Source organism: Rhea pennata, chromosome 1 (assembly GCF_028389875.1).
Source record: "Rhea pennata isolate bPtePen1 chromosome 1, bPtePen1.pri, whole genome shotgun sequence".
Lineage (NCBI taxonomy): Eukaryota > Metazoa > Chordata > Aves > Rheiformes > Rheidae > Rhea > Rhea pennata.
Genome location: NC_084663.1, coordinates 121,589,692 through 121,707,775, shown reverse-complemented (window position 1 = coordinate 121,707,775; position 118,084 = coordinate 121,589,692). Strand labels below are relative to the sequence as shown.

The window sequence follows — 118,084 nt, the reverse complement described above, 5'->3', positions numbered from 1 at the left end:
GGATGAGAAAAGAACTTTGTCCTAGAGATAGAGGTAGAGGTGTTATGAGCCTATTGGACTGGAAGTAATGGATTTAATCTCAGTTTTGAAAAAAGTAAGCCTCATCAGTTATCCTGTGTAGCTGGTGCTTGAAAAAAAGAACCCGAACATACTAGTCAGTGCAAAAGGAATAAAAGATTTGTTTATGTTAAGCTACCTATAGCTACTTATTTTTTATGTAATTTTTATGTATTTTCATGCAAAGGGCATGTGCCAACCTTGATTTTGTAAAACGCCTAAATGAAGCTCTACAAATGCCTGTAATGCTACACATCAAGACTGTGAGCACCATTATTAGACTGTTCAAAATCTCTCCATTGGTCTAAATAATTAAATAAAATGCAAGCATAGGAAATTTTTTGCATCTTTGCAAGCTTTTAAATATACTTGCCGTCGGACAAAACTGAGCGACCTGTCATAACCTTCTCTGTCCTGGCGGTACTTATCACCAAGCACAGATCTAAATTGCAATGAAATCTGAAAAAGGTATTATGGATCTGGCAGCAGCTTGTGCTTTCTGCACAGGTGTAAATGGCTACATAAAGCACAGGTCAATGAAAAAGTCAGCATAAAGAGTGAAGAAATGACATGACTGAGAGGATGAAATGGAGCAGTAGAAAAAAAAGAACAGATTCATCAGATGGATCCTCAGTCCATGGCAATGCTACAAAGCAAGTTCTCCCTGCTCAAAGCAGTTTGCCTTCCACATGGAAACAAAACCCGTCAGAGGTCTCTGGCGTGGCACAGCCTGCCTCCATCCATTTGGGACAGCTCAGCCTCGGCTCGCCTTCCTTAAAATAAGCAGCGTATCTCCTTCGCACTCAGGGGAGCTGGGACTAGTCACTGCATCTGGACGTCTGTCCCTGGCAGCATGCACAGCAGCCAGCATGGCTAGGAGGATCAAAGTCTTGGAGGGGAGGGAAAAAAAAAGCAGCCTGGAAGAAATAAAATTGTCATTTATGACATGCACATCACCCTGGTGAACTTCCCCAAGTACACAGTGTTTTGGACTTGTTGTCCTATAACCTTTAGGCACGCAGTTCCTCAGCTCTTCCCAAAGATGAGCGAAGGTCTCCCCACAGCTGAACACGAGCTGGTGCGTAAGGGCGATGGCCCAGCAGAAAGCACCGCGCGAGTCCCGGTGCTCGGCGCGCGAGCCGGGGGCCCTGGGAGCAGCCGAGCGGGGCTACGTCGGAGGCAGGGGTGGGACGTGAAGCTCCTCGCTCCCCGCTTTAGGCTGGTTTGGGCACCCCAGCTGCGGTCCCAGGTTATTCCCGACGGTCCGGGCTGCACCAGCCTCCGCTCGGACATAAAACGTTCAGCCACCGCAGCTTCTCCGGCCTGTTTGGTGCTGCACGCCGTTTACACGCGTTAACTCAGGCGGCGGCGTGACGGTGAACCTTACCCGCTCGCGCAGAGCAGGGCGGCGGAGGAAGTTTTGGGTTTGCCGGGGACGGCACGGGCAGGTCCCTGTCCGCCGCCGGGGCCGGCTGCAGATGGTTAATCGAGGTTACTTCCCGGCAGCAGTGAACCGAGACCCTGGGCGCTCCGGGATGCCCTGCTAAAGCAGGACTCGGCTCCTGCAGAGCCCGGGTGCCGGCGGCCGCCCTCGCCTCACTCCCCTGCTGCTCCGGCCGGGTGTAACCCATCAGTTTGCTGAAAACATGCTCTGCGTCAGCGCCTGCAGTCGGCCGCGAACGCAACGCGAACGGGGATGTTGGTTTAAAGCAAGAACAGGAAGCTTAAAAGATAACCTCGCCTCCCTCCGCCCCCTGACATTTTCCGATAGGGACGTTTTGGTTTTGTGGATTTCAAGGACAACTTTACCTAAACTTAATACAATTTTGCAAAAAGGAAAATATTAGCTCTGGAGGGAAGTGATACATAAGCATTGCTCTCAAAAGGGATTTTGTTTAGCTGAGTTTTTTTTTATAAGGAAGATGAAATTTCCAACTTGCCAATTAGTGCTGAAATTTGATGGTGGTGGGTGGGGGGGGAGTTGCCCATCAGACTGGAAAGTCAGTTGTTCCTATAACCTTATTTTCTGAAGCTGCGAGAAGACCGCAAGAGCCTTTCTCCCTGTTGCTCCCCACCGCTCCCTGAGTTTATAAAAAAACCTCTATGCTTCTCCCTTCCCCCGTCATCCCCGGGCACATCGTTTGCCAGCGTTTCCGCGGGGCCACTGCATGCGGGGGCGACCCACAAGGGGGGACAGCACGGGAACGGGTCCGTCCAGGTGGAGCGGGGAGTGTGTGTGGGGGGGGATCAGCTCCGGCGGCCGCGGCTGACGAGACGGGGCAGCTCAGCCTTCGGCACTGTTTTCCCTAGCTGCAGATATAAGGAGGTGGCAAGCGAGCTGTTTGCAACAGAAAGCCTGGCCCGTCCTCGAGCGCTGACCACGGTGGTGGGCAAACGTTACCGCCGCCATGTATTTCCAGCACGTTGACTTGGAAAGCGGACCGAGCGCTTCAGAGCCAGCTGGCAAAGCTCTGGAAAAAAAAAACAAAATTAAAAAGCCTCCACAAAAAAGAAACTTCCCTTCAGAAAGCGACCGCCGCCAGCCGGGGCCATTCCCGCGCCTCTCCGGCTCGTCCCGGCCCAGTTTGCCCGCCGACGGGGGCCGGGACAGGGGCCGAGCGGGCGGCTGGGAGCTCGGTCTGCGTTTGCCCGGAGACGCGTGCGTGCCCGATGGCTTACAGCTTGGCCCGCTGGCCCCGGGCGCCGTGCCGGGGCTGCAGAGCCTCGCAGCTCCCCGGGGGCACCGGCGCTGGGAGAGGAGCCAGAGAGCAGCCGCCTTGCGCGGGTTAACCGAGGGAGCTGCTAACCGGGAACGCCGGCAGGCACGGGCTCGGGCGCACGGGAGTCGGGAGGAGGATTTATTCATTTTTATGTCGATTTTCTTGTTGCACTTCTCAGGCTGGAATACGTCCCAGCTAACCGAAGTCCAGGATGCAGGCAGCAGGCTGCGAGCGAGCTCTTTCGCTCTAGACGGCAACAGAGCCGTTCCAAGTTGCTGTCATCTCAGAGTTTCCTTTAGGGCAGAGGACCTGTGGTGTCTATCAGCCAGGCAGTAAGCATGTTTCCACACAATTTGGAAAACAGAGATTTTTCCTCGGAGGTGTTATAGCAAGCGTTGGCTGCCACAAGGCTCATTTACACTTTCCAAACCCTCCTGGTTCTAAGTTTGTCTTGCAACAGAGCCAAGGGCGGTATTACGAGAGCGGCTACAGATAGCAGTTTTGTGTATCTGCATGCGCCTGAGACACTTGTAATTCTTGACTACGTGCCAAGACTGTCAGAAAGCTTTGTTGTGTGTGTAAAATAGTGAGACGTGTGGCATAAAAGCAAAGTCTCAGACCTACCACGGCCTGATGGTGGAGAGAGAGATGTTTGGCTTCTTGCATGCGGCTTCTTACTTTATGAGAACATCTAATAAGTTTTTTGGCCAAAAGGGTCTATGAAGTCATATTTTCTGAAAATAATAACTCTTGGTTTCTTACACCACAAAGTGCTTTGCAAAGGTAGCGCTCTCCCTTTTAAAGGAGAGGGAAGCCCTGACTTCATGGTTTGCTCAAGGTGGTATTTCAAGCCAGTGGCAGAACTGGGTTTATTATTAAGACTGTTGGTTGCTTCTTGCATTATGATAGCACCCATGCACGGTGCAGGAGCCCAGCGAGCTGCTTTTCCGGAGTACCAACTCAGCCTTGGCCTGGCGCTCTCCTGGGGGACTGAGAGGGAGAACAGATCATCTGCCCCGCTTCCAAAGTGCCTGGTAAAGCAGCACCCAGGTTGTTTTAAATGCATTTTTTGAGAGCGGTTGCTTCATGTTGCCAGCTGCAACCAGCCCCAGCTGCAGGAGCACGGGGCTGTGCATGCTGAGGCATGGCTAAGGAGAGCTGCAGCTGTTTAGGCTCCTCAGGGCACAGCTTGGAGCTGGGATGTAGTAGCTCAGTGGGGAGGGCATTAGACTGAAGATCTAAAGGTGCCTGGTTCAAGCCCAGGCTTCAGCAAGGGGGATCCTTGTTGCTGCAACCCTGTCTAACCTGCTCTAGGTGACCCTGTCTGAGCAGGGGGATTCGACTAGATGATCTCCAGAGGTCCCTTCCAACCTCAACCATTCTGTGATGTGCCCCCGGCTCATGCTGCCTTGCAGCTGGCCCCACCAAGGGGATGGTTTGGAAAGGGGAGAAGAGGGGGAGGTTTTGCCTGGGCAGGGCAGGTGGTTTGACCGGCAGCATCTTCTGTCTCCCAGAAGCCCGCATGACAGGCAGATAATAAGAAATGTGTGTCCTTCCAGGACCACAAACCAGGCACAACGGCGGGATCAGTTCTATCCTCCGATGTTCCCAGAGCAGAGGGCCGCTTGCAGCAAAAGCCCATTGCTTAAATCGGAAAGTCTGATACTTCGGGACACCGCTTCTCCTGATGGGCTCATGCTCGGCACTGGCCCTCTGTGGAACAGATGCTGTTATTTTACTGCTCAGAGGCAGCACTGAGATTAATAATTTCCATGTACGGATATTTCTTTGGTGTTACATAACCTATGTATTTAACACACACTAAATTTTCATTGCAAATTGGCTGCTGTGGGAGTATTCACAGTTTTTTAAAGCTGTTTCCTTCCTCAGCCATGCAGTTATACTATAGCTTGTTTTGATCTGATTATGAGAGCTACACTAAAAAGTGAACTGGGTATGAGGCTGTGGGATGACATAATTAAAAAAAAAATAGAACTAAAATCCCAGAGATCATGATCAGTTCTCCAAGCCAAACAGGGTGGAACAGTTATAAACTGTTTCCTGTTCACCTTCGATCACAAGGGTGGAAGTAACAGTGTAAGGCTGGGATGTATTTGGGACCATCATGATGCTGAAAAGATGCATGCAACAAGTCATAAAAAGTTCTTTGTAGGCATCTACCTTAATGCAAAAAATAGCACTGAGATATAATAGTCACTCTTAGTCACTGGATTAGGGAAAGAAAAGATTAAAACTCACTTCAGACTTCTGTCTGGCTGTCTCAGAAACTTCATTTGCATCTAAGCATCATTTTAAAATGTCACTGTGAAAAATATATGACATTTTAATTGACTGATTGCCCAGATTCTCAAATCCATTCATTTATGTATGAGTCACAGTGTCAAATATTATGGAAAAAGTACAGGAAACTACAATTATGAGAGAATGCCTTACATTCCCCTTGGTTAAACATATATTGGGAGGAGGAGTATCTCTTAGAGATCAAATATTACAAAGACAGAGGAGATTAAAAAAATTGCTGTGCCATCCCAGTTTATACCAGTGACTGCTAATGACTGCCTGTGGTCTTTTGCAGCTGTTCTTTCAATGAGCCGCACGTGCATTACAATATCATGACAGTCATTACTGCTGTCTTGAGTAAGAGTTGCATTCCCTTCTCCATTTTTTGACGCTGCTCCAGGATTTCACCAGCATCCTTAGATCATCTCTCTCCAGTAAACAGTTTTCAGGTTGCTCTTAAAAGTGGTGGAACCCCAAACCGGCATCAAGAGCCACCAATCACAAAACTCCCCCATACCTTGATTAGAAAAGGCTAAGCAGCCTTCACTATGCAATTAGCTACTGTACGGCAGTGGCCATGACTAGGCTTGTGGGAGCAATGTTAAGCACATGCATAAATCCTTGTTAGATTAGGATTTATTGTTAGAGAAAATCCTTCTGACTGCAACAAGGATCTCACTCTTTAACAATTTTAGCAGGAAGAGGGTGTAGTCAGCTTCCTACAGCAGGTTTTCTCATCTAATGTAAGTAGCTCAATGCAGGACTTGGCATATTCTGAGCAATTGTTTATAGCTCCTACGCAGCACATTGCTTTGGGAGCTGATTTGTGATGGAAATCCACTTGAATGGAGACAGTAAATTTGATTTGCTTGAGAAAAAAGAAGTGAAGAGTTCCACGGCAAAACAATCTGGGTCACAATGTACTTTGGATTATAAGATTTAGTACAGAAAAAGGCCCAAGCCACAGAATTCAGAGCCAGCTTTCGAGCATCAGAAGTTTGAGGGTAATTAAAACTAGAGTTTAGTTCATGTATTTGTGAATATGTCTGCATAACTTGGAGCTGACTCTGTGCTTGGATCTTCCCATCTCCCTTGTGCTCCCCCAAGGCCCTTCAAATCCAGGGATCAGACCCTTCTCCAATTCACAAAAAAGCACAAAACCAATATACACGCACAAAAGGTTGTTTAAAGGAGAAGACAGCTTGGGTAGAAAAAGGCACCACCAGGGACACCTAGCTGTGGATCTGCCATGAGTCTCTGAAAATACGCAAGCAGGAAAAGGTAGGGGCTCTGTAACTTCAAGATAATACTGCTATCCCCAAAGAATTAGAGAGTAGCTGAAATAATACAGTTTGGGACAAAAGCAACAGCAATCCTACTGAGGCAGAAACAGAAGGAAACTGAGAATTAATGTGCAGAAACAAGGGGAGAATTTTTCTCTGCATTTCCAGGGCAGGAGGCAGTGCTGAACATGGTACTAACCAACCGGTTCCTCTAGAGAGGCCGAGTTTCCCCGGGTGTAACCTGTGTCATGAGGGGGAAGATTGGCCACCCACCTACTCCGGGCAGGTGCACGCGTGGCTGTGGCCTTGGCAGAGGTACGGCCAGTGGGAACACAGGGAACAGCGCGGCTTTCGTCCTGTACGCTGGAGTATTTGCAGCAGATCCACAGAAACAACCGAGGAGGAGAGAAATCGCGACCTCCCTCCCTCCCTTTGCTTCTGCTTTGCAAGCCTGGTTAAAAGCACACATCCGCAGAAGTGGCACTGGCACTACTTCATAGTCCTCTCCCCTAAGGAAGATTTTAAAACTGGTGGTTGGCTTGTGCCCGCTCCGTTGCGGGTGGGCGGCTCCTGAACCCAGGGGCGGCCAAGCGGCATAGCCAAGGGTCGCCTCTCTTGGGTGCAAGGAAGCGGGATTTCTTTTGGCCTCACCACCTGCGAGGCCCTGACAGCACGGGCTGCCACTGGGCTGCACGGCTGCAGCGCCGGGCAGGGCTCCCAGCACTCACAAAGTCATCGGTGGAAGCAAAGCTGTTCTGGTGCTGCTCCTAAGGTGCAATGATGCCACAGAAAAGACATTTCTAAAACATCTCTTAAGAAATCTAGACCCCCCCCCCCTGTACAGCCCCTCCCCTTGTATTCATTTCGAGAGCATTCATCTTTGGGAAAGGAGGCAGTTTTTATGTGAACATCAAAAGAAAACAAGTGTGCCACCTGTTTCTGTAGAAGAATATATTATTTAGCAGATCAGTTGAAAGTAAAAAAAAAATGTACATCTTCAAAGGTTTTTCTTGTTGCTGTTGCTTTTTGCACCACCAGGATAAAAATATGCTTGCATGGTAGTCTCAGCTGGGAGCTCCCTTTGCTCACGCTAAGGAATCCATGATGCCTACCTGTACCGGGCCAAAAAGCAAACCCACTAAGGTTTCTTCTGAGTTCTTCTAGTGTAGAAAAAAAAAATTGGCATTCAGTACGCTGGTCTTCTGAATGTACTGTGAACACTATAAAATTCAGAGTATTATACAGAGAGGTGTGCCATCAGGGCCTGCTAGGCAAACAAAAATATCTGCCAAGACCCCTGTCAGAATACAAGCATCTGTTAAGCTGTACTGTAGTTAGCATACTGCTGGACACATATGTGCAGTATCTTGAATAGAATGACGTTTTTTGGTTTTGGACTTCAGTGGATCATCTTCCGGAAGAAGCTCCTTAGCTAAACTCCACTTTGTCACAGTAAACTGTGGGCCCAGTTCCCGATGGCCACCAGAAGGGCAAACGCGCTGAAGGTTTGAGTCCCGCCTCAACCTTCACGACGTCCGCGGGGTGGGGTGGGGGTGTCCTGCCGGGGTGGGGTGAGGGTCTGTGGCACACGCTCTGGAGTCGAGGGGAGCCCTCGGCGCCTGCCGGCGGCGGTGCCAGTGCGAGCAGGCTGCAGACCCGCAGGCAGAGGGTGGCTGGCGAGCTGGGCACCCCTACCTGCAGCCTCGCTGGAGGACAGGTTCCCGGGGGGCCGTGGATAGGCGTAGCCACCACGTCCGCTTGGCAAAGACGATGATACAGTTTTGAAAAAGAAAATAACCTTGGGGCTTATGCTTTTCTCAGAGTCTTTTTCTTCTCACTTTTCGGTGCTTCCGATGGTCAAGCTTTCACTTCTCTTTTTTCTGCAACTGAAATGAAGAGCAAAGCAGAATAAACACCACTGATGTGCAGTGCCCCCACTGCTGGGGGCCCGGTGCTACTCTCTCCACAAGGCATGTGCTAAATTTCTTGGGAAGTAACAGGCAGCCCCGCGGTACATCACAGGCTGGAACTCAGTATTTCTCACTAACTGCTGTGCTAGGCTCTAGGAGTGTTAGCTACCGCCTTTTGTTTTGGGGTATTTCTGAATCGATGCAGCTCTCGTTTTCCCCAGACCTCTGGCACACCGTGATTAAAGCTCTGCCAGTCTGCATAGCAATTCTGTTTTCACAGCTTCTCTAACTCAGAAGCAAAATTTCAGCTCAATTTGACACGTGGAGAGGCCTCAGAAAAGCTCACCATCATCTCTGAGCTCTTTTCCCACCTTCGAGGAATGCTCTGCATACCCTGCGTAAGCCAAAGAGCTCCTAGAAGGTTTTCTTCTTCTTTGTAAGCAAGTGCCCTCAAAACTTGTGCTCTTTGATTAATCAGCCTGTGTTTGTGCTGTGGAGAGGAGGGCTGTTCCCTCCAAAAGGCTTTGGAGGAAGTGGGAGCGGTAGCGGAAAGCTACTCTTCCGCGCACCCAGCCCATGAGAGATCCACTGAACGAACCTTCGTTTCCCACATATCGAAGAACATCAGCACAACTAGTTCTTCTCAATTTATTTTGGTGAAAAAGTGACAGACAGGGTCCTGCCTAGGTGATAAAACTGTTCTTGCCAGGAAAATGCTAGTGAGTGCAACACTGTTCTGGGTAGGTGTTGTTATCTGTCTCGGCAGGGAAAAGCAATGTTCGAAGCGGTGTGTAAAGAAGTCAGAAAGCTAAGAGGAGGTTTCAGGTCCAGGGCGGCAGGCTGCAAGGCACCGCGGGAGCTGAAGGAGCACAGCCGCCGGCACGGCAGCTACAGGCACCCAGCTCCTGGGAACCGGCCCCCTCTCTGGGGCCTGGCTCCCGAGGCCAGGCAGACAGAAGGGAGCAAACTTGGCTACGCCGATATCAGAATTTTCCTGGGCCTTGCTTATCAGCACAAGAACTATCCCGTTCATGGGGCTCCCCGCTCGGCTTGGGCCGTAAAATGGTTGCGCTGGCTGTCTGGTTAACCCTACCGAGTGCTGCGTAGCTGAGTGTGATTCCCCATAAAATTCCAGGCACATCCTTGATGGTAGGTATGTGAGTGGAATTTTCTTCTCCAAAAAGAAAATCAGGCCTCCCTGGTGTAGCCCTTGAGCTGAGGTAAACGTTACCCTCTCCTACAGGACATTTCGGTGCAGTCTAGTCCAGACTAACTTCTTCCCAGGGTAAGGAATTTCCTCTCTGGGCTAGGTGCTTGCTGAAGCGCTCCCCTCCAGCGGTAATCTCTGGGTTTTGTCTCGAGGTGCCCCACTTCCAGGCAGCTCTATTCCCCGGTCATGCTTCTGGGGCACCTGGTAGATGTAAGTACACATTCTTGTGGGCACATACATCCTCTGATACTCTCCTTTCTGCAGTTAGGTGTAATGAATGTGTTTCTCATGACTGTGATTACACCATAAGCATTCCTACTATTTGGGAATTAAATTAGTATTAAATTATTACCTTTGACTTATAATGATTAAGTTATGAAGTTTGCCTTATGAAAAAGATATTTAGAGCTTACCTCTTTCATAGCATCATCTATCTGTTTTAATTCCTCGTAGCGGTCCCTCGATTCCCAAAGAGGCTGGAGCATCACCTCCTCCACTTCTGGGAATAGCTAGATGACAAAAAAGAGAGAGAGAATACTAACTTTTCTTTTTGTATTCATTAACTCATCCATGCTAGAAGCAGACTGAAAGGAAGGGTGTGACTCGTGCATTCCTGTTCCCCCGGCTAACAACAAGCCTGTCACAACAACCAGTAACCTCATGTACACTCCCAGCTCCGCTTCGCACGTTTGATCACTGACCTTTGTCACTGTCTCGAACATGGGGATGAGAACAAATTTAAGGAACCCGATCTGCGCTGTTGGTTTGGTCACTTTATCGCGGTCCATGAAAGGTGCCACTGGAAGCCCCTCAGATTTTTCTCGGTCGCTCTGGAACAAATTCATAGTGAACAAATATTAACCTCAGCTAGAAGCCTATGAGGAGAGTGAGGTGCAGAGTAGATCAATAAATAAAGGGCACTATTCTGTAGAGATACCTCGATGGTGTATCTGAAAATAAAACAGAGTAGAAATCTGCTTCCCCCAGGCTAGTACATCCTGCTTTGTTCAGAGCAAGCGTCTGAACAGATCTGCACAGTGCTGACATGAAAGCAGTCATCTGTGGGCTTCCAGGGTTATGAGGCCACCTGATTCCCACTGCAAATCCATGGGTCTTGGGGAGAAAGCTATTCCTGAGCATTCAAAAAGGTGGTAATGGCTCTCTGCCACTCTGTAAGAGAAGGAATGGGTCCTTGATTTCTTCCTTCTCCAGAGTGATTCTTCTTGGGTATTCAACCAGAAACTACAAACCTTCTTTAATAATGACTAAAACTAGTGCCAGCTTACCCAAGAACCCATAATTTCTACAGACTCAGCAAGAGAAGGCTGAGTATGTGTGTTCAGGACTTTAGACTATGTTGTGCAAACCACAGTCCAGACCTTTCATTGGCTTAAACGAATATAGCTCTATTGGCTGAAATGAGTTAACCACATTACCTGCTTGACCACATGACTCACTATTTCTCTGTGGGTTCATGTGCAAGCAGGTCACGGACTGTGCACCTAAAAAAGATATCCTGTTACAGACTTTCTCTCCGCTCTATTGGGTCTGTAGGCACACAGCAGTGCTTTTGTTTCATATCTGGATGGCTAAAACCGCAAGGCACACAGATAATATAAGCTTAATTAAAGTCTGCAGGGCAGTGAGCTAGAGGTGCTCCTGGAACATTGCTAGAAGTCTCTGCCTCTTGTCAGAAGATGTCCTCTGCACACACCCTGTCAATGTGTGGAAGAAACACACAAGACAGTTCCAGCCCGTTGTCCTTCTCAGACCACTGCAGCTGTCTGTTGCTTGTGATGCCGGCTGCAGCTGCATGTAAGCTTGGCTCAGGCTTGGCTCAAAAATCATGTCCAGCTGGGAATCCAGTGAGGGACATTTGTTCAGGGAGCTTAAAATCACACTTTGCACACCTTTGCAAGTTTCTGCTTTTTCTTCCAAGCAAATGTTCATACACAACTAGAATAGTCTAAACTAGTCCCATGTAATATTTGACACCATTTAATCGACAGTTTTCTCTTGCCACTGCTCTTCCCTTTTGGCTCAAAAACCATTTATATGTCAAATGAACTTGCAAGGCGACCCCTTTATATAGAACTTGCTTCAGTCTGACAGCATTAGGATTTTCTGACTGCTATTGTCTTTCAACTACAAATTACAGTCAATTACATCCACCTACTTTCTGAGCAGTTTCTCTGGTGGACAGCCTTCTGTAGCTTTCTGTTGAGAAAGCCTTTCCATCCCGGAGCTGGACTGGGCTGTCAGACCGCAGGACAGCTCCCACTGAAGTGGGAACCAGTAATAGCAGCAATCTGTGCAACCGAGTCTCTCCCTCATTCTTACCTGCATAAAATACTCCTCTAGTAAGCAGTCTACCCAGGGCTCCGCTACTTCCATCGGGCGGACTTCATTGGAGATATCACAGCATTTTATCAGTACCATCTTCAGCTGAAAGAGGATAAATACTTTAATATTGCAGTCATATTGCCAGCCCCTTTTCCCTATCCAGAGCTTGTTCTTTATGATGCAGGGACAGAGAATACTTTCAAACAGAAAGGACAATCTTAGGATGAAATCAGAGGTCTTAAATTATCTGGATGTTTTCCATTCTCTCAATGACCTTGAATAAGCCACTTATTTCCCTTCTATCTCAGTTTTCCTGTTTGTAATTCTGGAATATGTTAGAATGGAACTTGTGCTTATTTATCATGTGAAGTACTTCTGAGATTTAACCATGAAAGACCATAAAGTTCTTTGTGAGTGCTTGGATGGAGTCAGAGGAGAGGCTTCCATGAACTTTGAAGACTATTGGATTAGGAAGCAGAGGAGACTTGAATTTGTACCGGACACTCTTTCTGCATAGCAATGGACAACAAGAATTTGTATCTTGACAGAGTAAATGTATTTTATTCCTGATGGCATGCCAGGACCTTTTAAGCCAGAATAAATTTGTAATTCTTTTTGGTGAGGCAGTGGGTGTTAGAAAGGATTCTTTTATAACAACACATCTTGAAACTTCATTTTTAAACAAATGCACATTCATCCGCAAGATTTCACACTGTGCACAGAAAAATGATAATCCACAAAAATCTCCTTACACAGGTCATGTGTTCTTCATTAGAGTAATCAAAATTTTCCATTTTTTCCTTGAAAGAGTCCAGTATTTCTGCATGTCTTGCCATGTCTGTAGCCAGGATTAATGTAATTATCCCCTAGAAAAGAAAATATGTTCACATATTAGCTCAATATTGTGTACAAAGTCTATTATTACAGAGAAAAGTGGGGGTGTTAACACACAAAAAACCCCAGATGTATTACATCAGTAGCACTGAAAGGGGAACTTTCTGACTTCAAACCACCAAGTAAACTAGAAAAGAGCTACAAAGAGGTCGCTATGCTGGAGGCTGGCTAGGTCTGTAACGTTGGTATTATGTTCTGGAGGCAGAGAGTTTTTTCTTTCTGACTGGCTGATTGTGGAAATGCAGTTGTATAACAGGATGTTAAAGGCCACACTGTTTGCTAAGATCTACTGTTGGTCCCTTGGAAAGCAATATATATATTGCTGCTGACTCTAGTAACCCAAAGAAGAGACAAAGATCAGTAGATGAGCATGTCCTCCGTATTCATCCTCCTTGGATGAAAGACTTTGAAATACCCAACCACGGGCAAAGCAGTAGGGGCTCTGTACTCCCTGCTAGGCAGAGTTTATGACTGGAAAATATGTGGTTAATTTAAAGTTGCAGGTTTTCATGCAGATCTGTCCATTTTGGTGCACACCTGCTTCTCCTGCATTGGCAGAATCGGTGACTCTAGCTGGACCAGTATTCAAGGCCTTTTTTTTCAGTCTGCTTTTTCATTTAGTGTGTAAGGGAGGTGTGGCATGGAAAGTGAGAACAAATATTGGCCTTTAATGCTATAATGGGAATTACAGTATTGTTCACTGTCACAGAGATAACTGTGATGACTCCCAGTCCACCAAAGCCTCTTCCAATGGCAGAAGCGCTCTGCTGTTGTAAATCTTTCCCCATCTCAAAGCCCCTCTTAAAATTAATACAATGTTCTCTTAAAGCATAAACTTCTGTCATGAGAGCTTAATCCTTTCCCAGTCAGAGCTAACTGGCTCCTTCCACAACATAAATAACTACATAAAAAATGTCACAGGCTTTAATAGTCAGGATGTGCTCATCATTTCTCAGCAAGACATTCCAGGGAGTGCTGTTGTGGAAATCATCCAAGAATCCCTCTTGAATCTTTCCAGTGTGAGGGTTTTTTTTTTGGCACCCCTCTTCCAGGGAGAACGATTCTCTTGTATTGCACAGCAGGGAGGTCTGTGCAGGCTACAACTTCAAGCACAGTTTGTAGGACACAAATTGGACCAGCACTCATACCTGTCTTATCTGTTTGAACTGGTCCTGGTTGACATTGGAGAAAATGTTGTATTCTGGCTGGGAAATGATCTGGAAAGCCACGGCGCAGTGATGGTTCTCTAGTGGGGAGATGTCGTTGTAGCGTACTGCAAGCTCTGTTCGTGCATTTATCTGATAGCTGATGTGAAGAGAAACAATGAGAAGTCCTACTGATCCACACCAGCTGCTCTAAAACACGCTGCTTACTTTTAACTACATTCTTTTGAAATATTTATTCAGTAAACTGCAATTTTTTTTTTTTTTTGATTGTTAATACTAAATCAGACTTCTAGAGAAGATGGATATTACTTTAATATCACTTCAGGCACTCTTCCCCTGTAGGTTATTTTGTTTCACCAAGTCTCTGCAGCTTAAAATGATGTAGAACAAAAACCAAAGGAATGGTTTGGGTTTCATTCAGCTCCCACGAATGCTGACAGATGGATTCTCCACCAGAACTGGGTTCTCACCTTATTTAGTGAATGACTACAATAAATTAGATTCTCTCTCCCTCCCTCTCGCTTTCACACGTACATATACAAAAGCAAAAGTGACCATGAATAACACTTCTGGCTTCCTCACATGATAGTAAATAGAATAATATAAACTTTGTAATCTATAACTGTGAAATAATGTTTAAGTTAAATCACCCTTTTTAATTATTACATTTCAGTCAGTGGAGCTATACTCCTCTGTGTCCTCTCAACTGTAAAATATTTCCTTTTTTTTTCCCCTCTCAGGAGTAGAGAGGGAAGTGTCAGGGTAGAAATCTGAAAGAGTATTTTCGTGACAGAGCTGAGGGCAGTTGGTAACCACAATCCAGACCTGAAGTTTCTGCATAAAGTTCTGCCCTGGCCCGTGTGTGAGCGAACAACAGGGCTTTGGGGGAAGGCTGTGGCCACCTCAAGGTGTGAGGAGGAAAATCTGATCCACAAAAATGCCAGCTAGTGTTACCTTCCCAATAAATTTTAGGAAAGAGAAAGCAAGAAACAGACTTACGTATTGTTATAGCCAGGGTGATCCAAGTCATGGCACACTGCTGCAGTCATGAGAATCAAGATGTCAATTTGGGAAAATTTCTCCTGCAAAGTACAAACCATCAATGCAGTCTTACAGTTTCTACTTCTTCTGTCCCCATAAATGAGAAGAAGAAAAAAGCCCACATTTACATTTCAGGGAGATGCAAATCTGAGCAAAATGAAATATGTTTCCATAGTTCAATTTACTTCAGTCAAGAAAGAGATTTCTGTCTTCCTTTCCAGCAAAAATGACCGAGATTTGCCTTTGTTGTATTAAATAACAGCAGCTCAGAGGAAGCAATTTGCCTCAAACTTGCTATTACTGCAGAAATAGTGTGAAAGTACAGAGATATTAATACACTCGCTTACAAGTCATTTGAGTATCTTGATTAGTTTAGTTAGGACTAGAAGATAACTTAGCTGTCATTACATTCTTTATTAACTAAAGTTATAAAAAGAGTGAGAAAAATTAAATGTAACTTTTCTACAGCTTCTGAAAAGGATGAACTTCCACGCAAAAACGTTTTTCTTCATACTCCTGCTGAAAAGGAAGCAGACTTAGGCCAGAAACTAAGAGACATTTAACTATGGGACAAATAAGATCTATCTTTTACAGAAATGAAATGAATATGCAAACACAGATTTTCAAATCAAAGGAAAGAATAGATGCGTGTAGCTTAGGAGAACACACAGGTCAAATATGAATCTTGCATTATGGTACATGCAATATATTATTTGCACTAGACCACCCAGGGGCGATCACTGTTTTGGAAAAAACCTCTGTGGAAATATTTTGTGTCATGGACAAAGCTCACATCTACAGACCATAACTCAGTAGGCTTTTGGATCCAATTTGTAAATGTTTCCTGCTATCAAAATACCAACAGGACTTCTGTGTATGAATATGCTGGAGGTAAAGGTAGCTCCCCAGCAGCCTCAGGAAGTCTGGGAGGTGTCTGGGCTCTGCAATGCACTGGCTGAGTGGGCAGCCAAAAGCAAAAACCCAACAACTTGCCCAACACTTGCCCCCCTCTTTCCGGGGAATGCACAAAGGCAGCTACCACAAGGCTCATCGTTAACAAAGAAGTCGGTGGCTTCTTTGGCAAGCAAGATGGGCACAGGTTTCGTGGCCCTCATCAGGGAGACGGAGTGCTAATATCTGCGTGAGGGACGTACCTGGAGGCTGCAGAGCGAGATCATGCTGTACATCATCTGGGTCACGCAGAAGCAGTGCCGGAAGTTATGGAAGGGGTTGTTTCTGTAGTTGTCATGAATACACAGCTGCAGAAAGAGGGAAAAGACCAGGCAGAGATAGGAGAGCTCTTTTTTTATATATATAAAAATGGGAATGCATATGCTTCCCAGTCTTCCAGGAAGCACTCTGTGCCCTTACAGGAGTCCTGTGGAGCCCAGTATTTTTCTCTGCTAAGACTAAGTTGCAGCACAAGACCCTCCAATACTCTTTCTGTCTTTAGGGGGAGGACAAGAAATAACTACCTTTCAAGAATTTGTCAACACCTTAGCTATGCAGTGGTGTCCCCAAACTGCACAAGAAGGGACTAAATTCCCAGCCAAAACAGGGCTACTCATGTGAAGCCCATGCCAGCCTGATGATTATTTTCTTGGCTTCACAATTCTGAGTACGTTTGAAATCAGTAAACTCTGAGACAGGTAATGCTCATAGCAGCTTTTCTCTAGCACCAGCTAGCCATGGAAAAGCATCCCAGTGCAGCTGTAAATGCATCTCAGTCCTAAGATAGGACCCTGTGCTCTTACCCTGAATTTATACTTCAAACTGTGCAGTCACTAAACAGCCACTTTGGGTATGTAAAGAACACGAAGTACATCCTCATTCCCCTTGCTCACTGAATGCAAATTAGGGTTTTGAAATCTTCAAAGCTGAAGTGTAGTTGTTATCTCATTTGCAGACACTCGGAAGTGGCGCTTTGGGATGTGTCTCTTGGTAGCGTGCAGATGTGAATACACACGCAGTAGCATACCTGTGTAGATTTTCTACCCTTGGAAGCATGAGTGAGATTCAGCTGTGCAGACACAGGGGGACTAACTTTTGTGTATTTTAACTCTCCACAGACTCTGGCTGTGTATGCTCATTACAACTGCAAGGTAAAGCAGTTTTGATGTTAGCTGTGCCACCCAAGTGAAGCTAGCACAGCTGGGTTAAAACATGTCAGTTACTCTTTTTAATATATTAGATGGCCTTCAGCATCTTGTCCTGCACATCAACAGCACTGCTGGACCCCACCTGCTGAAAGCCCATAGCCTGGACCCTAAAGAGCCCTTACCCCCATGCCTCAGTTTGTGCATTTGAATTATTGACAGTGATGGCAAGCTTGTCCTCTTCTCTAGCTAAAGGGTGAGTTTACTGAGAGACTCCTCAGGACTCTTTGGGGTCAAACCCTTTAACTTCGCTTCTAGAAAGCATAGGCATGCTTAGCTCTGGACGAAGACAGGGGCTTCACGGTGGACCTTCACTGCTTATTAAATATTTGGGCTTCATTGCAAAAGCTGTTTAGATTCTTCTACAGCCAAGACGTTAAAAATACTTTATATTATTTTAAAATCAGTTAATCATTAGCTAATTCCACTATATGGTTGACAGCCAGGCCTGCGGGCAGTGGGTGGTATCTCCCAGCCTCTGCAGAGACACCTTGCTTGTGCACAGGCACTGTAAAAACACTGCATGGGTGTAATGGGTATACCCAGCAGCGGAGCTCAGGGCATCCCGGGGGAATCTTGACCCACAGCACTGAGGGACTGGAGTGATGGGGCTGCATTAGTCATCCTCTCCTCTGCTTTCTGCAATAGCCAGTGGATGTGGGAGCGTGAAAGAAAGTGTATGCGGGAGGCAGCTTTTTCTCATCCACCGAAGTTCAAATTGGTGCCCATGCTCTGCCTGGGGAAGTATCACAGCTTGAGGCAGATTCCTTGGGGTTTTTTTAAAATCACCTTCCTTTCTGTGAAGCTAGTGTCTGGGAAAGGAATTCTCAACGTGTCTAAGATGTGTATAAAACATGTAGGAAACTCCCCTCGTTGTTCACAATGAGCCTCTTAAATGCTAGCAGCAGAAAAAGACTTGGAGAAACAAGCTAACAGGAAACCGCCTACTGTAATGCTTGTGGGTGGTATGTTGATGCATGTTGACATGTCACCTTGTTTCCCATGTTTGCAGGCTGTGAGACAGGAGGAGGAAATATTCTGTTTTATCTGCTCTGCACTAGTCTTGATAGTATTGGGTTTCATCTCACCCCTTCTGTTGAGCGAGTTTCTAAGGTCAACAACACTAAGCTTTTCAACTATCTCCTTCAGGGAGAGATTTCCCAGGTCTTGATCATTTTTAAAATCTCCTTAAATGTAGTCATTATCTTTTTCTAAAATGGCTTAACCAATGCTACACATAAATACCAGGTGAGCCTTACTTTTTGCATAGAGACGTGCTAATATTGGTCCATTTTATCCCCTATTCCAATTTCTAATCAGCCTTCCGACCACGTGGAGTTTGTTCAGACCTTTCTGGAAGTCTGCATCAATCGTATAAAACAGGTCCCTCTGCTCTGTGCACACTCTTCAGATAATTAAGCGAGATTAGTAAAACATAATTCTTCTCCATGGGAATCGTAAGAAACTTATTCATATCATGAACTGCACGTCATGATGTTTTTAGTTACTGTTTCAATAAATTTGCCAGGTAGAGATGTTAGTTTTGCTAACTAGAATTATTCAGGTTATTCCTCGATCCTTTTTAAACAACTAGCGGTATATTTACTATTCTGCACTACTGTAGGAAACTGACGCACTTTACTGAGAAAGCCAACATATTCTTCAGCTTTTTAACAATTTCATGCTTATACTCCCCCTCAGGTCTGAAAACTTACCGTTTTTTAAATGCTACAGTGTTTCTTCTTTAGACCTTTTAGTTTCTGGTATGATCTCATCTTTATCACCTTTGACTTCTCTGTAACATTCCCCATATTGAAGACCAAGGTAGAAAAAGTTCTTTAGCTTCTCAGCCATTTCTTTTCTTTCCTTCCTTGCATTTTACTCCCTGTGACTTAACGCATCTAATAATTATTGTACTGACTGGCTTTTTTTTGGCTATATTTGAAGATGTTCTTGTTGTCTCCATTTGCATCAAGCTACAGCAGCACTCACCAGAAGTGAATTGCTTGTAATAATAGAAAGCTCAGCAAATGAATGCAAAACAGTTAAAAATAGTCATCTGTGACCACAAGAATGCAACCATTTGCAGAAGTACTTACACTTTAGGGCTGTGTATAGATTCATTGCTTTCAGTGGGATTACTCATGTGAGCAAAGCTAATTTCATGCCTAAGTATTTTGTTTATTGATTTCTGAATCTGAAAAACTGCAAATAGTCAGTAAACTGAAATACTTACCAGCCACCTCTTTAACGTGATAGGATTGATGTTGAAGTCTTTAACCAGTCCAAGATCGTGGTACATATGTTCTAAACAACTCAGCATCTGTGGCCAGGGAGAGATAGGTTATCAGCTTGGCACATATCACTTTAGTTTACAATACAGAGCAAAGTGAATTTCCTCCTTGTAACCCTCACATAATTGCAGAGCCCTTTTGTTAAGATGAAAGAAAGATGTTCAAAGATTGCATGATTAAAGACGGTGCAAGAGGTTCTGAAAGCTTTTTGAAGTAGACAGATCACTGCTGACTTCACAGGTTTTGTACAGGGCTTTGAATCATACCGACTCTCTTTAGCATTTGTGATTCATACGTATCGCAACAATTCCTTCTCATGAAAAAGCATTGCTCTTTTTTTCTAATTCGGCTGAGATACGGGCTTGTTCTAACGCTCTTGAAGTCAATGGGAATTTTCCCACTGACTCCAGTGGCCCTAGTTGTATAGAAAATGACAGCAGAAAATAAGACATGCCTAAAGCAGCATGTATTCTAGTCTTTTATGGCTTCTTGTAAGTTCTTAAATCAACTATCCTAACTTTGTTGTTTGTTTGTTTAAAAAAAAAAATCTCAGTTTATTAAAACACAGAATGGTAGGGTGAGTTTGTGAACACCGGCTCCCACAATCGGGAGCTACGAACCCCAGTGGCTGCAATGCAAAGGCAGGGTGCTCTTCTGAGACGACGTGTGTGCCAAGCCACGGACGGGAACACAGCTAGCGTGGCAGTGCCACTCCTGGTTAATCTTCTGGATTAACCAGGAAAAAAGAGAGCTATATAACCTGATGTATCTGTGCGCATAGCAGCTGCCACTAATCAGAAGTGCACTACTTTCTAGGATTTCAGGACTGTATATATCTGCATTTTCATCTGTGAGAGCAAAATCTGCGGGGGGTAGAATGTGGCCATCGTATTACAGCCCTTAGACTGTAGACTGATCCAGGAGTTACAATATGATGAGTATAATACCATAAATACAACCTCGAAAAAATTTTCAGTTAGGTTTCTACTATTTAGGATCTTCTAAACTCTCTAGAAAAATGGTTTCATCTAATGAAATTTTATATTTATCCAGGGAATATACATAATTTTTGTGGTATCAAGCGGGCTGGTTTTGAGTCATCTGAATAGGAAGCAAGAGACTTTCCTACAAGACTTGAGGGACAATGTCACAAGCTGATCTGTGCTCAGATCACATAGCCAGTGTTTTGACGCAGAGCACTTTGTCTCCTTCCTAGTCCCTGAGATAGAATACATGTTTTGCAACAGTTTCAGAAATGACTTTTTGAAACAATAAACCTGAGCTGAGAGGCTGAGTTATGCTCAGGAAACGCCAGTCTCCCTCCACTCATTGCCAAGAGGGCTCTGGGTGAGTCACTGGGGTGATTTGGAGTTCCAGAGCTCCTATCCTGGAGTCGAGTGAATACACAAGGGTATCAATTTTTGTTTAAAAAAAATAATTTTAGTTTTCTTGATCAACAGCAAAAACTTGAATATGGGACTCTTTTAAGGCTTAGAATGAGCGAGCATTTGTGAAAGAGAATGCAAGTTTGCTGGATAGCCCTATTACCGACATATTGCAGAGCACCATGTTATTTCCTTGTTTACTGAGCACATAGACAACTAACTGTTCAATGCTAAATAAGCATTGATAGAATTGAAACATTCTCTGTAAATACAAACCAGAGCTAAAAGGGTGAGGCAAACCCATATGGTGCTCGGGTCACCAGGGTTTGTGCGGCATCTTATTTCTGGGCAGCGCACCTTCCTTGCAGGGCATGCCTGATCTCTGTACCCTCTGGTTAGCAGCATTCATGCTTCCCAGTACTCTGAATGAGTGACTATGCTAAAATACTACACTCCAGCATGCAAGAATCCGTGGAAAATGTTCTTTTGTCCCTCCGTATTCTTTCCTAGTAGTCAGAATAACAATGAGCCAACAGTGTTACGGTCCACCTGGCAGGTAGTAATTCTCCCTCACTTGGAAGACCTGACAGGCATTCAATAGACAGGGCAAGCCATTTTGCCTGAGCAACTAACTGCCCGGCCGCGGCGCCGAGAAATAGGGCTGGAAAGGGAGCAATAACTGCAGAGCGTCCGCCCCAGCTTGGCAGAGGCCGCGCGAGGAGAGCGCTGCCAGCCTCTGCAAAAGTGGGAGACAGACCAGAACGCCACCAGAGAGTCTGTCGGTTACTCCACCAGCCAGATGAAATGTCTTGAACGAAATCTCTTTCTTGGTGTGTGTGTGTGTGTATATGGGGAAGGTTTGGACTATTTTTCCCTGTCATGTGCATCCAGAAATACTGAACTAGACTGACTCTTGTATGTGTAATATTTTATGGAAAATTTAATTGTGCTGCTAGTGCCACTCAATCCTTCCCTCAAGAAGAACTCAGCACTCAAACCCTAATCTAGGTCTGTCCTCCCTTATGTTTTCCCTGCCTGAGATTTAATCAGATCTGTTGAATCTATTTTTACACTATATTATATGCTGGCCATTGGAGACACAGCCTCCTTCTTCGTGCTTCTGCAGAGGCACATTGGACCTTCTAGAAGCTTCCATCATACAGATGACAAACAAAAGCAAGGAGACTAATGACAGTATGCCTAATAGGCTGTGCATGCAGATTGGCAACCTCTTCAGAAAGCGCTGCACAAAACCCTTTGCGTAAAAGGGTATGAATCAATGCATGCACCTCAGTCTGGATCCGTACAGCAGCAGCTGTGATTTCCTGATTTTGGGAAAGTCTTACAAGAAAGGAAATTTGTAATAAAAAAATAAGGTAAGGGAGAGGAGGGAAAAAAAAAAAAAAACTCCTTCAGATTACCTCAAATAGCTGTTTTGGCTTTGTTTGTTCTCAGAAAGAGTACAAACCCAGCAAATGGTGCTGTTGGATGGGGGCTAATCCCTGAGGGTCTGTCTTCACTGTGGGAAGGAGTATTTTTCTCGATGACAGCCTCAGTGGGGACAAAGCGCAGCCAGGAGCTCTTTGGCCCTTAGCTCCTCAGCCAGCAGAGGCTGCACATTGTATTGACCACAGGGTGACTCGAGCCAGTTGCCTAAGTGATGACCATCTTTTGCACGGTCATGTCAAGGCTTCAGGGCAGCAAAGACCTCCAAGGGGTCTGTGGCAGCTGCACTGACCAGTGGGATCCCTGACCCGTCACTGGGATTGCACAAGGGTCTGCAGGCAGATGCTGCAGAGACCTGGCACCTTGCAAACTTGTAGCCAAATTTACCTCCTAGTTACTTGCTTGTAAGCCCCAAGCTGTTATTTAATCGCCGCATCGTTACCTCATTGGGCTCCCACAGCCAGACGTCAAAGGTTGGTTTCCGAAGAGCTTCGATGGTCTCCTGGGACAGCATGTACTGTGGGCAAAACAACAGGCAGCGTTACCGAGAGCACTCTGCATCTGCGTGAGGCTGCGGCTGCACATCTCTGAAATGCCCCGGGGCCCCGCTCATGTAGGTTTGGACCTGATTTCCCAAGGGAAAAGTTCTCTCTCTGCCCTTTTCCTTTTTCTCCCAGTAACTTGAGAGCCAGCAGGCCACCCTTCCTCCAAAGCAATGTTTTGCAATTTTTTTTTTTTTTTTTTTTTTTGTGACAAAAATGCCACTGAATACAGGGGGGGACATGCCAGGTGGCTGCTGGCACGCACGACTCTGAACGGGCCACAGCACGGCTGCCTCTCACAAGCAGCTCTGGGATGCCGGGGTGGACGGGCACGTTTGTAGTGGGGCAAGGGATATGGAAGACCTGGGAGAAAAGGGAGAAGCGAGGAGATGCTAGGGAGGGGGCTGCTGGTGGAGGCATACAGGCTATTTCAGCAAAGAGATGTAAAGGGTGTAGGATGCCAGTCTGCCCCCCACTGCATTAATTCCTCTACTAGTGAAACAATTTAGTGCATTTAATGCATCCAGTTGTGGCTATATAATATGAAGTGTATAGGTTTATTATTTTAAAGTAGTTAGTGTAATATTTTGAATTTCAGATAATTTATAGTCTCATTCTGAGTATTTTTTCAAGAAGTTCCACTTTTTCAAATTGGTTGTCAGCCTGCAAGATTTACTTAACTTTTTATCTTTAGGCTCAAAATCCAGTTCATCATGCAGTGAGGATTTGTTTATAAAAAGAAAAAAAAAGAATGTGGGGGGTTAAAAGATCAGGGAAGAATCTGGACATTACTGAATCATATTTCTTAGACTCTATTGATCAAAGTCTTCTTGGAACACAAAAATCTTGTAGCTTTAATTGGTCCATTTACCATACCTGTCTGTAATTAGTTCGGGTGTACTATACTGCAATTCTGAATGAAACTATTTGAGCCATCAAATTGTTGATATTGAATTAAGATTCAGAGAAGGGTAACACTGAAGATGAATTTTCCTTCTGGAGAAGGCAACAGTTTTTGCTTTTGCATATTTAACGTACACTTAATATGATGTTCTGCAAGAAATCTGCGAATTAGCAATACGGATGAGTTATTTAATCATGGCCACTTCTTCTTTCAGCAGAATCATCGCCTCTTAGCCTCACTGACATTGGACAAATCTGTCACCTCAAACCTAATAACAAATATCACAGATCTGGCAAGCAGAACCCAAACTTCTTCTGAAGCCAAAACCCTTACGAGCTGTGTTCCCTGGACAGCAGTATATTGGTTTACCCCGCAGCCAGTCAACACAACTCTCTGTAGCATTTGTTGTTAATTCAAAGTCTCGATATTATAGCAGTAGAGCAAAGTTGAAGGGGTATCTGGCATAAATGCTAAAATCAGTTTTAGAAGGGCTATGTTTGCCCTATATAGGGCAAAATTTAATTAAAAAAAACGTAAGTCTACCATAGCCTACTTCATAGGCCTAGACATCACTTTTGCTAGGCAGGGTGAAATAAATGGCAGTCTTCTAATAATACAGCCAAGATTTATAATTCATTGTTCAGTAAGGCTCTGAAGACAAGTTTGCAAGGATGTATGTTGTATGATGCAGCTGGGTCACACAAGGCCATTGAGACAGCTTTGGTCTGTGCAAGCAAATGACTGCTCTTAAACTACAATTTGCACACGTGTGACCTGGTGTTTTGTCAAGGTGCGAGTTGGACATGGAGCGGCTGCATCCTGGCAGCTTTGAATAATTTCTGTGGAGAGGGACTGCAGGCGCTTGGACCAAATATCCTGTGTGTTTCATGGTTTTGGCCCCATTCACCACTCTGAATTTGTATTTGCTTGTGCCTGGTAGACATTCTTCTTCAAACATTGACATTTTCTCTAGTAAATACACTAACTCATTTTCACAGGTGCAATGAATCATTCTGGAGAGAATCCAAAGTAGCATTTTCTCTTTGTTTTCCCAACTGAAGCATCCCATAAATTACTTTTTTAAATTAAAAAATAATCCATTAGGCGAAAACAGGAAGCAGCACTATTTTCAATTAGAGTACAACATTATAGGGTATTTTTGATAGTGTGCTACAAGCATACAGAATAAGCAAATATTACTAGACGGAAGAGCATTAAATGTTAACAAGAGCAAAATGGTCATTAACATTTCAAACACTAATGAGATTTCAAGTATTAAAGACTACTGAGGATCCAACTCTAAGCCCGTTGCAGGCCATGACAGCTTTTCCACTGGATTCCAGGAATTTTGGATCAGGCCCCGTGTTTAGAATAATTAAATGATAGAGGGCGAGGGAGTCGTGCATTGTAAAATGACATTTGTCAGGATGGCAAGCATGTGTTAGGATTCATATAAGCATGAGTATTGCATGGTACCTTTGGGTAGGAGGGTACATCCCGCCGGGGAGTTGGCCTCTTGTTTTCATCCAAAAAGCTGTACTTGCAGGGGCAGTTAGTCCTGAAATGAAATATTCAGCCCTTAGCATTGCGGGAACAGCACCGCTCGGTCTTGAAAAATGTCAGATGTGTTTTGGTCTTTTGGTAGGCATTGCTTGGAGATTGTGCTGCTTCTCAACCTCTCCTTTTCTAATCTGCTGTTGCTGAAATGCTTTAAAAGTGTGATCCTGTTTGGGATATTCTCCCCTTGTGCAATGCTCCCGTCTGCCTTTCTCCATATATTTGAATTCAGATTAGGACTGTTCTTCTCCAGTCATGTATCCATGGATACCCAACCCCTTCTATTTAAACCTAGTAACCTTCCTTTTAGCAAACAGCCTGCATTCATGCCAGCGTGCTTTTCAAACTAGGAGGCTGCACCAGCACTGGTGAATAAAACAGGTGGCGACTCTGCTCTGCCCCTGACACCGGCTAGTACCGCAGAGCTCACCGCCTTGCAGCTAAAGACTCAGATCCCCGAGAGAGCAGCCTTGCATCGCTCTTCGCGTTTGTCCACGCAGCACCCCCGGCCTGTGCCAGGGCGGCCACGCGGGAGACTGGGCCAGGAGCCGCGGGAGCCTCCCAGGGTCACACCGCACCGCACCGATCACGGGATGCGGATCTGCCGCGTTTCGCATTTATCCCTGGAGACCTAAGATTTGGATTATCCTCTCTCATTTCTCACTCCACCCCCACAACCAAATGAACCTAAAAGAAAGCCCAAAATGAAACTGACTGAAACATTTCACTAACTTTATTTGTCCCCCTTTTCAGGATTTTGCAAATTTTGTATTGCCTCTCTCTATTGCTTCTCTGTTGGGAACTGGCCCACATCGCTCTTGTTTTTCCTCTTGTCTTTGATCCCTGCTATCATTTCCGATGGCACTGTCTGAATCCTCTGCAAAGTAATTTCATCTTTTAGTTCATGCTGGTCAGCAGCCTCCAAACAGCTGCCTTTTCCTGCGCTGTTTAAGGAGATTCGCAGTTGGTGAAAAGCTGTCTTAATCGTTTCTAAACCCATTTTCTCAACTGTGAGGAGTATTAGTGGGATAAAAATAGTGAGACTGGGGCATTCCTTGCTCTAATGGGAGCTGGCTGCCAGGGTTAGCCTCAGGTCAGCCAACCATCCATATTTCACAGCTGTCGTAAGACTCTGAAGCCTTCATCCTGCCACGCTGGGGACCACACCAGAGCCAGGATGCATCAGGCCCTTACAAATGCAAAACTCTATTTGTAAGTGATCGCAATTTTAAAAGACTGTAATGTTATTGGTGTCTGCCAATAGTTAGCACAAAAAGCAGACTAGCAAAAAAAGCAAATCAAATTGATGCCAGTAGGGCCGCTTTGCCCTTCTGCCAAGTAGAAATGCAGATATCGCGATGCGTGATGACTGTTATAAACCTAGCTGTTCATCATTATCCTCCTGTATGGTAAATGTAAATATAAGAATACACAACTATAGATGAATATAGCTATATTCATTGTGATATTATTAAAGGAATATGTGCACACACACACATACATGAGTTTAGTTCAGATACAATATCTAAATCTAACTGTAACCCTTTATGTGGCAAATGACATACTGCACAAGGGATGACAAGTCAAAACAGGACCCAAGCCATTTCCCCTTTGCCTCGGGATGCCTCCATGCCCCTTGCACCGGCCGTGGAGTCTGTTTGTGGAGCTGCCTGGCATGGGGATGAAGCACCTCAGCTTGAGGTCACCACTTCTGACGGCATCGCGCCGGTGGAGATGGTGGGGGATGGGGAACTGTGTGCTGTTCCTTGGCACCTTGCTCCCGGGTCCCGCTTAATGGCAAGACCACACAAGGAGCAACCCTCTCCTCACTTGTACACCAGAAAGCAGTGACTCAGAGCAACCCCTGACTGTAAGCTGAACCTGGCCAGGATTTTGTGCAAGCCTCTCTGCGTTACTGGTGCGGGACCTCAATTTTCACCTTACGTTACAAAGGAGAAATGGTGATGTAGTGGAGCATGGGAGTGTTTCTGTGGGACAAAGAATTGGAGATACAAGATCCACAAAAAGCACGCCCCCAGTTCTACTGAGTTATCTCTTTTGCATGTATATATTGCATATTTTTCCAAGCTCCACGTAGAAGAACGGTTGCAGGAAACTGCCACCGACAAGAAAAGCAGATCAATATGGCACAAGGTGATGCTGGGCAGAGCGAGTTAGACCTCTGCTTCGAGCATCTATACAACTCTCATGGTAGCTAAGAGCAAGCTGGCTTGGGTGCCTGTACCCAGCATTACGTGCTGCAGAGCAATACATCTGTTTTTAGCACAGCATGTTCCATGCGGAGCTCTGACTTTTGAGGTACCAGCTGCCAGCGGTTAAAACTGCCACAAACCACCAGTAAAAAATCCCCCCTTGCCGTTGTTCCCTGCGGAGGTACCACCGTCACCCAGCGAAAGGGGAGCTGCAGCCACCCCCGGAGCTCAGCCCGTCCCACTGACCAGCAGCAGCCACGAAGGCAGGAGCCGAGCGCCCGGCGTGGTGCCGCTTCAGCACGTGTGCCACGCGCGCACGCAGGCGCAGGAGGCCCCACGGGCTGCCCTAGGACCCAGCAGGAGGGGTGAGAAGGCACTTGGGGATAAGCACGTACAGGGCTGAGCTGTTCCCCTGGGGTGATGACTCCCGGAGCGAGAGCAGTCTGGGTGGGACAAGGCGATAGGGCTGTCAGGAGGGCAGACGGCGGCAGGGGTTGTTGGTGTAGCAGCGACAGCCACGGATTTACAGCCGCTCCAACTTCATGGCCAAATGTCCGAGCCTGCCTGGATCTCTGGCTGCTTTCTGGAGTGTCTGGCTGCTCCTGGAGCCTGTGCTGCTCTTGTACTGCTGGCTGCCAGTACCTGACCTAGCCAGACCCCCGACAGTGAGGGTCTGCCAAGGCATATCACACTGCAAATTCCTGCGTGAGAGATGCTGGCGCCTCAAAGCCAGATCAGCAACTTGATGCTGCCCAGACCCATGTGGCCTGAAAGCTCCAGAGATGCAGAGAGTCCTCCTGGTCATGAGAGAGGGAGGACTGATCACAAGGGAGATTCAGCCAGATCTGGAGCAGGCTGCGCTGGGTAGATGCAGCACTCTCTATTCCTGTTTTTCTTGTTAAATGAGCTTAACATATTGCTGTTTATATTACAAAATATAGATTGTAAAATGACAAAATCTGTGACAGGAATGAGTCATGGCTGTTGCTGGAACAGTCTTGTACTTCCCGATGCATGTGGTGCTAACTGCATGAATGTGAAGTTACCATAACTTTTTTTTTTTTTTTTTTTGGGGGGGGGGTTAGTTTTCTGTCTGCCTCCCTAGACTCATCAGTGCAATTCTCGCAGCTCCCCATAGCAGCTGAGGAAAAATAAAGACAAATGTATGCACATACACATTATTCACAGCACATCAAGCACAGAGCAGCGTATGTGTTTTTGTGTTTGCTTGCCAATTTGAGCTCTGATTTTTCTGATGAGATTTCCTCACACACCTGAACCAGAAATGATGCAAGCCTCAGGGCAAACTGCAATTCATCACACTGGTATAAATCTGGAGCAGATCTTCTGAGGTTAATAATGTTAGTCTCCATTTATGCTAGTATGACAGCTGAACTTGGCCTTAGACTTTGTAGGAATGTACTAATACTCTGCTTCCTGACATATCTGGATAGTAAAATTTATAAAAGTCAGTGCTCGTAAAGCCTAATTCTTTTAGCAAAATCTTCCATTGAGAGCAATGGGAAATAGCTTTGATTAAAGGTCCGAGAATTTGACCCCACATGAAGAAAAAGAGAGAGGTTTTTGAGATAACATAGTCACATTTGCTGAGAAAAATCCTCTTCACCTACAGTTCAAGCAGTGTGAAAAATCCCCTTTTCAGTAGCCTTCCCAGAAGTATTCATAATCTCACAGTGATGATTTGTTTGTCCTAATGGGGCATTTTGGTGACACAGGGGGCAGACTTTCCAGCTGAGACCACGTACCGTACAAAATGCAATTTTTTCAGCTGTTGTTTTAATTACAGGGAAACCAGGCTTGGCAATTGCAGAACGAGCCCTTTAATTGGAAAGCAAATTCCCAAATTCCTGTTGAAATCGAAATGGGCACTTTATAATAGCATGAGATCATAATTAGAAGAATGGTTACATATTTATTTGATATTTTCCCAGACTACGGTTTAAATCTTACTGGAGCTAATTTGAATGTTATCTGTTTCCCAAGCAAATGCTTCACTTTGCAGAAGTGCTTTTGCCTTTCCCTCTCTCCAAAAAACTGAGTGAAGATTTTCTCTTCACATGAAAAAGTTACTCTCTGCTGCAGGACTTTTTTTTTCTCAAATCATGAAGCCTGCACTATTTTAACTGATGAACGGCTATAAATCTTCAAATGTAACAGGCTGTTAAATTAAAGCCAATGTCCTTAATGGTTATCTTTTTCCTTGCCCCTCTTGAACCCAGAACGTAAGTCTATTCTGCAGAAATGCGGCATTAGCGCTGCAAACCAGATGCTCGCGACTTCAGTCAGAGCCGAAGCAGAACTTACCTGGTGCTTCTTGCTGCCATTTCCTCCCTCATCTTTTTAATGTCGCTCTTGCATTTCTCAATCTCCACGACTTTCAGGCCTTCCACTGTCAACAAAGGAAAACAACAGGGGTGTTGCCATGGTGAAACTCGAAGGATCTCATTGCAACATTCGTACAAACTTTCAAAGGGCTCCGAGCAGCGGGGTTATCCAGTGAGCGAGGCACTTCTTGCAGTCCGCCCTGGTTCCCACGTGTGCAGGTGCTGCCAGAGCGATGTATCTTGAAACCCCCCCAGGAATTCTGTGCTGCCAATTATAGATAATAGCTCGAGTCTTTTAATTCACAGAATGGTTATAACGTCTCGTCTTTGCCACGACTGCTCGCCGCAGTCAGCTGCGCTGATGCCTTTACTTGTCTGCTGTGGAGCGCTAATCAAAGGGGCTCCTGTGCGAAAAACCTCTCGTGATGGGATGATAAGTGCAGCTAGGCAAACACATCCCCGTAGGATTAGAATTCCCATTAAGATAAAAGGTTTTAATTTGAAAGTTCACGCAGAGCATTAAGGAGCTCTAAAAGGCATTGATAGCTACGGAGAAACCAGAGAGCGAATGCAGGGGAGAGAGGAAGAGAGAAATGTTGAGAAGTTTTGACTTTAAGAATTGATCTCATTGTGTTTAAATATTGAAGATCTGACACTTTTTTTTTTGATTGTGCAAATCAATGTTGTAATCAAAGATTATTTCCGCATGCAGCACAAAAAATCCTACATTCCTCTTCGGTATGTAATTGAGAGCCACAAGGCAAAAGGTTTGATTGCTTGTTTATGTTGCAATGCATTTCATTCCACGTAGCTGTGAGAACCTAACGCAGTGTGTGTATGTGAATATTCTCCTTTTCCTTTCCCTCTGGTTGAGCTATCAGCGTTCTCAAGGACATAATACAGCACCGTTCATTAAGTGCGTATCACTCACATGGAATCATTTCACAGCGCGTTTGTTTGCTGAACTCGTTTGCACGGACAAGCTGTGGTCCGGGGAACTTAAGGGAAGGTGTAATTGTACAATCAGTACTCAATCACTTTCTTATAAAATAATAGTCAAAATCATCATACTTATCTGGAGGGTTACATACAAGTAATGAAAAACCGCTTTGAAAGAGCAGAACTCTGGAGATCAGCAGAGACCTCTTTTTTATTTATTTATGCTAGTGATTGCTTTTGGATGAGGGACAGGGTCAGGGAAAAGCAGAAGAGGCATATAAACCAAGTCCAAAACATCGCATAATAAAAGAGGAAAAGGACAGGCTTTTGAGTTATGCTTGAATACAGGGACATCGTCTACTTAAAAATCACATTTCGAGGTGAAATTTCTACCATAGCTATAAGCAATCTCTTTGGGTGATCGCTGTTGAAAGAGAGCATAGAGGTAAGATGCTGTCCTGCTTATTCAGCATCTTTACTCTGGGGATCCGGCTACGTTTTTCTGGGTGCTCAGCTGGGCTGTCCTGTTGGCTCCTTGGTTCAGCTGCAGCTGACCTGCAGCCCCTGCACCTCGCTACACCACCGCTGTGCACTCCTCTGGGAGAAGCTCGCGGTAGCCCGTTCGCCAAGCTGATTAAACAGGTGGCCAGAAGCGGTGGGACCAAGGCAGAGCATCGGATTGACAAGCCGGTAGGGCAGGCAACTGCCGAGAGCAGAAGAGAGATGGTGCAAAAAGGCAGCGTTTTCGGTATTGTCTCTCTTTAGTTTTCTCCCCAAACCTCCCCAGGGGAGCAGATAATTTACGTAATTATTTTCTTAAGGTAGATGTGAGATGCTTACAAATTTTGCCAGCTTCCTTAGTCGTGTGTTGGCTATTGTGTGAACACTGGGACAAAGTAAAGCCATGGAATAAAGTGTTTCCAGTGCTTTCCCTGCACAGATATTTTTTCCAAGGGGAAGTCACAAGCTTTAGATGGGATTTAAAAACCAGTAAAAAGATCTGGCTCCTAGAAACAAATTTCTGTGATCCTGTCTCTAGACAGTAATGGGAAGCAAGCTGAGAACATATTATGTGAGGTGCAGATGTAGAGCTGTCATGAACTCTTATTCCCACACACATCCCCTCTGGGGAAGAAAACCTGGAGACTGCATGTGAAAGTGGTGGAAAAGGGATTTCTGAAGGAGGTAGGAGAAAAGACAAAACAAAAGCACAATTCTACTCACATTTTTCTGAGCAAATGATAAATGGCCTTGTCATGCGCACTGATTAAGGGCTCATTATATTATTCTGCAGCAAGAAATACCTCTGAAAAGACCCTGTGCTGTCTAAAGAAATCCTTGGGCTAAATCCAGTACTGAAACATGGCTCTTAGAGCAACCACCAGGACCTTGCCTGAGTAAGGAGTCTGGATTCTTCCTTCCCCTCACAGTTTTGCCTTTTAAATATGAAAGCCTGGGATTATTTCAAAATGTTTTGGATTTGGCTCTGTTGCAAATTCTGGAAGTCCAGTTTTGAGCAGATGGGTGCACTTGCAGACAGGCAACCCAGAGAGCTCCTTCCCACAGGCTGAGGCTGCTGGAGATGCGATCACAAGCGCTGAGGCAGAATGGCAGCAGATTGCTGCATCTGCTGTTACTTCTATCGGCAGAGAAGACACAATTGGAAAAAAAAAAAAAAAAAAAAAAAAAAAAGAAGAAGAAGAAGCCACATTTGGGGACCAGTGAATTCAGTTCACCTGCATGGCTTGGCAGTTTCAGGAATGCTGCCTTCCCTAAACCGGCAAGGAAGCGCTGCATCGTGCAAAGGCACAGCTCTTTGCCTCTGGCCATGTGGGGATCTTTGCTATCTCGCTCCACTGCTGCAGGGCTGCTGGTGCTGAAAGGCAGTTTGTGCACGGTGCAAACTCAAAGGAGAGAGCCAGCAGGCAAAAGCAGCCCTTAGGTGTCTGGGAGAGTCATTTCCCCCTTACTGCCGGGGGATAGGAAGAGCCATAGAAACACTTGCCTCGTTTGCTCTAGTCTGTGGATCTAGCCCAGAGCGTTGGAACTGGTTAGAAATTTCATAGAAAATCAGAAAAATCATCATTTTCATAGAAAATGCAGAGCAACAGAGCTGATTTCTTTTTCTCTCCTTTTCTTTTTTCTTTTTTTTTTGGGAGGAAGGACAAAACAATAAATCAGTGATGCCTTGGATAAAGTGCAACCTAGTGGATCAGGAATCGCTACCTGGAATCCTTGCGGAGATCCGCACTGGGGCTAGGCGCGCTGCAAGGTCCACGGACAGTGGCCATGGGGCAGACTTTACCAGCAGCTCCTACTGCTCTGGAGCTCTTGGAAAGCCCCTGCCTCAGGGCAGGCTGCTGCCGGGGTGGCCTCTGGGAGAGGTTCTCCTGCAACTGCTCCTTGAATGGAACATTTTTTTCTTTCCCTACTGACAAAGGCATCAGTTTCACTGAGCAGCTGCAGGGTCAAGGTAGCTTCTGGTGGGGGGGGAAATTCAAGAAAACAACTTTTTCCATGAACCAGAAACTTTTTTTTTTTTCTCCCCCAGGCAGCTTTAGCGAGAAAGCACTTTTTTGCAGCTGTAATGTTGGGGAAAACTCCGTCCATTTCTGACTTAAATGTTGCATATTAAGGAGGATTTGACCTTTGGTGTCAAAACGGCGCTGTGTGACAGTGCCTTATACATATCCTTCCCTTGACTTTCTTGAATCTGTTTTATGCATAACATGTTTAAAAACTACAAGGCAGATGCTGCCTGGAAAAACACAGAAAAGGAGCTCTTTGACCAGGTGAACTGTACTTTGTTGCTGCACGGTAACTAAAAACAATTGCATTACTGTCAACACGCGGAATAAGCAAGGGAAACTAGAGGCGATACTGTGTGTGCTTGCTCTGTTCTCATATTCAGCCAGGAAACAGGGCCTGCGAGGTGTGGATTTCTGTGTTTGCAACCCAGAAATCACTGCCTCTTATGAGGCGAAGAAGTTCCCTTTGGCTGTCTTTAAGCATACGTTATGCCGCACATTTATTGATACTTCTGAACCTCATTCATACTTTATTTATGCTGCATGTAGTATGCACACGTGCAGATAGGATTATGCTGCAGGGGAAGTCCTAACCCAATTTCATTCCCCCCCCCCCAGCAGAAAAAGGCAGAGATAGGGAGTGTAACATACCCTTATTAGAAATATGTTCAGCCCTTAGCGCTCATGATGGACTTTAGCCAGCAGTAAGAACAAACGCGATCATATTCAATTTAACATACAGTAAGTGTATTTCTGAAAGGACAGAGTCTAAAGGAAAGATAAAATGTTTGTCCTGTGCAAATAGCCAACATAATTAATGTGGGAGAAGGCACCTTCATTATCCTCTTTTGATTAATTTAAAAAAGTAGTAGCAAGCTTGAAGGCAAATAAAGGGACACTCACATTCAACTTTTTTCTCCAGCATTGCCAAGTGATTAGCTACTTCCGTTTTCATTTCATTGATTTTAAAAACCCTGAAAAGAAAACCCTCATATATTAATGTTATACATATAGTGCCATATCTATACTATCTACCAAAGACTTTGTGTTAGAAATGTCTACATTTTTCAGAGGATGGATTACTCCAACAGTGATTGCCATAACGAAAATAAAATTTTGGTGGAAAATACACATGTGTGCAAGAGTTTTCAGAAAAATTAAAGCCGAGTGATTTTGTTATGGCTCCAGGAATCTACTATGGCTCTGAGACACTTCAACACCCCCTCTCTCAGCAGCAACTTGTTAGTGTACCCCCTAGGGAGGCAAAGTTAAACTGACAGTGCTTCATCCAACAGCAGCATCTCCGTAGTTTTACACCTCTGGAGCTCTCCTCCTTTCGAGTTACGATGGTGATTTGCTGAGCTGCGGTGGGGCAGATCTCTCTTACTGAAAGCAGCTGGAATAAAACAAGCTGACAGACTGCAGGAGGAGAGGTGTATTTGTGTGATAACGGAAAAAAAAAACCCAACTGGATGATTTTAATGCTCTATCAGGAAGCATTTCTTTTGCTTCCTAAGAGGATAGAAATACAATAAAAAATTTTATTTGATGCTTGATCTCCTTTTTAGAGCAAAGATAAGTCAAAATCACTTTTATTCTAAGCTACTGTATTGCTTTTAGTGGGAGACACATGTACCAGACTTAAATTTGGCAGGAAGAGTGGGATTTGAAGGTCCTAAAAGTGCCCCTTTGGCTCCCGTGAAAAGCTCACTTCAGCCCAATAAAAGAAATAGAATTTTTAATTGATGATAATGCTGTTCAGTTGCTTACCTTGCGAGTTGCTCGGCAATCTGTCCCAACAAATTCTGGAACAATTCTTCTTTCTCTAAAAATAAAAATAAAGGGAGAAATAAGAGAAAATGAGACAGAGAAGAAGGCACATGCAGCTCTGCTGCAAAGCTGTATCTGCAGACTCCCAACTCTGATGATGACACATTTAGCCAAAAAGTCATTCTGGCCCTTTGAGCAGTGACACCAATTGGTAATGCAGACTTGATCTATGATTCCTCTTTCCACATAATTGCTAGTTTATTTGATTCTGTCCCTACTGCTCTGTCTCTGTGGATTACACACAGGACTTTCTGAAAGATTTTTGGAGGTGCTGGCTCTCTGAAAGACATCTTATTTTATAATTTATGAGGGCAGTGCTCTCTGAAAAGGAGATTCCTTTCACATTTCTCAAGTGGGACAGCCTGAACTGTCACTTGCTTTTGAAGGGTTTGGCTCATGGTCCGGCCTCTGGCTCTCAATGACCTGCTTCATATCATCAGAAATGCAATTTTCAATTGATAATAGTGCTGTTTGGCCCCGAAGCATCCAGGAACAACACGGTACGCTTACAAACAGAAGAAAACCCAGCTTGCCTTTCTGATTTACTCCGTGACACTACCCTGGAGACCTGTCTCTTGGCACAAATTTGCGAGGTGTGTACGGTTATACATAAACTCCAGGCAAGTGCAAGATGCTGGACTGACCATCCTAGCAGCATGGAGTCCACCCTACAGAGTTCATGGGATGGACCCAGCAGGACATCTGTAGCACGGATTTCCCAACCTCCTTTCCCTTGAAAACATAACTCAGTCAGAGCCGGCGTAGCACGGCACCTGCGGCAGGGAGCTCCAGCTAGAAGGTCCTGTCACTGCCGGTGCCGGTGCCGGTTGAGTTGCTCTGGGTGTCGGCAGCTCCGCTTTCGGCAGCTCCCTGCCTCCTACTGCAACTTCAGCACCGTGGCACTTAAAACTGGCTCGGGAGAGTCAGCTTAGTGAAGCCCCAGTCCCTTTCCTGTCACTCTCAGAAGACTGCGATCAGTAACGCAGGAAAAAACAAGTTCTCCAAACAAGACGCCGGCTTGTAAGGGACAGTATATTTTCGGAAGGAAGAAGCGGCACAATAGCAACGTTTTCTGCTCTTTCGGTACGTCCACGCCGCCTTCACCCAGGCAGAGGAGGCGTAAAGCGCGTTTGCTGAGCCCCGAGCTGCTGCAGCTCCCTTGCTCCCGTTTCCCCCCCAGGAGCTTCTTTAAGCTGCCCGGTGCCGCGGAGCCGTTCCCACGCCCGCAGGGTGAATGCCCTCTTGGTCTGGCAGGAGCAAGAAGCAGGAAGGTTTGCACGCTGCCACACGCGCGGCCCGGGCTGCAGGGCACCCCTGCTCGCCCTGGGTGGAAGGACCCGACGGACGTCTCCGAAGGCGCTTGTCTGAGGGAGCAAAACTCCTCGTGAGCCTGGCCAAAATACGGCAGACGCAAATACAGCCCAGCATTTACAGCGCTGTTTCTAAAGAATCGCCCTCGTACCTGTTGAAAACATTTGCAATTCCTCAGATACTCGAGGCTAACACGGCAAATGGAAAGGCTGAAAGAGAAGCGAGCGCGGCTGCCTCGGCGAAACGTCGGGGAGCCTTACCGTCCGCAGCGCCCAGCAGCGAGACCGGACACCCAAACCTGTGTCCTCTCGCTTCCCTGCTGCTCGGTGGCGCTCTGGCAGCGGCTGTAGCGTGCGAGAGACTGACAAGTTCCCTATGAACACTGTTGCAGTTAAAAAAAAAAAAAAAGGAAAGAAAAAAAAAATCTTACTTTCACTCCCTCCCCCTGTCAAAACTCGCTGGGAGTCCTAGGACGTTCTAATCCGGGGAACAGTCAGCTGCAATCTGATGTTTATGGATGTAATAAAAGACTTTCAAAATGAAGATGTATGTTTTTACAGCCCTAGGGTGCAGTAAAGATATATGACCAAGGGTGGCAGTTCTCATCTTAAAGAGACAAAGAGCCTTTTCTCCTCCCCAACCCCGCCCCCCTCCCCGCCCCGTTCCTGAACCGGAGGGATTTTCACATGGCGTGCAGCGTGTTTGGGGTGAAAGAGGGGAAAACCCCCGCGGAGAAGGCGCTGCACCTCGGGAGCACAGAGCAGAGCCTTTCCAGCGGCGGGACGCGGGAGATGCCGGCTCGGAGGTGCGCTGCAGGCCGGGTGGATGTGGTGTCCGCCTGGGAGTTTAAACACCCCGAGCAGCGGGAAACATTTGGCACCTGGGGTGACTAGAACGGAACTGTTTTTATTTTTTGTTTTAATGAAGAAGAACAATTTCCCACTCTGTTCGTTCTCCCTCCTCTCAGCAAAATGTCAGGGATGTTTAAAATTAATGGTAAGCCATGTAAAAGAGAAGTAGATACCAAGCAGCATTAATTGCATCACACAGTTCCACTTTCCTCCTCTTTCCATAGCTGACTTTGCCTTATGCTCTGGCAACCCACCGCCAGCATTTTTCTTGCCCTTTTGAGCTCAGATCTTTGGAAATCCCTATTTTATAAAATGCAGGGAGGAAACAGAGACCTTGTCGACACAGTGAACTGCCTTCTGCCCAGAGCAGAGCCATGTGCTGTCAGCTGGCATGAAAAACGAGGGCCCTGGGAAAGTGTGAAAAGTCATATATGTTCTTATAAAAATATAAGATTAGGTTCATGCAAAAGCAAGTCAGTTTTTCTCAAAAGCCCTTAGATCAGATTCCCATCTGATGTAGTACAGTGGTATTCCCCAGTGGAGTCCAGGCAGCACTCACTGGCCAAGGAACGGGCCTTTCTTTATCACAGGGCCAGCGAACACTGATTACAAACACTACTGGGTATGCAAATAATCCTGCTTCTATTAATAACCCACCTGCTCTGATCTGGGGATGCAAGCAGTATGTGCCTAGGCCAGAAGTGTGGTGCTGTTCCAGCAGAGTTCATTTTAATAAGGAAATAATTTAGAAGACAGCTTCCTTCCCCTTAGCTGTCACGTGTGTCCTCAGCTTGGAATATCTCCCTTTGGCAACAACCGGAGGGCACTGACATGGGATCTCTTTATGGCTTGTAACAAACCTTATGGTGATAAAGTTCTTCTTTGTTTCCTATCTGCATTGCTGTTTTACTCTCCTTTCTCTGTTTGCTCTGCACATGCACAAGCTCTCTGCTGCTGGCTTTCCGATCCCCCTAGACATCCTTCTACATTGCTTTGTCATGTCCTGTCTCTACGGAGGTTTCTGCCCAAGTGGCCACCGGTAACTTGGAGAGCAGCTTTGGTTCCCTGTGCCTCCTCCCCATCTATATAAGAAAGTGTTGCCAGACACTATGTTTTCTTGCACATTACAGGAGCCCTCTCCCCCACGCCAAAAAAAAAAAAAAAAAAAAAAAAAAAAAAAAAAAAAAAAAAAGTGGTGGGACTTGTATTATCATGAAAAAAGCAAAACTACCTCGGTCTCTTCCCAGAACTCACCCATTTTCTTCAACCATGATTCCAGCCCCAGACTTTCTGTCTCCCTTCTTTTCTTTCTAGGCATTGTGCACTTCAAAGAGGATCTTAGCCTCTCGCTCCTTGTGTCTCACTTCTCCAAGCTGTGTTCCCAGCTGATGTCTCCTGCCCTCTTACTGTCCCTGCCACCTTCCCAAGATGGGCTGCCCAAGCACCCAGCCTCTCCCTATAGCTTTATAGTGCACAGGCTTGGGCTGCCGTTCAGGCTGTCTTGAAGTAAGTGGCAGGAGATACCACAGTTGTACAGATGAGATGATATACCATGAGCCAGAAGCTTTACACAAATCGCCCCAGAAAAATGCTCAGCTTCAAAATCTGAGAGCTGCTGCCCTGAGCACAGCACTTCCATGCAAAAAAGTCCTGTAGAAAAGCCACTTTAGTCCTCCCCGTGGAGGATAACAATTACGGGAATGTGTTCCAGATGTTGTCTTTCATCTAAGCCTTCTTTAATCTTGTCAGGTATTTTAAAATATTTATTATACTAAAAGCTACCATACACACACCAGAAATTGTGCTCTTTCCTCAGCCATTTTGAAACATCTAGGATTCATATGTTGTGCTCAGCTTTGAGCAGAGCTGAAAGAAGAACAAGTTTAACGCTACAGGACAGGCTTTCAAAAGGGGTCTACATTGGCTTAACAGAACCACTGCTCCATGTGAGACTTTTCCCAAGACATCCGTAGGTGCTTAGTCAGATCACAGTAAAGCACTTTGAAAGACTCGGACCCCAGCCATTCCACCTCACCTTCAAATGCTTTGAAACTAGGGGACAAATACATTTTCAGCTTTCTTTATAGCATATTTTGATCAAGCGCTTTTTATTCTGCTGTAGCTACAACCATAAGAGGATCACCTTTCCTTCTTGCATTATAGCCACATGATTTCTACATGAAAATGATTTCTGATGAATGTAAAATTATTCCAAATTCAGTTTTAGTAAATGCAGTTCAAAAGAAGTGTTTTACCTGAGAGTTGCCGAGTGGCAACAGGTATTACTTTGTATGGAGACCTGGAAAAGTCAGAGAGGGATGATATTAATGACACTGAGAAAACCATTTGCATTTCACATTTCTACTCCCTGAGAAGTAGAAACCTGCTCAAAATAACCTGCTCAAAAGCTGCCCGTTGAATATGGAATAGGCACCTTTAATGAATGCATCATAACCTTCCATTTTACTACTGAACTAGCGCACAAAGAGATCTTGCATGTACTGTGCAGTTGCGCCAACAATGTGGCTTGGAGGCCGAGATGGTGAAGAACTTGTTGCAGGCCAGAAGGAAGCTCCAGTGGTGGGGATCATTTTTTTGTTTGATGTTTGTACAGCACTGCGCGCAAGATGTCCCTGCCGCTTCTGGGGCTCCAACAAATGGTGTCAGTGAAAATAGTAGCAATGGTACGTAATGATGAAATACGTAATGGAGTAAGTAAGAGCAAAAGTCGTAACTGTGAACAGTCAGAGTGAAAATAAAGCTGCAAAGTTGAACGAACGGCAGGAAGCCCAGGAGCAAAGGAGAAAGGAAAGACAGAAAGGGTCAAGGCCAGCATGGATGAGTCCTAACCTCATAAAAGACTTTGAGTTGTCTTTGCAAATAATGTCATGGTTAGGTTCTAACGGAGCCATAAAGGAGACGGAGTGAACAAAGGAGCCGGGAGCCTTGACAGCAAACAGAGTGGGAAGGGAACAGATGTTCTACATTAAATACTTAAATGCGATATTTTTCCTCAGACAATTACTCCTACTTTAATAACAAGGAAAAATCTTCAAAACTAGGAGGCATTAGTGTTACAAGCCAGCGTGCAATTCTTGCTGTCATCTCCCTCCCTCTAGATAGTTGCTCACACCGCACTGCACCCAAGAAGCATTCGCAGCTGAACAAAACCCTATCCCTTGGGCTCGACACCCTCTTCTGAGAGCAGCTTCCAGCAGGGCTTACCTCTCTGAGTTTGCAGGCATTGTCGGGTCGATGGATACCATACAATTGTCTGCCGTCAAAAGGGAGACTGTTGTGTTCCTGAAAGGTATGTTTCAAAGGAAGAGGTTTATTTGACTAGAAATGTTGGCTGAGACTTTGCACTGCTGCTTACGGTACGTGGCCACTTTCTCTCACGCAGCACTCCCCTTCTGGCCTGGCACTGTTCTGCACATACCTGTTTTAGGTGGAAGGGTCAAAGCACAGGGCAGGGTAGGCTTGATGTTTCACCCACTTCTATTACCAGAAATGTTTCTGACAAAATATTAAGTGTGATCATCTCTGATCTTGGAGCAAACTTTGCTCCCTGTTAGCTCATCTATTCTGTTGAATCATCAGCTAATGATTTCTACGAAGTAGCTGTATATGATGATACATCAAGTAGGCAGCTATATACTGACTAACTTATGCTGTGGAAATGATTATCAGTGCTATGAATGTCTTGAAATTGTCTAGTTACTCCTTTACAGAAACAAACAAAACAAAAGTCTTTCTAAATAAGAGGCCTTTTTTTTTTCATTATCTGGTACTAAGCATGATCTCATTGGCTCAGAGGTAAACCTTGATGTTCTCCAGGAACTTAACTGAAACGTACAGTTCTTTGGAAGTCTCTGCTGAAAACAGAACATCAAATATACGGTTATCATCCTGTTCATGAATGACTCCAACTGCTAAACAAAGTTGCCTGGGTGATGGAGTGGAAGTATTTGACATCATAGGCAAATAGGAATTATCAACCTCTGTAATGTCAAATGGGAGAAATAGCGAGGATAAACACAGCATTAATTCTGTCCAGCAGCTTATGTAAATTCTGAGTCAATATAGTCCAGTTAATACTTCAACACCCGGAGGTAGAGTCATTCAATAAACCCATGATTCAAGAGTTGGCATGTTTTTCCTTTGCTTTTTTTCTTCCTTTCCGTTTGTATTGTAAACTTGTATATACAAAGGTAAAGACAATGGCTTATTGCATGCTGTTGTGCACCTGGTTGTGCTGCTCAAGTCCCATAGACAAACAACACTGCCCTCTTCTAGGTGTGGATTTGTGACCTGGTGAAAGAACTGCCTTCCCCCTGTGCCGCTGTCTTGGACAGGTAGTGCAGAAGTGACTGGGGACTATACCATACTGCCCTCTTCCATGCTCTTTCCTTCCTCATCTTATCACACAGCCAGATCCAGCCCAGAATTCCTCACAATACACTGGTTTAAGCTGGAATATACTCTCTGCATGAAGGGTGGGAGAAATAAACTCTACAAGAAATATCAGTAAGAGAGATGCATCAAATTTACAGAATAACATAAATTAGAAAATACGTGACTCGGCCAATGGATTTTGGAATATTTCTATTCTATAAAAAATTCTGTTGGATACTTTGTGTTTGAATACCCCATACCTGGGATTAGACTGTAGTGTGTCTAAATATAAAGCTTATCACCTAGTGGCAACATTTCTCATTCTCTATTATTTTTTTTTCTAAAAAGCGGGTTCTAAAATTGTGCTTGCATTTTGCTTGATATGGGCAAGACCATAGTCCTGAGGTATAACAGGTATGTGCACAGAGCCCATATGTACTCTGTGCTGGAATTCTGGCTTTGCTGGCTTTTTTAGAACAGGCTATGATTTGGTTTGATTTGATCCTATCCTATCCTATCCTATCCTATCCTGTCCTATCCTATCCTATCCAATCCTATCCCATCCCATCCCACTCCACTCCACTCCACTCCACTTCACTCCACTCCACTCCACTCTGTTCTTCTAAGCGTACTCAGCATTGAGGTGGATATACCCCTGCCAGAGTTTCATGCACTTTTCCAGTTGATGTTATGTTGTCCCAATTTCTCCTTCCAGCATTTTGGGTTTGTCTCTGAATAGTCCTTAGAAATAAAGGAACAAAAGTGAAATGAATGTCACAAATGAAAAGAGAGACCTACCTTGGTAATCCTGTTGCAATGCAGAAGAGGTCCATAATATCTTTGGAGTTGCAGTATTTACTAAAGATCACCTTCCAAAACGAATAGCGGCGGGGAAAAATGAAGATGAAGGAGAGAAAGGACAGTTAGTTCCCAGTGAGATATGAACTCTATTCAGGCATGAATTGGGCTAATTTTAAGGATCATCCTACCATTTCAATTATCTGATTTGGCCTGTGAGCTGGAGTATTTCTCTACTCCTACTTTAATACCTGTGCTTTTAGGTAAAGAAGGAAGGCTCTGGAGACCTAACTGTGCCGTTCAGAAGTAGAGCAATAATGTATGTGAACTGGCAGCAAAAGGTATATCATAATACTGTAGAGCTGCAGGATGATAACAACCACAAATTTCAGAAAGGAACAACCCAAATTTAAGAAGAAAACAACCCAGATTTAGGAAGGCCCTTGGATGGTATGAAAGGGCACTGCTATATGGATTACACTAGTTTAAGCTAGTTTTAAGCAGAATAGGACTTTTTCCCCTCTTTTGTGCCAAATTTCCTGCAGTCCAGCAGACTGCATCATTCCTGCTGTTTGGCCAGAGATTGGACCTTGAATTCTGAAATTTGCCACTTTTATCATCACACTCCTCCCACCACCTCTTTATACACCTGCCCGCGCATGCATACAAGGCAATCCCTGGGTTGAGAGCGCTGTTTGAGCTGGAATGGCAGTCACCTGCAGGTCTGGAAAAAGCAGCATTAAGTCTGTGAATGAAACATTCACTTGAGCTCATTGTGATACAGCCTTTAACGGCACAATCCCATGGTATGATTTGCCCCAGATTCCCGCTTCCTTCAGGGCACACGGTGATGGGGCTCACTGATTGAGAAACACTTCTGGGTTATGTCTTCTAGTCATTCTTAGGCAGCAGTGGTGGGCCAGAGAGCATCTCTGAGCATAATTTATTGATTATGGTAGAGATTTTGAAACTACTGTAGAAATAAAATGCCTCACTGTAGTCAAGACTGAATCATCTTCTCAAAGTTAAGGATAATAGAGAACAGGGGATCTTATCTGTCTGAGAGTTGCTCAAGTTAATGGTGTAGGCTACAGAGGCCAGTTTGCCATGGCAGAGGGGAGGCTGTGTTTGGAGCAATAGTTTCCCTGCGGAATCATGGATCTCAACTCCCTTGCACCCCACTCCTTGGAAAAAAGAATAGTTGCAGGACCTTGAAGTTCAGGATAGAGTAGATCAAAGGGACTCACAGAGACCTATTAATTCATCTATAATAAAACTCATGAGGAGTTAGAAAGTGGTATTTTGCAGACGAGAACTGAGGCACAGGTTGAGGATGGTAAAAAATCTCCTCTCCTTGCAGGTGCCTAGTTGGAAACACTATTTTCCAATCTGCATAATCATTCTCCATATCTGATATTTTCAGGCACAATTTCCATTGCCTTTCATTGCAGGCGTGCATTCTCATCTTGTCTGTGGATCAGACTCAAAACTGGTGACCCAAAAAAATAAGAATGTGTCATCAGGGACCGCCTTTGAACAGTTTGTTTTTACTGACTTGCCTCATGTCACTTCTGAATTCTGGGGCAGAGTCTGCAAGAGAAGCCAGTTCTCAAGGACAGTGTTCAGCTGCTCTTCTCAGAGACCCTCGCTGGCAGTACTGCGGTCCCCTACCTCCTCCACAACACACACTGAACAGGAGGAGGCAGGGTCTCTAGACAGCAAATGCTGCTGCCCCAATTTCCTCATTGACTCAGTTGAGCAGTGTCTTTGCATTCAGTGAGGCAAGGCCCATGCTGGAAAAATAATGTCATCATTTCAAAATGCAAACGTGCCAGAGAAGCAGGATTAATTAAGATTGCAGCTTCATTCTGGCAGTCTTAACCTTTGAGCGCTTTGATTTCTAGATCATAATAATGTTACAGGAACCTAGTCCTCATGTGTAGCTTCTGAGATACCTTTTAGAAACCAATAGAAGTCCCTCAGCTGGCCTAGGCATCAATCCTCTACTCCTGGTAGCTCTAAGGATTGTGAGATGCCCAACCCAAACTTTAGCCACCAGAACTGGTAGAGATTAGCAGTAGGCTGTTGTCCCCTGGCTGACCAGCAGTAGAGGCCGTGGGACATTCTGTCAGCAAGGATCACAAACATTTGCTAAGGGTAAGAGAAACTGAGCCTCAAGAGCTTTGCAAACTGTACCAGGCTCTGAAGAGGTTGTGATACAGCAAGTAAAAGCTCTCTACCTCTTTCCTCTGACTGAGCTCTACCTCCTTGCTGTTATTACAGTATTGACTTTTCTATACACCTGGCTTCTTGTCTCATCAATGCTTTAAGTCATCTTACCCACCCCAGCCTTCTTGCCAGACAATACCAGTTTAGCCTCAAGCCCCAGCTTCAGGAATGTAGCCTAATCAATTCAAGGTCTAGGTTGAGACTGCTACTATCATGACTTCTGCAATTATTTTTTGAGATTTAAGGAATCTATCCCCAATGTCTTGTCTTCTAAAATATTCAAAGAGTCCTGACATAATTGCAAGATCTGATCACGCTGACTCAGTCCTATTGAGCCTGAGGTGTGCTACACTAACCACAAGGCACAATTCTTTTCAGTTCTGCTGCTGAAGTAATACTTCAGATCTTAGTTTTCAATGGTAGCTAAAAAACCCTTTTATTCTTTAAGTGTGTGCCAGCTTTTTTGTGGTACAGAAGAGAAAAATATTGGTGACCTTAAGAGATGGTTATGACTGATACATAAGTATACATCCACCTTCCCTGTTTTCCAGCCTAGATGAGATTACACTAGATTATACATTCAGATTGTAAAAGCTCAAAGCAGATGATTACTGAGATAGTTAACAACTCTTACTTGGGAAATGGGTGGGATTAAAGCCCAGTGTGTCCCAAAAGACTGTTTTGATAATGATTCATTCTTGTTTATTAAAATCAGCAGCAATCAAAGCAATAAAGCACAGTTAATCGAGTTCAGACAGGACTGAAACCCTGCTTCTCGCAGAACGTAACATCCTGTTGGAGTGATAGCTGCTAAAATTGGCTAACAGAACATTGGAAGGCTGTTTTTGTACCAACAACTGATACATGCAATAACTGAGCAGATGATGTTAATTGTGGCTGAACACAGGGAAAAGGCTTGTGATGTGCTGGGAGTGCTATTTCAGGTAGTGAGATTTCTTATTCTAGAAATCAATTACTATTGACTGGGACAAATGAGAGAGGGAAAGATTGAAAAATAACTTTAAAAATGCATTAAAGGTTAGAAAGTCAGCCTGACTCATAGAAAGCAGCAGGAGCTTTCAATGCATTGAGGTTAAATTATAATACTTCCTTTTGCTCCATGTAATAGTGTAAGTGTGGGAAGCAAAACAAAGAATATAGATATTATTTTGTGGATTGTGAGCTATCTCTGTACATGCTTTTTAGCTTTTCCAAACTTGATATTTTACTGCAGTTTGCTAGAAGCGAATTTGTGAATCACCCACTGCATTTTGATACTCATCTTAGGATGTAAATGGTTATCCTCAGCTGTTCTTTAATTAAAGAGCATATGCTACTAACGTTCTCTTCTTTTGCAACCTGCTGAGCTTTTCTGACCAGCTTCCTTTAGTTTTAAAACAAAACAGACAGCCTCAAACATTTCCCAGCAATATGCAACTGTTCTTGTTATTGCCTGCAGGTTTATGTTCCCAATAAAGTCAATGTCGTCTGTGCTGATGGCTTCAATTGGAATGTAGTTTGGAGAGGAGAGAGGACAGCTTTCATACTGTGTACTATTGATGGTTGCAGCACAGTACAGGAATCCTATCTGCTTAAAGTCCATTATCATTTCAGGGACATTAGAACCATGAAGCAAATATATTGACATTTGGCCTGCAGTCATGCTTCACCCAGCTGGGACGTGTGGTTTCTCCCATGACCAGGGAAGGGATTTGACCAGCAGCGCTGAGGACAGCTAACTTCCATGTGATGAAACTGTCCTCATTCTGCCCTCTTCTCTGTGTGCTCTTGGCACTGGGAGGTGAAGGAAGCATCTTACCTAGCCTCATGAAGATGTCCTTGCTTGGGCAGGTGTCCTGAAGCCATTGCATTTCAACCCAGGTCTGCATGATGACATTTTTCTGGCACTTACTGTTTGTGGGCCTGATCCAGACCCACCAGTCAGCACAGAGGGACTCCACTGCCCTTCAAGTCTGCCTCAGTTTCTTCTAGCTCTAGAAGCAGCTCACTAGAGCAGCCTGGAGCTGCTTCTTGCTTAGGTCCTCTTTCTCTATCCCAGGCTAGCAAGCCAATGCTAAGATGTTTCTTACCATGCCTCATTCCCTGCACTAATGCCCGAGCTCCAGTGTTCAGAGCAGGACTGAGACCTTGCTACGGAGCATAACCAAGGCCAAAGACATGAGACATCAGAGGCTTACGTAAGTGTGATAGTGGGCTAAGATCACTGATGTGCAGGGCACAGACAAGTTTTCCCATAATACACATCAAAAAGATAAATAGTTTGAGATAGACCAGTGCAGCCTGGAGAAGTCGGAAATATAGTTCTTGACACTCCTCATACAAGGGAGAGCTGGACATACAGACCCCAGTGTTGCCTGGTGGTATGGTAGTGCCCTGCAGGCTGGGTCAGCACAAGGCACTCAGTCACCACTGTCATTTCAGTAGGAAAGTTAGAGCCCAAATCATGTGAGTAGAATCACAGAGGAGACAGAACCACATGGGAAAGGGAAACAGAGACCCCTGCTTCAGTATGCAGACGGACAGCTGAATGCCACGAGGATGATCCACCACATACAAATCCTGTTAGTTGCACATCCCTTGGATTTGTGCTAGGAGGAGGAGAACGTCTTCCCTCAAAATGGTACAGCATCTGCAAACGTTTCTGCTGTTTAAGCATTAACATTATTTCATGTTTTGGTCCTTGTTTCCTCTTATTGTCAGCAAAACTCCTACCATATGTAGAAAAATGACAGGCAAACTAGTCTACCCTGAATGCTTGGCTGGATAGTTCTAATAAGTCACCATCAAAACCAAGAAGTAGCCATTTGATTTAAGCACAGAATGCTGTCTGGTGCCTTGGAGAGTAACATGAAGGGGAAAAACAGAATGAATAATAACTGAGACGTTTTGGAGTGGAAATAATGTTTTGATGAAGCATGCAGTGACTGTGAAGTAGGACAGTGTGACTCAGTAGGGGTGTCTGTTTCCTGGCCCAGAGATCATGTCTGTGGGATTGAAACTGTGGGTTGATTACTTTTCTGAGGACAGTTCTGCACTGTTTGAAACATCTTCCTCCTTCTCTCTTAATCCACAGTACTCACCTCTGGTAGGGGACAAGGATTTTAAGACCCTTTTTAGAAAGACTAGAGATTAAGAGCTCTGGTGCTGTGGCCAGTTTCCCCACTCAGAAAAGCAGTTTAGTATTAAAAGACTGGTTGGAGCTATTACTAAAGGACCGTAGAGCACACACTCAGCAACCTACCAGTTTACAACTAATCACATTATACTTCACTTTCAGATATGATTGGTAAAAAACATAGCCTACAAATCCAATTTCTGTTCTATATTTGATTCTCGGAACAGCTAATCCTCTCTGTAAACTGCAAACCCTGTCCAGAATGTTATCCTGTTCTGATCTTTTGCTGGTAATTGGGTTTTCTTCCAAGCATTTAACTAGCATTTGATTGTTTTTTAACCATAGTAAAATTCCTAAATGAGTAATGGAGGAATAGTTTCAAAGCCAATCTATCCTCAGTTTCCAGCCTTCCTTCTTTTTGCTGGTCTCAACCTGCTGTATTCAAGTCTTTTAGCACTAGGTGATGTCTTTTTCATTCAGAACAGCAAGCACTGTTCAGAATGAGGGCTGCAAGTGTGGGGTTAAAACTATCTAAAATGATAATATTTAGTTAATGAGATTGAAGGATAACATGCCAGAAAAAAGGACTTGCTAAAACTCGGTTACATATCTTGCTTTCATGGACTTTTGAAACATGTTGCTGCTCTATAACAGCAGTTTTCTCGGAGGAATTTTGAACTGCTAAAACAGAATGTTGACAGGAAAGTTTTCATTGTGATTTTCTCTTTCTCTTCAGCAGTTTTTGTTGTCTATATAAAAATGAAGCAGGTTGAAGAGCTTTTAGATGCTGCTTTATAGAAATCACTGGAAGGAAATCATTCTTCTGAATTTGTAATCCAAAAGATCTCTCTGAGAAAATAGCAAAAAGAGTACCTACCTTATCGGTCATAGTCCCCACTATACAGTTGAAGCCCTGCATATCTCAGCCTCTCCCAGGTTTCTCATCCTTTGAATTTCAGATACAAACATTATAGTGCAAGCCCAACTATATCCAAAATATCTGTTTATTCTTCTTTATTTCTTGTGCCAATTAACAGTTGATATTTGGAAAACCACTCCATTTTTCTGGGCTTCAAATGTTAGACAGTATTAAAAATTGTACACCAGATTTGCCATCTGTTTGATACAACAGGAACTTCACCAAGAGAGGAGTAGAAAATAAGTGTGTGTGTGTGTGTGTGTATGTGTGTGTGTGCATGTGGGTGTGTGGGGAAGAAAGAGAGCCCTGACCTAAGAATCTGAATAAAAATAATAGCAACCCTAAGCTTTTCAGTACCCCTTCTGTTAGACAAAGGATGTGGTAGACTTTCTACTGTCAAAAGCCAGAACTCCGCAGTCTGCTGATTCACCCTTACCTTCAAGCAGTAGCATGGCTTGACAACATTCATTTCAACACGACATCTATGTAAAATTTATGGGTCAGATTCATCTGTTGTAGCTTTAGACACCTAGATGCTAAGTTTCTTGCGCAGCTTGTGCTACTAGACTCCCTCTATTGCTAGTAGAGACAGAGGACCACTTCCAAAGGGTATATCAGCCCACACATCTCCAAACCCTGATTTATGATGGGATGAATCATCCTCTGGAGACACCACCCACCTCCCCGCTGACTGTGGGGGAACCTGCATGACTAGCTTGGGCTAGTCATCCTTAACTTTAAGATGGCTATAGTTAAGTGGAATGACTCCCACCAGTTTCCTAGTAATGTACATCACCCCTGAAATGAGAGACAGGAGGTAGACAGAGCTGACTTCTCAGGATCATGAGGTATGCGCATATATGTATTATAAGGCACAGTTCCCATCCTTTATAATATTCCTGAAGAGAGAGATATGCAAAAGTATCTTTTCAGGAAAAAGAAAATGTCTATGATACTCTGATATGTGTGAGCACCAAGACCATCCTGTCTGTTGAGTTGGACAGTGTGGCAGAGACTAAAGGCTCTGTCACTACAAGCAAGGAAGGATCTCACCACTTTTTAGAGACTCTGGGGCTGGTAGAGAAAGTGAGGTTATGTTAAAAAGAGTCTTGTGCAACCTGCTGACCACATTAAGGGACATATTGCTAACCTTCAGTCTTTTAGCACTAATGATACCCTGGAACCAACAAGGCTCATTTTGAGAAGCTAGGCTAAAAGTTTCTTAATTTCTACAGCAGACATAAAAGTATTTCAACCTTTGACAAATAATTCAAATGTCTGTATTCTGACTTCCTTTAACATCAAAAGGGCACACAGCTACTGCTAATGGAGTACTTAAGTGCAATTAACCCTCTAGCACAGTAACGCATTAGACCTGAAATGTTTGTAAACTGGATAATAGGGATGCTTTAACATCAAGTGTCCTCACTAGATGTGAGTGAAGGTAGGCTGTGTGTCTCAAAAATACTCACAAATTTAATGTCTGACTATATGATCTGCTTGATAATAGGGGAACATTAGAAATGTATGTTATTTAATAGACTAAGGAAATTGGGTGTGGTGAAAGGCCAATGGATACAATTTACAGCTGTAAAAGCTAATTAGGGAGATGATGGAGGCAAAATGGATTTGTCCTGTTTGTACTAAGGATCGTATGAGAGTAGCATAAACTGCTAAGGTTTCCTTGTCTGAATCCTCAGGTAATGCCAGCAAAAGCGTGCTCCACTTACACTGCCTGAGCATATGCTGCAATAGTTATAATAGATGGCGCGTGACCTCAGAAAGATAAATCCCAGTAAACAAGCCTTTCTGGGCAATGGGTCTGGAAGAGTTATGGAGGAACCACGGGAGCACCCCTGGTGCCCTGATGGGCCTCGTAAGGGAGGAAAGGCAAAGGGAGGAGAAGAGACAGAGGAGCCACAAGTGTTAATTTTCTCTCACATTTTTAAAAGCTTATTTTTAAGACATTTTTGTTCTTTAAAAATGTTGAAATATTGTACAGGAGCTGTAATATGACAAGAGTTTTAAAACACTCACTGTTCAGTTTTTGCTGCATTACAATGAGAATGTCTACTAGCCTCTTTAAATTCACCAAGGCCAGCTAAAATCTGAGCATCCAAGTTAGCCAAGACCACTGGCCAAACTCAGGCTGTGCTACCTTACACGCTCCATTGCCCGCAGCGATCCACCACTAGTAAGAAAAATGGCCCTGATCCCACAAAAACATACTTATGCCTCACTGTGCTGCAGAGGGTTTTGGCATAGGCTTGTCCATGTGTGGGAGGAATCTGTGAGCCCTGGCCATGCAGACCGGACCCCAAGGGTGCACATTACCCGACATGTCCTGACCGCATGTGAAATATGCCTCTGCACACCCCAGCATCCCTGGCATTCAGGAGCCAAAGGCATATTCCTAAATAACTAACCCCCCTGGCTAGATGGCCAGGGGGCAGGGAGCTGTGGGCACCATGGAGCATACTTGGCCTCGCTGTGCCAAGGGAGCCACTGGGACAGTTTGTGTAACATTTAGGGATGTGAAAATGTGTAATAGCCTTGAAACGATTCTCTCTCCATTACTTTTCTCCTGCATTTTGTTTTTAATCCGAATGTCATTTGGCATGTTAAAAATAGCACAACGAGCTTTGGAAAAATCTGTTGGGTTTGCTAGAGTCTAGGCATTTATACCACAGCCGCTGTTGCTCTAATTAAAAAGAAAAGCTCACATGAAAAACTATTCCCACTGGCTGACATTTCAGTGCAATCATCACAGCACCAGAACATAATCCTGACTTTGTCCTGCTCATCATGGACCTCAGGCTGAGCGGAACACTAGCTGCAGGTGTCCCAGGGTCCTGCTCTACAGGTCAGCACAGCAGAGACTGAGAAAGGTTGAACTGAATAAATTGTTTTGAGAAAAAAAAAAAAAAAAAGGAGGTCATCTCTGTATTTGGCATCCAGAATGACTCAGTAAACCAGTAAAATGACTCCAAAATTCTTTACTCACTTTCTGAAAAGGAAGAAAACCAGCCTGAGTGATTTTTTTTTTTTAATTCAGGCTCTGTATCCTCACGATTTTCCATCCTTGCTACAAATATGCTGTTGATTAAGACACTGGAAACAGAAATTATCTCAGATTAAGTATTTTCTCAGAGAAACTCCTTACAATTCTGCAAGTAAAGCCACTCCACTGTGACATTTGAAAATATGAGCCACGAAGGCACCCACCTGGGAACAGTCACTGTCTGGCTCTGCTTTGTTACCATTTGGATCTCAAAGGTCAAAAGAAATTCTGATATTCCCTTGTAGTTTCTACATGGAAAACATTTGGGCATCACTGTTCCATGTTGGTGGATTTTTAATTCAAAACAGACTCAATAAGGATTTTTCTTAAAAAAGTAGCCAAGGGGTTAATAATGTTATGAAGGAAAACAAGATTCCGGATTCGGGGGCAGGTTTAACTCAGTTGATTAGAGCGTGGTGCTGCTAATGCCAAGGTGATGGGTACAACCCCCCCTATGGGCTATCCTGAGGGTTGGACTAGATGATCTCCAGAGGTCCCTTCCAATCTTACCATTCTATGATTCTATGATCTGGAGCTCCTGGCTTCCTCCAGTTTTGTAGAGCAAGCCTTCCTTCTCCACAGGCAGATCTGGGGTTTTGGTGCTTGACCCCATCTAGTGGTACTCCAGGAACAATGAGAAATCCCCATACACTGTGGTGGTGTAAAGTCACCTTCCTATATGAAGCAAGGCCATGTTATTTTTATTGGTTTTGTTTTTGTTTCCTTGACCATCTGTTCTCTTTTGCCTGACAACAAAACAGGCTGTAGCACAGGTGGGTCATGAACATGTTGTACAGGCATGTTAAGCCATGGATATATGTGTAAAGCTTAGCAAGAGGCTTTGTGGCCAGGCAAACAGGTTATGATTTGCTGTGCTTCTCTGGGCAAGAAGATCCTTTAAAAATAAATAAACTAAGCAGTACTTATTTCCCACAGATGCACATCCACTTTACTTAGGTCCTAAATAGGAAGTACATTATCTTGTAACTCCTTAAAAAGAAAGAAAGAAAAAAAACAGCTTTAAGAACACATGACCTCTTTGAAGCTGAGCTGTTAAGAGCCACAGTTCAGCTCGCATCTCTAATATTATGAAGGCTTTGATCTTTCCCTCTCGAGTGGTCCCGGCTCAGATGTCCCCTGGCCACCTTGCACCTTGCAGTCAGTGCTACCTCCACCAGCTTGGTGATCCCTCGTGTTTTGGGCAGGACACAGCTGTCCAATGTCCTCCTGGGTGACACAAAAACTCCCCACCTTCACTTGTAGATGCTGGCAGCCATGTGTCTGTCCCACTTGTCCCCATGAGTGGCTGAGACTGACTCCATTCCCCACTCAAGCTTGTCGGTTGGAGTGAGTTGCCTTGGCTGCGAGCAGGAGGAGCTTGCTCAGATCTTGACCAATACAAGGTGGTGATGCTCCCTGACGTGAAGACACATGTCCTCGCGGGTACTGAGCTCTGACCCCTTGGGAGAGGCCACAGGTGAAATTGCCCTGTTCTGCAGAAGGCATTAGTCACTGACAGCTGCTACCTACCACCCAGAAAAATCCCCCAGGTACCTGAGTGCAGAACAGCTATAAATCCAGTTGCCAAGTGTTGCTTCTTTTGAAGGGTATGAACTGTATTTGCAGTGCAAAAGGAGCAGCATAATTATCCCTGAGCATAATAGTGTTCTCTGCATGTATCATGAGTAATAACCATGCCAGGGCTGGCATGCAGGAGCAAAGGTAGCAAGCCATGCACTCTACAGATGCAGGGCTGGTGGAGCTGGAAGAAAGGCCCACTGCTAGAGCAACATGGAGCAGACTCTGCTTCCAGCTCGTCTGCATGGAAATGGCCAGAGGTGAGTTGTCCCTTGCCCTGCCAGCAGCAGAGACTCATGGTCCTGGCAGAGCGGTGTGGGGAGGGCAAGCGGAGGAGGTCTGGACCTGATCTCTTCTTCTCAGACATGCTTGCTTTGGTCACTGTCCTACATTCAACCCGTACTGATGGTGCCTCGTTTATTTTAGCAGCCATTGAGAAGGATTTCAAATCCGGTAACAACCCCCCCATCCCTGGCAACTGGAGCAAAATATCGGGCCAGACCCCTGTGCCTCTCTGTATCTGGTAATGCACGTACCTATTTAGCTTAATTCAACACATATTCTAGAGCATTTTCAAGTACTCATCTGTAATGTGCAGTTTCCCTGGGAGATGGTATGGTGTTTCCGGGGCTTGGATTGTCCTTTCCTTTACTCTGAGATGGAAGGTAGCTTCTCCCCAAATCAGTTTCATGCCCTGAGGCTGCACTGGTGTGAATTCAGAATCAGGTCATGTAAGCATGAAATTATGTATTAAGAATCACTGTTACAACCATCACTGTGGTATGCCCACATTACAATGCAATGCTCAGCGAACCGGTTGCAAGTTGGAGCTAAGCCTTTTCAAACTCAGCAAACACTGCTCTAATGAAGCTCATACCTCATTACCAGGTTAAGAAGGAGTAGCCTGGCACTGATTTAACAAATTCCCTTTAGAAGCCTCAAATACTGCATTTCCTGGAAGATTAAGGGTTTCTTTTTTTTTTCCTAATGATGTTGTTATGAGGAGGCACAAGAATCTGTGATATGCCCTGCTTACCCCTGAGTGAACCCCATCTACTCGGTATTTTTACTGCACGGATCCTTCCAAACATTGCACATATGGAATTTCACATCTGACAAAAGAAACAGATAATGTTTATCGAACAAAAAACTTAATACTGCCTGAGTTTGCATTTGCTTGCTTGTGCAATTGTGCCTCTTCTGCATTTTTAGTGACAAAAGTACTCTCTAGAGACTGATTCTGAGAAATGCTATTTTTTTTAAACCAGCATAGCTGACAGATAATATGATTTAATAACATGTATGGAAATGCTCACAACCTTTTTGAAATGCCAGCACATTTTAATATTTAGCTGTAAAGGTGCCAGGGAAAGCATTGATTCTGAGGGCTGCCAGGAGACCAACTCATTAAACCCTGGCAGAACAGAAGCAGTCCCCTTTGCTTAGCAGAGCTTGCAGGGTCCTCGCTGCCAGTACAGAGGAACCCACTGCAGCAGAGGGATCGCCTTCAGTTGTAATCCCCAGGATTAGTGAAGAGGAATATTCTGCTCTGGGAAATCTTACACAGATCTTAATTTCCCAGAGTCTTGTTTCTGATTACAGACTTCTTCACTCGTGTGCTTGGAGAACCTGCTTCCTCGTGGAGAATATGGTAGCTCTCCAGAGCAGTTACAAAGAGGACCATAGGCAATGGCACTGTAGGACACAATTGTAAGTATTAGCTCTCCCATTACCTTGTTTCTATGGTCATAAATACATGAAAGGGAAGGGAAAGGATTTCTTTACTGTTTCTTTTTAAAGAGGAAAAAAAAGCGAGGCTGGGTGAAATGAAGATTTAGTGCAGGAACACAAGACGTGGATATTTCAATTTTGCAAGTCAGGGTTTACTTGTGCTTGAGCCTCTCACTGGCTTTCAGTCAGTGTTACATAAAACAAGGCACTTGACTTGTGGCCAAAGAATTGCTGACAAAAAGAATATGAAGAGTTACTTGCAAAAATACTGAAGAGTTTTTTTTTTTTTTCTGTTTAAGAGCAGTGGGCTCTCTGCTCTACAGTGAACGAGCTATTTCTTATAGCCGTAATACACGTTTCTCCTGCAGTTTCCCCTGTGCTGTGTACAGCGGTTAAGCAAACAAGGAAGCATAATATAAGCTAAAGTTTCGATTAATCTTTATCGAGGTTTATGGACAATTCCACAAAGGTGGCAGCAGCACCACCGCTCAGCCTGGCACAGGACAACCCAACACCTGCCTGCCATTAAACTTCTCGCTAGCGAAATGCCCATCGTTAAAACCCTGCTAGGCAATCTCAAAATAACTCGGCACGCCGCACTTCCCAGTTCCGACTGCCTGGCTGAAAACCGGGGAAGCACCTCTCCACGGGCTGAACTTTGTAAGCGCATCGGAGCTGTGCTCCTGGAGGGAAATCCTGCAGCGCTGCTGAAGCCAGGATGCCCACGCAGACCCCGAGCGCTGGCAGCACAGAGCACTTGTCTCCTGCCGCTCTCCCCTTCCCCTTTAAATAAAAATTCAGGCACAAAGCAGAAGCCACGCGAGACCCCCCCCCTCCCCAGCCTCCCTCCCTCTCCGCCGCCGTTTCAAAAGAGGTTTGAAGCCCGCAGCGGAGCCGAAGGCAAACACGCGTCTAGCTCCTGTTACAGAAATAGGTCGCGCCGCGCAGACAGCTTGCAGCCGCTGCTGTGTCCTGAGACTCTCTACTTAGTGAAAAACAGCTAAAGTACCTTTTGAATTCTTCCATCAACATCCAAATAAATACACTTGGGCCGGTAAGTTGAGGAGGCAGATCCCATCTTGCTACAGTTGGGTTTTTACCAGACTTTTTTTCCAGTGCCAAACAGAGCAGAAAGAGGATTTATTCTAAGCAGCTGAGCCACCACTGCCTGACAGTTTGGTGTCCCTGCTCTTCTGTATACCACCGTACTCTCATTCTGGGAAGGTCCCTCCTCTCGCCTGCATTTTGCTGTGCTTTTTTCTCTCTGCCACCTCCTTTTGTTTTTGCTTCCCTCCAAATCCAGCTGCCTTGGAAAGCGAAAGGCACAGGCTCCCAGTCCGGTCCGCAAGTGCCCTCCTGATTCCCATAGCAACAACCCCTCTTGGCTCCGGGGCCGAGAGCTGCTGGGTGTTCGCACTGCAACCCTGAGAGCCCGGGGCTGATGAGCTCCATTTCCACACACAAGACGAAGTGGCCCTTGTCGCCCAGGGAAAATCCTCCTCCGCCAGCACGGTGAGAGATGCCATTCACTCGGATGCTGAAAGGGGACTCTCGCTATTAATCAGTGCCCATCCTCTCCGTGTGCTCCCTGCATGCTCATTGCAAGTCATGGGAGAGGCTCCCAGCCACACTGTGTGCCGAGACTGTCCTCTTAGCCATCCGCTGCCGTCAGGGCTCAGACTGCCTCAGCCACATAATTTCCACATCCCTCCTGCTACCATTACAAAGGTGGAAAGAAAAGGCAGCAGCCATAAAAATGTAAGCACCACAAGCATGAAGGAAACAGAAAGCACACGCGCTAGCCTAGTGTCCTCCAGGCCACCCCACAAGGGAAAGAATTCACTATTTTAGGGCATATGAATTATCCTGGCAAATGTCTCCCCCATTTGACAGCACAGCTGAAAACCAGAGGGGCACATAACATTTGCTGGTCAACTCTCTAAGTGAACGCTGAATGCCATCTGCTGCGTGCCTGTGCTGTTCTGCAGTGCCTGCACCTGTGGGAAGCTAAAATTGCAATAGTAGATGGTGTTTGGTCACGGAGGGGAGAGTTTTGGAGAGAGCAATTCCTCCATCCTCACAAGGGAGAGGCTGTCTGACAGTTTGCAAGCATGCAAAGCGGCTGGAAATAGCTCATTACGCTACCGTTACTGCTTAGTGTTTCCTCAGGCTCCTGGCAGAGGAACTGCAAAAATACTTCCAGCCTCTTTTGTCCTGGAGCCTGGAGGAGTACAGCTCGTGGGCGCGGGCACGCAGGGCGCTCAGTGCTGCCTTTCCTGCCCACCCACAGGCCCTTAGGGCAATGCGAGCGAGGCACAACCTGACCCACAGAGGTGGCCACCACGGGCCCTGCGGGTTACGTCGCTCTGTGCAGCCCTCGGCCCTTTGGTGCAGAGCTCCCCGCAGGAGCACGCGTCGCTCCGGGAGCTACGCGGCTCCCCCCTGCAATGCCCTGGCAGGGCTTGTGTGCCGCTTGCCACTATCGCTCCACTCATCACTCAGGTGTGACAGAGGGACCAAGGGGGCTCGGACAAGCTTAGCAGAGTAGGGTATGATACAGGCAGTGGTGGCAGTCCCGAGTGACTTGCAGAGCGGAGACAGGCAGCGGGTGCACTCGTGTTGATGTGAGAGGGCTGTCTCAGGAGGCTGCACCCACCTCAGCATAGCCCGCTGGATGTCCACCAGGGTAGCTGATCAATGGTGGCAACCAGCACGCATCGCAGGAAGGTGATGACCGTAACAAAAACGTAGCTGTTCAGAAAGAGGTAGCAAGAACATACATGCTGGGCATTTGGTGTCATAGAGGAAGAGGCTAAGACCTCTCCCAATGATGATCTACTCTGAGAACAGTCAGACAAGGCCACTGCAGGATTCAATCTTATAGTATAAAGAGATATATGATCAGAATCGCAGGCCAGTGAGCAGTCACCTTCTGCTTTGTACTTTAAAAAGCAATTAACTTCTCCACTCCTCAAAACAACAGTCTCCGAAAGCCAGTTGATGATCCTGTTCCTGCCTATCCATCCTCCTTGTCATATCTGCTGTCTCTATCTACTTAAATAGAGTGTGTTTCTTAAGTCCCTGCACACATTCCCCCTCTATTACATTAATGCTTGCTGAAAAAAAATGCTTTGCTTTAATATAGCTAACTACCAAACTTTTCGGTTAGAAGTGAATGTACACAAGCTGAGCTCTTAGAAATTATGGTTAGAGTTTGCTGTAGTCCAGGGCACAGCTCAGGCCCATGGCTGGATAGCCACAAATGACAGCATTCATCCATGCGGACATGCAGCTCCATGAGATTGCTGCATTCCTTCCACTGTTTTAATCCCCTTGAATCCCCTTATTTCATCCTATAGTTGTGCAACCACGTTAGGAAGTTATCCTACCATATCAAACCCTACATCAGTTCATCAACTGTTGGCACTACAGCTCCAAAGCACATTTCTCTATTGTTTCTATTAAAGGAGCATTTTGCTTAACAAGGAGCAGGGCTAGGCAGATATCCTGTAGACCACAGGATGCAAGAGCCATGTCGGATGCCGCATAGCTCTAGTTTGCTTTCTCTGATAATAAGTCTCCCGAGGCCCACATGCACCACTTTGTTCACATAACCCTTAACATTAGATATGCCCTTCAGGATACTCCTGGGTTTGAGTCTTTGGCCTGATGCTCCGGCAATCACCCAGCCAAATGTCACTTACCCGGGCTGGCACTCTCAAAGAGTGAAAAGGTACCTCTGTCTCCCTGTTCCAGCATCTGCTCCACCTATACACCTCAGAGGCAGCTCTATCAGGATTTCCAGATATAACTGTAAAATATGCAGATTCCACACAATTCACACTTGGATGCTTCTGTTCAGGCACAAAACAGCAAGTCGCTGAGAGAAAGACAGGGTCTGTGCCTCTGCGCCCACCACGCACGTGTCCAAAGGTGAGCACAGACACCTGGCTGTGCAGGCAGCCTCTGTGCCTGCTCACCTGTACCTGTTCTATCTCCATGCTTGACATAAGCTCGCGTCCAACCATAGCAATGTCTTCCTCATCCCTGGACTGATGAGACCATTTGTAATCCCAAGAAAGACTGTGCTCAGTCAGATCAGATCCAGTCTGTCTCTGCTCTCCTTCCGTGACCATAAGCAGACACCAGGGATGAACAAGAGGTGCAGGCATGTGGGATATTTCTCTATTTTCCCATTTCCAGCACAAGACCTCCTGGAGGCAGTTTCTGTGCATCTAGCTCACACTGGGTGCATTTTTTCCCTTTCATGACAGAAGAGCCCTTCAGTCCCCCTGAGGAGCTGCCTTTGTCAAACGTGCCTCAAGGTCATAGCATCCTTCTACTAGACCTAGCCAAAATATGTCCCTTCTCCAAAGCACCTTGTCATTCCTAGTCATTGTTTTACAGACACTAGATGGGGTTTTCAGGGCTCATTTTACCTACTCTTAAATTAAAAAGTAAATGAAAAGAGCATTTCTGAAGTCTCAGTGCTCACGTGGTGGCTCACATCAGTCATCCAGCATTACCTGGAGCCTCTGTAAAGCCTTGTTTTCCGTCAGCACTCAAGAAATGAAGAAACAGCAGTACATCCAAACTAAGGTGAGGGTAGGGTAGCAGTTTTCAAAGAAAAAAAAGGAGGTTGTTTAATTCCTAAGCTGAGAAAGTGCTGGGCTGCTGGAGCATGACTCCAACCAACCATTTTAAGGAAGCTGATTTATTTCTGACACTAAGTAGAAAAAAATGCAGAGAATTAAAAAAAAATGACTTTGTTTTCTTACCTACTCGGTATCTACAACCCTCTATTGCTTCCTCTGCCCACTAATCCCATTTTTCCAGCTCCTCCAGCTGTAAGTCTCTCTCACATGTGCATCTTTCTCCACATTCCCCACAGGATCTGGTCCTTCTGCTTTACTCTTCCACCTTGGTCCCTCAAACTTACTCTAATGCTTTCCCTGCCCCTGGAGCTCTGAAATTTTCTCCTTGGTTTCTCAGTTCCTCTTTGCCTCCTTATTTAATCATTCTCTCAGTTTTCTCTCTCTCCTTTCAGCTATTTTTTTTTGTTTTACCATTCTTGCTTCTAGATTTTTCTCCCCCACTGATGCATGAGTCAGGTCTTTAGTGTATAGAGACATTAATCATGTATAGCAGTTATGCTGGTAATAGCTTAACTGATGATTATACCAACTTAAGCTCCTATATCACCTCTATTCCAGAATATGAGCAACCTATTCAGTTCAGCTTTTAACTCCTTTACATAAGTGTACGGAAAGTGTATGACTTTATATATGGAAATTTTAGCTTGCTCCTTTGCACATTTTTTTATGCACTGCCAATTTTCCACAGAACTAGTTCTGGAAATGATCACATTTAATATTAATTACAGAATGACTGATTAATAATATTGGGACCTTTTATATGATTTTTCTACTCAGGCCTCCAAAGTCTGCGTCTGAGCCTTCACTCTCCAGCAGTTCAGTCTCGGCATTAACCACTTTTCTGGCTGCGTTGCTCACCTCAGGTCCATCCTGAGCCCATGTTATCCAACTGTAATCATGTCACTCTTGGTTTCCACAGAAACCCTCCTCCAAGATGTGTGAGCTGGAAAGGAGCTGCAGTAACTCCTGATGAGGCTGTTGCATGGGACCAGCATGGTGAGATACATGGTCCCATGGAGTGGGGATGTAGCACTGTGCACTTGGGAACCAGTCTTGCTCTTCATCCCAACAACCCTGGCTATTTCAGTGCTAACATCCCCTTCATTCTGTTTACAATTATCATTAAAAATCTGGTACCAGTAATTCTCTCGTGTAAGTCAAAACTCACACATACCAAATAATAGCTCAAATCCTGGGATAATAAGTCCCAGCAAACATTATTCACTTGCTAAACTTGTCCACGTGTGCACTACTGGCTCAGAGAAGAGCAGTCCCAAGCCACTTTATGAAAGCACATGTCCATTGTAGCATTTGGCATTCCTTGCCCTTTTCTTTTGTGCATTGAGGCACAAAACTTCTCTCTCGAGTTCCATCTTAGCAATTCTTCCGGTAATCAAGTCTTTTCTTTTTTTCTTTCCTTTTCATTTTTTTTTCTATTTACAGCTTTTGTAATATCTAGCAACTGTCCCAGATGATTTCCTAAAGGTCCCTGCAGCTGTGTGAAGCCCATCATCTTTGTCTTTGCCCTGTTCCTTAATAGGAAGGAAGGTCAAATTTCACAAGCTGTGTTTTTTCACTGCAGTGTTATCATCAGGTCCTTGCCACAGCCTCTGCAGCACAGTGGCCAAACAATCTTATGTCCTGATTTTTATAACAGTATTTTGCATCACTAGGATGGATTCACCTGCCCTTGCCACCCCTTTCCTGGCTCCTCTCTCCCTCCCAGAGCGGGCAGGGTCTTGGGTATTGCCGTGCCCTGCCAAGGTACTATGTGTTACAGAGATATTTGACTTCACTGTCTTTTGTTGCAGCAACCCTGCAACCGTGCTCCTTGTCTTTCAGACTCCCTTCCTCCTCTGCTTTTCTTTTTCCACCTATCCTCCTCATTTCTTATTCCCCTCCCATCTCTTTATTCCAATTATCTGTTCCTTGCCTTTCATTTCAAGTATTTATGTGGCTTCCACTGTAAGAGGACCTGAGTGCCTTGCAGTCTTGCCCTAGTCACTGCTATATACAATACGAAGCATGCAATATATATGCACACACACATCAGCTAGTTGCAAGTGATATATGTAGACAGCATGTTGAACCCCTGCTATGAACTTCTGGGAAAGTCCTGCTATAAAAGTTGCATTTTTATAAGGTTATGGAAGAAATTAACAGATCCAGCTAGAATTTTCAATAGCTGATGGGAAAGAATAAATGAAATTAACTGTGTCTGGAGTCACTTGCTAGATCATTCAGGAGGTTGATAGTCAAGAGGTGGAAAAATGTATTCTCTCTACTGGACAAGACTGGCTCATGCTCTTGGCAAGAAAGCCTGAGCTGTGGGCCATGGTCTACACTTCCAAACAGGAGGTAAGTGATACATGGCTCTATCTGAAGGAAACTGCCTGGCATTTTATATATTGCAGGAAAGTAAATTCAAATTCTGGAAGAGAGTCTTTCGAGCAGGTTAGTGCTATTCAGTGACTTCGCGTAAATCAGCTATTTCCTTCTCTCAGACATCCTCAAGTTTTGGCACATAGAAGAGTAACAAAGGGTTGCTAATCCTGGTGTCAGCCTGGAGGAGCGTAGTTAACGCAATCACAGCAGTGATGGGGCGGGAGGATGATGACTCTACGCTTCCATGTCTGGGTAAAAGCACTGGCATGTGTACAGCACAGAGTGTCACAGCTGCACTAAGGCAGTCCTGGAAGAACAAATACGTACCACGGCTGGGTCCGGGCAACACCAGAGCCTTTTGACTGCTTCAGCTCAGAGCTGGATGTGTGAAGCCGCAGAAGCTTTGGACAGTCCAGTGAGAGAATCAGTCTCTCCAGTGTACATTTTTTTCCATACACTTTTTCTCTTGGCAGACCATTTGTCTGGACAGGTGTTATCTGCCACTGCTCTCCTTCCCCAAGGGGACTGTATGCAAAACCTGCAAGCATCAGAGTGCGTGATCACTGCGAAGCAGGAGACAACTAGGTGACCGGAGGATTGCTGCATTTATGATCCATCCTTTTGAGCCTCCTCGTCTGTGTTCTGCCTAATCACCCACTGCTTACACCACTCAGCCACAGTCACATCAGCAGAAATGGTCGGGAAATATATTACTACCTGGGTCTGCTTTTCAGCAAGTTGGCTGCATCACCAAAGTTAAGACCCTGACTGGGAGACTGTACTTCAAATTTATCATGTCAGTGTCCCATAAAATTTGGAGCCAATCATGTGAATTTCTGTTGGGTCAATACAGAAAGACTTTGCATGATTCTTTTCAGTACATAAAAATTAAACTCTGTAGTTTAACATAATTGTACCTATATACATATAAATATTTATTTACAGATAGGTAATATCTCAAATACACATATATAATGTATCTATTTTTTCATAATGTATACATCTTCTCATATTGGTTCTGTTTGCAAAGGCAGTTCAGTTCTGTTTCTTATAATGGTCAGAAGCATAATTTCTCAATAAAAAAAGATTAGAGAGCTCTATCTTTTAACATAGGAGTACAGAGTATGGCCACCAACACTGTATGAAAAGGATGGCAAAATCTTCCTGGGCCCAGGTAGCACTGAATGCATCTAATCTGCTTCTACAGAAAGCTGAAAGGTGTACAGAATTGGGAAAGTGACTATTTTTGCAGTTTCCAAAATTATGTTGAGTTCAGCAATTCTTTCCCCTAGGAACACCACCCATCATATTTCTCTCTGTTAATGCCACCAGCATTCCTCAAAATCACAGGTCATGACCAAAGGAAGTCATAAGATTAGATGAGAAATCATCAGTGCCTGCTTTCAGATAACACATCTGTGATTTTTCTTCTTAGTTGTCTCCTGTTTGCTGAACCATTCAGGCCACGTACATGGACTTGCCTTTACAACTCTGAAGGCCAAGAACTTTCACTAAGAAACAAAATTGAACTGAGTTTCTCATGCAGTAATAATACTCCAGTTCCTAAGAAAAACAGTAAATATCATACAATTAATAGCACAGTCAGGAGCAAGAGCAGCACTGAATCATAGAAAATGGAAGGAAGGGATACCAGTTGTCAAGCCCTCTGCATGTTTCCTGGGTTATTACTTGGTTGGTGACCACATGCAGGATTTCATTTGGAGTTGACATCTGATAGTCTCTCCACCCTGTCCTACTTCTGGGTGTCATCAGGACTCATCACTGTTCTTTGTCTCCAGATTTGGGTATCTGGCTGCTCAGGTAGATGGCCTGAGCAGCCAGGCCAGTGTCACAGACATCCTACACCTTTGCAAAGGGATGGCAGCACTGCTTCCATCCTGATAGTCCTCTCTGTTGAAGCGGCAGCCACCCTCAGCCTGAAGGCTGGGAATTCACCTTAGCAGAGCTGCTCTGGCTTCCCAGGTATGCACAGGTAGCACGGGCCATGAATCTGGGGAACGGTAGACACCACTACCAAACTGCACAGGGCACTGTCATGGTGCTGACCACCACACTGCATGAGAGGAGCTTGGGATAAACTCCCTGGAGAATCCTCACAGCCATCCCTGATAACTCCCAGATTGATAGCGCCTGGCTTTTCATGGGAAATTTTCCAGATGGGCTTTATCAGTGGTTGGACCCTCTCCTGTCACATCTCCTTGGCATTCTATCATCCTCTCCTTTATCACTTCTTTTTTTTCCTTCTGAGTATATTTCACTGGATTCACCTTGATTTTTTTTTTTTTTTTTAATCCTTATCTTCAGCTACTTCCACATAATCTGAACATTGGACATGGTGGTTCTCTTCCTTCGTGCAAGTGTCTGATGAAGACACACTATTGACATGTCAACATCTCAAAACGGAGTGCTGATCTTCCAGTAGGCAATGAAGAAGTTTCTGACAAAGAGCTGAGCAATTCAAGAAAGTTTCTGAACAGATACAAGCAAAGTAAAAATCCAACAGTTTGCCATCAAAAAGGGCACAAAGTTGTGGCCATCAATACTTTCCAGCTCCACATCTTTTCCATGTACTTTCAGTCTATTTTGGTCTCTTTCGCTTCTTTTCCCTAATCATGTCCTCTAACCAGTCCTCTGCTCCTCATTGTATCTGCCCTAATACGTTCAGGCTCAACCATTATGGTTGGAGGTTGTCCACCCTTTTCTCCCTGCCCCATTTCATCCGAGGGCCATAGTCTCCCCACCATTTCCCATTATATCTTAGCTTCTCCTGCTAGCAACACAACTCAGCTCTCCACTGTCCCTCTCTACAAGAAACAGTGCCAGCTGGAAAAGGAAACACTATAGAGCTAGAATTACTTCTTATCAGTAAAACAGGATTCCTTCAGAGGAGCCAAGTCCTACTTTCTTTGGAACATACGAGTGCTCGACCCTTGTGTTTGCTAGGGAGAAGGCCAAAGGCAATACACCACATTGTTTCCCTTAATAAAATGGTGCTTTCAGTCTGTTTGTATTTGTCTTCTACACACCCTGTTCACGAACTGAGCAAGCAAGACTGTTTTTTTTTTTTTTTTTTTTTTTTTTAGAACTCTGCTGGTTGCTCAAGAGCTGCTCTTCAGAAGCATGCCTGATTTGTGCATGCGTGTCTGCGTGCGCGTGCAAGTCTATGTTTACTCTATAAATTTTTAAGATGTCCTGCACTATGAACAACCTCCCCCCAAGTGAGATGCGTGGTAGCTACAATAAATAAAATAGTGTTAGCATGGTAAAGCATCACATTGTGATATGCAAAAACATTGCCATTTCTAGCAGAAGAAACCCTGCTGCGACCTCAGCGAGGCGGCATGCTCTTCTTGTGCCTTGGGAATCCATTTTCTTTGCAGTGTCACTGCTATTCTCCGAGTGCATCTGTGCCGCGTTTCTTTGACGTGATTGCTTGAGAGTCTGCTAGCTTCGTATTCTGCTTCATATTCTAGAGGTGATGAGGTTTAAACTCGGTCAGGTCCTCAGGAGAAATGAAATCCATCACCATGGATCATTTTGCAAACACATCCACATTTGGCGTTCAGGCTCAGCCTCCGTTAGCCAGAGCATCCCCGCAGAAAGCTGGAAAAAGCTGAGATACCTCTACGGGCAGAGCCTTGCAAAGGCTGCACACTCTGAAGTAGATCCAGAATCGGATATTGGGTGAATCAAACTGAAACTCAAGAAGTAGTTACTTGGATAAACTTGCTTGAAAATAGACTCCTGCCACAGAATATTAACATTGCTGCAAGGTCAGGCAGCACCTAAACACTCACTTTTTATGCCAAAAAATAGTTATTAAGACTAGCAATGCAGTTTATTACAGGTTTTGTGTGTGTGTGTGTGTGTGTGTGTGTGTGCGCGCGTATTCCTCTCAACAGGATACACTTACATGGACAGTTTCCACTGTGCCTGAAAAACAGAGACAGCAAAACAGCTTAGGAGGCAGTTCTGGATATTTAGAGACACACATAGGTGAAAGCACTGAAGCTGCTGATCTTTCATTTTAACTGCTTTTTACAGGTCTGGGAAAACTTAGAAAACAGTGCCTACAGGTACAGCCTGTGCTTAGAAATGGTGTTTCCTTTCTGATCACACACAGGACTGAGATTTAGATGTTGCTTTGACAGATGCACTGCTCTGGTAGAGGCTTTCAAGCAGGAAAATATGGGGCCTTGTTTCCCTTGCTGCTGCACATGGCATCTGTAATCTTTTGACCAAGCAGCTTTATTTCAAATGACAGAGATGTAAAAATTATTCTGAGAACGAGATGCGTCAGTTTTCCTTCAAATGTTCAGGGATTTCAATCAATTTGCCATGTTTAAGTGCTTTGCTGGAGAGGGTTTTTGTCCCTCTCAAAAAATTATTTACTGAAATCTGGAGGTTTTAACTTCCAAGTCTCTGAATTTCCCCAGCAGCAAAGCAGTTACTTTGTCAAATGCAGCCCCAGTACTGGTGTGAGACTAAAACATATATGCTCAGGCTTCTCTCCTTATAATCCAGATTTGTTGGCCAGACCAGTTTTTGCTGTATTTCTAACCCCTGTTTGGAGAACTGGCAATGCAGAAACCAGACCAAAGAAAACAGACTGCTTCACTCTCTCCCTCCTTTAAGCAACCACGTTGCTTTGCAACCAGACACACAGACTGGCTGCGGTAATACGTTTTTCCTCAGCGCAAAGAAAGCAAGCAACCTTTCCTACTTCCAAACCCCCTAACAAGGCAGAGAGGAGAGCAAAGAGCTGCTCGGTGCTGGCGGAAAGCGCCCACGTGTCAACGGCAGGGTGGCCGCCCCAGCACGGAGGAGCCTGCGCGTCTCGGAGTTGCATCTCCTCTTTGCAATGGAGAACGTGCCTCTGATGCACTTCTGTGGCCTCTTTGCTCCTCCGTTATCACGCTTTATTCTTTTCACCTAACAGAAAGGCTGCAGGGAGAGGAAGAGGGGGAAGAAGCTTTTTACAAAGACTTCCAACGGCGACGGCTGAACTGAATCGCTGTGTTATGTGATTATTAGTTCTACATGTCAGTGTAGAACCAAACATGCAGATTCTGACACAGAATGACAAAATGTTCAAATGCTTCCTACCAGCTGATAAGAGAGATTTAATAATAGATTTGGAACCTGCTGTACTTATTAAGCTGAAGTCTCACGTGGCCTGTAGTGAAATTGGATGACTCAGACTCAAATACAATACTCTATCCTCCGCAGCAGAAATAACATCATTGTGTTTGGCAGAAGATTCAGAAGAAATCCAATGCTTCCAAAGGTTTTGCTTGTACATTACTTGGCTGCTACACATTATACCCTCTGTATAGAGATTTTGCAAAAATGAAAAGGTGAGAATTCAGAAGTTACTGATCATTTTTTCATGCCCCTCCCCCTTTTTTTGAGCTAGTCTACTTATGTCTGGTGAAATCCAGCACCCTTTCAACTGGTTCCTGATTTGCACTGTAACTAGTGTGTGTGTATACATATATTTTATACATATATATATATATATATACACACACACACATATCTATATGTATACGCATATATGTGTATGTTTGCACACACACAAATGCCTCTGCATTCCTCTCAATTCAACATATAAACTCAGGCTGCTTCTTTGAGTTCTGACCCCAGTATGAACTGCTGCTGGTTTCTGAATAACTTAAGAAACAGGCCACCTGCTATGGATTCAGGTACCAGATAAACTGAAGAACTGCCATGTCTATGATGCCAATTAAGGACTTAAACAAAATCTTTGGGTTCTCAGAACGCTGGCTCCTGAGCTACGCAAGCACAAAGCAGAATTAGTTACCTGAAGTAGACTCTGATCAGATATTTTCTGCTGCTTGTGAGTACAATTGCCAAAGCACTGGCAGGAGGATAAGGTTAACCAACTTCTCTTATCTAAGCTCTGCCACAATTCATCTATGCAATATAATCTCTCCAAGGTTTTGTCCTCTGCAAGTCTTTGGGAAAAACAAACAAACAAACAAAATTCACTCAGTCATAGATCGCAAGCCACAAAAGGCAATTTTCTAACAAATCTAAAATCAGCATCCTGCAATACAGGGAAAAGTCCTATAGACACACTGTAGAGCTTGCACAAGAAGGCGATCTCTTGGGGTGAGGAATAATGAGAAACAGTTTTCAGTTTGAATTCTTACTGCTGTATTTTTAAAAACATACTATAAAGCTGGTAAGAGTAGGAGAATCAATTAGTATTAAATACATGAAAATATCAGAGTAATTCAGATTCTGTGTGTTTGTTTTGAAGCACTAATCTAGCACCAATCCTAGACTGAAAAAAGTACAGAAATCTAGACATGAGGAAAAGCACTTGGAACTGCACTGTATAGGGATAAGCCTGCAGCTTACCTAAAAAGGACTGTCCAAGTTTCAGCCACACTCAGCCTCTCCACCACTAACTGCTCCCCTAACCCTACTCCAGCCTGCAATGACACAGGCAAAGGACCACACTGATGCTGAGAAGTGAAAACAAACTAAAAACTACTGAAGGCCCAAGATGGCTCCACACTGACTTGCAGTCACTATAGCTCTGGGACAGGAAATTACCCTGAGCCCTCACATGCATTTCATATAAGCCCAGGAACGAAGTAATTTCTGGAAACAAAGTGAAAAAAAAGAAAAAAAGGGGGAAAAAAGAAAAAAAAAAAAAGAGCACAAAAATCCCAAACTTCAAATGAACTCTGGCAGTTGTTCAGATCGAAGCGCCTACCTATCTTACGGGTTATTACTAATAACACAGGGAGGGCACCCACAAGCTGACAGGCTCCATGTGCACTCACATTGTTCCTCGCCCCTCAGCACAGGGCCCTCCTGGCTCCACACTCCCAACACCAAGCCCAGCTTCCAGGGGTCAGCGAGCAGCAGGCCCTTGTAGGCTCCCTGCCAGTGACCCTGCTCAACTCAGTCTTTTAGATTTTAACGCTACCCACTCCCACGTTTACATTTCTATAGCATCCTGATTACAGCATTTTAATTAAGTCATTACCTGATGTCTTCCTCTGTCTTTTCATCTTACTTCCAAAACTGAACTATCTTTTTTTTAGTCACTAACTGATTTTTCATTCACGAAGGACTCAGCTCTTTTTCAGATGAAATCTTTACAAGCTCATGACTACAGCCTTCTGCTTAGTCTCTGTAACTTGCTCAGTGCCAGTTTTCACAGGCTCCTTTCTTTTCTCCTTTGCATGTTCCTGAGTTTGCACATGCATTTTGCAGAGGCAGTGGAACTCAGTGAGCCCTAGAGATGCAGAATGACCAATTGCCGGGTGCTTCTATCCATTGGCACAGTGAAATTTCATTCACAAAAAAGCACTATCTTGGCAGTGTGGGGTTTTTTTTCCCCTAACCTTTGCAGAAGCACAGGAAACAACTATTATCAGGCAATAGATATTCAGCATCTGATGAGATAACTCAGTAACTTCCAGCAGCTGCCCTTTTTTCAGCATCTGTGCTCTCCACTTACGCTAACTTGTACTTTATTTTAGGTCTTTTAATTAAAAAAATATTTATTTATGTATTTATTGACATCTGGACAGCTATCTAATGGCCACAAGCAAGGATCTTGTATGGATATGTGTGTACATATTGTTGTTGCATGACAGAACATATGTATTTCTATTTACAGCCAGAGAGAGAGTCCCTTACTATCAGAAGCTGCAGTGCAAATCTTTCCTGAAAATAGTTCTTAAATGTCTTCCACTTCAGAATGGCAAAAAAAAAAAAAAAAAAAAAAAAAAAAAAAAAAAAAAAAAAAAAGTGAATACTGTAATCAATCAGCAGTAAGGAAATGTTTTTGTAATCCCATCTAGGTGAAATGCTACCTTTACCTAGTGCATCAGCCTTTTAATAGTATTCCAATACTTATACTTACAAGGCCTTATAAGCAAAGTCAGTTTAATGCCCTCCTCTGCCTGAAAGAAACTTTTAGACCAAAAGGAGCACTAGGAAAAGTGGCTAACTATTTGTGAGCTGCTTTTATAGAAGTATTCCCCAAAATAATCACGAGGTAAAGAAAATCTTCCAGTTAAGAACAGCATCAGAAGAGACTTCCAACACATTTTTGATAGCTTAGGTGTCAAAGCAGGAGATGAGCAAGTTCCATGAAATACGTCTAAAGAAAAGTTTACTTCTTGAATTCACAGTTCACAAAGGTGTGAAAGCTTTGTGGCAGCAGCAAGACAACTGGCTATACCATGTCAACAGAAAACTACAGAGGAAAAAGAGGGGGGAAAAAAAAGCATCAGCTGGTGATGTTAGTTTTCTCCTTATTGCAAACTGGAAGCCAGCCATAAAAAGGTCATTGAAGAAGGGATAAAACACAACACTTCATAGCAATCATTCGATTAAGCACTGAAGAAGTGAGACACATAATAATGTCACTGGACAAGAAAATGAAGTGTAACAGTAGTCAAACCAGCTCCTTCCCAGCTTTCAGGATGATGGAGAGATTTCTAACTCAGCGTGGCAGAAAATGTAGCACAAGGTTACCAAAGCCCTAGGGCATTTTGATGCAGAATTCCCAATGAAGTTAACGGAACCATGTGCCTACACGGCATGCAAGTCTCAGTGCAATTAGCAAGGGGAGAGGAGGAAGTATTCATATTGGTGCATTTCTAATTTAGCAAAGAGCAAAACAATCAAATTTGCTGTAAGGTGAAAGTGACATAGTTCAACACTAAGAACAACATATCAGATAAACTTTAAGCCTTGGAGAAATCATTAAATAATCTAATCCAGACTCCTACAGGCCATAAAATTTCATTCGGAACAGAGAATTTTACTGGTACTCATTCTGGGCCTAGTAACTTGATCTGATTAAAACCAATCTTTCTCAAATTAATTCCATATGAAGAATAATCAGCCTCCAACAATTCTAAACACTCTCCAATTTCTTTTACAACATACTATGTCCATCTAATTTTGAGTAGGACCTCTCATATAAGCAAATCCACATATCAATCCCTGGAAAAATCTATTAGCAGCAACTAATTCTCCAAGATTCTCCAGTCTAAATAGTTAAGCCAGCCAGAAGTCTTAGATAGCACAACACTGGCATAAACATAAATGGAAGATCACCATTATTATCCTCATGAATTTATGCAAGAAAGGCACAGCACATGCAATAGCCTTCAGAAGTGGATGGTAGAATCACTTCTGGAATTTCCTAACTGGCAAAAATACAGGAGAAGGTGTCTCTTAGTGCACAGAGCATGTGAGCAGCTTAACCTAAAGGCAAAAGAAGTCTCAAATTGACCTGTGAATATTACAACACTTTTCTTGGATATCTAGTTGTCCTCTTCTTTTCCCATCCCCTAGACCCTTACCACACGCAGCAGAGACAAATCTTCTCCACAGTGTGCCCAACAACAGCCAGGGCAAAGAGGTCCAGGTACTCTGGCAGAGGCTTCTGCCCTGAGCCAGGCAGAACAGGAACTTGAATCTGAGTCTCCCTTCTTCTAGAAAATGTCCCAATTACCACCACCTATTCCAGGGAGGCACTTTGAGCATGTGTTGATCAGAAATTCTGCTACAGGCCCTCAGAAATCTTCTAAACAGATTTCCTTTTCCCTCCAAAACTTTCTTCTCTTCCCAGTATATCTGTGGTCTTGGACTCCATTATATCTCTGGCAGAGTCACACAAACCACATTAAATATAAAGGAATCAAAACCTTAAATGTTCAAAATGATTTGAGGTAGAAAGAAAAGATGAAACTTTTCAATTTAAATTCCTGATAAATTGAAGAAGCAGCAAAGCAGCTAACAGAAAAAGCACCTTAAAGCCAAGCTGCAGAAACTGGACTCACCCCGACTTAAAATCATGAGTGCCCTCCTTCCTACTCAACCAAAATAAGGAGGGAGAACATCACCATCTGATGCAACTGATTGGGAACAATGATGTTGTACAATCCTCAGGACCATCGAATGACAAAATTACACATTCAGTTGTGAAGGGTATTGTTTTCAAAAGAAAAAAATCTTAATTTGTTCTCCTAACAAAAACACCGTTTCAAGTAGTCTTACAAAGTATATGAGCCCTGCCGCAGTAGATTTGCCATTCTTTCACAACCAAGAAACAGTACATTTCTTCATGGATATTCGTCATTTTAGAGCAGAATGCATTTTTATTCAACACAGGAGAGAAATAGTTAAAATTCACAATAACCAGCATTAAAAACAAACAAGTTTGCAGTCATATTTAAATTCAGCGCTACCTACTGGTCACTCACGTTTCTATACAGAACGTTTTGTCATCTTATTTATTTCCAGAAGAATGAGTACTGACACTCAATACTAACAAAACATACATTTTTTTCAGAACTTCGGAGATCTTTCAGGCTGTTATGAAAGAAAAACAATCTTTATATTTTTGTCCAACAAATTTACAACTGGAAGGAACCAAAATGCTGCCTGTTAGCAAGGAAAGAGAAATCAGCATATTAAGAGTCCTAATTCCTTTTTGCAATCAATGGAAGGAAGATACAGCCCAGCACCCCCAGCATTGTCATCATCCCATATCCGAGTCAATGCAGTGCAAAAGCTTTTCAAATAAATATATAAATAACAGCAGCAGCCCCAACAACTAAAATATGTAAAACATAATTAAACATCCTTATAATATGTAACTGTTAAATGTAACTAAAAGCATTTTAACCTAAGACTTCAGTTCACGGGGAACAGATTCACAAAATCTAAACAAAGTAGACTTTAAGAGCACTAATCATTTTGATAGGTGAGTGTATAGTTCTATGTACCTTCTTGGGGGGGAAGAGAGATTGGCATCTTCAGCTAAAGTAGTCTTCCCTCTTCTCACAGCCCTTGAGGTTGTGCCACCATAGCTGTTTTGGGGTTGCAGTGTTATTTTTCCCCATCATGGGCTAGACTAGCTCCCTAATTGGGTAAATGGTCCCACCAACAATCAGACTGGCCAACAGAGGGTGCAGTGCCACTGCACTGGGATGGAAATGTCTTCAAGCAACATTGCTGCAGAACTCTCCATTGCATTAAACTACAGTCTAAAGCCCAAATGCAGAACAAATTTACAAACGCGAGTCATTTTGTGCATGTCAAATATTCCCACCATCAACAGGTTTACTCGTACAGTATGAAGTCAACCATTCATCTAAATGTTCAAAGCTCAAAGCCTACATAGGGCACTAATTTGTGAGGACTTTGGTACAAGCCTTAAGCCTTTGTGGGACTGAGGTGTTCCCTGTATCTCTGTGCAGCAAAACACAGAAAAATGAATACATACTTTACAAGTTAGGCATAAAGTATACACTGAATCAAATCCTGATCAAAGACTGCACCATTATAAAACAGCCCTGAAAATTCACTAATGTGCCAAATCATGGCATGTAACACCAGCAGCTCATGAGATATTTCTTCATATGTTTTGCAGGACTATTTTAGAGAATGCTGTTTTGTTGATCAAGTATAAAGACTACTGCATTATTTCACAAAACTTAGAGCATCATTTAGAACAAGACATGTGCCTACAGCTTTAATAAATAGTCAAGAATAATACACAGTTTAAATTATTTAACCTTTGTAACCTAAGTATAAACACCTCATACAAAAAAAATCTTTTACTTTGCACATCTTAAAAAAAAATCACAGAAACATCTGTTTAGCAAAGGAGATAGCTGTACGAAGAAATGATATGTTTGAAGATGTTAATCTTTCTATTTGCTGGGTAACGCTAGTTACTGAAATGTTCTCTTACAACTTACCACCTAGGACATTTTCTTTTGTCATATATAAATATTTTGGCTCTGAATCCGAAATCTAGAGCCACTTGTAATTAGCTACTTGAAAGAGATTTCTGGTTATTAAGGCCCTGATCTGAAAATGACTTCCATGTGCACACCTCATCACAGAAATCAGAGTGCACAGTTGAGATCACTGTGGCACTGGGCACTAAAACAGCTAATCTTTCTAATAATGCAGTACTGAAATATGACTGCTTGCAGTTCTCTAGCTCTCTCCCACCTCAAAGAAACATCCTCTCATTTCAACTTGACCTAGAAGAGTAGCACAACTGTAACGTTACATATGCACAACCAGTTTATAATGCCCTGAAAATCATTAGAGTCCCTTACTGGAAATTCTGACTCACAACCAGCTTTTTTGCAGCTTAGGACTCCTTTTTACACAGTCCTAACTGAGGAGTAACATCCATTCAGAAAGTCTGTAAAAACTGCTTACTGCAGTACACTGCAATTATAAATTCCATTTCATTACCTGCAAAAACATCAAATATTGTCCTTGGGATCAGAATTAGCACTGTAGTTAATATCTAATGATATGGTCAGGTTATCATCATCTGAGCAGCTCCAAAACACTACAGTAGTGTATCTTAATAGCCAGCTGGTATTGTCCTCTATGAAGTGACGCCCTCGATGTGCACAAGGTGACATAAGGGATACTTTGTTTACCAATATTTCTAATACCACTGGGACATTCCACGGCTAGACTGCTACAATTTCAAATTCCTTGTGCTCTATTGTTGACTTGTTTTTTGAAAATACAAAGTTTAAGAATTTAATGAAAAACATCCTATCAAAAGAAAGAAAAGGCACTTGGTATTTCTCTTTGGCTCAGTTGAGGCGCTCTGCTAGCAGCTATGCAAAGTTGTTGTTTCTCCATCTGATGAATAGTTGCTATCCTGAGGTACTTATTCACGTGCAAAAATAAGAGCTTCAGGGATTTACCAGCTGCATTTCTCAATTTGCTTCTGGTAAATGTGCAAAATTCTTCACCAAGTAGAATCTCTTAACTACAGAGTAGCGCATTCCACAAAGCTTTTTCCAGGGAAGAGTTCTGATCACTTACACAGTCTTTATTCCAAGTCTGGTCTCCCAGCTCAGTGTTCTTTAAAGCTAGGAAAGAACAGTAATTAGGCAGGAAAATTTTATGCATGAGACATAACAGCTACCAATTTCAAAATGTAGGAGCCATTCCTTGCTATGTATTTTTCTATTTTCCATCCATTTTATTTCTCCAAAACTACACTGTATTTATATATATATATATATATAATATATATATTTTTATATATATATGTGTGTGTGTGTGTGTGTGTGTGTGTGTGTGTGTGTGTATTTTTTTTTTTTGCTTAGGCCAGTGTAACCCAATTGATTTGGTCAAATTTTTCTCAATTCAAATCAACACAAATTCAGAGCCACCCTTTTCTTTAAGGAGACCTTTTGGACAAAAAAAATTTCAAACCATTAAAAAATGTAAACCAAGCAATCACATAGCTTCTTTTTCCCCACGTGCATAATCTGTGATGAAAGCAAGAAAGATCACATATGCAAAAAACAAACAAAAACCCCACAAAGCAAAACCAAGAGACTATGGCAGCAAAATCTGCTTTCAAAATAAGATGCTTTAAAGAAAAATTGCCATGATTTAAAGTATCAAAATGAAATTACTCTTTTGAAGCAGAAATAAAGCAAAGAGAGAAATGCATGTAAAGAACGCTTAGCATATTCCATCTACTTCTAGATATTATGGGGTAATGGGTAATGTGTTTTTCAACTGATTTTATACAGAAATAGTCATACATAATACTTACAGGGTATAATCTGCATTACACCGGAGTTCCTTCTGTATAAGACGGAGTAAGAACTGTAAAAATAGTAACAGTATCTGTGTTAATAACTACAGAGATACGCCAACGGGCTAAGGTTTAGGATAAGATGGACACTGTCATTCAAATACCTCATTTGAAACATTACCCTGTAATGTTCAAAGTTTGTTTTTTTCTTTAAAAAAAAAAAAAAAGTTTGGAAGAGGAGTCTACATTGAAAACAGCCGAGGCAAATAATTTCCTTTCACATTTGTGTGTCAAAACCTGAGTGGTTTTCCAAGGTTACTTTACCAGCACAGCTGTAAAGAAACCAGCAGAGGGAACCCAAGGCTTTAAGGAAACACGGTAACATGGCAAATACTGACATGTTCCAAAATTTGGATTTTAGGTGCTATTTTGAAAAACCTGTGTGTGCGAAAAGTTTTAATCACACACTTAGTCTGAGTTAACTCACTCATGTTTATTTGCACATGTAGGATTAGGATTGTCAAACCAAAGATTTGAGGATTCCTACAGACAGAACTTTGAGGGTTCCTCACTGTTACAAGGTTCCTTATTCTCAGAGCCTCACTGCCATAAATGGAAGTTTCCTCACTATTTTAAGCATTGGTGTTTTAAAAAGTTACACCTAACAACTTAGAGGTGTATGATATCCATGTAAGATATCCAGGTATCTTTGAAAAACTATCAGCCAAAAAACTGGCATCTATTTGTTCTACTGCAAAGAACAGAGAAAAGCAGAACAAGAATTACAAAAAGCAAGATTTATCTCAACTACACAGAGTTAACCCTCTCAGAAGCAGAGAGCTTTACAAAGGCATTTTAACAGATGCTGCAGAGAAATGTAGGATTTGCTTGTTTGCTTTTAATAAATACCTACAAAAGAAGAAAAACCCAGAGCTTTAAGTCTGCTTGGAAAAACTACAACAAACTCCCAAACTCCAACTCCAGAGCATGGAATTCCTTAGCTGGGAACACAAAACTAAAAACTGTACAAATCAGAATTTATAAAGCTGCTGACTACCACCAGGAACACCCTTCAATTACTGTCTAAATTAATTAATTAATTTCCAGGGATTTCACATCTTAAGTGTGGGAAAAAAAATTGATTTAAAATTTTGGGCTTGACTTTAGAGAGGGGGAAAAAAAGTCTCAATCCAAACTCAAAGCAAACTTCTTCCTTTTCTTGTGTTAGGAAACCATGGTCCGACAGACTCAGCATTAGCACCTCTGCAGACAGTACGCAGCTCAGCAGAATACTGTGTGGGCATGGCATTTTGTCTAGGCACAGCCAGTACAGAGAAGCATTTATTAAGTCTCTCACAGACACCCTGCCCTTTTATGAGCACTTCCATTCAGGACTTCAAAAGGAGGAGATAAGCAAGTGACACTTCAGGAGACCTGAGGTAGTCAAAGCAGTACTCTGCTCTACTGGAGGAGAACAGACACGAAGCTAGTTCAGATGCCTGTCTGAAAAATCCAAGGCAAACAAAAATGTAACCCCAAGGTTCCATTATCTGTAACGCAGCAAGTCTGACTTTAAAGGTACAGAAAGACTCTCATTGTCTCATATTGTGTCTGTCTTCCTTCCTCTCTAAACCAAAGCAGTGCAAGTCAGAAGAAAAAAAAAAACAACAAAAAAAAAACAAACAAAAAACCCACCCTTTTCAGATCATCTAGCCATGATACTTTCAATTTAATCAGGACAAAAAAGAAATGGATGTACTCTTTAGTAAGTCAACATATGTATGCCATACTTCTTCCCTAAGCATCTGCTCTTGGTCACTGTTAAAACTTAGCATGCCAAACTTTGGTCTGACCTAGTACAGCAGTTTTAGGGCCCATCTGGAGAATGTGGTGTATTAACTTTCAATAGTCTCATTATCACAGTGATTTTGTTAATGTTGCAACGTAGCAAAATGTTTATAACTGCTTCAATAAACTAGTTTTAAAGAAAATAAAAGTAATTTTTCTGTGAGCAGAATCTCAAGCATCTTCTAGGCCTATATAGAAAGGTTTACTTACAATTATGCCTGCTAATCTGCTCACCCAGCAATTTACTTATGTGCATTGTGCAGAAATTGGAGCGCATCAGAACTAATCTGCACTTCTGATTAAAATTAGATGAGAATTTCAAAACAAGTAACTTTGCTCTTTAATTTTAAACTGCCTGTACAATGGAATGGAAGTTTTTACAGGAGAGCGTATTGAAATTGCAAAAGGAAAATCTGCATTTTAATATAAATAGCTTGGCATAAAGGAAATACATCACAACTACATAGGATTTTTAGACTTACTAGCAAGGCACATGCATCTGCCACCATCAGCATGTAAAACACATTGTTCCAACCAGATGGGGAGATGAGACCAGCTAAGAGAGGCCCCAAAGCCGCACCTAAAATACAGTATTGATATTGAGTGTCAAAATGATGCAATGTAAGATTTACTATGTGGAAAGACAGCTATCCTGAGTTAGAGTATCAATTTCTCCACATAGTTAACTCAGTATTACCTTATATATTAGAAGGACCCAGAAAACACAAGACATTGTCAGTACAGCTGCAAGCCAATGAGGAACCTAACACAGGCGAAGCTAGAAGACTGTAAGTTTTAGAAATACCATCCTTTGGCTCAAAAAAATGCCCATTCAGCATGAGGATGAATCCAACTGAATTTCCTTCCACATGCCAGTGCAAAGGGCACGATTAAAATATCCTTGACCTCAGAAGCAGCCCCATGGCATTCACTTTTGCCATTTGTGCCCTAGTATCAGTCTACCACCCTCTTGCCTCCTCCATCAGGTTTGAGACCACTAGGGAGGCTTAAGGCTAGGTTAGTTCTATTGCCCACTTCCAAAACTGTATTGAATCCTGGCAAAATGGGAAACGGACAGAATCCCTTTTCACGAAGATCCTTTAGTGGCTAAGGATCCTACAGTGACTAAGGCAGGTTACCTCAGAGGTCGGGCTTACCTACAGATCCTGTTCCATCGATGATTGCGGTCACCGTGGACAAGGCTCTTGCATTCCCTTTCAGGCTTTTATGGGTACCCTGACATGACAAAGAATGCTTAGAACCATTTTGAGATGAAGAAGTCCCTACAACGGCATCTACTTCACATTCCTCTACAACAGATGCACATTATGAAGTTGCCTTAAACATCCAAGCTCAGATCCTTTAATTGCTACTTAAAGAAGCCCTCCAATCCATCAATCTATTGCTTATATTTTCCTTTATTAAATCACATTATTTAAAAAACAAGAACAAAAAAGCTTTCTGTTCTGCACACTGTGGATTCAAGTAGCAAGGACAGCACTTCAGTGCTACAAGGCTGTATTTGTGGCCATCATTTCCCCTTCTAGTAACTCAAAGCTCTGCACAACAGAAAAAGATCACTACCATAAACAGGAATACTGGAGTACCAGAATTACAGTTATAAACTAAAATGTTCATTCAGAGAATTCTTGAACCAGAAGAAACTTTTCATTTCCAATTTTAAAAGACAGGTCTTCGGAACAAAACAAGCAGGAATGGCTTAGTAGCTGGATAGAAAAAAAAAGAAAAAAAAAAACAGAAAAACTGAACAGCTTAGAGAACTGAAAATAAAATAGCTCTAATTCCAGCACACTGACAAAAACATAGTAAAGGTAATTAGTGTTTTACTTTTCCTCATGTCAGACGGTTATTTGTTGATATCTGAGGAATTATCTGACGGTTTCAACTCTCTTCTCATGAAACAGGTACGGGTCTTGTGATGTCTTGTACCATTCTAGCTTGCAGTCCCTTTTACAAGGCAACGGATAAAATGGGCAATGCATGTGGCATCCTTTCTCTTGCCAAAAGCTCTGGGACAAGGATAGGGCTTCAGAGGAAGTCTGGATGTACTCCTGCTCCTTTTCCTATGTTTAGTGTGTTTGCTGTTAGAGAATTTTTGTCTCTTGCTTTGTGCCCTCATGAACCAGTACCTTTGAAAGTAACCTTCAGAAGCCTTGTTAATGAAAGGTACCAGGATGAGTGCTTTCACACTGTATTTGTAACTGAGAGATCTTATCCAACTGGAACCACAGGCAGCTAAAATAACTATAGAAGAAAGGGTAGAGGGTAGCATGGGCAAAAGTAAAGCTATGTGCTAAGCTTAGCTTTCTGTGCTGATGGGAATGAAGTCTCCAGCTCATCTCATACACACAGACACATGGCCCCTTCTTGTTTAAAGATGCAAAATATGAAAGGGAGCAGAGAGATGGCATCTGTATAGAGACTTGGCCTTGCATGCAATCTTCACATTTATCTATTATATTTAGCACTCATCTACAATATCCCATCTTTGGTCTTTCTTGTTAGAAGGCAAGGATAATTTAGAAGCCTCTCACAAGCATTAGACTAATTCACGCTAACACACAAACTCTAAAGCAATCTCAGTTGCTGAGTTCAACGCTCTGCCTAATCAGCTCCTTATCTGTTTGCTTTGGGACAATACAGCCCTTCACTGACCACTCTGCAGAAGTCAGAGGACTCTCTCCAGAGGCCAAACTTGCTACATTAGAAACAGAGAGAAAGACAAACTCACCAAGTCAGCAGAGACAGCAGTGGTGATCAGTGCATAAGGACCATTCACCAGGGCACCACTGATAAGTAGCATCACTGTTGAAGTTGGACAAAGAAGAGGAAATGTGAGTTGCCTGGAATGGATGCCAACTAGAACAGATGGCATTGCTTGCAGTTCTCAAATAGTTTAGATCTTCCCTTACCTCCCCTGACCCCATTCCAGAATTGGGAAAGCAGGAAACGTTACATACATTTTTGCAATGTTTATTCCATGAGAGGAATTCCCAAATATATTAGAAGATAGGGCTGAGCCAAAAGGCACTTCCCAAAACCTTTATCGATCCTGGTGTTCAGGAAAAGGGGGAAGTCTAACCAAACTGGCCCACACAAGTAGGGGATGCTCACAGGAAGCAAAATACTCACCTATAGTAGCCTCAAGGCCCATTTTACTGACTGCAGAGAACATGTACAACTGTGGTAAAGATGAAAAAAACAGACATGCTAGAATATAAACATAAGGATTAATCCTATGGACTCCATTTTCCTCATGTTAACTAAAAAGTATCTTAAGTGGTATTATGTGAGAAGTAGCTCTGATTTCCTAGGTTTTACAAAAGTCTATTAAACAACAGTGTGATGGTTGTTTGATGGAATTGGAGAAGGAAATAAGGGGTATGCTCCTATTCTCTAGTATTGCTGCTCCTCTTCTCAGAAGAAAGGAATACATGATGAGACCATTCAATTTTAAACTCTCAATCTGCCAGTGTCAACAAAGCACAGAATACTGCTTACAATAGCATCAAAACTCCTAAAGAAAAATGCACCTCATACATACAGCTGTCAGTTTTCCAGTAGTAATAGCACAGCACCTTTATCCTTGGAGCAGCTAAAATACTGGCTAAAAGCTGGACAGCACATTTTACAAAACAGTAATAGATTTTCCACAGAATCCTGTAACATGCAATGCACTGAACATGTTTAGTAAAGCCAGCCCAAATCTCTACAGCTGCTCATATACTCAATTTTTCATGCCAACTTTGAATCCAGCATGAATTTTTATTTTTGAGTTGGAAGATTCTGTTTTCAGAACATCCTATGTATAATGTTGACAAAGTCTAATCCATGCATGGTCAAACTCTTACTGTGGGTGCTGCCAGCAATAACATCATTCCGCAGGTAGATGCCCTCTTCTCCAGTCGATCTGAAATCAGGCCTGCCAAAATTCCACCTGCAAGAAAAGACAGATATGAGGGGCATGCTCTGTGCATGCTTTACACACTAAATATCAGACAAATTTAATGAAAGTCAACCCAGATTACAACAATATAGTACAGCTTTTAATGTGAACTTGTACGCAACAGTACAGGGCTGTGGATTGACAATATAATTTGTATTTAGTAGTAACCTTATTACCCTACCAGGTCTGATGTGGAAGATAACTGCTGCAAACAGTTCTTCCTTTTTGTTTACTCCAAGGGCAACTGAATAGCCAGGATGATGTGGACGGAGGGGCAGAGAGGGGGAAGAAATATTTAGAAACCACTGTTCTGTTGCTTCTGAATGCAGAATGCCTTTGCACCAGGCTCTATGGGGCTCCATTCTGACATCCAGCTAGTCTGAAAAAGACCTTATACATCCAGTTCCTTAACTCCCCACATGCAAAAATAAGCTCAGTGTCAATGTGTCAGATGCCATATTCTGTCCATGTCACACCACAACCAGAGGAAACAAGAGCTATTCTAGAACTTGGGGCAGAGGAAAAAAAAAAAAAAAAAAAGTTTTTCTTTTCTCTCCCGGTAGTCACCTCAGGCTGTTTAAGACCCCCTGCTTCTTGTGCTTGCCAATGACTACATACAGGAGCAATATTCAGAGCATGGCAGCTGCACATGGCTGGAGCAGGCTGGAAGGCCTGGAGGAAGGAGGTACCAAAAGGTAGGAGCTACCAAAAGGAGGAAAGAAAGTTCTCTGGATTCCCAGATTGTACATATTGCTGGGCCTTCCTCTCCCTTACCAGCTGCCCAACTCCAAAGTGCCTATGTCCCATTTGAATTTATATTTAAACTCTGAATGTTCAAGCAGCACCTGCCCCCTTGTCAAGCCTGGATACACAGTATAGTGTGATGTGCCTTGAGACTGTTGAACAAAGTCACCCAGATCTCTAAGGCACTATGAATTCTGGCTTCCAGCTGTGTGGTAACCCACCTCACTTGTCCAGTTGAGCAGCAAGGGATGGTGCAAGGGACATCCAGCCCAAGACTGGAGCAACAGCTGCAGAACACCCTGTCACTTGCATCTTTAACCACTGGGGACCACACAACTCTTGATCCTGGGAAACTTCTCTCACTGAGAGCTTCATTTTCCCCACAGACTGACATAGGGCTTTCTATAAAGAAATGGGGATGGGTAGGGTGGTGAAGCAAGTGGACATCAAGATGATGATGTTTGTGCTATTGTGAGATGTACTGTTTCTACACTAGGACAAAATTTTATTATTTAGTTGTTAACAATAGGTTTTTTTTTTTTTTTTTTTTTTTTTTGCTTTTTTATGAGGTATTATTATTACTACAATCTTCTTGTTTTATCACATACAGCAGCTTCAGACATCAAGAAAAAACTGGCTATTCACCTATCTGCCTACAGAAAAATACACAGCTGTAAAACTGCATTAGTTGTGGTATCATAGGGTACAAAAAGGAACATATTTAGACAGTTGAAGTGACAAAGACCTGTTTCCAGAACTGATGGAACTGAAAGATTCTGTCTTATAGTCTATTGTGAACAACATCATTAGCTCAGTGGTTTGTTCAATCAATGTTTTACTTAATGTTTACTTTTACACTCTCAGTGTCCAACCCAGCTTTCAACCAAGCACCTTTCTTCTTCAGTGGATGTAAGACAGAAGATTAATACATGTAAGCAGCTGTGTATGCCACAAACGTTTCTAAACTGGTCTGACTAAGTATGAAATATTAAACTTACCAAAGATTCCACCAACATCAAACAGTGTGGAAAGATCCCCAGCTCTTTTGGCATCAAGATGCTCTAGTAACAGAAGTAAAACATTTGTCTCATTTCAAGACTACAAAAAAAAATATAGTCCTCAGTATAATCTTTTCATGCTAGGGTAAGAATATCTTACAGTAGTATTGTTTATTCATAGGAACAAGCTATCACAAGGTGTTCTTACGTATTGATGTGTACGACACGTAAGAATATATCAATACTGGTTATTCAGTGATACAGTCTTTTGGATACGATTACACTACATGACTGCATTTTACCACTGTAACTATTGATAAAGTTTGAGCAATAGGGCTAATCAGTCATTGAACTAAAAATATTCTGACGTATTCTGTATTAGCAGCCAGATTCATAAACAGGTAGCAAATGCATGTAAGTTAAGCTTTTTGTTCTAAAAACACAGTTAGCATACATTTGGATCACTTACTGAGCCTTGCTCTGGTGGCCAGTTATGACCAGTAATATTCATAATTAGATTACATCTAGCCCCCTGCTTGGCATAGCATATACTGCATAGTTTATGAGGACTCTGGAAAGACCATGATTTCCTCAACTCCACTGCTTGCCATGAGCAGTGAGGACCAGTGTTTGTATATATTTACATTCAGTCTAAAGTTTCAAAAGGAACCGAATTTCTTAAGTTCTTTGATATTTTTTTGAATTCTCAGAAAAATACTTGAAAGAGAAGTATGTGCTAAAACAGTGGTGTCAGTGGCACTACCATAACCTCACCAACAATGAACTAGTCAAAGCAGAGATGGGAAGACTGTGCTAAGTATCATCAATCCTTCTATTAAAAGCCAGCTGCCTTCAAGGTATCCTCCTCCTGCAGGAGCACTGGTTATCTGGAGTCTACAAAACAGACTTTAGCTACAGTATTTGCAACTCTGTGCATTTTCCTGTAACATTTAACCTGTCTCTCTCTGGTGGTTGATACTGTTACACTCGTTTACTACGACCTTTATAGGTAGCTGGGAGTTTAAAGCTACATGATGACTCACAAGAACAACAGTTTCTCTAGTTCAGGAAAATTCTTTCCTCTGTACTCTACAGCACAAAAGAAAATAGCACTAGTGAATAGATGAAGAAACTCATTTAAATTTTTGGTACATGTTTGGATAAGGCACTTCAATTATTTAAAAACATGATTATAAAGTAAACTTTTTTGATTGTCTCTTAAGAGCCACAGCCACACCCCTGTGGCTTGGGTTGGAACTGCTGAGCCAGATTCTCTCTCTCTCTTTTTTTTTTTTTGAAAAACACTCATAATTTTGAAGCCATAATACTGAGAAAAGTATCAGTTGGTGACTCACAACTCCTGCTCCTGTAACAAAGATAAACATTACTACTTCTGAAATAGACTATTTTCTTATTTATCTCAAGCTTATATTTTCAAGCACTATTTAGGCATAATCCTGTTCTCTTTACAGTTATACTTACCTACATTTGTGATATACAGAGGAAGCCAGAAGAGAAAAGTATAGCTCACCAATTTTGCAAACAAAAGACACAGAGAGAATTCTACGACTCCCTAAGAGAAAAAAAGGGCACAGGAAGTCAGAACCTTGATATATGCTGCTACTTGTTTTCAAAGTACATTATGAAAACTGTTCCCAAGTAGTATTTTAGGCTTTTCTTTTTCTCTCAAGAAAACTCAAGCAGCTTTCTTCTCTTGCAAGCACAAAGCTTACAATCAGAGCAAATTGTGGTACTCTACTCACACACTTTTTCTCCTCTTAATTGTACTGAATTGACAAAAGAGAAAACATTAAAATAAACAGCAAGCGTTTGGGACACCTATATCACTTATCTTTGTCAAAGTAAAGTTTTTTTTCCATATACATACCAGTGTAGCAGGACTCGAGTATATACCAGAGAAAAAGGCATATTTTGTGTTCTTTAGATGCATTTTTAGGTGATCTAAGATCTCTCACTTGTTGTTTAAATCTTTACAAATAGCCAGTTACCAGTATGACACAGGCCTTCAAATCATTAAGCGGCAAAAATCACACCACAGACACAGCAAATACCTATTTGTTCCTTTTTCTTTCCTGCTGGGTATAGGAAAGGTGTGCTTACTGCACAGAGCTGCACTAAACTGCCAAATTAACCTATCTTCATTCCCTTCACCATCCAACATTCTCAGCTGGAGATGGACTTTTTAAATCCATGGTATGGTTTACTGTAGTTATCTGCAGGGACAATACACAAATGCAGTGATTCCATATACAGCTGTGACCCTTCCCAACATCAGGCAGGAAAAATAGAGCAAGAGTTAGAGTTTCAAAGTGGCAGCAGTAATTTTTCTACTCGTTACTTTCACTTTGTCACATGAAAAACAGCTGGGATAGAAGGTGATATGGGACAAAACACAATGATGTAGGAATATAGCAGTTGGGTGCTGGAGATTTCTTCCTCTACCTTTACCCTTGGTCCAAATAAATTTGGGTTCAATTCTACTTGTGCTCCCTACAGAACAGTCCGAATGTCTCTGAATTAAAGTAAACTTCCCTTCTCTCCTTTTCCAGCAGTTTGAATGCTTGAGTTGTCTGCCTTCTCTATATAAGCCATAGAAGAGATTTAAAAGAATTTTGACGAGTGTAAAAGGAAGCCACGGAAGGAAGTTCTGATGCAGAGGAAAGAAGCTCAAGTGCTTATAGATTCAGCCTACTCTTCCGTTCTTAATCCCTATATGACATGCAGGCATATTTTCAAATCAGGTTAATATCTGTAAACTTTTACACTATAGGCTGTATATTAGTCGCATCTCGTAAAAAATCAGTCTATGCAGGTACTAGAATCTAGACATTCATAATTTCTGATTCTACCAATGACCTTATGTCATCTGCTTACTGGAGAACAGGATACTCTTGGACCAATTTTCACTTCCCTTCTGAGAAGGCACTTCATCTCATATACCAAAACACTGCTTTATATAGACCAGAGCTGCCAATCAGAGCTTGTGATGCAATGTTAATGTCATCTATCATTCCACTCAGAATGCATGAGAAATATGATTGTTGGAGGAACAGGCAAGAAGAGCACATGTACTCACAGGTATTCGCAAGGCCCCAAGGAAGCTGATAGCTGATGTCCCATGTCTGCCTTCTGCAGGGACTGAAGTGCCAGAGTTCAGTGACACAGTGCAGTTTTCACTGTCAATAAGCAAATGCTGCATCTCTGAATCCTGTAATTTCCCCCAGCAACAATATATGAAACAATATATGAAAAATATATCAAAACACATATAAAGTAATCAAATAATTCCAAAGTCATTTTAAGATATGTTGTATGTATTTTTATTACAGAAAGTTATGGCTTTTTAAATCACTTGATTTGGGTATATAAAGTATATATAGAGAAACATGCCTGGTTTTTTTATGCCTGAGAATGTACACTGCCTTATGCAATCAAATCTCTGTTCTATGGAACAGAGACTTCAAGTTGCAAAAAAACATGTATTTCAGTCTGACTTAACAAGAAAATTTCCAGGCTTTCCTTACACCACTATTTAGGTGGTCTAATTAGAACCAAAAAAACTACTGGGTATTACAACGTATTTCTCTATAAAACTATGTATCATCTACCTGCTGTACAAATATTAAGCTTCTTTTTCAGACTCTGTCCACAATATCATCCTATCCATCGATTTAAATAGAGGTCCTCTCTCCAGTTGAGTTATGGATAGTGAGTGCTTTATGTTAAACAATCGATGATTTTTTTCACCTGTTTCTTTTGAGCACTGCAATCCACAAATTAGAAAAGTCTTCAGTTTTTGCCAATATTACCTAAGAACTGAATTCTGAATTGTCTTCTTGCACTAGGAATTATTTTACTTCAATAATATTTCCACTATCTGTTAAGAATACTTGTTAAGCAAGTCATCTCAATCTAGTCATAAACATACGTTCTCAATTTTATCCACACTTAGCAGTTCTGCTCCATTACTGGCTATGAATATATTCTACATACAGTTTTCTTTCTCACAATTGTTGCACATTGTTGAATTGAGTTTAATTCTTCACTAAGACTTAACACATATTTGGCTGTACATTAGTAAAAATAAAATAGCACATCATTCCGTTTCCAGCAATAATTACAAAGATGAAAACTTTCTGATTAATATTTCGTAAGCCGATAGAGAAAAATAATATGATGGATACATTCAATCTCGCTACTTTACTCTGAGTAATTCTAAAGTAATCCTATTTTTAAAGGGCACCATTTAGGAGAAGACAGAGAACCACTCAGGTGCCTGAACCTGGACACTTAGTATAATTCTAGAAGCTACCATGTGACATCCAAAAAATTGGTATAGAGTTGGGAGATAGGATGCAAGATTTATTGGTAACCCTGCAACACACTGAAGTAGGAACTGGAAGACAGGAAAAACATGTAGGGACATCTAAAATGGCACTATGGCACCTGAGTTACTCCATCAATATTTATCTTCTGAATTACTCCAGCAACTTCAAAACTTAAATTATTTTGATGGTAGCAATTCAAATCAAAGCCGCTAATATTAAAAAAGTGCTGACAACTTCACTCAGCTGAGCTCCTCACTGCAGTCAACAGAATGTATGTCTAGATAGCAATTGGGTGAATCTCATACCACTTACACTACAAACCCAGTCAGAATTGCCTGAGGTAATACTGCTTATTTCTCAAACAGGTGGCTCTAAATCTATTAAAGTAGAGAGGGTTGAATACCAAAGTGTAAGTGACTAAAGCACAAATACCTCATTTAGCAACTCATGCTGAAGACATTTATTGACAATATGAGATTTTTATGCTGTGCATCTGGATAAAAAAAAAAGTAGTTGGCACTTGGCTGAGATAACATTGTTCAGCTTTGTCAGCTTGTCAGATAGAGCGATTAGACATATGGTGCACTCTTGATCTCTGGGGAAAGATTCATTATCTCTCAATTTTGTATAATTTTTAAGAGGTCAAACGGACACAAGTAGTAATGAACATGTGGAGTTACTCAGGTCACACGTTGAAAAACACATTCTGCTTTCAGTCGCTGCATATCCTGAATATTTGCTTTCTTTTTATAATAATTGAAGAGGTCAACAAAAAATCAGTAAAAGCTTCCACTCTAGTGTGCTTGGAATATACCAGCTCATAAATGCTAACCATCTGCTGTTTATACACACACAAAAGCTAACAGTGATAATCAGCTCAACATAACTGGAATAAAACCACTGCAAAAAGCAAAGATGTTCAACTCTACTTTGACAGAAGAAAGATCTTCCGTCACAAGTAGAAAAACTGGGGCCCCAAGCAGAGACAAACAGGAATTTTTCTTTTTCTTTTTTTTTTTTTTTCTCCTTAAACCTTATTTGTACTCCATAGTAGAAATGGGCAACCCATCTGGCAGGGAAAAAAAGTATTCAAATATTAACAAACAGGAGTGTTGGCAAGTGCTCTCGTGCTTCAATGTCAACGTTGTCTCCCTGTTGGGCTCACAAGGGAACACCAGTCAGTACAAGCAGGTACGTTGCCTTTGCCCACACAGTCCACAGACTCTTTGCAGAGGTGACTGTGAAGGTGCCAATTAGCAATACTAGAAACCAGTGGTAACAGAGTCATTTTTGTCTACTAAGCTGCTGAGCACATTTTAGCTCTGTAATTCTTACATCATCTTCCTTATTTTTCAGCCGGCTGTGGAATAATATTGACAAACTGTTTCTGGGCTGGGGACTGTTCCTGAGCAGTTCAAAATGAACATGAGTAAACTGAGTACAGTGGGAGTAATACACAGACTGTTCCATTAGATACAAAGAGAGTCAATCAAAATCATGAATAAAATGTTTCCCTGACAGGAACTTCGAAACCTTTTCATCAACACTGATTATTATTCTGTGGGCAAAGAATGAAAAACAACACGAAGTTTCCATTTTCCTGTATAAGTCTGAAGAAGTTAAAAAAAGAAAAAGTTATCTATCACAGGATAGAATGTGCCAAGTGCAGTGAATACAAATACAGTATTTGAAATGGATTTTTTTCACTTCACGTTCATCACAAGCTAACATTTCTTTTTACCCAAGAATGGGCAAATCCAGAGTTCAGATTCCAGTGAGAATTACCAGCACTTACACTTACAAGTTTTAAGCAGGATTCTTGTGAATAACTGCTCATATTTAGAACTCTCTGTCTCCATGCATAATCCTGTAAGCACATACATCTATTACATTAATAAAGGACAGAAGTGAGAGGGCAAACAGTGGACACAGAATAGAAGTAGTTTAAAGATTTCAAATGTGTAATATTCAGAATATTCTGCAATGCATTCCTTTTTGCTGGAATTTTATGCAGATTGCAAACTAAAACTAACTGAGTAAGCATGCTATCATACTCAGCTTGGCTTGCAGCATTTAAGTTAGATAATGCTTAGTTCTCTTGTTCAGAATTACATTTGTATATGAAAAGGGAAATAGACTTCAGCATTCTAAAACAAAGACCAACTTTTACCCATAGTAAATCCACTATAAATTTTCCATGCGAGTTTGTTCCACATGAGGAAGTTTTCCATACTTTTCACAATAATTGATTACATTTTACCTGAGACTGGCAGGTTTCCTTAACGTTTAAGGACTGGACTCTGAATCGACCCGCACCATTCAGAAAGGCTTTAGAACTCTGAAAGAGGGGAGGAAAGAAAAAGAAAGAAAAAAAAAAAAAAGCTTGTTACTTTTTCTTTTTTAAAAGATTACGTTAGTGTTAATCATTTCTTTACAACAAAAGTCTCTGTGTATAACACTGTAAAAACAGCCCTAAATGGAGCATTTCTAACATAATGACAGTGCTTTTAATTTTTTTTTTTTTTTTAAGTTCTTAGGCAGACTTACTGCAATCTATATAAAAACACAGTTACCAAATGTATTTGAGGGCTGATTCCATGCTGTCTTGTACATAGAAGCAGCACTAAATTCAGAGCACAGTCATACCATTCTTAACATCCTCAACAGCTTTTTCCACTAATGAATATTCACTGGCATTTCAACCCTCTATTGTCTCATAAGCAGATTACTTTAACAGCAGTTAAAGTTGACTCGTTTCAGAAAAGCTGTTTTTCTTCAATTCCCTACCTGCTGAAGATAGAAAAAGTTTATCCCTTTATCTTATGCTTGCCCTAGTCTTCCTACCTAGAATCAGACAAGAGGCTGTCCTATTAGGGGCAAGCAGGGTAATGAAGAGCTACAGTGCCTCTAGGGAGCTGAAAACAGAAATTGAGGCAATGGGTTATACTGTAGGATCTACTAGATCCTACAATACCAGAGTGCAGAATGTCAGAATTATAAGATACAGTAAGTCAGAGTGCTCTCCAACTTCTCAGGCAGAGTCTTGGAGCAACCTACTCTAATGTCTTCCTCCAGACAGCTCTAGTAGTAGCTTTCCCACAAATCAGACCCACCCACACTTTGCACATTCCTTCAGGCCCCTAGGTTGACCTCGGCTAATATATTGTTTTCTACACGTATCTATTAATATGAACATTCCTTGGAAAATGTCAGCCTGGGGTCCTGCGTCTAAAAGGATTTGCCAGAGATACTAAGCTTCATTTGCTGAATTAAATGTAGAGCTTGAATGTAGTTTGCAATCAGGTAGGGAGAACCTATGCTAAGACCACAAGAAGCACTGTATATTCTTCTGAGATAAGATATTTGGTTGACAGGTATCTAATTACATCCTGAATGCCACATTAAAGATAAAAACAATAATAAAAAAATCAGAAAGGAATGCCCATTCTGACTGAACATTTTAATTCAAAATGAAGCTCTGAGTAATTCTTGCCCCCCAAAAATTCAAGCATGTATCTTGCAGTTTCCTTCAAACAAACTGCCATTCATTCACATATCCCTCTAAGAAAGCAAGAATTTATGAAGTGAGGGTAAGTAAGTATTTATGCTGTTCAGTGCAGTAGCACAGGCACAAGCAATCTTTGGCATGTATACTCCAGAACAAATAAACAAAACTCAAATCCTCAGGGTTTGATAAAACAAATTTTTAGATTTTATCTTATAGAAAATTAGGTTCTTGTTGGAAAATGATTTACAACAATCTATGGGGAAGAAAATCCATTATCTACAGAAAAATCATCTACATCTTTATTCAAGCAGCACAGCAGAGAAAAAAAAATGAAAGACTTTCATTTGACTGTCAAAAATAAGATTTACTGTGGTAAGGAGGAAACGTCTGGGGATAAGGACTAGACTGAGAGGCTATACATTTAAAACTTGAATTTTTTTTCTGTTCTTCGGAAGATAAACATTACAGTGTAGTATCTTCTAAATGCACGAGCACTTTATCACAGGGGTTTAAGAACCAGTTTTCCTGGAAACACAAGATCACGTTAAAGAAAGTTGCTAGTGCATAAAGACAGGCCTGTATGAACATTCTGCAACTAACACATGTACCTATAAAAATAATACAGCGAGAAAAGTGACAAGAAGCAATAAAAAAGTTCAAAATCAGCATGTTTTAGAAATGCCATTAAACCCGCTCTCTAACATCCATTATACGAGTGCACCAATGCATGACAAAGCACATTGACTTCTTGCATTTATTCGTTATGGGAACTGCCATTTGGAAAGCTATATATTAAACCTCCAGTTCTGTCATCTAAATGCACTTTACCACACTCAAATGTTTTGAAACAAATTTCAAATTCATAAATCAGAGTAAAGATGAATAGAAGTGAACAAAGAATGCCCCAAGAAACTAGTAAATGAAGAAGGAGAATTGTTTATCCAAGGTTCTTTGCCCAGCTTTCCCTTGTGCTTCTGCACAACTCAATAAAATGAGATCACTCACCATTGTAAACTCTGTAGAAACACTAGGCTCATGAGTATGCTGCAAAAAGTGTACTAAGTCCAGGATAGCAGTATCACACAGAGATAACAAAGAATTTCACTCATGTTAAGTATTTATTTTAGTTTTGTTTAAATTTAAGTCATCTCATTTTTCCATAACAAAGTTGAGTATTTGGCACCAGTAGGTAGTTACCTGCATCGCACCAAAAATCTGTCCAAAGTGACCTGCTTTAGCATTATCAGTATAATGTATGTATTTTTTCATTATTATTCTTCAGAAAGGATTTCTAACAATTGGCAAAAGCACATAGGTTGTTTTACTTCTCAGACCGATTGAGCGCAAAATGATGGTTGTCATGTTATGCCTGTCAGAAAATTCTATTCCTCGCCCAGCAAAGCTGAAATTTTTTGTTCCAAGTGATAACACACACTATTTCTTTGCGTGAATCTTCTTTCTATTAGAAATCTTTTTTTTCTTTAGCAATCAGATATGGTCACTACCATATCTGCATTTTTAGGACACCTTACTGAACTTCTGTTCTTATCCTATCAATTTCCTCAATTCATACAACCACTCTCCCCACAGTGAACGGAAACTGCAAGCCATATTCATTAAGAATTCAGAATTCACTGTACTTTGCAGATTACACACAGTTGAAGTGAGGTAATTATGCAATTCAAATGGCATATAGCATCCCAAGACAAAGGCAAATCTTAATCTGAAAAAAGTCCAAGGAGTGTGGGGAGTACTTTACAAACCTTCTACAAGCATTTCAAATTTAAATTTACGGAATGGGGAAAGGAGAAGTGATGCCTTTGGTTCTTCTCTGGAAAGAAAGGTTTCCAGGGAAACAGGAGGTCAAATGCATTGCTACACAATGAGGCTGCACATGGTGTAGTGATCTTGCTACTGTTCTAGAGAAGATTAAGTCAAATGATATCCCCTTTCTAGGCCTAGGTGGAGGGGTGGTGAATGAAAGGAAAAAAGCTCCTAAAATGCTAGATTGTTGTTAAAAAAAATCATGACAAGTATTATATTCAATATCACATTTTTCTTATATCAGTTCTTAGTGAATTATATGAGCAATCTATTGTGCAGACTTCTTTTGCTGTGCTTTCTAGTAAGTATATTTGAAACAAATGGTAGACATCTATAAAGCTTAACAGATTATTTTGTAAAAATTATGCTCTAGCTACTATAAAAGCAGCTAGAATGTTCTCAGGAGCATTTCTGAACTACATAAAAGCCAAAGGAAAAAGTGTCTCTCGTAGGTATCTCTAAGATTTACATAAAATATTCTCATAGTTTACAGAACTTATCTTTAAGAAGCAAGAGAACTAAATGAAAAATATAGAGTTTATTGTGAATACATTTTATCTCACAGTAACACACTAAGAATAGGAGTCACATAGATCATTTAAAAAAAACACTACAAAAGACAAGTTGCCTTCAGTTACTATTCAAGAAAAAGAAAACATTTAAAATGCAAAAAGCTATCTAAAACTGATGGAGGGGAGGAAGGAGTAAAAAGCAGAAATCATTCTTGTGCAATCTGTCAGACTTGCAACTAAAAGGTATATTTGACATATACATACATGTGCAGCTGATCGTAAGGATAATCCTTTAGTATAGGAAAATATATGTGGGATTCCCTGGGACCTTCTCCCCAGCATGTTCCTCAACAGGCCTGATCTGCCCTCACAGAAACGTCAAGACCCTCTTTACCACTCCTTCTTCTCTATGCTTTCAAAGAACTTGTCTAAAATGTGACAGAGTGTGATTGCCCACAGTTCCCTGGGAGCCAAAGGAGAAGAGCCTTTTGGTTACAGTACAAATAAACAGATACCAAAGTCTTACAGAACATAAAGCAGAGATGAACCTGCAAATATACTCCTCAGCCTAACAGGGTAACAAATGACATTCTGTTACCGAAAGGTGCACACAGTTTGTCTTCCCTAAAGCTCTCCGTTTTGTTCTCTTTCCTTGCTTATTTTTCTCTTGTTCTGTTTGGATTGCCTCCCTCCCCTTGGGTAACAGCTACACAAAGTAAGAAAGGAATAATCTTCCCATACAGTATCAAAAGCTTTCTAACATACATCTCTTTTCCCAGTATAGACATGACTTTCTATTCAACTTGGTTTTGAGCACTTAAGTTGTCTTATGCACTTTTGTGCCAATGGTATTGGGCTAATATCTCAGTACTGGAGCTTAAACATCTTCCCAACTTACTTTTAAATAGTGTTTAAACAACCAACAACTTTATGCAAATATTTAAGCAGAAGACTTCCTTTTAGAAACAATTAAAAGCTACAGTTTTGCTACCACAATGGCAGAGGAAGCATATACGCAATGTTTAACAACTCAAAGAAGGCTTAAACATCCACACACACACACACACCCCATAATCCTGCCTTCACATTGCCTTTAATGGTCAGTCTCTAATGCTGGATTTTCAAACTCTAGTGTCAAAATAGTTGTATTTTCCCTTGTGAGCCAGGCAGTAGGCATTCCAGAAACAGAAAACAGTGTGAGTGTGATAACACATTTACAGCTTAGTAAAGTTCACTACCTCACTGAAATTTAAGCCCTCAAAATACAGGTTCTCATATAACAACAAAATGCATCGTTTTTTATGCCAGTAAACCATGTAATCAATACTTCTTTTTAAATGTCCAATGAGTTTTTAGAATGTAAGTAAGTATAAATGTCATCTCCATCCTTAGAGATGTTCAAAATTTGACCAGGCAAGACCTAAGCAATCAAAGAACATCAAAGTTAGCACCACTATGAGCAGGGGGGTAGGATCAGATGACCTCTGGATGTCCATTTCAAATTATTCTGCGATTCTATAAAAACTAAAGCATTGCATTGCCATGCGACCCATACCATTAAGCATAAGCTATTTCTCTCTCCATTTTCACAGCTCTTTATTAACACAAGTATAATCTTCATTAACCCTAGCTGGTTTTGATTACGTAAATGACATGGTATATGATAACAAAATTCACTGCCATGGGCTGTTTACCCCAGTCTCTTCACCTTAACTACATAACCAGACCTTGCTACCTTCTTTTCCCCAGCAATGTGCTCCTATGGTCCTTCCCTCTACCACCTTCCACCCCAAACTCATAGATGCGTACTTCATTGAGACTGCGTCAGGGGGGAGGGTCTGTTTGCTTTTTACTTTCTGCAATGCCTAGTATAGTATTCTCAAACAGCAAGACCCTCATTGCATACGGATGGCACCTATCTCATTATGCCTTACCTAAGGAGGGCAAACAGAGGATACAGGTCAAAATGCTCTAAGTATCTTGTTGCACAGGAAGACTAGAGGAAAATAAGAAAGCTTAAAGAAAGATGATTTTTTTTTTTACTTGTTTTGCCTTAATGAGTTCATCCACTGCAAAATGCAAGTTAAAATCAATCTTTCGCCTTTTGATTCACCCTGTTCTGATAGAAAGCTACTAGTTTCTACTGCAGCACAGAACAGTGATTATTCCCTCACACTTAAGTCAGTAATAGCACGGCCTGACACAGAACAACCACACAAATCATCTGGTTTCCAGAACTACCATAATAAACATGTATATAAGAAGGCAGAAATCTAAACAGAAAAAGCATTTACTTACACTGGATGGTGTGTAGGAGCAACTTATATCTTTAGGATCTGAAATACAGTATCACACATGGTTAATAAGGAAAACAAGGATAACATATCTTAAAACACTTCTATCAGTTCAGCTTGGTCTAGACTATGAGGGGATTGAGGGGGAAACAACTGTGTAATTTATTCCCAATAAGCCAATAGCACAGATGACACAAAAGCAGTCCTGGTATGTCTAATTGTGCCAGTAGGGAAAAAGATAATGGTGCTCCATAGTATCCTTCCCATTCTATAACTGTATTAAGTGCTAGTCTGGCATACCAGCTCATTACAACACTCCAGTTGTATCTACAGAATTTCTACTTCCTGAGATGGAACAGCTACAGTAACATAAGCCTTCATATACTAATATATCTGAGTCCATATAAGGACAAGAGGAAGAATTCTTTCTCTTTCAATTTCAAACAGTACAATTAAAGTAATAAAATTTGCTCTATCAGTTGATTTCCAGATCTTATAGTATAGAATATGGACAATGCGACTTGAATGGTAGCACTGCATATACATTGCAGCAAGGTGGGATATTCTGCTAAGATGCACTTGAAAAGTTTATATATAGACAGGGAACCATAATGAATTCTGAAATGGTACTTCCTCAGATGTGCCAGTCTGAGTGCATTAATTCTTTGGACATACCTGTCTTTTTCTCCATATAGTGTTCTAGGAAAAAGTGGTTTAAGTATTGCTGTAGTTTGAAGAGCATTTGTTTCTATCTGAATAAACTATTACACATACTTTGCATTGGTACCTTAATTTAAACAGCTGATGTTCCTCCCTCCACCACCATAACAAGCATCTACATGGTTTTTATCAGACTAAAACACTTACGTTCAATAAGAAACAGGAAGCAAACAATCCCCATCACAGCAATGATAACACCAGGCACCACAAAGGACAGACCCCAGCAGGTAGACACCCAGTAAGCAGCAATTAAGGATCCCAAGATATTTCCCACTGAAGTATGTGAATTCCATATTCCCATGATCAAACCTCTCCTGCATCAAAAAGACAAACACTTATTTTTATGCCAACAATAAGTACTATTATAGTGAGAAAAGTATATCAAAAAAACATTCATATTTAGTGTCAGTGAAATATTTGAAACCTTTTTGTTCTATTACAGAACATTCCTTTATGCTACAGTTTTTTATCTAGCCGTTTCAAGGCACCTGAATATTAACAGAAATACTCCAAGTACTTTTCTATGCATGACAGAATTCACTCTGCATTTAATGGGATTTAAAGACATCTTTAGGACTTGCACGTTTCTGGATAGAGTTTCCTGGATTAAAACAAACATGTGCATGTTGTGTAGCACATGCATACTAAGTCTGGTGCTTCCGGGAATGCAAGTCCTGCAGCAGACACATTGCAAAGCTAATGTGATATATTCAGAATAACTTAGGCTTACTATGCAGAAGAAAGCAATCTGTACAGGATAGGTAGAACAAATCCAGCGTTCTCTGAACATATCCTGGACTTACCAAGCACTAGTTGAAGATAATAGCTGCACAAGCTGGGCTGACAGATCAGACTGCTGTCAGCCTGGAAATCCCAGCTTAAAGCTACTGCACTATAACTCCAGCTGGGCTAACGTAAACCTCAAAAATCCTACTAACATCAACGCAGTTAACAATTTTTTCCTCCTAAGTCATGGAAAAACTACTTTGCCTTTAGTAGCACTTTATCTGGAGCAACCTAGTTTGAATGAAAACACATCTTTTGCTCTGGCTGAAGACAAGATCTAAAAGGTCTGCTCATGTTTCAAGAAATTTGTAGCAAAATTAGAACAAGAACCAGTTTACAGGCATTCATATCAGAGCTCTATCTATCAGTCCATTATTTGGCCTCCTAAGAGTAAAGGTTTTTGCTTTTGCATGAAGCAAAATTTGAATAAAAGCATCCTTTTTGTGTAGAACCACCAATTTTATTCAATATTGTATGATGGTTATCGCTCTCTACATTCTGTAAGTATCAACAAAGAGGCTGCAGGGACCACAGAAAACTGGCTTTAGATGGAAGTTTCTTATCTCATGATTTTATATGGAAAGCATAGTTAATTTTCACATGTCCTCTTGCACTGATTCGTAATAACGTTCAGGAAATATTATCTACAACAGATGACACTGTAGTAGCATTTCTGTGTATTACATGCATCAACAGTTATCAGAACCAAAGGATTTAGCCTGTACTACTGCAAAAATCTATGAAAAACTCCTGTATGGTATGATGAAAAAAATCACTGTGAATGACCTCTCCTCAGGGTTAAAAAGATTTTAAGAAGAAAGTGACAAAAAGAAAGGTTAAATTAGCTGCTCTATTTTCTTCTTTAATTAAATACTATAAATTTTAATTAAGTTCTGTAAGTTTATCAGAAAAAAAGGCATTAGACCAAAAGGGCATTAGACAAAAAGAGCTATATCCAGAAAACTGCTTTAAAACACAGACACACATGATTTCTCAGGAAAACATGAGAAATTCCACATTAAAATAGTATGGTAACTGCCTTTTAATAAAGGTGGTTTTAGACTGATAATATTCCCAAGAATTCTTTTTAATTCAACTCTGAAATACTTTATCTGAAAAATTAAACATCTAAAGTACAGCAGATTAAAGAGCTATTATCAAACACTGTTCTGACATGAGAGAATGTTTTAAACTCTTTATGTAAACTAATAAAGATAATAAAAAATATTCCTCTCAAAGATCTACCCATGTGCTTGTTTCATCCTCAAAAATCGCTGAAGCAAGAGCAGGATATTTAAATTGATTGTAATATTACAGCACAAAGTGTGCTAATTTGTAGTTCCAGTACTTTGAATTACATATTATTTACCTTCCTTTTCCAAACCAGTTGCCAATACATGTAACAACACTTGGCCAGCCAGTAGTTTGCACCAACCCATTAGTTATCTGAAAGCATATAAAAATAACAATAAACCAACACACCCTGTAATAAGTCAGATTCCTACACAATTCCTGGTGAGTGCTGCATTGGAAAAAGTAGGCCTACAAAAACGCTCTGAATTTAGAAATTTAGTGGGGGTGTCCAATGCATTTTTTTCCAGTAGCAAACAAATTATAATATTTTGAAGAGATTCCTCCTTCTACCTAAATATCTCCAAGTACTTTATGAAGTTGAACACAAAAATTAATGTTTAAGCAGACTTAAAAATCACATTCCACTAAGCAGATCTGAGAAACTGATTCCGCACACCCAATACCTACACAATATTTTGCTCAATTTGAATGTAAGATAAAGTATATTTGTAATCAAATAAAATAAAAACAACAAAAAAGAAAGCTTTAGGAGAGATTGGACAATTCTGAACATTAATCTTGAAAGAGATAAAAGAAACATGCACACAAACTGAGAGGAGAAACTTAACATGCTATATTGAAGCTCGAATAGGGACTGTTTCAGCCTAGATAGTGAACAGGTCCCAAGGGAATCCTAACTTGCTTTGACTCCTATAAAACTCCTTTTCTAGCATTTCACAGTACAAGTACAGTATAACAATTCACATGCACAATGAGCATTTGAACATGCAATAAACATAACTGGTTCTTGGTGAAAAAAGTAAGGTTGATAGTATGAGACTGTCCTTAGCATTACAGGACTCTATCTACATCATACACTGCAGCATTTTGTAGAGACACCTAGTCCAACCCTGAAGGAGCTGGCTCAGGTCTTAGAAACCAAGTAGCCCAAGAGCACTGGGGCAGCGACATACGTGGTTGAACAGGTGACAGGTGGAACTGTTATAAAGCTTTCAATACACAAGCGAGTATCACTGCATGTCCTGCTGCATCATGCCATGGAAACATAGCTGTGAAAGTGTTGCTGACATAACACAAAGAGAACAGCAATGCAAAGTGTGGACATGTCTAAAATGATGCAGAAGGACAAACTGTATCCTGGATCTGACCTAAATTCCATTTTAGGTCAAAGGTAAATGTACATGTGATGTCTGAACAGATCTCCAAGTGCTCTGAAAAATCCCATACAACGATTTTTGTTGCAGAAGCTGGCTGTGTCTCAGCCACACCAGTGTGGGAGACTACTCATCATTAGCAGCATAAATATAATTATCCTGCAGAGAAACTCAGGATGCATCATTCAGGTTTTGGCAGACTGACAAAAGTAAATATGTCTGTTTTAAAACTCTCCCACATTAAGGCTTGCAAAGATTTGATCAGTGATTTGACACATATTGAAAGACTTAAATTTGTTTTTAAAGAGTTCTTCCTCTAAAAAATATATTTTTTAAATAAAGCCTGAGGCTATACACTCTATCAGTGTTGTCTCTAATTACTTTTCAGAGCACAATGCATGCCAGCATTTCTATCTTTTCATCTAACCACTAATCATCGTTTGCACATGAAAAAACAGCTCAACACCAAAAAGCACCACAAAACCTTGTGGTATCTAAGTAACAGCATGCCTACCTGGGCCATTATGTAAAACCACAGATTATGGATATTATAGAAATAACCCAATCCAAACATTGCAGTGAAGAGGCCGCTAGCAAGCATTCCAACTGTCAGATAATACCGGATAGGTAGCCGTTCCCCTATTATACCACTTGAAAAGTGGAAGGAAAGAAAAAGAAAGGGAATGTTAAAGTGTGACCACACCCCCACCTTTCGAAAATAAAGAACATTGTGTTTTTTAATTCTGGTTTAGACAGCTCTACTGTCAGCTGCTGGCTTTCTTCTGTTGCCTTTTTTTTTTTTTTTTTTTTTTTTTTTTTGCACAGAAACATTAAAAATCACAGAATCACAGAATGGTTGAGGTTGGAAGGGACCTCTGGAGATCATCTAGTCCAACACACCTGCTCAAGCAGGGTCACCTACAGCATGTTAGATAGGGTTGCATCCAGGCGGGCCTTGACTATCCCCAGAGAAGGAGACTCCACCACCTCTCTGGGCAACCTGTGCCAGTGCTCTGTCACTCTCACAGGGAAGAAATTCCCCCTCACGGTCAGGTGGAACTTCCTGTGCTTCAATTTCTGCCCATTGCCTCTTGTCCTGTCACATGGGACAGCTGAAAAGAGTTTGGCCCTGTCCCCTTGACACCCTCCCTTCAGGTGCTTACACACATTGATAAGATCCCCTCTCAGTCTTCTCTTCCCCAGGCTAAACAGGCCCAGCTCTCGCAGCCGTTCCTCATAGGGCAGGTGCTCCAGCCCTCTGATCATCCTTGTAGCCCTACGCTGGACTCTCTCCAGTAGCTCCATGTCTCTCTTGTCCTGGATAGCCCAGAACTGGACACAGGACTCGAGATGAGGCCTCCCCAGGGCTGAGTAGAGGGGCAGGATCACCTCCCTCCACCTGCTGGCAACACTCTTCCTAATGCACCCCAGGAGACCACTGGCCTTCTTGGCCACAAGGGCACATTGCTGGCTCATGGTCAACTTGTCATCGACCAGCACTCCCAGGTCCTTCTCTGCACAGCTGCTCTCCAGAAGGTCAGCACCCAGCTTGTACTGGTGCATAGGGTTATTCCTCCCTAGGTGCAGGACTCTGCACTTGACCCTTGTTGAACCTCAGGCGGTTCCTCTCCGACCAGCTCTCCAGCCTGTCCAGGTCTCTCTGAATGGCAGCACAGCCCTCAGTTGTGTCAGCCACTCCTCCCAGCTTAGTATCATCAGCAAAATGAAATAAGCAATTTTTAGGACTTTGACAAAATAAAACAAGAAACAGCTAATAAACAATAATTGCCAAGTACAAACATGTACAGAATCATCTTTCAGGGAGATATTCACCTGGCGCACACTGGAAATGATTTACTCACAAAATCATTTTTCAAATGACCCGTAAGGTGTAATACATCTCCAGTATCTTCAGCCATTGAGAATGAGACTTGTCTTCCTTGCTAGTGAACCTTCTACTCATGAAGGTTCCATTTTCAGTCAATAAAGAGAGGCATATCCAAATGGCAGTTCATCTCATACATCTTAAGATGGACTCCCTACAATTTTAGGGGATGCCTGCTTCTCCTCTTTTATTAAAAGAAAGCCAGGAAAGCCAGCTTAGTCTACACATGAAAGCTGCAGTTTGGGGACATACATTCTACCTCCATATGAAGAAAGACAGGCTAGACTGTGAGCTGGGAAGCATTCAAGTCATGTGGAGGTAAGAATATTTCTACAGATCAACATGGATTATACCACTGCGGACTCAGGAAAATGCACTTTTTCATAGCAGCTACACCAGAGATTGCAGCATGACAGCCAAGTTCTTCCTGCCTTCACCAGAAACTTTCCAGTAGGAAAGGACAGTAGCTCAGTAGTAGTATACCCTCATGTAAAAATAGTAAACTATGAAGCAGTTTTTCAAGAGTGAGATTTACCTCAGATACATTCCAATTGCATATGCACACAGAAAAGAGTAATCCAGTGCTCCTAGTAATTGCTTGTAGTTGTTCTTATCTAAGAATACATTTTCAAAACAAAGTATCAGGTTAAATGTGCCAATAGCTTTCCAACAGTTTTTACATTATAAAAAAAACTTCTTGTGTACCTGCACTGACATTTAATTTTAATTAGACACCTTTAGACTTACGCATGAATTTTGCAAAACATATTATTTAACCAAAAAAACTATCTACAACTCACATTTTTATCTGTAACGTATCAGGAAAAACATTACTAGTCCCATTCTCAATTCCACTGTATTCAAAACAGCATTTGGCAAAAGAAGAAACATCAGTTATTAACAAGTTGACCATTTCTTACAGCTTCTTTGACAAGAAGAAAACACAAAAATTTAAGGGATTTTATTAAAAGCATAGTAGAAAGATATGTATCAAATGTGTGATGTCTTAAAAGACAAAATGGCTAAAAAAAGAAGCCATCACCAGATAGGCTTCTGGGGAATCAACTTAATATATTTTATAAAAAGTTTAAAGCCTTTTGCTTTTCGTATTCCATCTAGTCATAGGCCACAGAGATAGAAGTCTTGTTTAAAAAACAGCATTCTGCTCTGTACGGGAAACAACCTCAGCCACAACTAAATGGGACTTGAAGAAAGCATGGAAGCAGCAGAAAGGACTCCATCCAGCTAGAAGCACCTAATCTCAGGAGATCTGAGGTCATCCTAAGAAAAAGAGCGTAGGTATTCGCAAGGAACCACAATTCCCATTGGATTTGAAATGAAAGTCACAGTTATTACAGCACTCTTCCTTTTAGTGGTATTTCCACCTTGCCAGCTGTTTCAAAAAAGAAAAGCTTTGCAATAACATGTGTCCATGGAAGAGGGAGGACACTGGAGCTCAGAAGGTATTGAAAATTAAGAAAGCTAGCTAATATATTAAATTAGTGAGCTCAGTAAGTACCTCCTTGGTCCAGGCACAGGAAACAGCAACCAAGCTTTACTGCATCCCAATAATTCTGGAAACATACGGGACTAAGTCCTGGCAGTGGACTGACTACCCCACAGCAGGCAGATAGTAACACAGAATTCTGTCCATAGAGAACTCAGAGTTCAGATCTCAACCCATCTTTGGAAAGAATGGGGGAAATTTATTGCTAATTAAAGAATAAGAAGAAAAGATTACCAATGCCCACATAGATGGGAATGGAGGACTAGCATGTTGAATGTGACTGTTCTACTCCACTAATATTCTTTACAGTGATAAAGTGTCAGGGAGTGATTGAACAATCTCTATTCAAATACAATTAAATTTGAATTTAATTCAAATTTTTTGCAGATTACGGTTGTCAGATTTTTTTTTTTTAATATTTAAATAGACAAAGTATTTACCTACTTACAAGTTAAAGGGCCAGGTTTATAAACTACTCAGTAATCTGACAACCCTAATCTGCAAGAAAGTCTCACATCTTTCACAATTAAATTAGGGGGGAAAAAATATTCCTTCTGACTGATAAGAACTCTGAAAAGCTCCAGTTTAGATACACAGCAACTAATTCAATTTAAGTGATCTGTGGACCTTGAAATAAAACAGAGGAAGATATAACAACTCATTTTTACTCTTCTCATTTTATTCTCTCACAATGAATATTTTAAAGATGAATCCAAATTTCTATACAAGCACATTTTCTGACTGAAACTCTACTGAAACATCTCACAGCTATATCAAGTAAAATAGTATCAGCTGTTTAAATGATTTTAAGTAGGAAAGATATTGTAAAGGTGTGTCACAACTTAACTTTGTAATATCAACATGAACATTTAAAAGAAAGTACCTCTCCCAAATAAATCTCCTGAATACCTCCATACATCAAGAAAAATAGGAAGAGGCAGATAATCTAATTCTCATTAGATTCAACACATTATCACACACACAAAAAACAAACAAACAAACAAAAAAAAAAAAAAAAAAACACTCACCAAATGGCTCCCAACCACACTGAGACACATTAGATGGCTTTTTGACAGGCTGAATCTGTCCAGCATATTCTCTGTAGGAATTGAGTTCAACTTCATGCGAAGCACCACAGTGCTTATGCAGCTCTCCCTGATACAGAATTTAAAAACAGAAGACTCACTTGTAAGACAACCCTGCTAAATCCCATAAAATAGCAAATTTAACAATTCTAGCTCTATATGAACCTGTGTCAAATTCACTGAAATAAGTAGAATCATTAGCCAGTGGGATTTTGCTGTGTGAAACCCCCATTACCTGAAAGAACAACATCTTATAGTGAACCAGTGTTTCTAATACTGAAGGATTTTGAAATACTTTACTAACATCAACCCACTTTACCCATTTTTACTCATCAGTCATATACAAGACAGTCCCAGAGAATTTTACCACCAGCTTCACTGGAAACAGTAGATCTATAACTAGATAACTAGCAAAAAAAAAAAAAAAAAAAAAAATCCCAAAGAACACCAAGTGTGCAAATTATGAAAATGATGCTCAACAGCAATTGGAATAGTCCTGTAAATGTCACTAGGATTTTATACATTTGACTTATCAGTTACAAGCAACTTTTCTCAAATCTAAGAATGTAATCCTGTAAACCTTATATATTTATACATTAGATTAATTCACATGATGTTAAGTAAAGGCAGAGCTGTTAAGCTATGGTGTTAAGCCCAAAGAATGGAAGTACATGCAATATTCTAGGAGTAGTCTCACAAAAGTTTATTAAGTAAATAATACTGTGTACCATGTTTATTGCTTTTTCATCTTTTAAACCACTCCAAGTTAAAGTTTAACATTGCCTTTCACAAAAGAAAATACTGAAGAGTGTTTCCTTGTTTAATAGGAGCAGAAGGATGTTTAAACAAGGACACAACGTTGCTTACCTTAACTATACTAATGGGTTTCCTCGATAAATGGAAGCTGGCATATAACAAGAAAGTGAGAATGAAAATGAAGGCTCTATACCTATAATATAAAAAAAATACGCGTTTGGAAATGATTTTATTCAGATTTAATTATAGTGCTAAGTTATATTACATATTAATATATTAAAATATTGCAAAAGTTACTGGTAATTTGGGAATAACTGAAGACAACCTTTTACACGTTCCCTAACAGCCAGAGAAACCACATTAGCATTAACACCATTTTAGAACATCTCACCTGATACAGATTTTAAAGAGAATTCAGTAATACACAGCTAGAGGTAGGACCACTTAGCAGTGCTGCTTCTTTCTGCACTTGGATTGTGCACAGCTGATTTGCTCAGTTTATATCCTTCCTTGAGGGACTATTAAAAGGTTTAACCACATTAAACAAAGAGATAATCAGATCTCTCATATCATAGTCTCATCCGGTTTCTGCTACGATCAGGACATTAACTGTGGTTCTGTGTGTTGTCAGTTTGGCTATTCTGGATTGTTATTTTTTTCTTTCATTACTGCTTATAGGATTTTTTCTTTTTATTTACTTTGCCTTCCTCTCTAACAACAACAATCAGCCATTTCTAGAGACTATAGAGTGGACAGTCACTGAGACAGTGCACTGTCAGCTGGAGTACATGAACATAATTAACCAGCTTGGGGTTTGAAAAGGAGCTTTCCCTCATCCTGATTGGCCTCTTTAAGTCTTTCTCTGCAATATGTCTGAATTATAAGGACATGTCGTAGACTTCCTGTAACTGCAAGGGTTTTAAGCAAGGATAGCCATCCGATCTATTCTGTTCTCTACCTGCAGCACATAGTTTCAGTTGTTTAAGGCAGCAAATGTTTTGTTGATTTATGCTTTTAATAATACACAGAGATCAGACTAGATATCCTGACTCCTTCCAGTCTTGACCTTAAAATAAAAATCCGTAAATAATGCTACACGCATACATACAAAACTCTGATATCACACAGCACATTATGGTTCCTACTTTATAATTAATCTTCGGTCATTCTCTGCCTTATAAACTTCTATATAACAAGGATCTTCTTTTATATTTCTGGCATAATCACAAACAAAATAAAAAAGAGTGAGTTATACTGTGGGTTATTCACCCCCATTACTGAAGGCATCCTCACAAGCCATAAAAACTGTAATGGCTTTGTCCGTAAAGCTCCAGTAGAGAAAACGTGCGATAAAATCACTCAAATGGGAAGTGCTAGGTCTTTCATTTGTTATTTCTTTGTTATTCAAACACAACTGGCTCAGTATTCTCTCTCTGAGAAAGCACCAGAGCTGATGTCATCCAAACAGACTTCAGAAAAGCTTCAGGATTAGTTTCCAAAAGCAAGCTTCTTTTTTTAATATTTAATATTGCAGTAGCAAGAACCAGAATTGAGCTTCTACTAGTCTTTATCATACATCAATTTCTGAAGGAAAAAATATATTTCTAGTCAAGACAAACAAGCTAATCTCCAGCCTCCTTCTTACCTAAGAATTTGAAAATAAAAATTTTAAATTCATCCCTTCAAATACATACCTTGCAAAGGAAAAGATAGAAGGGTTTATTGTCTAGCACACTTGATAAATAAGGCTCTATAATACAGTCCACGACTAGGTTCCTCCAAGAATGTATGCCAGCATTTTAATGACAGTAATATTTATTTCTTACACAACTGACTATTATTTTCTCAGTTTATATATGAAACAATGAAAAGGTAAAAACAGAGCAAGGCACCAGAACCTTCTGTCTCAGATACAGACTCACCTTGTCCAAAATAAAGAACAGCAACATACTTAAAGACTTACCACTGATCTCTTGAAAATAAAGTGATGAAGCGAATGCCAGGAGGAAGCTGAGCCATCTACTCTACAGCCGGTATCAAATTTTAGGAAACACAGTTACGTGGTTAGGCAAAGTTATCTGCTGTTCAGAACGTGTAACAAAGATCCTCCCAAAGCCATGCAATTGTAGACTGGCAACAGACTTGGAAGATACGCTGCAGAGCTCAGCTGATCTCCCTTAAGGTTTTCTTCGGACACGTTCGGTCACTATACAGCCAATTCGTCACTCTAATTTTGTTAATTGATGATCCTTAAAGGAGAGAAGTTGGTATGTAAGTCTTCTTATCAAGGTATTCTTGTACTTTCTAATCACTACATTTAAATGAGAAGTTATCTATTTCAGAGACAAGTAAATAGCATAACTAACCTCCTAGACATCAAAGTGTAATAGAGAACTTTAATAGCGAACAAATACTATTTTGAGGAGTCAACACAGCACAAAGCAGAGGGGGAACATGCATTTAGGATACGATCCAAAGCCTGCCGACATCAAAACACTCTGCTTTTGTCCCAGAGAGACTATAAATATGTAATTCTCCACCTTACAAATATCTACTTTGAAACACCTCAAATACTCCTAAGGTTGAAATTTGTTCAAAACCAACTGCAGTGTTTTCAGCCCAGAACTGGGAACTCTCCAGCTTGAGGACGGAGGCAGCCAAACACTGCTGCCAGCAGATCTCGATCAGCACTCTCTTGCCCAGCCTGATCCTCCTGTCCCAGCACACATGCTGCACAAAGAGCAAAATCAGCAGAAGGTCAGAGTAGGAGAGGAAAGAGATATTTTTCCACCACCTGAGCGCTCTACAGCAGCTCATCTGGGGGCTAGCACAAAGGGGAAGGCAGGCTCATGTGCATAGGCAACACAGGGGGAACTCTGAGACTGTGAAAGCACCGGTTCAAATTGGGGTTAAATGCTGTAAAATTCCTACCATTTCTTCAAATCCTGGCCAAAGTCCCTCCATAGAAAAATACGTACTGTATTCTTTATTACAGGTTCAGTAACAGGAACTAGGTGAACTGTTATTTAGCTGCAAGTTTGACCCATCGGTTGAGAAAGACAACAAAAGGCACTGTAGGCAAAAGGTGTGACTGCAGCTTACGTAGAGCAGCTGAGCCTCCCCGTGTGCTAACAGCAGTGCCAGCCCAGCAGTACAGCCGATGATGTGCCAGGACGACCATCACCCAGCAATGTCCCTGCCTGGGATCTGTGACAGATTTCCTACCCTTCTGGTAGCCAAAGCTAGCAGGCTTAAAGGCAGCACCAGGTGCGCTTCGGTAAGAGATTCGGTAAGAGACAGGACTCGCTCTCCCAGTGACCAACAGGAAGAGAGATGAAGAAAACACAACTGCCATGACCAAGGGCTTATATTAACCTGGGATTTTTACAAGCTGCCATTTGACAGGCAGGGTGTGAGCCTCTCTCCTCTGGTCTTTATTCCTCCCTCTTACTAAAGAGAGCACAACCGTTCTCCTCTTCAAGTAACCGAGTGGCAGCACTGAATACAGTATCTGTTGCATCAAAACAAGCAGCTTGAAAACTTCATTATCCACATATGCTTTATCCTTGGGAATGGAAGAAATCTACTCCGTTTCCACATATCTGAGTATCCCACCAAACGATCTAGTCTGCTCCTTTATGTAAACACACATTTTTGTCATGCTTTTAATTCTTTACATTCACCTGGTTCAGCTTGACCTCTCTCCTGTCCCCACCCCACACTGAAATCTCCCTCCTGTAAAACAGGATAGACTCATTAATCTTGCTTGGTATATTTTTTCCCCTCTCCAAATCAGATACTAGTTGTGCAACTAACCATCAAACCCTACAATCATTCTCACCTCTCCCACCATGAACTCCCTATCTCCTCTCTGAAGCTGCCGGGGCCACAGAAAGTGCAACCTTTCCTTTCCTCTCCCACTCTCAGCTGCAAGTTCCTGCCTTCCTCTGTGCCAGACCAAGTGGCAGTATAGCCACAGTTCAGGTGGCTGATCTGTCAGAAAACTAGCCTTGAAAAACAGCTGATCTAATAGAAAATATGAACTCACTCTGTGGCCACAGGACTGGTAACTGGTATGCACTTGAAGCTGCAGGAGCATAAAGCCAGGGACTAGAAGTGGGACTGCCCCTTACAGTAACATCTAGTCATTAGGCCAGTTGAGCTTGAATGTCAAGCTATCAAATGCTCAACAATCATTTTGTGTTTGGCAGAACTGAGCTATGGAGAACTCCAGTGGGAGAAGAAAGAGAAAAAGAGGTGGGAAGAGGCAGCCCTGGGTAGGAGTGAGCTTTTCTTTAAGCGGTACTCCAGTAGCAGCAGACCTGTTCCAGGGCAATCCCAAACCCATTTCTCCTCTCCCACAGTTGTCCCAAACACTGAAGCAATTATTTAAGGGGCCATACTCCAAGTGAAAAGGCAAAAAAGTCCACCAATAGGAGAAGAAAAATAAGAGGCTAGCAAAGAACAAAAAACTGAGGTCACAGACCTCTTAAAATGGTTCCCTTAAAATACAAGGGGATAATACAATTATCATTCATGAAAATGTAATTATTAAACAGGTTACTATTTAATGGCTTTAGTCTAAGAAGCCAGAAGGCTCTCCACACATCTTGGAGAGTATTTTAATGCTAAGTGGCCACACAAGGTTACACATCTGTGCACTTGCTGCACAGATTGTACTCACACAAAAGCTAGTACAAAAGAAAAATCACTGCCTCATGCTGGCTTTCGGTTGCTGTAAATCCAGAATCACATGGCTTCAGCAAAGAAGGCTGGACTATCAGAAACATTCAGAGAAATGCACCCTAACTCCATTTGACAAGGAATGACCTCATCTCATCTGCTCCAGGCAGCGAGACCCAAGCTCTGGCCTTACAAGGACTGGAGTGGATTTCATGCCCCAAGTTCTCATTTACCTGTCCATCATTTATCTCTATCTCCATACATCCCTGAGTTCATCTGACATTCATGGTTGTGCTTTCCACAAACAAATAAGGCTTTCCCCATGAAAACAAAGGACCCTGTGGCAATGACACTTGTGATAACAGGTTACGAAGAGCTCATCCTGCTGTAGATGAAACCAGGTTTCACAAAGAAGTTATTCTTTAGCAACAATAAGCTGTAGCAGACAACAGGTAGTTTACCAACACATCTTTTATATTTCTCTGCTATTAACAAAGCACAAGGATAAACTTTAGTTCAATAATCGAACTGGTTTCCTATTCTTTCGTTTTCAGCAACTACTTCTTCTAGCAGTGCAAACAAATACCTTTACTCTTCCTTGTTATATTGCCAGGTATAAAACAATATTCTGGTACTAAGTTTGAACCCATGCTTGCCTTCCATGTTTTGTATCATTCCTTCAGGCTTCATACTGTACTGTCTGAAACATGATTCCCTTGCTGTTTCAGGAAAACACGGCATTTTTTTTTACCAGCCTTTACCACTGCAAATATCATAAACCTTGGCTCAGTTGTGCTGTGCTGCACTTTGGAGAAATGGAGCGAAGCTCCTGCTTGGACTCTATGTCTTTGTGCATGGCATGGTTACTCTGGAGGACAGGCATACATTACACATTGCTCCTCTACACAAAATTCAGGTCCTGGTCAGGGTGTCCATAAGGACTCAAGAGGCCTTTGGATCCAGGCAGATCAAAGGCATATTATACTTAACGCCTGGCAGCTAAACACTTGGGCCAGAAACTACCAAGTCCATCAGCTCAGGAGGCTTTAGAACAATCTTAGATGGCAGCATTCCTTCCATCTAATATTAATGCACAAATCTGAAAACAATTAATTCTGACTTTAAAATGTAGGAAACCATCCTTGTCAATATGCAATGAACCTATATCCACGTTCCTTAACTACCAGTAACTCGGTGTTAGCGACTGCACTGAACCAGAGGCTACTGCAACATGAGATGACTAAGTGCAAGCCAGTGCAGCTGCCCAGCCTCCCTAAATGTCAAGTGCCAGGCTTGGCGCTTGGAGGGACTGCTTAAACGCAGGCTATCCTGCATGGCCAGGCCCGGAGAACAAGGGAAAGGTGAGAACGAGTCTCTCCCGCAGGTGGGCCAGCGGTACGAGGTGCCACCTCCAGCAGAGCCTGCTTGCATCCACGTAGGAAGTTCTCCAGCAGCAGTTTTGTACCGCCTAGCACACATCTCCACTTCTGGCTTTCAACCCGCTCGCTGCAGACTCTGTGTCTGTAACTGCACGCACCAAGGCTCTCTAACTGCACACACCAAGGCACAGAAGCCTACATCTACCGCTTCCTCTAATCAAGGAGACCAGAGGCTCCTTGAGGAGCAATCCCCCCAATGCTTCACACCTTACACCCAAATCTGACCCGAAATTAACCGCTTAGGAGCGGGTCTCGGGGAATGCCTGTGAGCCTCAGACGCAGCTGACTTACAGCAACCTGAATCCTCAAAGTGGGGCGGGGGAGAGGGAGGGAAGGGAGACAGGAGGAAAAAGGAAGAAAAGAAAGCGGCGGAGGGGTGTCTAGCCCCTCGGCAGCACCCAACGCCCGCGGCTCAGAGCGGGGCCCCCAGGCGGCCCCACGGGGAGAGGGGAGCAGAAGAAGAACGGGACGGGAGGAGAGGAGAGGGGAGGGGAGGGGAGGGGAGGGGAGGGAAGGGAAGGGAAGGGAAGGGAGGGTGCTGCTGCCGCCGCCGCCGCCGCGCTCGGCGGGCACGGCAGGTGCACGGCCGCCCCCCGCGCCTACCCGCTGCCGCTGCGCTCACCCTGCCGGCGCCGGCGGCTTCCTGCTTCCTGCTTGGGCTGAGCCGAGCGCGGCGGCCGGGTGCGGCTCCGGGTAGCCGCGCTGCCGCCCGGCCGCCGGGCGCTGCGCGGCGGGACCCGTCTACCGGGGCCCCTCCCCGCCGCGCCGCGCCGTGCTGCGGGGGAGGAGGAGGAGGAGGAGCAGGAGGAGGAGGAGGAGGGCGCCCTGCACCGGTGGGCGGCGGGCGGCGGGCGGCGGCGCCCGGCGCTGTGGTGCCCCCGCCAGCGGGGAAGGGGCGGGGGCGGGGGAAGGCCGCGGCGGCGGCCGTTAGCCGTTGGGCCGCGCGCTGTAACGGCCGCGCAGCCCCGTCCTTGGAGAGCCGCGCAGAGAAATGTGTTCTCTGCGGTTTTAACCGGTTAACTTGTAACCCAAGGGGTCTCTTACCTGTCGCTTGTCAGAGTTGTGGCTTGGAGGTGGCTCGATACGCTCCAGCTACGCGCCTTTCTTTCTTTCTTTCTTTCTTTCTTTCTTTGTGTGTGTGTGTGTCTGACATCACCGATTTGATTTCCGATGAAGTCACTAGTCTCCGTCCTGGATAAATCTGCACAGATGCACAACTTCAGCACTGCCACTTGTCCCCCTGAAATCACTAGAACTACTGATGCTGCTCAGCTGGAAACGTGCAAAAATCACGAGCCCTGCAGGCTTCCTGGAAACTGACAGAAGAAAATCCGTGGGATTCCTTTCTTTTTTAAACCAAAAATCATTATTTATTTTATTTGCCTTCTGGTTTCCTGATTCTGCAGTGTGTTTTGATTTGCAGCAACTATCCGTATTTCAAAGCTTAGCTATTTTTACAAATGTTCACTTCCAGCTGCTGGTGTATTTCTTTACCATGATAACCTTAATAAAGCTGGTAATATGACTCAGTTTATTTAATCCAAAACTTAACAATTATTAACAATTACTGTGTGCAGGCTTTAATTACTCCATACAACACAGTTCCTACCTGGTAGAATATCACCTGCCTGGCACCAGCAGCCTGCTTATGGTACTCACTAAAATGTTAAGTTTTATTTCATGCCATCCCTCTTGCACTGCCTGTGTCAGTAATCACAGTTAAAGCTCTTTGACTCCCAGAGTGTTTGTTTTAGGCCCCACGTTTCAAACCCTTACACATGTTGAGCTTCACTACCCAATGAGAGCAATGATATTTTTCCTTCATTTTCTCCCAGTCAATAAACAAAACCTTTCCCCTTAAAACAGTGTTTGCAGAATCGGGTTCTCAGAGTTACACAGGACTGTAGCAAATGCAGAGAGGTGTTGCACGGACTGCCGTTCTTGAACTTGTCACTAGCAGATGCTGATTCCTGCCTAGACTCATGTCCAAAGTGAGATTAGTAAATACTGATTTCAGAGGTTAAAAAAAAATCTCCTCCACAAATGCTACTTTGAAAGCTAATGCAATGGTCTTGATTATGATCTACCTTACCTTCTAAGCAGACAATTTTAGTTCACAGATAAAAGCAAAAGTTCCTACTTGGCACCGAAAGTTCTAGCAATAGCAAAACTTTCTCAGAACCGTTGTGTGCTATGAGACAAACTACAATTTCGTCACATGCCTTGGGGAAAGGAGACTGCATAATTGCTTAATGACAGTACAGTCCCATGTGCTTTATGAATCCAAAAGAAAATCATCTACCCTAACTCATCATCAGCTCAACTGAAATGGCCAGGACAGGAGAATTAAGCTTAGCTGATTCTTACACACTGAGATGGGGCAGAAAAAGGGAGGTACCAGAGCCACCTTAGCTCTCCACATTTATTATCCCCCAGTATGATAGTGCATGAACCGGACATGGAAATACTTCATGACTCTTTATTCTTCTGTGCAGATGTATCATGGAAATGCTGTTATCTTACTAAGAGGATATTTGTTTCTTGAGGTGGAAAAATGTACATGTCAGATATAGATAGGGGTAACTATAGCCTGAGCCTATAGCATGTGTTGATGTTTATCATTTCTACTGCATGAACCATTTAGCAGAGGCAAAAATAAAAAGGGGATGCTCCTCCAGGAATTGTGCTTTGCTTGAATCATACGGCTGCCTTTTTGCACCAGCAGCAAATGGCTCCCAGATACCATTTATTCTGACTGGCACACACAAACAATGAAGACCTGCCTCTTTATAGCAGAAAAGGTCAGACCTATCTCACTTCATTTGTTTACGTGCATAATTAGCCATCCAAAATTATCATGACAACTGCTGCCATTATGCAGATCTTCAGATTTTCAAAATTTATTTTGTCTTGGCTCTTTTCCAGTTCCTTAAAGAACTTAACCTTGTTCGTATCTTTCTGTCTTCAGTTACAAGCGATTTACAAAAAGTGCAAGCCAAACAGCCACAAAAACCCAATTTTTTTTCCTGCTTAAAGTAGAAACTATGTCTCCCATCAAAATAAAGGTCTCTCCTAAACCTCTATCATTGAAGACTGCTGGCTGCCATGTCTGGCACAGGTGCTTTCTCTGCTATGCTAGTACTCGTCACCAGCAGCTAAAGCTGTCAGAAGCCAGCAAATAAGTAAGAACACATATATAAGGAGTGATCTGAGCTTGTACTGCTGTTTACAGCAACCGAATGCTCATGTACAGTGTCAAAGGAGAGCCAGAGGTCAGCCTGACATAAAAAGAGGTCTGCAGTCAAGAGTAAACAGCTAACAAATAAAGCACAAAAAACATTCTTTAAAATAGCATATATAACCTTAGGCCTCACAGAAGAGAATAGAAAGGACATTTCAGCAGCTGCAGTTCAGAAAAAAACACAAATGATGGTTTAGCAAATAGTTGTGTTGATAGCAACCGCAGCAACCACCGGGCTTTTTAAGTCTCTGGTAGCATTTATACTAGAGAGATAAAAAAGTGTGTGTTCTTATCTCCAAAACCAAACAGAAGTAAAGGTATAGGTATTGACAGATGTTTAGTTAAACATCTGCTAACACCTCTTTTGGAAAATATAATCTAATTTCCTAGGTGGACAAGTCAATTTTATTTCCACTGAACTAGAGTTGTGTGCTTAACTCCCCAAGCCCTAATTTAGCAAAACACTTTGAAGTCAATAATGTCAGCAGAGTCTTCCATTTGCCTAATGCATGATGCTGGCTGACCGAGGCCTAAATACAGATTACTGCATCCTTTACGTTATTAATGTATTTATTTTCCTTCCAGTAAATGGCATGAGCATATTTTATGATTTATAATTGTGTGGATGGGAAAGACTAATCCGTTCAGCCACTGAGTGATCTCTTTGTCTAGGGGAGCAGAATAAATTCTTTACATAATAATGGGTTGTTAAATAGTACTTTACTATATAAAAATTGGTATTTTATTAGACTTTATTCCAAACAACTAGCAGAATCCCCAGAACTGATACAATCATGGTTCTTGGTTGCCTTTATTAGTTTTACATGCTTTGTTTTCCTAGCAGAGCAGCTGGGATATTATATAAGCAATTTACATCAACACTGGGTATAATCCAAATAGAACCCGCCATCAAGCCTTGGCAAATAAAAAAATTCTGAAGAGCCAAAAAGAAAAAAAAAGGGGGGGGGGGAGAGGCTGTGAAGGATATATTTATATGGATGGGGGTAGACAGATAACAGGCCTACTTTAGCCATACTCAGGCATGGCTGGAGGGGAGCCAACTTTGGTTTGGAAGCTCTAAAGCTGTATATATGTATGCATGTAACATGATATGTCCTGCTTGTTAATGGATTTTTTTAGCTCTGGCACAGAGCCCCACTAATATAACTCCATAGCTTCCACACTGGTACTTTTATCGTATCTAGCTTGCAAGAAAGCTAGTGAGAAACACCAGTGAGTATTTTCAGAAAACAGATCAGCAAGCAAGACTGCTGTGCAACAAAGCTATTTCCCCAACAAGATCCGGGTACCCAAGAACTATAGACCACTTACAGAGAAAATCTGTAACAAATGGAACATGGGAACAAGGACAGATATTGATGTAACTGCAGAAGACATCCAGGAATAATGGCATTTATTTGAATCCCATGAGTTGCCTATCAGCCTCCCATTCCATTCATAAAAATGAGATTGGTTGTGCTGATTATTTTCCACTATGAGTCTCACAGAGGCTTTTCAGAGGGGTGCAGAGCCAAACTGTTAAACCATCTCATGTTGTCTGATGAACAATTTGTATGAGGAGCAGTTATAGCCACAGTGTTATCTCTTGGGGTAGGAGCTACTATAGGAAGTCCTGGGCAGAGCTGCTGCATGTGACCTGTTGTAATACAGACCAGGGGCCCCTATAGCTTGGATAAATGTTCCGTGGTTAGAGACCTAGCCCTCATACCTTCCGCTACCTGTTCACAGGAAAATGGTCAAGAATGTACTTAGAGTCTAGGATTAAAAAATATATATTATTACAAGCTGTATTATTATAAATGGAATCTACAAAGTAACATATCAACCGTCTTACCTTGCATCTGATTTCTTTTTACTGAAGCCTAGTAAGAACAATGCATACACTGAAGGAATGCTATAAAGAAAACAGCACTAAATGGTATGTAGCCCCATGATTGATCGATCTACCTACCTACCTACCAACCTACCTATGTATCTATCTCTTTGCATTGGCCTTGCACTACAAGAATATGAGAAAAAATGTAGCTTTTTCTAAGCCCCATATTCATGGGAGTACAAACATTTTCATGATACATGCAAACACAACCAAGTATTCCAAGAATGGAACCAAAAAGAAGAAAGTTTATTCTGAGATTCTTATCTTGAAGAATTTAATTCTGTTTCCAGCAAGAAATAGGAAAGTTTCTGTTACTTTGCCTTTATTTCTACTCTTCTTAAATTGCCTAGAGAGCTGAGTAAAAGTGAAAGGAAGGGCTACATAAACATCTACTGAGGAACAAACAGATGAAAATAGACAGGTGTAATGGATAGATTTAATTTCTCCGTGCCTATCAGCTTGATCACTGGAGAGTACTCGTAAGAGAAGAAAGGGCTGAGGCATTTTTTAATTTACAGAACATTCACCAGTCTATCAATGCTTGAAATAGAAATCAGACACCAGAATAGTTACAAATACTATGGTAAAAGAGAACACAATCCGTAATGGAGAGCATATACTAAAGCAACTGCACCTTGCAAGTCATAAATAAGAAGATGAAGTATGAAGGTATCCAAGGTGACAGGAATGAGGAAGCAGCAAATTAGTCCCATCTATCTCAATCATTTTGCTCTTCTGTATTGAATCCACTCTGAGTTACTACATTAGGACTTCAGATATTCTGAAGAAAAGGATCATGCTGCTTTTTCTTTACGTCATTACAAATTACACCTAAATAAAGAACCTTAGGTTTGGGTTTTATTTATTTAATGAAACAACAGCCACATATACAGAAAAGTAGAGAAAGGATATATGTAATAATAACACTATTTTATTCCTTTACTGACCGTAAGATGTTTTTTACCTCACGAATAATGCTGTCATAAATATCTTGAGAAAAGAGATTCGCAACAACTGCCTAAATGGAATAGATGTGACCTGTTCCCATTGCACTTTAATGGAAAGGAAAACCCTCTATATAAAACAAAGCTTGAAATTTTTCCTTTATGTCTGAAGAATGATGTGTGCTGTGTACTTTAAAATCAGCAGTAGTTCAGAGAAATTGGAGATAGAAGCACTGCTCCTTGGATATTCTGGAGGAGGAAATTGGAGAGTTACATTTAGCCAAGACTCAATGAAGTACTACCACTGTTTCAAGGATTGTTCTCACAGTATTTTTTTTCTTTTCTAATCATCCAGCTTTCAGGGTATCCCAAAATAACTTTTGCTTGGGAAGGCAGTTCTGAAAAGAGTGGCTAGAAAGGTAATTCAGTTGTTTTCCTGGCTTGCTTATGAGCACAGAAAGAGATTACCTTCACTTGGCATACATACATGCTGAGCAGCTCTCATTTCACCGGTTAAGGGCTTAAAACAGAGCTGTGCAGAGAGAATTCCTAATTTAGCAAAGGATTTTGACATTTCAGAATCTGGTTTCGTTCTGAATTAGATTAGAAAAAGCAAATGCATATGAAAGTAAATTTGATTTTGTCCAATGTTTTCTCATATAATCTAAGAAAATACTATGTTCAAAATATTTTGGATTCTTTAATTGTGTCTGATAGAATATATTGCAGAATAATAATAATAACTCTTTGAAGAAAAATGAAATCCTGCTTTCTAAAGAAGAACTCCAATTTGGATATCATTTTAATTCCCTTTCATTACAGTTTTCTCCCAAAAAGTTGATGAATCAAACTTCCAATTTTATGTTTCAGTTTCTGGTGGAAGAAATTTGTTTCATTA

General features: G+C 42.3%; 2 protein-coding genes across 3 annotated transcripts; both read right to left on the bottom strand.

Moving 5' to 3' along the window:
* Positions 1 to 7,336: 7,336 nt before the first annotated feature.
* Positions 7,337 to 56,178, bottom strand: PDE9A (phosphodiesterase 9A). The gene is made up of 19 exons (XM_062573790.1): positions 56,083 to 56,178; positions 42,420 to 42,490; positions 40,452 to 40,529; positions 39,482 to 39,525; positions 35,005 to 35,059; positions 34,138 to 34,208; positions 29,748 to 29,832; positions 25,129 to 25,210; positions 22,649 to 22,723; positions 19,318 to 19,404; positions 16,080 to 16,184; positions 14,884 to 14,966; positions 13,867 to 14,023; positions 12,577 to 12,690; positions 11,822 to 11,926; positions 10,183 to 10,311; positions 9,895 to 9,990; positions 8,903 to 8,904; positions 7,337 to 8,241 (listed from the first exon to the last, which is right to left on the bottom strand). The coding sequence occupies exons 1-19, from the start codon at positions 56,149 to 56,151 to the stop codon at positions 8,196 to 8,198; spliced, it is 1,554 nt and encodes a 517-aa protein (XP_062429774.1). The 5' UTR covers positions 56,152 to 56,178; the 3' UTR covers positions 7,337 to 8,195.
* Positions 56,179 to 72,274: 16,096 nt separating this feature from the next.
* SLC37A1 (solute carrier family 37 member 1) lies at positions 72,275 to 112,223 on the bottom strand. Of its 2 annotated transcripts, none has more exons than XM_062573775.1 (20): positions 112,149 to 112,223; positions 106,946 to 107,231; positions 105,094 to 105,175; positions 104,170 to 104,296; positions 102,170 to 102,248; positions 100,264 to 100,399; positions 98,651 to 98,727; positions 96,643 to 96,809; positions 95,780 to 95,817; positions 89,898 to 89,975; positions 86,386 to 86,517; positions 84,771 to 84,861; positions 83,289 to 83,351; positions 81,452 to 81,537; positions 80,733 to 80,781; positions 80,332 to 80,405; positions 78,737 to 78,815; positions 78,062 to 78,159; positions 75,750 to 75,802; positions 72,275 to 75,051 (listed from the first exon to the last, which is right to left on the bottom strand). In XM_062573775.1, the coding sequence occupies exons 2-20, from the start codon at positions 106,999 to 107,001 to the stop codon at positions 75,036 to 75,038; spliced, it is 1,581 nt and encodes a 526-aa protein (XP_062429759.1). In that variant the 5' UTR covers positions 107,002 to 107,231; positions 112,149 to 112,223; the 3' UTR covers positions 72,275 to 75,035. The 2 variants fall into 2 exon arrangements, with proteins under 2 accessions (XP_062429759.1, XP_062429750.1); XM_062573766.1 differs by lacking the exon at positions 112,149 to 112,223 and adding an exon at positions 111,727 to 111,814.
* Between the last annotated feature and the right edge of the window lie 5,861 nt (positions 112,224 to 118,084).

Coding starts and splice junctions, on each gene's coding strand:
- PDE9A (XM_062573790.1), bottom strand. CDS start 56,151: ATGGGATCTGCCTCCTCAACTTACCGGCCCAAGTGTATTTATTTGGAT. Junction 39,526..40,451: donor ATGCCTGCAAACTCAGAGAG/GTAAGCCCTGCT, acceptor TGACTTTTCCAG/GTCTCCATACAAAGTAATAC. Junction 16,185..19,317: donor TCACGTTAAAGAGGTGGCTG/GTAAGTATTTCA, acceptor CTCTTTCTGCAG/CTGTGTATTCATGACAACTA.
- SLC37A1 (XM_062573775.1), bottom strand. CDS start 107,001: ATGGCTCAGCTTCCTCCTGGCATTCGCTTCATCACTTTATTTTCAAGA. Junction 100,400..102,169: donor GCAATTGGAATGTATCTGAG/GTAAATCTCACT, acceptor CCACTTTTCAAG/TGGTATAATAGGGGAACGGC. Junction 89,976..95,779: donor GCTCCTACACACCATCCAGT/GTAAGTAAATGC, acceptor CCCCTCTTTCAG/AGTTCTAAAGCCTTTCTGAA.